Raw genomic sequence first — 144,179 nt, 5'->3', positions numbered from 1 at the left:
CTCTGAATGTGGCACGATTCCGTTTGTACGGCAACTCTACGAACTAACCATTATGAATAAAATAAAGTCCAACGTCAGTAACTTAGCGCGCACACAGCTGTATATAAACTCCGTCGTGCTAGCTAGCACGCAGTACGAGTTATTGTAAGTGATTGAAAAAGTCAGCACTTGAACATAAACTACACCTAAACTCGGTTTATATCTGACCCAAATAGAGTGCAGGTCATAACTTCTTACCTGAAATTCAGTTCACCTCACGCTCCTGCCTTCGCTTTCCTGATCCACGATTGACCTCGCGTTAGCAAACACCGGTCGATCGGCGGTAGCCTCACCGCCTTTATGTCTCGTTCGCGGCATGTCCTTTCTGTCACACACGGTGGATAGCTGCCCTCTGTTGTAGCTCCACCACCAAACAGCTCAGTTATTTTTTCCACATCGACCAGCATCATCGGCCCATATAAACGAAAAATAACTCCAGCTAAGACACAGACCCTTGCCGAGCGATCGGGTGATGGTCAGCAGTCTCACTGAAGGCAAGCCCGGGTGCTCGAAGGGTCGCTAGCGGCGCTAGCTAGTTAGCCGGCTAGCAGCAACATCGTCAGAACACTGTTGTTATTATGGGATGTTTTGACAATACGAGCAGATATGTGAAGTTTACACACCTACATTCTCGCCTGAAAATATCTTAAAAGTTTATTTTGTGACCTAGAAACACTAATAAAAGACATTTAATTCGCTGCAAAATTTCAGGCGGAAACTGAAGAATAATAATAATAATAATAAATCCGACGAATAGTAATATGTGTGCCTCTTGGCATAGGCACACATAAAAATAGACCTTTCTGCTGAATCACACTTGTTATTAATCTCTGGCTCTCTTCCACAGTATGTCTTTCATCCTGTCTTCCTTCTCTCACCCCAACCGGTTGCAGCAGATGGCCGCCCCTCCCTCAGCCTGGTTTTGCCGGAGGTTTCTTCCTGTTAAAAGGGAGTTTCCTTCCCACTGTCACCAAAGTGCTTGCTCATATGGGGTCATATGATTGTTGGGTTTTTTCTCTGTATGTATTATTATAGGGTCTACCTTCCAATATAAAGCGCCTTGAGGTGACTGTTGTTGTGATTAGGCGCTATATAAATAAAATTGAAGTGAAGTGAACAACTCTCCATCTTTTTAACACTTCTACCCTTTAATTTCCTAAATAGTTTAACAATTACAACAAGTCAACTCAAACTCATTCAGCTTTCAAACAACATTTTCTTAGAAATGCATTCTCTAGTATTATTATGTGTAATTTTCTTTTCCGAGAGCAAAGTGGATATTTATCACTGATAACCTATTATTTATTAGGTTTTTTTTTTTGCAAGAATTTTGATATTTTTTCAGAACTCTGTGTATTATTTAGTATCACGGTTGTTTAAATCTCTGATCCCCACAAATCGAAGATGTACATGTTAAAAACATACTCTGGAGAAAGAAACGCTTTAATTCTGAAAAGATTTGACCGGAAGTGCTGTTCCTGATCGAGTAAGTCCAAAACCAACCCTGGTCAGTGAGCTGAGTAGGATTAGGAGCTCCGCAGGAGAGCTGCAGCTCGGCTTTCCGTGCTTTGTTTTCTGCTCCGATCATCAAGAGCTGCAGTCTGGTGTGTAAACGCTACTCTCCTTCAGCTGCATGTAGTGCTTCTCTCTGAAAGCATCCCGCTTTTTTTTTTCTCCAGAGGGTATCCCACCGTACCGCTCGCCGTCCCATTGCAACAGGTCGAGCAGGAGGTTAAATCTAAAAAAATATATATAGATGTGATATGACAATAAAGTGCAGAGAGAGAGGCGGGCAGCAGAGGAGGTTGACGGTGTAAGCTTTGATGGTTTCAGCTGCAGTGGATGCGACAGAGCGGGGACCTGCCAACATGATGCCGGTGAGTGGAAAATCACATTCTGCCTTAATGACCCATTCATGCACAACTGTCACCACCATCTGAGGGGGAAACTCCGAGTTCAACTTTCTAGCACATATCCTTACATAGCTGGATCACGAATTACATTTATAGGACCACGCACTGAGATCGTGGGAAACTGGAAAGCTTTTTTTGTGTCTTGAAATAACACGTCATGACCCAATTTCCTTCGGGGTCAACCTTCAGGATCAATAAAGTTTTATTGAATTGAATTGAATGTTTTATAAATTAAACTTTTTATCGCACTAATCTTTTTTGGTTGTACTTCGCTTCCTCTGACTTTGTAATGTAACGATAAATACTACATATAACACAATTAATATTTTTAATCACGCAGTGTGTTTATGTTTGGAAATAAAGATATTAGGTGTAGTTTTAATTTGTGTTGATGTGCAAACATTCAGCTTTAAATCATGGCTATGTGTGGAGTGTTCTTAGCGGCTTGCTTTGTGTTGATATTGTGTCTTTGCATTGGGTGCAGTTTGCACAGTGCCTTCATCAGCTGTTATACAATAAAAATTAAAGTAACTTTCTTTAACATTCACACTACTTCAAAATTGTAAAGTGTTTTCACATTTTCTCCTTGATCCACACAAACTGAAATCCACTTGCAAGCAACTTGATCAGTAACATTACTATGACTGTAAAATGTATTAAAGTACTTACAGAATATATATAATTTGACACCACACTTGGGCCCACTGGCTGCTCAGCTGTGGATCTACTTTGCTGTATCTGAATAAAGGAAGTGAATAAATTGGGGAGCAGTGAGGGAACTTGTGCTTCTCCTTAACTGTGAATGGGATGAACATTGTTGGTGGAACTGAGCTTTATATGTATGAACCCATATATATTGATGGTAACAACTAATACAGGAGGTCTGAAGCCTCCTTTCCCACTATAATTTCCACCCTATTCCTCACATTGTATTCAGCAGGAAGCTTATTCAGAAAAACAGGATCAGTTAGACAACAGATGCCAGTGTGATGGAATCAGACAGAATAGGGATTACTTGTTCCTCTCATCACGGACCAACTGCAGGACACAGAGGATTTGAAGTTGTCTGGTGTCTGTGGCTGTCTGCAGTGACTCAAACACAGCAGACTTCTCTGTTGTGCCAACTAGTGTCACAACCAGATGTGCGCAGACCAGTTGTGGATCTACTAATAATAGATTAACACCATTGCATTGCACCATTGTTTTCGTGTGGAATGATGGTACTCTTCTGGTTTATGAGAATAAAAAAGAAAAAAGAAGCATTGACCTTTTCGTGCATGCTACATCCTCAGTCTTACTTCTGCTGAACAGCTTGACATTTCGGGCTGTGGCCCTGTGCCGTCCTGGCACTTGTCACATGTCAGACTTCCCACTCTTCACCGGTGTCCTGTGTCTGGGAATCACTCATGGCTGCAAATCTGAAGTAAACCGAAGCCAAAGTGTCATTATTTAACTGAAATTCAGATAGCTGACATGTTGACTGGTTGGATTTAAGTGTGTTTCAGCTACAGTTATCTGTATTAATGATCGGGGAGTTTTTGCACACTAATGGATGGTAGACAAAAGAGGAACTTTATAGACTCTGTTGAAGGAAACAGAACCTATCAATGAGGAAATGGTGAGATGAACTTCTCATTTACAGACCTTATTGTTCTATAGTCAGTAAATTCTACTCTTGACATCATTATTTCTACATAGGTTGTTTGGAGGAAGCTCTTATAAAACAATAACCAAATTACTCACAACTCATCTTAAATAAAAGTGTAAAGGTGACACATATACTCTCTACTGCTAAATGTAGCTTTTTTTTTGATTCACACTTCAAAATAATCTCTATTTTTATAAAAATGACAAGTTGACAAAACAAATCAAAAAACAAAAATCAACTTTTCTTCAATGCAAAATATTATTGAACTCAATAAAATTGAAATTAATTCCAGGCTATTCTGTCACCGAAACAACTGAAACTAAAGTACTCTGCTACCAATGATTAACCGCAAATGAGATTCTATCTATCTTTTATCTGACATATTTCACCTTACCCCTTAGAAGAAGGTGTAACAGATTTATAGAACAAAGCAAGTGTCAGGTACTTGCATCATTTTCTAGTCTGACAGTAAATTCACCAGATAGCAGGATATCGACCTTTCTCTTGTTCACTCATCTTTTAAACCTTACTGAGACCGCTGGCTTGTAGCTGCCAAGCTCTGTGTAGCTTTAGCTACTTCACCTTTGTTAACTTCCTTAAAATATCCATGTTCAGCTGGGCAAAGGCAATTTGAGTGTCTGATTAAGTTTTCATGATGCTCCACTAGAGCTGGGCGATAAAACGATAACGATATGTATTGCGAAATAACTTTTTCTCGATAGAAAAATTAAACTATTGCGATAGGCCTCATCTCTCTTGTCCTCTTAAAAAAAAAAAAAAGAAAAAAGAAAAAAAAAAAAGAACAGCCAATCCAAATTAAGTAGCGCAGAGCCGAACCAATCACAGCCGGAGCGTCACGTCTCGTGACTTGTTACGTACAGCACAAGCGCCAAGGCACACATGTGTATTTGTTTTTACAGCCGTGCAGCCCGGGTAATGAAGGAAATGAGTTTGCCGACTAGAGAAAAATCAACCGAGAGCGTGAGCGAAGGTTACCGAAGAAAATAAACAGATGATGGTTCCAATGCCAGAGAGCTTGTGGAACGGAAGGGCCACAGAAGTTCCGTAGTGTGAAGGTATTTCGGCTATTTCAAGTCTGACAAAAAACAGAGTAGCGCGCACTGTAAATTGTGCCGAAAGCAAGTCTGAAATACAATAAAGCGGTGCATGCTCAATCTCTGACTGAAAGCGCTAATTCGTCATTCGGCTTTTGTCAGACTAAAGTAACTGTTAAAACTGTTTGAAAAGCTAACCTATACAACAAGGAGAGATTGAGGATTTCCTTTTAGTTCTCAGTTTATTTGATATTGACAAAAGTTAGTCAATTTTGTCTGTTCTTCTGTAAAACGACCTAAGATTTATTTTTAGAATTAATATTTTGTTTCTAAGTGGAATTGACAATTTAGTAGTCTGTTTTGTTTGTTCTATTTTGAAACTTAAACGCTTTAGCGGCTGCCTTTTGTGTAGTTTGCAATATTTGCCTTTATTTATCTGAAACTGAAGTCTCATGTTCCTTAAGTACATCTACCCTGTTGAACTTATTATGGGAAATAAATATTTTAATTAAAACAAGCTGCTAATTATTTCACATTTTACTTGTAAGCAACGGCAGATTTAAATCTTACAAATATAGTTATTTGGCTTATATCGTGATATATATCGTTATCGCCTGAAATGAAAAAAAACATATCGTGATATGAAAAAATCTTATATCGCCCAGCTATATGCTCCACCCACAGTTTATTTTGGTGAACTTTGTGACTTCGCTCATAGTGAAGAGCTTCCATGTTAATGGCATGTTGTATGTGCTGTATGTGTTCATGTGACTGTTTGCCTAGCTCATAACTGGACATGGTTACCAGACAGGGCCAAGAACGCTGGAACACATCCAGCCCCTGGTCAGTTGATTTGTACTTTACTTATGCTGACTTCTTTGACTTCTTCCGGCTGCCCCTCATTAATAACATAATGAACAGCAGGTGGGTGGGGCGTTTGTGCTCTCATTCAGAGCCATGTGTCCTCTAACATAGCAACTACAGGTTTCTGGATGTTAAAGATTCTGTGTGTTGAACAAATGTTGATTGGTTGTCAAGTGGGTGGCTGCAGCTCAGGAGGTAGAGCAGGTCATTTACCAATCTGTAGGTTGGTGGTTCCATCCCTGGCTGCTCCAGTCTGCAGATACTAACTGATGCATCCATTGGAATGTGAATGTTAGGCTACGTACACACTAGCCAGATAGATTTGAAAACAGCGTTTTCGTCTGAAAACGCTCCGCGTCCACACTATCATTTTCAGTCATTTTCACAGAGTTGTGCGTCCACATTAAAACGGCCGAAAACGCTTATGTTCCAGTACTGCGCATGCGTGAAACGCAAGACAATTCGACCTGCCTCATTTCTCTCTGCCGTTTATTCACCTTCTGGCTCTTTAAAACGTCGCGGCAAAATGTCGAGGAAAAGCAACACTTTTTTTTTAAATGGACTAACAATGAGGTGGAGATGTTGCTGCAAGTACCACAAAAGTACAAAGTTGCAATAGCGAGTGAGAATTAAAGAATTTGAAAGCTATCTGGAGCATGTACAAACTGATATTCATCTTTAATAGGGCTGTCAGAACTGAGAGAAAACAAAACAACTGCTGTATAATGCCCTCTGCTATCTTAGTTTAATTGGTCACTTGACTGCATCACATGACTAAAATGTGTCATCGTTTTCAAAAAGTCTCCATTTTCACTGTCCACACACTGCAACGCGAAAGCACAGTTTTCAAATGTATGCGTTTTCGAGAGTGTTTTCAAAATGCTGCATTTTCCTTGAGTGAAAATGCCGTCTCAGTATGGATGGGAGGCCAAAACGGAGAGAAAATGATGCGTTTTCAAACGAAACGACGTAGCCTTAGACAGAAAAGCATAGAAAAAAGTGCTAGCATGAATCAATGAGTGCTTTGAGTGCTCAGGCTGAGTAGAAAGGCGCTGTGTAAGAACCGTTACAATTGGGCTGAAACAGGGAAGAGACTGTCAGGAATGAGAGAAGTGTGAAAAGAAACACCAAAGATGCAACACACAGCAGTCATTTGAGCTCTTTGCATGTTAACTCTTCTCTGGCTGGCTGATAGAGAGACCAACAAGCAAGAGTAGCCCCAGATCCGTTACACCACATTGTACACTGCCTCCATCAACAACAGGCCCACTCTGCAGGTAGACAGACTGTCCACTAACTGCCAGCGGACTGCTAATACAATACCACTGCTGAAACATGATTTCAGAATAAGTGGAAGAAATCTTAATTAAAAGTATGAGATTTGGAAGTCAGAAAAGACAGCTTTTCAAAGTGTTTCCACTGCAGTTAGAAGAGTTTTAAAGAAAATTACAAAGCGCTTTGTCAATAGAAAATTGTACTTAGTAGTCAGTATAAACTTTGAATGATATAAGTTTGCATATGATAGAATACTGCATGACCTTTTGATGACTCAGACTGTTGTTCACTACAAGACTTGTTCTGTTCCCTCTTATCATACAAAGACAGTATTTTCCAGCAAAAGATGAGATGAGGAATATAGTATTATGTTTAACCTCCTAAGACCCGAACTCTTTCACAGCATGCAATTTTAATTTCTCTTTGATATTTGGTCACATTGGGGCCTGATGAATGTAAAAACAAAGAATTACCAGATTTTTTTTATTTATTTTTTTTACCTTATTTTTGTTTTTAAGAAAAATAAGAGCCACATATGAGGATATTCATTTAAAATTTTGATAGAACAGTAACAGTATAATGTCCTCATAAGTGGGTATCAGGCCCTTGTAAAGCAAAATTCAGTATTTTGGCCTAAATAACCCAAAATGTGATGTCCACATATGTGGACGCCAGGTCCTAGGAGGTTAAAATAAAAGGTTAAACCCGATACTTTTTTGTTAATACTTTGTTTTCTTTATGTGCATATATTTTTCACTTTCATTCATTATATTTAAATCTGACCATTTTGTGATTCAAAATGTTTTGGAAAACTGTAATAATTGTAGTAATAATAATAATAATAATGATAATAATAATAATAATAATATAGAGATTATAGATATAATTTAGAAACCGAATTAAAAAAAACAAAAAAAACGGTCTAAAGTGAAACATTTAGTGCAGCCTATAGAGATTACATGAACATATGCTGACCTTTGTATGTCAGACTTTGTCCATGTCTACTTAAATCTCCAGCACTATAAAAGTATACACAGTATATGACAGAACAAAAGGAAAATCATAAAAAAAGACCAGTTCTTGTAATTTAAGATAGTGAAGCAAGCCTTAAATGTTTCATACAAGCTGCCTTTAAAAGGTAGCACACCCTATTCATTAAACTGCATCCTCAGTCTTCTAGGCAGAGCTCAGTGGAGCTCACTGTGTTGCTTGTGCCACAGTGACCAGAAATTAACACTAACACACAGACACAGACACAGACACACACGGTTCAAGGTCATATGGGAACACTATTATTTAATATTCCTTAGGCGATGAGGAGCTAAAGCATTTGTAGCCTTCATATTAGTTTACAACATCACCCTGGTGCTGATATTCACGCCTCAAAGGTGACAAAGTCAGACTTGTCCCACTCTGGTTATGTTTACATCTTTAGGCAGAAGCATTTTGACAGTGAGAGTAGTTCATTCTGTCATGTTCAATGTATAGTATAAAATTGCGCTTTTTATTTTAGCGTATTTTAACCCTAATGGAGCGCACTTACAGACCTGTTTGGTTCAGCATGATGTGAAGAATGTCAGTGTGGATGCAACAACATAAAAACACCGCCCAGTAAAAAAGGAAAAGAAAAAAAGTTATCACTTGTGAACTAAAGGGTCAGAGTGTCTGTCAGTCATGATAGATTTCATATGAAGAGCTTCGTGAGAACTGAGGAAAATAAAAATAAGAGAAATAAGAAGATAAAGTTAATCAAAAGTGCTCCAGTGAGTTACCTGTCAGTCCCAGTGACAGCAGTGTTAACTGGATTAGTTGGTTTTTTTTTTATAAAGTCAGTGAACATGAAGTGGATTACAACTAAAAGACACAAATATGTACCTAACATAATGATTTTACATGGCTTGAGGGAATTTGTTACAGGTTTATACAAATATTCACTTGGATTCAAGGATAAAGTCATAAGATGGTTCGAGTTCATTTTCACCTCATGTCTTAAAAAAAAAAAAAAAAAAAATATGAGTGTCTGGCATGTTGTATCCACAGTCATGATGTTCCATGGTTTAAACATTATGATTGACTCCTTTTGTGAGATTACAATAACATATGTGTAAACTGCAACTTGACTGGTTAGCAGAGTCATAGTGCTGCAAGGTAGTAATTGTAATTTGCTTAAATGTTTGTATTTGGAATGACTTGACTTGGAATTGCCAGAAATCACCCCACTGTGTACAGTGATTCTGACAGCTGTGACTCTGACAGCTCACTGAGCCACAAGAAATATAAAAGCATCAGTTAGTTTCAGTGTGTGTTGTGTAACGGGAGCAAACAGTGTGAGCATGGCGTTTTAGTGACATTTAGCAGGTGAGCACACCTGTGGTGCTACTTTCAGCTACCGGTAAACATTCAAATGTAGAAAAGTCCCCTTCTTGTTGACATCCTCTAACAGACACCAATATGAAAATTGGTTTCACCATATATGTTGGCCAATATGCTAATATGTGTTAATGCAAATATATAATTAGCTAATCAGATGGCAGCAACTCAGTGCATTTATCTATTTAGGTATGTAGACATGGACAAGACGAGTGGCTGAAGTGCAAACTGAGAGGGAGAGTAGGGAAGAAAGCTGATTTAAGTGACATTGCATGGTTGTTAGTGCCAGACAAACTAGTCTGAGCATTTCAGAAACTCCTGGGATTGTGTTTAGTTATGTTTAGGTTTACAGAAAATGGTCTGAAAAACAAAGTATCCAGTGAGCAGCAAATCTCTGGTGTAATATCCCTTGTTGATGCCAGAGGTCAGAGGAAAATGGCCAGACTGCTTTGAGCTGATGTGAAGGTGACAGTAAGTCCAATAACAGCCCATCACAACAAAAAGCATTAATGAATGTACAGACTGAACAAAGAAGTACATGGGTTAAACACTTACGTTTCATATATACAGTGTATGTTTATATACGCAAACAATGCAGAAGAGGGGATGCCGGTCGGGCTCAGATGCTAAGCTACGCAAACAACCACACCGGCCAGCACTTCCGAGTCTTTTCGTATCGAACGCCAGATCCATCACCCACAAATTGGACGAATTGGAGCTACAGATAGCCACCACGAGCTTTGCACGCAACTGCAGCATTATTCTTATTACGGAGTCGTGGCTTCACCCGCTGATTCCCGACGCTGCAGTCGAGTTAGCAGGCCGCACGCTACACCGGCACGACAGAAACAGCAACTCAGGTAAAAGCAGAGGAGGGGGGCTATGTGTTTACGTGCATAACGAGTGGTGTTGTAACAGCAGGATCATTCACACACACTGTTCTCCTGATTTGGAGGTTCTGGCAGTCTCGTGCAGACCTTTTTACATCCCGAGGGAGTTTACAGTAGTTATTGTGATAGCTGTTTATATACCGCCGGATGCGAACGTCGGCACGGCTCTCAGCCTCTTGCTCAACACCATAAACAAACAACAGCTTGCCCACCCCGATGGGGTTTTTATTGTCGCCGGTGACTTTAACAAAGCGTGCCTAAAGACTGTGCTTCCTAAATTTGTCCAGTTTGTGGACTTTACTACGAGATGAGAACACACTTTGGATCATGTCTATTCAAACATCAGGCATGCTTTCAGAGCGACAGCCCTCCCCCACCTGGCTGGATTTGACCACCTCTGCATGTCCCTCACCCCCACCTACACCCCCCTGCTGAGGAAAAACAAAGCCCCAGACAAAGACAATAAAAACCTGGCCTGAAGGAGCCCTCTCTCAACTGCAGGACTGCTTCTCAACTACTGTATGGGATTTATTCTCCAGCCACAACCTCCAGGAGTACACGGACACTGTACTCGTGACATCAGGAACTGTGTTGACAATGTCACCGTCAACAAAAGGGTCAGGGTGTTTCCAAATCAAAAACCCTGGATGAATAGCGAAGTGCAATCCCTCCTAAAAAGCCGCAACACTGCCTTCAAGTCAGGGGACAGGGCTGCGTATAGGGCGGCCAGGGCAGACCTGAGTAGAGGCATCAGGAAAGCTAAGGCTGCCTATAGGAGGAGGATTGAAGATCACTTTGCTGACAACGACCCCAGAAAAATGTGGCAGGGGATCAATCACATTACCAACTACAGAAGCAATAACCAGGCGACATCTAGGATTGATGCCTTGCTGGCTGAGGATCTAAATCGTTTCTTCGCCCGCTTTGAGACGACCAGACCCTCAGCTGTCACACCACTTCCACCCGCCCCAGCACCGGCACACTAACACTTAGGGAGCATCAAGTGAGGTGTGTTCTAAGGTCAGTGAATCCCAGGAAGGCGGCAGGTCCTGATGGAATACATGGAAAGGTTCTCAGAGCATGTGCTGACGAACTGACCAGAGTCTTCACTAAAATCTTCAACCTTTCCTTGTCATTAAACACCGTCCCGCCCCTGCCTCAAAACCTCCACCATCATCCCCATCGCCAAGAAGACAGCTGTGGTCAGCCCAAATGATTACAGGCCTGTTGCACTTGCGCCTGTAGTGATGAAGTGCTTTGAGAGACTGGTCTGTCAGCACATCAGGGCCAGTCTGCCTCCCACTTTGGACCCCCACCAATTTGCCTACAGGACTAATCGATCCACCGAGGACGCTATCACCATAGCGCTCCACACTGCGCTGAGTCACCTGGAGCACAGAGGAAGCTATGTGAGAATGCTCTTTCTGGACTTCAGCTCAGCATTCAATCATATCATCCCGGAGATCCTGGTCCAGAAACTGTCTCACCTGGGACTCTCCACCCCCATCTGCCTCTGGATCAAGGACTTCCTGACAAACAGACCACAGTCTGTCAGACTCGGCCCCCACCTGTCCAGCACCATCACACTCAGCACCGGGTCTCCACAAGGATGTGTTCTGAGTCCCCTCCTGTTTACGCTCTACACATCCGACTGCTCCCCTACCCATCTCTCAAACACCATCATAAAGTTTGCGGACGACACCACTGTGGTTGGACTCATCTCAAGGGGGGATGAGTCGGACTACAGAGATGAGGTCAACAGACTGGTGAGTGGTGTTCAGTTAACAACCTCCAACTGAACACCACGAAAACTAAAGAACTCATCTTGGACTTCAGGAAGGGCAGAGCAGACCCAGCCCCACTTTACATTCACGGGAACCGTGTGGAGAGGGTACACTCCATGAGGTTTCTGGGCGTGCAGATCTCTGATGATCTCTCCTGGACTGCAAATACCACTGCGGTGGTAAAAAAAAGGCCCAGCAGCGTCTCCACTTTCTGAGTGCTCAGGAGGAACAACCTGGAGGAGAGGCTGCTGGTGACATTCTACAGAGCCACCATAGAGAGCATCCTAACGTACGGCATAACAACATGGTATGCAGGGTGCTCAGCTGCAGACAGGAAAGTACTGCAGAGGGTCATCAACACAGCCCAGAAGATCACTGGCTGCTCTCTGCCCAGCTTGGAGGTTGTCAAGAGATTTATTCTAAAGACACTTCTTCAGCTAAGAGTCTAAGGGTAGAAACACACACAGACGCTGTGGTTTTCACTTGTATACAAGGGCGGTCACAGAACGCTCACACCAGAGTGGGGGCCCCTGTGATGCGCGCTCTGTTCTTGCACTTGTCTTTATTTATATGCAAAAATAATACAACAGTGAATACGTCTATTCATAGGCAGAGGAAAGTTAGTGCGTAGGGAGTGAAGATAAGAGTGGTTTAGGTGTATGCATGTGTGTTGTGGGATACAGAAAGACGCGGCCTCTCTTCTTGTTAGGGAGCGTCAGATAAAAGTGTCCAGCTCTCCTCTTCCTGCTTGTTCAGCTATTATCGCTGTGAGAAAGAATTTATAAAACAGTCTTGTAGTGGACAACAGTCTAAGTCATTAAAAGGTCAACATACAGTATTCTATCATATGCAAACTTATATCATTAAAAGCTTATACTGACTGCTAAGTACAATTTTCCATTGACATTCCCTCCTGTTGTCAGTATAACTTTCAAGTGAGATATCAGTATGTAACATCTTGTTGTACATTTTCTGTCACATCATCATTAGTCACACAAAGTCTTCATGCTCCAACAGGTCGGGGTCATCATCATCATTTGTCACGGCTATGTATGCAGCAACAGTGGAAACAATTATACGGTTAATCATGAGTTTTAGACATGGCAGTATACATGTTACAAAGACACAAAATAAAAGTAAAAATACAAAAAGGGATAAATAGAATAAATAAGAATAAGAATACAAAGGAATTGCAAGTATTTCAAGTATTTCAAGTACTGAAGTCTATTGCACCGTTGGTTTTTAACAAAAAGTATTGCACAGTGAAAAGGCAGTAGTAGTCTTTTAGCAGCTGTAGCCAGGAGCCAGTGTAAAGCCAAGAAAACCAGTCACTTGTATTACTTACATAGTCCTGATTTTGGGCCTGCTTGATCTGTCTCAAGGCGTTCAGGGCGTCAGTCATGTTTGATGAGTGTACATTGTCTGATGTGTGTGTGTGTCATTTCTCACTCAATCAACAAGTGCACGTCTGTTCAGGTGTGTGTTTCTCTTCATTCTGAGTCAGTGTGTGTAGATGTGTATGTTAGTGTATGTTGGCATGTTTATCACTTTCCTGTTCTGGTGTTTTGGGTAAACCACGGCCTGAAGCGTGCCCTGGGGTCCTGCCCTCCTCCTTTTCAGTCCGGTTGCGACCATTGCTGCTGCTGCTGCTCATAGTTCAGTCTGTCCTGGTCCTGGCCCCAATTGGGGCAGTCCTTTCTCCAGTGTCCATGCTCACCGCAGGTGAAACCTGCATCTTCTTCTGTGTTTTGTCCATTCTGAGGTGCCTTTTGACCTCAGTTGCTCCTCCTGTCTCTGGCACGCCCTTTCTTCTGCTGCCCGATCATCCGTGTTGGTCCGTCACTGTCCTGCACAGTGTTAATGCAGAGTTATCAAGGTCAGCATTCTTTTGCTCGGCCTTACTTTTCATTCGGGCTTAATGGGCGTCTCGTCACAGCTCTGTCAGCTGAAGCTGTCTGGAAATCTCCCCCCGTGTAGTGAAACGGGCCTTGGATTTAACCCTCTCTGTCTCTGCTGCATGAGATCGCTTTCCTGTAGCACTGTTGACATTTTTAGATTGTTGTTATGGGTCCAGCTGCTGCAGCATTTGGTCAGGGTCAAGGTCAGAGATGGTAGAGGGGAGAGCAGGAGTCCAGGTCAGCTTCGGCTTTCAGGACCGGCAAAGCAGCCTGTAATTAAACATAAAGAGAAAAAACAAAAACAAAACAAAAACAGACGAACAGGAAAATGATGTTGTATTGGCTGTGTTATTCAGAGGGAGAAACACCGGGCCAGGCCCTGTGTCAGCCTTCTCTCCCTTTTTTTTGTTTTCCTCACAATATAATTAACTCATAACCCACCAAGTTGACAGGACAACACAGGTAGATATTAAAATTGTGAAGATCACGTTTAAAAGCACAAAAAGGAATTTTCCTTCCTTCAGTAATCACTTGTATGATTCAATCAGCAGAAAACATCTCACAATTTGACTCTTAACCACTAAATTTGTTGTTTCATCACTGGTTGGTCATACCAGTCTCGTTCTTTTTGAAGTTGTCCTGCAACCCAGAGAGTTTATTTGTTAGTAGTGGATAAACTTCAGCATTTGATAACAAAACTATTAAGTTTTCCCTGTTTTAACACTAATGAGAGATATAGGCGCATGTATAGTGTGTGCTGTAGTGTAAGCTGTTCTTCATTGCATGTATGTGTGTTAGTAGCTTGCATGCAAGGCCTCTGGGACTGTCTCACCCAAAAGAGCATTTTCTCAACAGTTGCCTTTCACTCGCGTGTGTTAAGAAAGGCAAATGTGCTTGTAGTAGTTGTGAGATTATATTACATTATACCTGTAATCAAAGTGAGTGAATCATGATACTGCTGTAGGCCACATCATACTTCTGAGTTAAAAGAATGTGAAAATCATTAGATTTATTAGATAGGTTTGTATTATCCTATGCTGCTGATTTATTGTGAGTGAGTTACACTGTTTCATGACATTTCATACCGCTGAGTTATGAAAAGAATATTGTATTCAGAGAGCAGGGGCCTCTCTTTTCTTTTTTCTTTTTTTTTTCTTTGTGATAGGAAAGAGCCACGGGAGCGTCATCCCCACCTTTGGTGGAGGCAGAAAAACAGGGAGCCAAGGTCATAACTCAGGCTCACTGGGAGTTAGAAAGAATGTAAATGCTTAGTTTTGTGGCTGTGGCACATTTTGTATAGCTTCTTTTCTTTGTTTAGTAGCTTTCTGCCTTCACCTGAGAGGGTGTGCCCTAAGCATGTGACTTCAGGTCTCCATAATTGGAGTTTATTTAAAGATAAATAAGATGATTTCATTTATTGCTCGCAGATCATGCACTAAATGGTATTTTGCAGTATTAGCTGTCTTCACCACTTAAACAAAACATCACTCTTTGTTTTATTATTATTATTATTATTATTATTATTATCATTATTATAAATTCTCCTTTCTGAAAAACAGAAAATGAAATTGTAGTTGTTCTTGGTTGAGAAACACAAAACCTCCCTTTTCCCCCTTTTTTTTCAAAACAAGAAACTAAGTTTTAACTTTTCTGGCATGTCACCTAAAACAAAACAGACAACCCAGCTCTCAGCTGGCTCTGAACTTATCATCATCAAGGACACATGGTGAGAGCCACTTCAGAAGTTACAGTACTCATCACTCAAGCAACATTTCAAAAAACAAAAGAAACAAAAAACAAAACTCAGCACACTGCACAGAGAACAATAACAAGACATAACTGAAGATGGTGTTCTTGTTTGTTCTCCTTGAATTTTAGAATAAAGTTATTACATCTGCACTAGTAAATCATATGCCTAATCATTATGTGCCACTGTGATCCACAAGTATGATCACAGATTTATTCATTTTTCAAACCAACAAAACAAAAAACAAAACAAAACAAAAACAAGTTACTGATGGCTTAAACGCTTTACACACATAAGTCAGGATGCAAAAAGGCTACTGCCAAAAACAAATCAGAAGCGTGAGGGGAAAAAAAAAAAAAAAAAAAAAAAAAACTGAGCCCACAGACAGCTTCATGTTTGAGCTTTAATAGCTGTTTCCCTCCCTCTGATGTGTTCTTATGCAGCTCCTGCTCTAAAAAATGTGTAACCTGCTCATCAGCTTAGCAGTGACCATATATTTAATTCAGCTTCTCAATTGTGTAGCTTTAGCTGTTGTATAGAGGGTTTAGCTTGTTAGTTGTTAGTATAGGTGTGCTCTATATTTCAGCAATGTCTCATCTAGGATGACAGGTTTTCAAGCAGGTCAAGTGCCTCTATGCACTTAATTAGTTTAGATATTTTCTTTATTTTCTTCATCTCATATGTCATTATACTGAATTTGAGCAAACCTTAAGCTTGATGCAGACTACTTTTAACAATTATCCACCTCACATCATAGCTGACTGAGGTGCCTCTTCATATTAATATTATGTTAATGTTATTATCTTTTTATATAACAGCAATAGTATATTACAATATTTTATTTATATTTTATTTTGCATCTATCGAGGGATGGGGGGTGATCTGCAGTTTCACCCCTTCCCAAGCTGGAGACATTTTCCTTTTCACACACTTTCCTTGGCTGAACAATGACACAACCTTAATATACCTCATGCATCTCTCTATTTCATTTAATATATGTTTGTGTGAGTTATGTATTTTCTTTCATTCTATTGTTAATACCAGTTTACAGGTTGCTATCCTTGCTATTATCATTTTGAATACATTACAGTTAAGTTCTAATTCAATTTAGCCTTTTGTTCATTTTATTTTGTTTTTTCCTGTCTCTCTCTTTCATCTGTCTGACAGCCACAGTGGTTGCAGCTAATCATTCTGTGTCGGGCGTTCTCTGTGTCTTACAGTCACGTGCAAAATGTCCCTTTTTTCCACACTTCCAGCATGTAGTGCTATAATTACTGTTTGGTGTGTATCTAGGTCTGTCTCTACCTCTTGCTCTTCCCCTATGCATTCCTCTCCCTCTCTTTTGGCCTCTGAAACCTCCCCTGTAGCCTCCACTAAAAGCTGTGAGAACAGTGTCAGCATCGAGGGCAAAAACTGAGACCTTCTCTTTCCGTTTCACCACTGTCTGTGCATGGTTAGCATATTGAAACGCCTCATCTGCTGTACCCGTATCTTGCGTTACCCAATGCTTTTCTACATGAGACCTAATGGGTGGTAGTAATCCTTTAATGAAAGTGCGTTTAAATAGTTTTTTATTTTCCTCTTTCTTTTTCTTATTTTCAGTTCTCCTTTCAGCTTCAGTTTCCCATGCTTGGAAAAGTTTATATTCTTCTTCACGTTTTAATTTCTTCTTTGGGTCTTTTGTTAATGTAATTTCTTGTTTCAGGACAGCTTTCAGCTGGGTAACAGCTGAAGGATTGCATTTCCCTTCCCAGCTGCGGTTTTTAGCTTTTCGTGGATTTCTCCACCTATTTGCACTTATTCTACCTGCTCCGGTTTGTTGTTTTTCTAACCATTCCTCATCAGGTGTTAATTTTGCTTGTTTATTCCCCATTTTCAAAGATTTTGCTGGGCCGTCACTGGCACGCCTGACTTCGGAGTGGTTTACTGATACGGCCTTCGACTTCACCCTATAGGTGAAGCGGTACCAGTTTTATGAGATGAAACCCAACCGTTTTCCTTTGTCACCAGTACGTGAGCCTCAGCAAAGAAAACAAATAAAATAGAAGTAGTTCAGCAGCTTATTGTGCTGTAAATCAACTTACTTCTAGACACATACACACACATAGACATTTCTTGCGCTAATTTGTTACTGAAGTATTTGACGGTTACCTCTAAAACCGGTCTAAACACAGTTCCTTTTGGCGAACTTAAACCTATTTTAATTCCTTTGTCTCAACGTGTTTTAATTTGCCTAAACGTATTGTAATTTGTCACGAAGTAATTTTGGCTACCTCTAAAACCAGTCTAAACACAGTTCCTTTTTTGGCGAACTTAAACCTAATTTATCACGTTTCTTTAAACCTTTGCGGCCGTTTTATATATCAAAAATAGTGTTTCTCACCCTCAGACGACTCACTGGTGGTTCGGATCGTCAGACTGAATCCCACCGCCGTGGACCAGACCGGCCCGGACTCAAACGTCCCGGGTCCTCCTCGTCTAAGAGGGCTGTGCACAGTCTTCGGTGCTGGCTCCACGGTGTCAGGAAACAGTATGCCAGATCCTGGAACAGAGTCACAGATAACAATTCTGATATTTCTGATCCGGCTCAAAGGACCAAAATAAAAGTCAAGAGATTTATTCTAAAGACACTTCTTCAGCTAAGAGTCTAAGGGTAGAAACACACAGACGCTGTGGTTTTCACTTGTATACAAGGGCGGTCACAGAATGCTCACACCAGAGTGGGGGCCCTGTGATGCGCGCTCTGTTCTTGCACTTGTCTTTATTTATATGCAAAAATAATACAACAGTGAATACGTCTATTCATAGGCAGAGGAAAGTTAGTGCGTAGGGAGTGAAGATAAGAGTGGTTTAGGTGTATGCATGTGTGTTGTGGGATACAGAAAGACGCGCCTCTCTTCTTCTTGTTAGGGGCGTCAGATAAAAGTGTCCAGCTCTCCTCTTCCTGCTTGTTCAGCTATTATCGCTGTGAGAAAGAATTTATAAAACAGTCTTGTAGTGGACAACAGTCTAAGTCATTAAAAGGTCAACATACAGTATTCTATCATATGCAAACTTATATCATTAAAAGCTTATACTGACTGCTAAGTACAATTTTCCATTGACAGAGGTCATTGCAAACTCTCGGTACCTCAGCAGAGCTGGCAATATCATCAAGGACCATTGTCACCCCAGCAATCAACTGTTTGAACTATTACCGTCAGGCCGACGATACAGGTCACATAAAACCAGGACAAACAGATTCAGGGATAGCTTCTTTCCCAGAGCTATCACCGTTGTAAATAAGCACAAAAACAATTGAACCTGCTTAGCCATACCATACTGTCACTGTCATTATATTATGCTGCTATTCATACTGTCATTATATTAATGCTGCTATCCTGTAAATATCATACTTACTTTTGTTTGAGTACTTACGTTTGTTTTATTGTACCTTTTATATTTTACATTTATATTTATTATTGCATTTTGCACCAACGGAGTGGCACTCCAATTTCGTTGTACCCTGTACAATGACAATAAAGGCTATTCTATTCTATTCTATTCTATTCTAATGCTAAACACTGCTGATGACAGGTGTTACTAGGTAGGTAGATTTAATTTAATTTAATTAATTGGGTTACAGACAACAATAGCATCATAACACACTTTATCAAAAGTATGACTTTATAGATGATTAGTAAGTATGTGGGACATATCCCAATATAATCTAACAAAACACAGCCAGTCAGTTAGAAGACAATGTTAACAATAGATGTATGGAAGCATCCCGTATTTATACTGCTCACTGTGGTAGCGTAGCAATTTTAATACATAAAAATATTAATTTCACAGTACTCGATACAGTTATAGATCCAGAGGGCAGATTCTTAATCATTAAACTATCTATATGTGATAAAAAGCTATGTATTGTAAGTGTATATGGTCCAAATGTTGATGATCCCTCATTTTTTCACAGTTTTTTCAGTGCACTCTCTGAACACTTAGATGGCACACTTGTTCTTGGAGGCGACCTCAACCTTGGACTAAATGAAGAAATGGATAGGCTCAATACAGCAGGAACTCAGCGTAATTGGCAGTCCACAAATATAATCAAACAGTATATGAGCGACTTTGGTCTTTTGCGATGCATGGCGCCCTTCACCCCAACAGTAAGGAATATTCTTTCTTCTCACATGTTCATCACTCCTACTCTCGTCTGGATTATTTTTTGGTCAGCAGCTCACTGCTGAGTGACATTTCAGACACTGAGATTCATCCTATAGTTGTCAGCGATCATGCTCCTGTATCTTTAACACTAATGCACAAGAATAATACTACGCCAAGTAAAAACTGGAGATTTAATACTTCACTGCTTAAAGATGAAGACTTTATTAAATATTTTAAAAAGAGTGGACTTCATATTTAGACTTTAATGACACTCCCGGAACATCAGCTTCTGTTCTATGGGAAGCAGGAAAGCTGTGATGAGAGGTAAAATAATTTCTTTCTCATCACATAAAAAGAAAGAAGAAAACAAAAATATTCAGGAATTAGAAAAACCATCAAATCCCTAGAAGAAGCCACGCGTACCACCAAGATCAGGAAATATTGAACAAAATACGCAAAACAAAACTAGAATTAAATGAGATAATTGATAAAAAACAAAATTCTTAGTACAAAGACTACGCTTACAAAATTATGAACATAGTAATAAATCCGGTCAATTTCTAGCAAACCAGCTAAAAATAAATAAAGAAAAAACAACTATATGTGCTGTTCAAGATTCATCTGGGAACACAGTATATGACCGAAACAAATAAACAACATTTTCAGGGATTTCTATAAAACGTTGTATTCACCACAAATAAACCCATCTAAAAGGAAATTGATCAGTTTTTAGACAACATAACTCTCCCAAAATTATTAGACACTCAAGCAATGGCACTAGATTCGCCACTGACACCAGGTGAACTCCAGGAAGCCCTGATAAGTATGCCCAATAATAAGGCTCCAGGCCCAGATGGCTTTCCTGCAGCATTCTACAAAGAATTCTGGACGATTCTAGCACCAGTTTTATACAGAACGTTGTTGGAAATCAAAGAAAATGGCAGACTTCCATCAAATATGAATTCTGCAAACATTAATCTCTTACTAAAACCAGGCAAAGACCCTGTATATCCCTCAAGCTATCGTCCAATATCCCTTATAAATGTAGACCTCAAAATAATCTGCAAAGCTCTCTCAAAGAGATTAGAGAAAATAACCCCCGTCTTAATTCATCCTGACCAAACTGGTTTCATAAAAGGTAGGCACTCATCAACAAATAAAAGTAGATTACTTAATTTGATAGACTACTCATACAGTAAAAACCTTGAAACTACAATATTTTCTTTAGATGCAGAAAAAGCGTTTGACAGAGTTAACTGGAAATTTCTATTTGCAACTTTACACAAATTTGGTTTTGGATCTTCTTTCATCAACTGGTTAAAAATATTATATAATTCCCCAACAGCTTGTGTGAGAACAAATGACCAGACATCCTCCAGCTTCTGTCTCCTGAGGGGCACCAGGCAGGGATGCCCACTCTCCCTTCACTGTTTGCAATTTTTATCGAACCACTAGCAGCAGCAATTAGACAGAATTCAGTAATTAAGGGCATAAAATGCAAGAACGTGGAACATAAAATCAGCCTTTATGCGGATGATGTGTTACTCTTTCTCCAAAATTCACAAACCAATATCTCTGGGGTGATTGAACTGATAAACTCTTTTGCAAGAATATCAGATTACTCAATTAACTGGTCAAAATCTACAGTCCTTCCGATTAATTGCTCCTTCCATAATTCCTCTTCTACTCCACTGCAATCGGGAAATATAAAATATTTAGGTATTAATGTATCTCCCAAGCTTGCAGATCTAACTAAATTAAACCATATCCCACTTTTAAAGAAGGTAGAAGGTGATCTGGCTAGGTGGAAATGTCTACCCATATCACTCATGGGAAGGGTTGCCGCTATAAAATGATGGTATTACCAAAAATAAATTATTTATTCTCAATGATCCCAACTAAACCGCCGCAAGATTGGTTCAGATCTCTAGATTCATATATGTCCAAATTCCTTTGGAAAAATAAGCCCCCACGTATAAGCTTAAAAACACTACAAAAGACCAAGGATAAAGGAGGATTAGAACTACCTAACTTTCAGCACTACTTCTTAGCCAACAGGCTTCAGTTTATCTCAGGATGGCAAAAACATACCCTCTTAGATGAACCTTGGCTAGATGTAGAACAAGCACTTTGCAATAATCTAGAGATTTCAGATCTACCATTTATCAGCTCAAACATCCAACGACATGAATGCTTCAAAAGCATCAACATCAGCTCTTCTCTGACAGCGTGGTGGGAGTTTCTGAAGTTGACAGAGTCTTCATTAATCCCATGCAAACGTACACCTATCTGGAACAACCCTGACATATTACAAAACAATAATATGATAAACTTTTCAGATTGGAGTAGTAAAGGAATCAAATACTTAGAACATATACTAGAAGGAACAGAATTTATTTCATTTGACAGACTAGTTACACAATATGGGATCAACAAGAAAAGATTTTTAGAATATCAACAAATTAAATCCATAATAAAAAGAGATTTAAACCGGGTCAAGTTGAACTACAAACGCCACCAAGTGTGGTTCAATTTCTTACTCTTAAAACCCCCAAATTACTATCCAAAATATACAGAATGCTTTCTAAAACAGATGAATCAAATGGGAAGCGGATTTATCAGTTAACTTTGACCAAAACTTCTGGTCTCAGATTTGCTTAAAAACCTTTCATCTAATTAGAAATCCCAGTCTTCAATTAATTCAATACAAAATACTACATAGAGTGCACTATACAGGCCATCGGATGTTCAAGATGGGCTTTACGTCTACCAACAACTGCTCACACTGCCAAACCAATTCACCGGACAATTATATCCACGCTCTTTGGTTCTGTCCACCAGTTCAGAAGTTTTGGCGCGAGATATGTGAAGACTTATCAAAGTGTCTGAAATGTAACATTCCAACTTCCCTTTAGTATGTTTGTTGGGCAGCTTAGATAATGTCACTCCGGAAAAGAATATAGCCCATATGGTTTTCACTGCCCTATGCATAGCCAAGAAAACAGTCCTCATGAACTGGAAAAATAAAAATAATCTTAATTCTAACCAATATAGAAATTATCTATTAGATTACATTAGTCTTGATACAGCCTCTGCCACCACATCAGATCAATTGCTCTGGGCTCCTTTGATCAGCTCCATCACCTAGTGGGGTGGGGGTCTTAGTTTGGTCCCACCTTCACTGTTGTGATTGGTGTGGGGGTAGGGACAGGCTTAGGGCATCACGGGTTTCCCGGGAGCATCTTCCTTGGGGGCTCAACCGGGGTAACGGTCATGGCCAATTAGGGGCTCTGTTGGCTCTTAGGTGACGGTTTCCTCGTGGCTGCGTGCAGCAGGGCTAGGGAGGGTCTGTGCTGACGGACGTGGGTTACTGACCTGGTAGCCTGGCTGCCCCTGGGTGGGTCCAGGATGGGCGTGAGGTTCTGGGGGCACTCCGTCTCTGGGCTGGGGCCCTGGCCAAGCCTCAGGGGCTTGGGTCCTGGTTGGTGTGTTGCCGGGGTTGTGGGCGGGTGGGTGTACAGGAGAGGTGGAGGAAGATCTCAGCCTGGGCGTCTATTGTCTTGTGTAGTCTGGAAGATGAGTGGATGATGGGGTGGGTGCAGTTTTCTCTGTGGTGGGGTCAGGTGGACTGTCCCGGGCTCTGTGGGGCTGGGCGGCGTTGCTGCACTGGGCCCCGGTCTGGATGGGCCTGGGCCCCCTTTCCCTGGCGGGTTGCAGAGTATGGGGTGCCTACTGGGGTCAGCGGGGAGCTGGCCCCAGGAGGGGTCACTGCCCCTCCCTTCCTTCCCTCCCCATCTCCAGCTGCCTCCCTCTTCCCGCTCCACCACAATCACCCACACATGCAGGGCCTTGGGGTAGGGGTGTGTCACCAGGGTGCAGAGGAGACATCCCCCCCCTCTGTCCCCTTCTGGCTGCCTCCGCCTCAATTTTATCCCACAACTTAGACATTCACATTACTCACACTCTCATTACACATACATATAGGATCTTGGGGTGGGCACGCTACACGGATTCCAAATTACCATCAGGGTGTACACCTCACCCCTGGCGTCGTTGCCCACCTCTCAATTTTAAATACACGTAGACATTGAGGGCTATCAGGAGGGGCTATACGCTTACCTGCTGCTCTGGCAGGTAGCTCCATGCCCTCCTGGGTTTTAAATGCACCTTAGAACACACATACATCAACACTACATATGAGCGGGTGGAGGGAGGTTTGAGTCTTCCACACCCCGTTCTCTGCGGCCTGCTGGAGCGGGGGGCTAGGAGGAGGAGTTGGCCGTCCGACTGGGGTCTGGAATGTGGGGCCTCCCTGCTGCTGCGGAGTCGGGCAGTCTGCTTCTCCCCACCGCAGGGAAAAGGGTAACACCACCTGGGTCTGGGCGCAGTTTCCCCCTCCAGGGCAAGGGTACCTAGACCCGGGCTTAGAGTACGCTTGGGGAGTGTGATTGTGTGTACAGTGTCTCTCTATGTGTGTCTCCACGTTGGGTGAGTGTTGAGTAATTGTATATGAGAGCATGAGGGTGGGAATAGATGTTTGTATCTGTGTGTGCCTGTTTGTCTGTGTCTATATGTCAGGTTGGGTATCAGACGCCACCTCTCTGGGGACATCTCAGGCCCTCCAAGGTTTGAGGCCCATCTCCCCACCACTTCCCCTGCCGGTGGCAGACGCCTCAGACATCGGTGCGTTGGTGGTTCTTTGTGTCCGGGTGGGCGCCCAGGTACCCACCGCTCACTCCTGGCGGCTGCTTATCGGGGCCTGGAGCCTGGGGCTCGCTCGGGCCACCGGGGATGGGGTGCCCTTGCCTCTCGGCCCGGGGCTCGGTCACTCAGGCACAGCTGGCTGCCGGCGGAGCTCACGGGCACGTCACTGCAACCCCGGCTTCTGCTCGCGGCTGCTGAGTGACCCCTCATCTGGGACTCTCCTCAGCTCTTTCTGGGATAGTGGCGCGGCTGCCCCTCTGTTGGTCTTCCTTGGTCTCTTGTGTTCTGGGGCCTCTGGATGTCTGGAGTTTTGATCTCCTCCATACCTGCTTCATGCCCTGGAGGACGGGCAGTGGCCCCCACACCCTCTAGCAGATCATTACATGAAGGAACCTTTTAAAAACAAGCTGCGTTCATGCTCACAGGTGCACACACGGGTGATCACACACACAAACTACACCCTTTTTGGCTCCTACCTCAAAGCACACTGTGCGCTGTCGATCTCACGTGCTGCACAATAATGTTTAATATTTAGTATTTACTGTCATATTCCCATATATCATTGTGATGTTGTTTATTACTCTCGTTTTCTTCTGCTTGCTTTCTTTTTCTTTCTCAACAGGTGATCCAGGTGATCGATATATGTATTTTTTGTCTGCTTATTCTGTTGGTTTTTGGTTTTGCCCTTTTCCCCGTCCCTCTTCTCAGCTGTTTTCTTTCCTCTTTCTTTCTCCCTTTCTTTCCACCAGTCAAGTCTGTCCCGTATTCAGCAAGTGAAAATAAAATAAACAATAAAAGGTGAATCAAATGGACCATTACGGCAAGGCTGGGATGGTCCATTTGGTAAGAAAAAAAAAAAAAAGAAAAGAAAAAGAAGACAATGTTAACAATAGATGTATGGAAGCATCCTGTATTTATACTGCTCACTGTGGTAGCGTAAGAGACAATAGGGTTGTGTGTTTGTGTGTATTGTTAATCCAATATTGGTATGTTATGTGATGCTGGTGACCATATGGCTACAGCCCTCCACAGTGCCTACAAAGCATTTGGGATGTGACCTGCAGTGTGGCAGCTGTCAGCATGTTGCCCTGAGCAGAAATAGAATAGATACTGAAGGAGTGAATGAAAACAGTCGGCACACTGACAGTGAAATGTTTTTTCAGTCAGTTTAGTTGTGATTTAACACTCCGTTATATATAATGCATGCTGAGATCAAAACCAATATTCTTTGACCTTTTGTTTTTTCCCCCCGTCTAGTCTGGTAATGTTTCAAATAAGCTTCAGTTCTAATTTTTAAGCTTTGAGCTTCTGATCTCAGGATTACAGATCTACAGAAATATTTGACAGAGTTTCCTGATTTGTCCAGTTAATTATAATAATCAAATTATTTAATTAAATCGGTGATCTACTGTGTTGTTAAATATTTAGATTTATTACTCAAAAAAAAAGAAGAAGCCCAAAACACATTTATGGCCAGGCATGTATAGACAGTCAGTTGTTTGCTGGAAATAGCTTATTCTTTGTCAGGATTTTACGATAATCACTGAAACCAGACATTCAGTCCTAGCTTCCCAACTGTCACATTTGTAATCACTGGTGCTTTATAGATATCTACATCAGCACCAGTAAAAAAACCAAACAAAAAACTTAAAAATAAAATTAAAAAAAAATGTTGAGTTTGCAGTTGTAAGTCTGAGCAGTAGTTAAAAAAGCTTAAAGGGTTTTTAATTTGCTAAAATTATGTAATACAGTTCTTTTGTTGGTTAAAGCTGAACTATATGTATCCATGTGTGTTCGTCTGATTCTGTTGTGATGTCTCAGTTGTTGGCAAGTCAGTAACAGGATTACAAGGTGACTATTTTGATCATTGTTAAGACGAAGCTGTTGACCTCTTTCAGACAGTAAATGGATCGTTAATTTCATCGCATACAGCAGTGGGGGGTTGTGGTAGTATTAAGCAGCGTGATGCAGCTTTAATTCCTGGCTGGATTAGGAGCTGAGGCCACAGGAGTTTAAGTCTCTCCGCCTGTTGACTAGCAGGTTCACGCTTTGGTGCTTTTTGTTATTTCAGCTTGCTTTCACGTTTCCACCCTCAGTTACTATGAATGACTGGCACCTGCTGTGGGTGCTTATAATGCATTGTTTCCAGGATTTCACAGGGTTTTTTTCTCATGATCGAAATTAATGATTTTGTGGTGGTATGAAATAAAACAGCCTATACTGTCTTCTTGGAAGGATTTCTTACATTGATAGGAGACAAAAAGAGTTCTGACAGTGTTGTATCTGCTAGATGACATAGATTTGGTGTGTGTGTCATGTATGTGTTTTTGTGCAAGTGTCTGTTTGCTTGTTTAAGTGTTCTAGTGAATAACAGAGTTTGTGTGTCTGCATGCCTTTAAAAGAGCATGTAATGGCTACAGTGAAGAAAAGCAAACATATCAGCATTCTGACGTTTCTGTCCTTGCAAAATTTAGTGCTGCTGAAAACAAGGCATTATGATGGTAAAGATGCTAATAATTAATGTTAATAATAATTCAGTGTCCAACCTCACAGGCCACAAAAAAAAAAAAAGCCTACTTGAATATATCATCTCCCCCCTGCTGGTACTACAACTTCAGCACGTTTTGGAGAGAAAGTGTGAAATTGACACAGTGGGCCGGTGTGTCTATTACATGTTTTGCTCACAAACAGGTTGCAACAATTGATAGCTGGTACTTCTGGGCAGACAGTTATGGAAATGCCTGGTGTGAACTGTTACTCATCTCAGCTGAGTATTTGTATTACCAATTTTAATCAGAGTTACCATTGAAACTCTAAAGGTGACTGAGGTGAAAAAAAGTGCATGTACTCACAAATGTAGTCCGTTTTTAGGATCTGTTGATGTTCAGGAATCAGTGGTACCAATGACAAGAGACTCCTAAGAGACAAACTTTCCCTCATCTCTGATTGGCTGCGGTGTTTCCTGGTCGACCTCAGCTGAGTGACTGATGACAGTGGCCCACTTTGTATGAACCTGAAGGAAGACGCACTGCTCCAGTTTTCTTTATGTAGGACAGTAGGCAGGCTGGTTGACTGCTTCTTATTGAGACCATTTAATCTCTGTCAGAGTCTTTCACTGGTTCAGTTAGAGCCTTTGTTGGCTTTATTATTTCTAACACTATTGCAACTTAAATTTGAGTATTTCCATTTTCTGTTGACAAGAACAGCTACTCTAGCCAACAGTAACATAAAAAATCTCTCTGAAGAGCTAAAAGGCCAGGAGAAATGAATGGGGCCAAATACAAAATGACACTTTTCTTTCTGACACTGTTCATTTCCATTTGCTGAGCAGAGAAATCTTTCAGTTTGACTGAGTGACACCAATAAAATGAACAACGCCCTCAGCAACCTTTCTTATAGTAATTTTATTTAATTTGAATTAGGGCTGTGCGATATGACCAAAATCTCATATCCCGATATTAAGACATCTATCGTCCGATAACGATATAAATCACAAAAATGTAACATTTTCTGTAAATTCTGTGAATGTCGGGCAGCTCGACTTGCATGAAGTGTTTCCAGCTGGGCGTCGCGTACCTGGAGTCGAGTGTTTTAACTGATGCATGAAACGATACATTTTTAGACATAGGTTGTAACAGCCGCTGTTTTCTTTGTGAGTATTTACTACACAGCGTGCTGCGGGGAAAAGCCTGTTCTAACGTTTGAGTCTAAGGTTTATTTTTTAGCACCTGGCGGCTCTTTTTTGCTTCTCATCCGTAAATACTCTGCATCTTTCACTTGATTCAGTTTATTTTGAAAAGTCTCAACAGGATCTTGAGCTTTATTGTGAAAGGTTTATGTGGAAAATAAACAAGCGGACACGAGGTGGTTTTACCGTCGTTGTTGCTAACGACAACGCATAAAAACAAGCGCTTGTCCGTCTGTAGTGTGGTTATATTAAAAATAAGAGAAAGAGAGAACTTTAGGAAATTAATATAGCCACTACAGTGACCATCAAAATAATGAAAAAATATTGCCGTAAACAGTTTATTTTGCGACACCACGAAACAAACGATAGCGTAAAATGAAACGATAGACGTTTTTATATCGTCATCCGATATATATCGTTATATCGAACAGCCCTAATTTGAATCCCACTCATGTGTGACCTTATGGCTGCCTAATAACTGGCATTGGAAAGCTTGGAACTTCCCATTTTTGCTCTGTCATGGTGATACTGTGGACTTGTTCCAAAGCCTGAAGTCCAGATTCTCTTTGGTAGAGTCACTTTTTCTCAGTTAGAGACATTTTAGTCTTCTCATCTTTTCCTCACACTACTGTCATGCAGAAAAATAAGAAAGCACATGAACATGAATTCAAACAACCAACTAAAAGATTTTCAACTTGCAGATTGAATGTTATGTATTCAATCTGCATAACATATCTAACTGAAGCATAAATGTATAACTGAAGCAAAATAACTGAAGCTATTTTGCTTCAGTTATATATTTCAGGTAATATTGAATTGATTCCTATAGAATCTTTGACGAGCAATCCTCAGAGGTTAGTGACTAAAAAAGGTCAACTGTGTGCACTGAAGTAGCCCACTGATTTGTCAGAAATTATCAATAAGACTGCATGTCATACAGGGTACAAAATCTATATGCCCAGTAATTTATCCCTTTGCATATTTGCATTTGAGCTGTTGAGTGTTTTTGTTCATTTTGGTCAACTGGATTTGTGGTTTTGAGTAAACTGTTTCAAGGTCTTTTGGATGGATTGCAGTGACATTTAGCTCACATACTTGTGTTCCCCCAAAATGAATTCTAATACCTTTTTCTCCTGTTACACCTTAACCAGGACAAGTATTGTATATACAACAAAGAGGATTGTGAATTCGTTTCAGCTGCTTTGGTGTTAATGAAATTACTAACATGTGCACTAGAGCACCAACAATGAGACAGACCTAAAACAGGAATGGTTTTACAGGTGGAGGCCGCTGACATTTTTTTTTCCTCAACAGGGTATGTCTCCTTTGTGCGAGTGTCATGATTCACTCGATAAAGCCTTTTTTAATAATACAAAGAGCGGGTAGGTCTGCACGGCTTCAGGGCGCACCACGTGACCATCAATTTCTATCACTTGGTCAAAGACCCCCCCGGAGTCAGTGTCGGAAGTCGCCGCTGAGCACCGCGCAGACACTACACGCTACTAATGGCCGTGACTGCATCCCCGCATACTGCCCCAACACGTTATTAAACGCTGTTCACTTCGTACCCGGAATTAGGGGGCAGGTGCGGGCTAACTCTGTGTGTTTTGCCTTTGTATTTTAATATCAGCAGGACTATGAGATACTTGTGAATATCACCATGAACACACTTCACCTCTACCCACTCTGCTTTCAGCAATGCCCCGGGGCGAACCAAGCTTTGGTGCATAAGGCTCTGCGTACAGCCCGTGTCCACCAAAGCATGGGGCATACCCCCTTGACTCCTTACCGGAACGCTGTAGTCCCTCCTGGCCCAGGGGCGGGTGTCGGAGCCCGGGCGATGTGAGTCTGGCATACCAGCTGAGTTTCGGCACCACTGCAAAGGACCGTGACCCAACACACCGTTCTTTCGATTGTGTAACAGTTTTGTTTTTTTGTTTTTTAATTGATTGTGCGCTCGTATTAAATTCTCTGGTTCGGCACACACACTAGCCAGCTTTCAAACTGCCTGCACACTTCTCCTCCTGTCGTGTCCCACCTCACTATATGAAGGGAGAAACCTTGTTTGGTTGATTATTTCCACCTGTCCCTCCAGCCTCCCTTGCACTGCCGCTTGAGCTCACTGCGACATCCCTCCCCCTGCAGCTGAGCCAGGGACCACACCTCCACCACAATGATGACACAAGCATACATTGGCACTCATTCACAAACCGTGTGCATAAATCATACATTCAAACTTTCATGCACAAACCCAAATTTTATCAATATTTGTATAGCTGATTTTGTTTGTACTTCATGAACAACTTTAGAAATGCCCCAAACTGTGAGTACAAACAAATCAAAGTCTGACTGACTTAGAAAACTTAAACACAAGTTTGCAAAATGAATACTAGTATATTTATATTTATTCTTATCAGTAGTAGATGATAATATTATTATAAATAATGATATAGCGATCTTATTATTAATTTGGTCATTATATACAATTTTCCAAAACTCAGTAAGCCACAACATGGTTAGAATTGTTCTTTTTCTTCTTTCCGGTGTTCCCGTCAGCAGTCGCCACAGCGTATCATCTGCCTTCATCTCACACTATCCCTAGTATCCTTTTCTGTCATGCCTCTTTTATCCATGAACTTCTTGGGGGTGGTTGTAACTCAGGAGGTGGAGTAGGTGATCTACTAATTGGAAGGTTGGTGGCTCCTGAAGCTCCATCTTCAAACATCGTTTGTCCAGTATGTTCACTATCCCTCCTCTATATATGTCCAAACCATTTCAACCTTGCCTTTCTAACTTTAGCATTGACATTCGATTTCCAGCTTCAAACTCATGATTCTGACACTCTTAACCTGCGCAACACTATTTCCATGCTTTTCTTTTATGGTTAGACTTGCTTCATTTCTCTTCATATTTACACTGTGGTAGAAGAGCGTGAATCCACCTCCAGTGTAGTAGCATTTAGCTTCAAATACTGTTTTGTCTTTTTTGAATGCTCAGCCCTCCCTTTTTATATCGTGTTGGCATGTGCATCATATATGTTTTTGTTCTTTGAGCTTTTTTTCAGACCACATTCACTGGAATGAACAAAAGAGAGAGATCAGGGCAGAAACAGCTGTACAAAATGGGAAAAGCCAGCTCAGGGATGTCAAGTTGAAGATTTTAATCCTTAGATCAGCTTTGTGGATGGGAAACTTTAGAAGAAGCTCTGATAAGCCTTTGAGCATGCTGTCGGTTAGTGCCTAGTTCACAGGATAAGTTAAGGCTGGAAAGTGCTGAGTGCTGCATCCACGCAGGTTGGCAGGCTGTGGGAAGTAATCTGGCTATGGGCCTACCCTGCTGGAGTAACAGATGGCTCATTGCATCATGGGAGTTCTGTCCACAAATATCTGTAATAGTCGTAAATAGCACAAATAAAGGTGAAAAGGGCAGGTTTTGTTTTCAGTTATATTGCATGCTATTTTACTGAACACAATCTGTTAACGGACTATTCCAATGATTTTGGTTTTAACACTTTAAACAGAACATTGGGAACCTGACAGCCCTTGCAACTATTTTAACCCTAGAACACTATCGCCGGGTGATTTATACCCGAGCAAATACATTTACATGATTTCTCTCTCCTGCAGCTGTTTGCGTGTCGAGGAGCCTGTGCCTTCACCAGGGAAGTCTCAAATTTCCCAGGAATGGGTGGACCAAAGACCAGCTTTCCAGAGTCATTATTTTGTTTTAGGAGGGTTTTTTTTTCATTTTGTTAGACATGGCACAGTTGAAAGTAAAAGACGACCACTCTAATTTGTCATGTGTTGTCATATTTTGATATATTTGATTACTTTTTATTGGTTATATTATATCAGGTAAAAATCACCCGGCATTAGTGATTGTGTTACTATTTATAGCGATAGTGTTCTAGGGTTAAGTTTGTGGATATTGTACAGGTCTATTGTGAAAGTGAGGTTGGTGATCTAATGATGTTACTGGTTGAGTTTTACTTATGGTTATGCTTATGAGTGGGTACTAACCAAAAAATATGACCATGAGTAGCAGAATGAACCTCATCCAAGGGTTGTCTGAGCAGCAGAGTGAAGCTTTTGGTCATACAGGAAGTAGACCTGTTCAGCCAAATTACAAGAGGACAGCTGAGGTAGTTCTGGCATCTGATTAGGGTGCCTCCTTTATAGAAGGAGGCGATATAGCCTCAAAATTATATCATGATATTTTAAGAAAATTTGCAATAATTACATTTTCTGACAATATAAAAAAAATGCTTTGTTGATGCTCAGTTCCTTTCAATTCAATTTCAGTTTTGTTTATATAGCACCAAATCACAACAAAATTTGCCTCAAGGTACTTTATTATTTTAAGGTACAGACCCTATAATAATACACAAGCTCACAGTTGTAAACCAATGACGGGGATCTCTTATCCTGCTTTTCCAGTGAGCTACTATCATTGATGACAGTCTTTCTAATTTAAAGGTAGTCTATTGAAACAACATGCCAGCAGCAGCATTATAGTGCAATCGTAGTGACAAAATATTCTGTGACACATCATAAGTCAACTGTAAGTTTAAGTATAAATTTAATAATTAACACTTTAGATTGAAAGTAACTAAAGTACTTTACCCGGGATGTTGTTTCTTCCTTTTTAACCAGTTGCTTAAAGTAATGGTTTTCCACCATGTAACCGCTTCAGGAGTTTCCATCCAGCATTTGCTTTTTCTGTCATGTGGAGTGCAAGTAGCAAAGGCTGACATGCCTGGCTTTATCTCATTGAGAGATGAAACATCTTCACAAACATCTTCATCTTCACAAAGATGTCCAGTTCTGTTTTGTCCCAAATACCATTACCTGGATGACTGAGAACCTACATAGACATATCCACTATCATTCGATTTCCCATTTCAGCCAATCAGCATTTGTCTTATGCACAGTGTTGTTCATTTAGCTGGTTAGAGGGAGGTCTGGACACCTCTGCATAGTCTGCTACCCTCAGTTTGGTACTCTCAGTAATCCATTCATTCCATTCTAGAACTCATGAAGTGGTGTTGACACTAGAAGCTGGTTTCTTAACATCTGGCAAATAAATGAAATAAATGAACCCCGAATTCTTATTACCAAAATGTATTTTGTAATTGTAGATGTTCCTAACTGTGTACCTCAGCAACAATGACCAACACTTTAGTGAAGTCCCCATCACACCAGAGACACTGTGCAGAGATGTGGTGGAGCTCTGCAAGGAGCCTGGCGAATCTGACTGCTATCTAGCTGAGATATTGAGAGGCTCAGGTGAGTTTCTTGTATTAAGTAGATACCCAAACTGCTAGTAGTGACCTAATAATAATAAATTGCTGTATTCATTTACGAGAACCTCAAATACACAAACACTGATATGGTTGTAGCTATATTTCAAAAGTAGCCATAATGTGACTTTCAAGTGACAAGAACTATATTTTTAAACATAGTTTTGGCCCTATGGTGTATTTATATCATGATTGATTCATTCCATCTCTTTTTGTAACAAAGGGTAAATGTTATGTTCTTTAACATTGTATGCTTTTTTTCAATCAATCAGAACGTGTTGTTGGAGAAGGAGAACAGATGCTGGAGGTGTTGCAGCGATCAGGACAGCAGAGGGGAGAGGTACGTTATCTCCTCCATCACCAAAGAGCACCTGGACGAGAATCAGGTAAGAAAGAAACTTAATGGCTAAAGGTAATTGAAAAACTGACATACTATGTAAGTTAATAAAGGACCACACACCACCAGAACAGTCTCAGTACAATTTGGCACTCATTCACAATTCTCTGGAAGTCTACTAAAGTGAAGAAGCATATTTCTTCCAAAAGCTCCTTCCTCATTTGCTGTTTTGATGATTGAATGTTTCTTGACTATGACGGACATAACATATGTTCACATAAAAAATGTAACATTTAAAAATAAAAAATCTAAATGTCCAAACAGCTGTAACTACAGTAATCGAATGGCCTGTAGCAATGGCCCAAACATGCCATACTCCCTAAGCACCTCTCACAAGACACTCAGAAGGACACGGTCTTCTCCCAGTCCACAAAACACACGTAGATTGGTTAGGCAAACTCCCATGCACCCTCAAGTATCCTTGAGAGGGTAAAAAGTTGGTCCAGTGTTCCACGACCAGGATGAAAACTGCATTGTTCATCCTGTATCAGAGGTTTATAGACTTTCCCAGGGAGGCTGAGGAGTGTGATCCCCCTGTAGATGGACCACACCCTCCAGTCCCCCTTCTTAAAGATGGGAACCACCACCCCGGTCTGCCAATTCCAGATGAACCACCCCTGATCTCGACGCAACATTGTAGAGGCATGTCAACCAAGACAGCCCTACAACATCCAGAGCCTCCAGGAACTCAGGGCAGACCTCATCCACCCCAGGGGCTCTGCCACCAAGGAGTTGTTTAACTGTTTAACTCATCCCCAGACTCTGCTTCCTCCACGGAAGACGGTGGGATTGTGGCACGTCACAATCTGCAAGGATGTGACATGCCACATCCTTGCAGATATACAGGGAGTGCAGAATTATTAGGCAAGTTGTATTTTTGAGGAATAATTTTATTATTGAACAACAACCATGTTCTCAATGAACCCAAAAAACTCATTAATATCAAAGCTGAATGTTTTTGGAAGTAGTTTTTAGTTTGTTTTTAGTTTTAGCTATTTTAGGGGGATATCTGTGTGCAGGTGACTATTACTGTGCATAATTATTAGGCAACGTAACAAAAACAAATATATACCCATTTCAATTATTTATTTTACCAGTGAAACCAATATAACATCTCCACATTCACAAATATACATTTCTGACATTCAAAAACAAAACAAAAACAAATCAGCGACCAATATAGCCACCTTTCTTTGCAAGGACACTCAAAAGCCTGCCATCCATGGATTCTGTCAGTGTTTTGATCGGTTCACCATCAACATTGCGTGCAGCAGCAACCACAGCCTCCCAGACACTGTTCAGAGAGGTGTACTGTTTTCCTCCTTGTAAATCTCACATTTGATGATGGACCACAGGTTCTCAATGGGGTTCAGATCAGGTGAACAAGGAGGCCATGTCATTAGTTTTTCTTCTTTTATACCCTTTCTTGCCAGCCACGCTGTGGAGTACTTGGACGCGTGTGATGGAGCATTGTCCTGCATGAAAATCATGTTTTTCTTGAAGGATGCAGACTTCTTCCTGTACCACTGCTTGAAGAAGGTGTCTTCCAGAAACTGACAGTAGGACTGGGAGTTGAGCTTGACTCCATCCTCAACCCGAAAAGGCCCCACAAGCTCATCTTTGATGATACCAGCCCAAACCAGTACTCCACCTCCACCTTGCTGGCGTCTGAGTCGGACTGGAGCTCTCTGCCCTTTACCAATCCAGCCACGGGCCCATCCATCTGGCCTATCAAGACTCGCTCTCATTTCATCAGTCCATAAAACCTTAGAAAAATCAGTCTTGAGATTTCAGCTTGTGTGTCTTGTTCAGTGGTGGTCGTCTTTCAGCCTTTCTTACCTTGGCCATGTCTCTGAGTATTGCACACCTTGTGCTTTTGGGCACTCCAGTGATGTTGCAGCTCTGAAATATGGCCAAATTGGTGGCAAGTGGCATCTTGGCAGCTGCACGCTTTACTTTTCTCAGTTCATGGGCAGTTATTTTGCGCCTTGGTTTTTCCACACGCTTCTTGCGACCCTGTTGATTATTTTGAATGAAACGCTTGATTGTTCGATGAGCACGCTTCAGAAGCTTTGCAATTTTAAGACTGCTGCATCCCTCTGCAAGATATCTCACTATTTTTGACTTTTCTGAGCCTGTCAAGTCCTTCTTTTGACCCATTTTGCCAAAGGAAAGGAGGTTGCCTAATAATTCTGCACACCTGATATAGGGTGTTGATGTCATTAGACCACACCCCTTCTGATTACAGAGATGCACATCACCTAATATGCTTAATCGGTAGTAGGCTTTCGAGCCTATACAGCTTGGAGTAAGACAACCTGCATGAAGAGGATGATGTGGACAAAATACTCATTTGCCTAATAATTCTGCACTCCCTGTATAGTTACAAAATCATACTTAAATAATTAAGGAGGTCCTTGAAGTATTCCTTCCAACGCCCGACAATGTTCTCAGTCAGAAGTCATCATTGCTCCACCCGGACTATACACAGTACAGGTAGAGCATCGCTTTCCCCTCCTGAGTTGCCTGACGGTTTGCCAGAATCTCTTCGAGGCACCCTGACCTTATAGTCTTTTTCCATGGCCTCTCGAACTTCTCCCACACCCAAGTTTTTGCTTCAGCCACTGCCCGTGCCGCATTCCACTTGGCCTGTTTGTACCTATCAGCTGCCTTCAAAGTCCCACAGTTCAACATGCTGTTGAAGCTCTGCTGGAGCTTCTTAACCTTTAACCTCTGGCAGTTCACCACTTACCTTTGTATCATTTCAAGCTATTCATTGGACTTAAACAACTTGAATTGCAATAAATAACTGAAAAAACTGGGGTGTTCTAAAACTTTTGACTGGTAGTGTATAACAGTCCAGCTAGAAGTAATACATACGTACATGAACTAGTTTATCAACATCACTGAGAAAGGACGTTTCTCAGTGATGGACATTAGATACCATTACATTTATCTGAACTCATCCAGGTCTTTATGTCTTTAATAGACTCCAATTTGTTCACGTAAATGGAGAGTCCTCTTCACACACTAAGGTTAATTATGGAGTTCCACAGGATTCAGTGCTAGGACCAATTCTGTTTACATTATACATGCTTCTTTACATGCAGTATACATGCAGTATTAAAGACATAAAGACCTGGATAACCACTAATTTTCTGCTTCCAGATTAAGATTAAAATGAGATTATTATACAGGGTGGGCCATTTATATGGATACACCGTAATAAAATGGGAATGGTTGGTGATATTAAAGTCCTGTTTGTGGCACATTAGTATATGTGAGGGGGCAAACTCCTCAAGATGGGTGGTGACCATGGTGGCCATTTAGAAGTCGGCCATCTTGGATACAACTTTTGTTTTTTCAATAGGAAGAGGGCCATGTGACACATCAAACTTATCGGTAATGTCACAAGAACAACAATGGTGTGCTTGGTTTCAACGTAACTTTATTCTTTCATGAGTTATTTACAAGTTTCTGACCACTTATAAAATGTGTTCAATGTGCTGCCCATTGTGTTGGATTGTCAATGCAACCCTCTTCTCCCACTCTTCACACACTGATAGCAACACCACAGGAGAAATGCCAGCACAGGCATCCAGTATCCGTAGTTTCAGGTGCTGCACATCTCGTATCTTCACACCATAGACAATTGCCTTCAGATGAACCCAAAGATAAAAGTCTAAGGGGGTCAGATCGGGAGACCTTGGGGGCCATTCAACTGGCCCACGACGACCAATCCACTTTCCAGGAAACTGTTCATCTAGGAATGCTCGGACCTGGCACCCATAATGTGGTGGCGCACCATCTTGCTGGAAAAACTCAGGGAACGTGCCAGCTTCAGTGCATAAAGAGGGAAACACATCATCATGTAGCAATTTCAAATATCCAGTGGCCTTGAGGTTTCCATTGATGAAGAATGGACCCACTATCGTTGTACCCCATATACCACACCAAACCATCACTTTTGTTGTTCCAACAGTCTTGGAGGATCCATCCAATGTGGGTTAGTGTCAGACCAATAGCGGTGGTTTTGTTTGTTAACTTCACCATTCACATAAAAGTTTGCCTCATCACTGAACAAAATCTTCTGCGTGAACTGAGGGTCCTGTTCCAATTTTTGTTTTGCCCATTCTGCAAATTCTGTGCACCGATCTGGGTCATCCTCGCTGCAGTAGCTGGAGTTTGTAAGGGTGCCATTTGTGAGTAGCTAATATCCGCCGAAGGGATGTTCGACTAATGCCACTCTCCAGTGACATGCGGCAAGTGCTACGCTGTGGGCTCTTGCTGAATGAAGCTAGGACAGCCACTGATGTTTCTTCATTAGTGACAGTTTTCTTGTGTCCACATTTTGGCAAATCCAACACTGAACCAGTTTCACGAAACTTAGCAAGCAGTTTGCTAACTGTAGCATGGGAGATGGGTGGTCTCGTAGGGTGTCTTGCATTGAAATCTGCTGCAATGACCCGGTTACTGCGTTCACCAGAAATCAACACAATTTCGATCCGCTCCTCACGTGTTAACCTCTTCGACATGTCAATGGCTGTGAACAAAGAGAAACTTGTAAATAACTCATGAAAGAATAAAGTTACGTTGAAACCAAGCACACCATTGTTTTTCTTGTGACATTACCAATAAGTTTGATGTGTCACAAGGCCCTCTTCCTATTGAAAAAAACAAAAGCTGTATCCAAGATGGCCGACTTCTAAATGGCCACCATGGTCACCACCCATCTTGAGGAGTTTGCCCCCTCACATATACTAATGTGCCACAAACAGGACTTTAATATCACCAACCATTCCCATTTTATTACGGTGTATCCATATAAATGGCCCACCCTGTACTTGGCCCTTAAAGAGTCTCAGAGTGACGCTGAAAGGTTCATGTATTTATTACTTCTAGGCTGGACTACTGTAATTTGATATTATCAGGATGTCCTAAAAACTCCCTGAAAAGCCTTCAGTTAATCCAAATTGCTGCAGCAAGAGTACTGACAGGGACTAGAAAGAGAGAGCATATTTCTCCTATATTGGCTTCTCTTCATTGGCTCCCTGTTAAAACCAGAATTGAATTCAAAATCCTGCTTCTCACATACAAGGTCTTGAATAATCAGGCCCCATCTCATCTTAATGACCTTATAGTACCATACCTGATTAGAGCGCTTCGCTCTTGCACTGCAGGCTTGTTGTTCCTAGAGTATTTAAAAGTATGGCAGACAGAGCCTTCAGCTTTCAGGCCCCTCTTCTGTGAAAGCAGCTTCCAGTTTGGATTTGGGAGATGGACACTATTTCTACTTTTAAGATTAGGCTTTAAACTTTCCTTTTTGTTAAAACATATAGTTAGGGCTGGATCAGGTGACCCTGAATTCTCCCTTAGTTACTCAGCAATTGACTGCTGAGTAACTAAGGCTGTACCTAAGGCTGCTGGGGGCTTATCATTATGCTATATATATTATTATATTATTCTATCGTCACTCACCTTTTTCACTCACTATGTGTTTATAGACATTGTTGTCCATCTTGGCTAATCCTGACCACCCTCTGCACCACCACTGGATAGGCAATAGAGCATGGCTAAAATAATTAAATTCTTCATTAGTATTTACTGTGTTTTGTTTCCAGTTGGATCCAGGGCTGCAGATCAGATGATGAAGAGAAACCAGGTGAAAACCTCTTTGGAGAGATGTCTGGAGAATGGGGTGAGAGACTTTTACTGTGATTTTGATAAAAATATATCAGTGTTTTGCCTTGGCTTACATTTTTATTACCGACTAACATGAATCCCTTTCAACACATTCATAGATATTGCATTGGAGTTTCTGTGATGTGTGCCATAAATCATCAGTCCCCAACCTTTTTTGCGCCACGGACTGGTTTATGTCCAACAATATTTACATGGACTGGCCTTTAAGGTGTCGCAGATAAATACAACAAAATAAAACCGGTACTTAAAAAAAGACGATTTATTCATAACGCACGGGAAAAGACCCAGGGAAACTGAGTTAACGATAAAAACGATTAAAAAAATAACGCTAAAAACCATCAAAAACCCTGAAAACCATGAATTTCACATCCGAGCCTCAACTCCCGGTACCAAACGAGTCACGGATGGGTACCGGTCCGTGGCTCGGGGTTGGGGACCACTGCCGTAAATGACTGAACAGAAAGTTGCGCATTGCACCTTAAAATGCATGAAGGTTGTGACAGCTGGACAGTGTAATGAGTCTTTTAGGATTTTTATCTGTGTGAAAGTGAACTCTGACTGTATCTGCGTTACAGGTTTCAGCTCCTTGTCTGGACATGACGCTGAATGAGCTGCACGACCTGGCAACCCGACAGCAGCAGCAGATCAGTGCTCAGCAGCAGCTGCTGGCCTCCAAGGTAAAACACACCATACACAACTATTACTACTGTTACTGCTACTAGTGTTACTACTTATACTGATGTTGATACTATTTTGAATGCAGGCCACAATAATGTGCCGCAGTTGCCTATGGATGCTTGTTAACTACTTCTTCCACTCTGTTATCTGTGTGAATAAATCTATGTAGCTGTTTAGCATGATATGATATGATAAAGACCTGAAAAGCATTGTATTTTGCAGGAGCAGCAGCTACGGTTCCTGAAACTGCAGGATCACCGGCAGCAGCAACAGGAGGTCTCAGAACAGGAGCGGCTGTGGCAGCTCAGGGAGAATGTGCATAACCAGGAGGCCAAACTGCGACGAGTCCGGGCCCTAAAGGGTCAGGTGGAACAGAAACGCCTCAGTAATTGCAAACTAGGTCAGTGAGCACTTGGCCATGAGACTACATAGGTTTTGTAACATTTTGCAGAGCTTCTTTTTCCTTATCCAAAACATTAGTTTTGAACTGTTTTATGTGTCACATATTCCTAGGGCTAATTGTGTAAAATCAATATGAAACACTAATGCACCAACAAGTTTGGCACATTAACTGATTAGTTAGGGCAAACATCAACAATGGGAAAAACATTAGAAAACTATTTATAAAATGTTTCATTTTATAAGTAGTCTAATTTTTGTATTTTTTAAAATAAACTTGGGATTTTTTTTAAAGGGGAGCTAATATCCTCATATCCAACTGAGAAAAGGTAAAGAAGAGGTACTCGTGCCCCACTGTTCATTTTCATTCTCAAACAAGCAGTGTAAGTCAACTTTCTTTTGACTGGCGACCCTTCTTAAACAAAAGGTTTACAGGCAGTTGATGTTACGTATAAGGAGAAGAGGCTCTAAATAAAATTCAACAGTCCAAATTGTTATTCAATTCAATTTTTTTATACAGCACCAAATCACAACAACAGTTGCCTCAAGGCACTTTATATTGTAAGGTAGACCCTACAATAATACATACAGAGAAAAACCCAACAATTATATGACCCCCTATGAGCAAGCACTTTGGTGACAGTGGGAAGGAAAAACTCTCTTTTAATAGGAAGAAACCACCGGCAGAACCAGGCTCAGTGAGCTGCAGCCATCTGCTGCGACTGGTATTCCAGTATAGGCAGTGGTCATACATGAGAAATCAGTTGCAAACAATCCAAGTAAAGCAAGCAACATGAAAAGTCAATGAAATACACAAGGAGATGCAAACATGCACAAGGAGATCAGTTAGGATCATAGTAGGCGACACAAGGAATACTAGGAATTACTGGAAAGCTTGACTGCAAAGAGTACAGGCTGGCTTAAGGTTGTTGTGATGGTATATGTACTGAGGAGACTGACTAACTGAACACAGGTCTGGTACAAAAATAGCAGGAAACAGAACAAGGTAAAGTGTAAGACGAATTTAAATAAAACAGAATGTGACTGAACAAATACTTAACATCATGATGGTGTGATTGAGATGACCATATTAGGGATATGTGCTTTTACTGATCATCATACAGAACCATGTGTAGAAAAATGCTTTCTGATGGGAATTGACTACAGTATTTGTAATGTATTTGTAACTGAATATGCATGGTATATCACAATCAAAGAAAATTTATTAATCCCAGAGGAAAATTGAGTTGTCATAGCAGCAAATATACAACAAACATTAAGCACTCAAAAAAATGAGTGTAGAAACAGAGATATTAATAGATAAATATTAAGATAAATAGATAAATATAGAGATCGGTATAAAAATGGACAAGTGTGTGTGCAAATATGTCATGGTGTACAAAAGTGACAGGGTGCACTGAGATGTGATTAGTTCCGTTCCACATGTGTGGACCTGACTGAAGTGGATGAATTAAAGAGTCTGATAGCAGCGGGAAGGAAAGACCTTCTGTAATGTAACTCAGACAGCGAGGTTGAAGGAACATGTTGCTGAAACTGCTCTTCAGATTGTCCAGTGTGTTATGGAGGGGGTGGGAGTCATTGTCCATGATTGCCAGCAGTCTTGCCAGCATTTTGTCACTGATCACCTCCTCCAGGGTGGCGAGCTTCATGCCAAAAACAGACTCGGCCTTCCTGATGAGTTTGTTCAGTCTGTTTGCGTCCTTCTCTTTGATGCATGCACCCCAGCATGCCACAGCAAAGAAGATACTGCTTGCAATGTTCAAATGACAGAAAAGAATGCAAAACAGCATGTAGACACTGCTATATAAACACCATCATCAGATTAAAAAAAAAGGAATACTACCTTTTATGTTTTAGAGCATTGTGGGAAGAGGTTGGGAATGAGATATTCTGTTTTGCTCTGGTAATTAAACTTTTATAGAAAATCGTCAGCAATAACCCCAAACAGGAAAGTAGCCCATAAATCCAGACAGAAAAATCGAGTTTAAGAACCTCTCTGAGAACATTACACTTTGAGGTTTTCTTCAGTATGACAGTAATCCAGTGCCAGGATTTCTAATAGTAAATCCTGCTACTGTTTTAAGACATCATGACAGGTAATATCCAAGGTGCACGAGGGGTGTCAGTGCAAATTTGCAAGTGTCTCTTTAAAAGGGAACTTATTAATTATATGTTTACTGGGCTCTAGCTTCACATGATTTTACAGTTCAAAATAATCCTTATTTACTTTTTTACCAGACCTTGGTACAGGTACTCATTAAAGTTCATTAACTGTCTGAAAAAAGCTTTTTAGCTCCTGTCTAAAGAAATAGCTGAATAGCTGGCATGTGCAGAAGCGCCACTCAGCTCCTTAACCCTAGAACACTATCGCCGGGTGATTTATACCCGAGCAAATACATTTACATGATTTCTCTCTCCTGCAGCTGTTTGCGTGTCGAGGAGCCTGTGCCTTCACCAGGGAAGTCTCAAATTTCCCAGGAATGGGTGGACCAAAGACCAGCTTTCCAGAGTCATTATTTTGTTTTAGGAGGGTTTTTTTTTCATTTTGTTAGACATGGCACAGTTGAAAGTAAAAGACGACCACTCTAATTTGTCATGTGTTGTCATATTTTGATATATTTGATTACTTTTTATTGGTTATATTATATCGGGTAAAAATCACCCGGCATTAGTGATTGTGTTACTATTTATAGCGATAGTGTTCTAGGGTTAAGTTTACGAGGTTCAGCCAAGCAGGAGAAAACTGTTTAAGGGGATGTGTAAGGGAGCTGAAACAGTTTGTTTAAGACATAAAATGAATTAGGGGCTGTACCAATGCCCAGTACAAGTACAAGGTCAAAAAAAACAAAAACTGTTCAAACTGAAAATGAGTGTAATGGTTATCTTTAAATAAGTAGTGACAGAGTACTGTGGGATGACACCAGGATCAATTCAGGACTACGATGATATGATTGTGTTGCAGTGGAGGAGATCGAGCAGATGACCAGCCTTTTCCATCAGAAGCAGACAGAGCTGCTCGTGGCTGTGGCGAGGGTAGAGGAGCTGAGCAACCAGCTGGAGGGACTGAGGAACAACAGTCTGGAGCCTTCTCTTCCTCTTCCTACCCACCACCACAACATGTCTTCCACAGCTGAGCTGGAACGTCTCTACAAAGAACTGCAGGTGAAATGTCAGCTGAGAATTTCTCTTGCTAATATTAAATTATACTTTGCTATTCTACAATTAAATTAAATGTTTGCCATATTTTCTGCAGTCTTTACAGTATGATATAGATAAATATCGGATTTTTATGGCAACATTTGTCATTCAGAGCTCTTTGATGAATGTGAAACTCTCTTGATATTGATCAGCTACAGCCATAAAATCGTATTTCTACCTAATGTAGAGAGAAAGAAGATATCGATGATACTGTTATACCTTGACACAAATTACTTTGTGTTATGGAGGGAAATATATTTTCTGTTTCTGTTCTTGTTATGTAGCATTTGTAAGCATAAAAATACTCTTACTCTTACAGTAAGAGTAAGAGGGAGTCTGACAGTAATATTTGAGGTTTTCTGTGTGATGGTGGGTGCTACCTTTCTTTGGAGACATAATGACTGTGTGCAGGATAGCTGAAGAGAGTAAGGTTGATACAGGGTTTTTCTGCATTTGTAATCACATGGGTGCATGCAGGTTGGGGAGGCCTGTAAATGAAAACCAAACTAAGGCATCCAGTGTGTTTTCATTGATCGCTTATGATCATGTGTGACAAAGGAGCAGTATATTTTGGTATTGATCCAATACCAAGTATATCCGATACCAATACTTTTAACATATATAGGTAACTTATGGTGGGGAGAGAAGTGTGTCATGACTTAAGAGATGGCTCATCATCAATTTGCAAAGGGGGTTCTTCTATAGCGCTAGCTAGATGCTGAAGTACCACAACCACGACTTGTGAACACCCGCACTCCTTCTGGCCCACTTTAATCTCTGAGCAAAACGCTATAAATGATACCGTTGAACCAAAAGTAACAAGTCTGTTTTGAAAATGTAAGTGTTTAAAAATGTAGGAGGTGAAAGTAAAAAGTTTTCAGAAAAATAAATACATAAAATACATATATAAAATACAGATACCTGAAAATTCTACTTGAGTACAGTAACAAAGTATTTGTATTTCATTACTTTCCACCTCTGGTTATGTCCCTTTGAAGCTCTGTATTTGCCTTTTTTTTTAAAAACAAACAAACAAAAAACACAAAAAATCAGGAGTTAAAATATATGGACAAGAGGGTAGAATGGGAAAGTTATGACCAAACAATACTGCTGGCTAGCTCGGGTAACAAGGCACATTTTTAATTAAACAGAATAGTAATTTTGGTTAAAGAAACCAAAATAAGTTTTTTTTTGTACCAGACTTTTTATTTTTGCTGTAGAGTTAGTTGGACATGCTACAGTTTTTCTATGCCTTTTCTATGCCTTAAGGATTCAGTTTCTCCTAAAAACTTATTAGAGGTTATTAAAAAAACATACAAAGATGTTGCGTTTTAATGCTTGATATAGGGAGTGATTTTATATAAGGCTGTAGATACCTCTATCTCACACTGTAGGAATTTAATCCTAGTGTCTAATAAATTATGCCACACAATATTTTTTCTATTGGTTTTCTATCATACTTTGACTTCTCACCCTCCTCCTTTGCCAAACAGCTAAGAAACAAGCTGAATCAGGATCAGAGTGCCAGGCTGCAGCAGCAGAGAGATAGCTTGAACAAGAGGAACTTGGAAGTAGCTGCGATGGACCGTCGGTTGGTTGAGCTCCAGGAACGGCTCTGGAAGAAAAAGGCTGCTCTGCAGCAGAATGAGAACCAGCCAGTGAGTTTATATAGGAAAAAAATATCAGCAAAAGTAGATTTCTACCATGTCATACAAGTTGTTGTTGTTTTTTTTTTTTGTACAAAACATTTATTTTTGCTTTGTTGTTGCTTGCTTAATATACAAGACGTGGTACTAAGTACTGATTGAAAAAGCTGCAGCATTCAAACATTTCTGCTTACTCCAGGTGGCTTCAGACTGTACAGCCCCACAATATAGCATGGGCTCCAGAGTGGCAGCGGTGGGACCGTACATCCAGTCATCCTCCACATCAAGCTCTCAGGCGCCACCTGTGCCGGTCCGCCAGGAGATTCTGGTGAAGCCAGCATACCTAGATGGAACTGCAACCCTGCCCATGGCTGATTCATCACTGAAGCCACCTCCTAGGCCTGTCAAACCAGCCTCAGGTACATGTTTCCGTTTTCAGTTAATGTGATGTAAGAAGTATATTTTTCTATGTTTTGAGTCTGTCCTAGCATGCTAAAACACCATTTGAGTCACTTCTATTTCTAGTACCAAAACTCTATTTGATGTAATTATCTCTGCCTCACAGGTTTCAACACCTTAAAAACAAGCAAGATCTTTGACTGGGAAAGCTCATTTTCCGAATCCAGTGGGTGTTACGGACATGCCTCCACTCTGCCTCGCATGTCCAGTCTAAGCTGCCGCAACTCAGGTCAGTTAGGTCATGATCTTTCTGTTTTTCCTTTTGCAAAAAGAGGGTTTAAACTTTGTATGCCTTTGCAATTATTTCTTACTAAATTTGCTGAATTTTCTGACGCATCAATGTTCAACGTTCATTGAGACATTCACTGAAAACCTAATTTAAAGATGGTCTATGTATTCATAGAAAACGATGTACACATGAGAGGCTAATCAACCTGAGAAGAGAAGGAATGAGATCTGGGAGATAGAAATTGTTTAAACAAAGACCCACAGATGTTAGGTTTACTTTCTCTTTTCTAGGTGGTGAGACCGCCATAGACAAGAGCTACTCTAGGTCTGACATTCCTCCTCCCATCCCCTCACGATCTAATCGTTCCACGGAGAACCTGCTCAGGGACAATCAGGTATCAGTGGACTTTAGTCTCTACATCTCAACATTAATGCTTTTTCATCTTCAGAAAAGACTAAAAAAAGCTTTTGACTTGCTGGGTCAGTCAAAAGCTACCTAATGGTGGATGGTGCAGCTGTTGCCTTTAAAGTTAAGAACACACAATAATTTCAAAATAAAAACTTTCCGAACTGAACTCAACCACTTCACCAGCAGGTTTCACACACTAAACAAGAAGAACACTAAGAATAAGCAATAAGCAAAATCTATAATTGAATAAGTTGGTAACACGCATGTCTCGTTGCCTCACACTGATTAAGCTGATGAATACAAGGATCCTGACTAATAAATGAGATGCTGTCAAATCTTTATAAAACTAATTTATATATGGACAACACATGCAGAACATGTGCAGAACAGAAATATATACATAGTTGCACTTATACAGATGTTTTCACGTTAAGTTATGATAGTTTAATAGTTTAATTATTTATATAGCACATTTAATTACAACAGGAGCGTACAAGAATACAACATACATAATAAAATAACTGTACAAGAATACAACATACCTAATAGAACAACTTAGAGTATTAAAAGCAAACACCAAATATGAATTAACAAATAACTCTCATGCTGTATTAAAGGCCAGTAAATAAAAATGCGTTTTAAGATAAGATTTAAAAAGATTGACAGTGGGAGCCTGTCTGACGTGTAGGGGTAAATTATTCCACAGCTTAGGTGCTACGACTGCAAATGCTCGATCACCTCTATGAACCAGCCTCGACCTTGGTACAGCTAACAGCAAAAGATCACTTGATCTAAGAGATCTAAGGGGGTATAAGTCTGCAAGAGGTCAGACAAATACCCGGGAGCCTGTCCGTTCAGGGCTTTGTAAGTCAACAATAAAATTTTAAAATTAATTCTGAAGCGGACAGGGAGCCAATGAAGGGAGGCAAGCACCGGGGAAATGTGTTCACATCTTTTAGTACGTGTCAGAAGACGAGCTGCAGCATTCTGGACCAACTGCAGCCTTGCCAGGCAGGTCTGGCTGACTCCAGCATATAAGGAGTTACAGTAGTCCAGCTGGGATATAATGAAAGCATGGATTGCTTATTCAAAGTTTTTAAAAGATAAAAATGATCTCACCTTAGATAAAAGCCTCAGTTTGAAGAAAGACCGCTGTACGGCTGAGCTAATTTGTTTTTCAAAGGTGAAATTGCTGTCAAATATAACCCCCAAATTTTTAGCATGCGATTTGACAAAAGGCTCAAGACTGTGCAGGTTAAAATTAGAAGTGTTGGGATTGCCGCTTGGTCCAAAAATTATCACTTCGGTTTTGTTCTCATTGAAGTTAAGGAAATTAGAGGCCATCCAGGATTTAACTTCACCGAGACACTGAAGTAAGGGTTCTAGTGAGGCAGGACTGTTTCCCTTCAGTTGAAGATAGATCTGAGTATCATCGGCATATGAATGAAAACAAATGTTATATTTTCTAAAAATTAGACCTAAAGGCAGCATATAAATGGAGAACAATATTGGCCCCAGTATAGATCCCTGGGGAACACCACAAGTAAGGGGAGCTGAGGAAGAGATAAAATCGCCAAAGCTCACAGAGAAGGTCCTGTCAGACAGGTATGACCTGAACCACTTTAATGGGGTGCCCTTTACGCCACAATGCTCCAACCGTGTGATTAAGATGCTGTGGTCAACAGTATCGAAAGCAGCGGTCAGATCTAAAAGCAGAAGCACAGCTGAGTCACCTGAGTCAGTGGCTAATAAAAGATCATTAAGAACTTTTAAAAGTGCAGTTTCTGTGCTATGAAGAGTTTTAAAACCAGACTGAAACCTGTCAAGAACATTGTGTCCATTTACAAAAGATTGTAGTACAATCTTTTCCAAAATTTTCGACAGGAAAGGGAGCTTTGAAATAGGCCTGAAGTTAGTGAGGACGGAGGAGTCAAGATTAGGTTTTTTAAGTACAGGCTGTACAACAGCATGTTTAAAACAGGCTGGCACAACACCTGAGCTAAGGCTGCTATTAAAAATAGCTAAAATGTCAGAACTGACAATATTAAAAATCTTTTTTAGAAGATGTGTTGGAATAATGTCATTTGGACACGATGATGTCTTTGTGCCATTACATACTTCCTCCACCTGATCAAGACACACAGGCTCAAACTGATCAAAAACAGCAGAGCAGGTGACTATTTTAGAAGTGTCATGTGAAGGCAGGGCGATCATAGATCGAAGCTGTTTTATCTTATTGATAAAAAACTGCAAGAACCTTTCACAGGTGTCTGAGGAACTATTAATACAAGAAGCTGGGGAAATATTCAGGGCAGAGTCAATAATTGAAAAAAGAACCCGAGAATTATTGGAGCTATTCTCAATAACATTAGAAAAAAACCTTGACTTTTCTGCTTTTACAATGTCCTGATACCTGTACAGACTGTCTCTCAACATGAGAAAGGACACCTGCAGCCCATCTTTTTTCCACTTGCGTTCAGCCTTCCTGCACTCTCGTCTGGCTGAACGAGTGGCCTTATTTATCCATGGGTCTGGTCGTGGTTTCGAATTTATAGTTTTAAAAGGAGCGACCTCATCAAGGACAGTTTTGCATTTATCATAAAAATTAACTGTCATTTCCTCGGTACCAAAACCAAGGGGAGATCTTAAAACTTTTTTAAAAGCAATAGAAAATTGTTCTGTTGTAGATGGGTTAAGAACACGACAAAGACGTGTTGAAATAAGAGGTGTAAAATGGCGGAGAGATAAAAGTATGTCAAACACAACAGGACAGTGATCAGAAAAAACAGCATCACATATTTCCATGTTTAGGACCGGTAACCCTAAAGACAGCACAAGATCCAATGTATGACCCTGTTTCTGGGTTGGCCCAGACACAAGTTAAGCAAGACTGAAGGAGTCTATCAAACTTAAAAAATCTCTGGCCAGCGAATTGGAGGGACAACACACATGAATATTAAAATCTCCAACGATTAAGATTCGATCATAGCTTGGCACAGTTCAAGCTAAGAAGTTTGAAAAGTCTTGGATAAAATCCTTGGGATATTTTGGAGGTCTGTATACAGCTGCAACGAGTGTCGGGCGGGGATGCCCCAATTCAAACGCCAGAAGTTCAAAACTAGAATACGAGTCAGTTAAGAGTTGTTTGCAAGAGCGCTTCTTCCTAAAAACAGCTGCCACTCCACCACCACGCCCAGTCATCCTCGGCACATTAAGATACTCACAGTCCGGCGGTAATGATGAAAAAAACCCAACAAAAACAAATTAAAACTCTGGTGTAAGGTTGAATATGAAAAGTCAAACTCAAACTGGTTATTAGCTGCTGAGCACTTACAATTTTAATGTAAAGCTATTTTACATTTCAGCTCATTTTGATATTTGATTTATTGCTTCATTTTCTGTATTTAGCAGTTATATGATCCATCTCTGAGTATAATCCTGTGTTTCCATGTTTGCTATATTTCATTTTCAGGTCTCATCCAAAAGTCTGTCCAAGTTGACAGCACCACCTCCAGTTCCCAGTAAGCCTAAACCATTCCTATCTTCTGGCCTGTCAGCCTTTTCCAAAGCCCGCTATAACACTGGCACCTTCCCTGGTAAGGTGAAGCCAGTTGGGGGCCCCCTCAGGGCTCCAGGAATTCTATCCAGTCACAGCAACACCCTCCCTTTGCCCAACAAGCAGGAGAGTCCTCCAGCTGCTGCTGTGCGACCCTACACCCCAGACCTCTCTAATTATCCCCCACCTGTGCTCCAGAAACCTCAGACCCTGGCGGCTTCCTCAATCTACTCGATGTACACCCAGCAGGCTACACTGGGGAAGGGATACCAACATAGTGGCCAAGGAACACTGCCTCGGAGCCAGCCCCGAGGTAATCCACTGATAAGGTTGCCTGTGTATTATAAAATACTCTTCCTATTAACATAGGGCTGCACAATTATGGCCGAAGTGATTATCTTGATTATTTTGATCAGTGTAAGATTGGTCTTTGGAAGCACTGGTCCTCCTTTTTCACCAAACTTGTGGGGATAGGTTAATTGGATAATTCAAATTGCCACTAGGTGTGAATGTGCGAGTGAATGTGAGTGCGAATGGTTGTCTGTCCCTGTGTGTTGGCCCTGTGACAGACTGGCGACCTGTCCAGGGTGTACCCCGCCTCTCGCCCTATGACAGCTGGGATAGGCTCCAGCGCCCCCCGCGACCCTGAAAAGGATAAGCGGAAGCGAATGGATGGATGGATGGAGCCACACTTGCCAACACTTGGTCTTGGGGTAGAGCATCTCTTCCTGTTCCTGTTACAGCACACAGTGGTGTTTTCTGTAGCCTATTTTGAATAAAAATTGATTTAAAAACTTATCTTATTACATAGTGTAATCCTTAAATGCTTTATCCAAAGCACACACTCTGTTGAATAATTATATTCACAGTATTCATTCACTGTATCTTTAGGGACTCACTAATTTAGCTTAGCTCATAGCATACTGACTAATACCTTGGCCTCTTCACTTTTCACACTCTTCACACTACCACACCACCAAACTGTCCATGTCTCTAATAATCTAATAATTATTAATCAACCAAAGACACAGGCAGAGTTATAATTTATTTGAAAGCCACATAACAGCGTTATTTGTTATTATCTATTGTTCACTTGGGCCTCATAGTTTCTGGCTGTTTCTTGGACTTTTTATCTGATTTAGTGCTCAGCTCGGATAAAATAATTATTGTAGGTGATTTTAACATCCATGTAGATAGTAAAAATGACAGCCTCACCATGGCATTTAATCCGTTATATTCAAAATGAAAAAATAACCCACCCACCACTTTGATCATACACTAGATCTTGTTCTGACATATGGGATGGAAACTGAACAGTTAACAGTATTTCCTGAAAACCCTGTTTTGTCTGATCATTTCCTAATAACATTTCAATTTAGAATAATGGATTACACAGCAGTGAGGAATAGATTTCATCACAGCAGATGTCTTTCTGAAAGTGTTGTAACTAAGATTAAGGATATAATTCATCCCGTTGTCTTCTTCAATGTCATGTGCCAACACAGTGCAGATCAGCAGTAAAAAATTACTCATTACAAGCTCACACATGTAATATTATGTACTTTTAGAACCACTGATATTTATTTAGTCTCTTTTTCTCCAATTGATCTTTCTGAGTTAACTTCGGTAATTACTTTATCCAACCTAACAGTGGTCCTTTAGACACCATTTCTACAAAACTGCTCACAGAAATCCTGTCATTACACTGAGGACACTGAGATGAGACCAGGCATGAACGGGACCAGATACCAGACAACCTAGGCTAGAAATACAGGTAACTAAACTAGGAACAATTGACACAGAGAAAACCATAATGAATAAACAAGACTCAAAAACCACAAACACAAAAACACTGAGTCACAGGTACCCTAACAAAAGGGAGTTTGTCCTTCCCACTGTAACCAAAGTGCTTGCTCATAGGAGGTCGTCTGATTGTTTGGGTTTCTCTGTGTTATTGTTGGGTCTTTACCTTACAATATTTAGCACCTTGAGGCAATTGTTGTTGTATTTGGCGCTATATAAATTTAGTTTGGAGCTACATAAATTTAGTGGAGTATTTCACTCCACTCATTATACCTGCATGATGGATATAAATAAAACTTATAGCCCAGTACTTGATAGCTGTCAGATCCCTCTGCATTTCATCTGTGATTGTTGTACTTTTTCAGACTATATTCTGGAAACTTCACAATGTAAGGTGAAGGGAACAGCTGTGACTGGTATATGCTGGCAAATTGTCAGGCAGTGATCTAGATAGCACTTGATTTGCTTTTGCTTTGTAGTCTGTATTTTCGTTCCTTTCTTAGTGTATGGAAAACCAGTCCTTCCAGCCAGCAGCAGGCAGCAATCCATCAGCTCAGAAAACCAGTCCTTCAATTCTGGATTTTGTGCACCTGACGGAAGTGAAGCTGACAACAGTTGCCCAAGTATCACTGAAGGTATCGGAGGAGAAACAGCAGAACACAGTATCCCTCGGCCGCTCAGCCCCACCAAGCTCCTCCCCTTCATATCAAACTCTCACAGGAACCCCAGCGATGCTGACCTGGATAATCTGCGTCGGCGGCTGCAACATGCACCCCGACCCCTGAAGAAACGCAGCTCAATCACAGAGCCCGAAGGCCCAGCAGGACCCAACATTCAGAAACTGCTCTACCAGAAAACCACTCTGGCTGCTATGGAAACCATCCCCATGGAGACGGCTAATACTGCAGGGATGCATATACAGCCCACAGTTCATGAGGACAGGATGGGTGGCATAGATGGAGCAGCCAGGGTTCAGGATGAAAGTGGAATTGACTTGAAAGAGCCATTCCCTGAGAGCACTGAGAAAAGTTTGACCCCACCCCCACTACCCCCTCGCTCACCCATCTCTGATCCTACTTCCTGCCACTGCATGCTATCACCAATGGAAGACAAGGACAAGGAGGAAGAGAGATGTCCATCAACCTTAGCTCACCAGGAACAGTTTTTAGAGGAGTTCCCTCCTTACCCACCCCCACCTTACCCCAGCAGCGGGGAGTTGGAGGAGGGAGATGATACTGTTACCCTGCAGCCACCAGAGGTTGCAGGACAGGTCACAGTTCCGCCGGTGAGTGAGGTGACTCAGATTTTGAGAGGTTATTAAAAATCCAGTTTGCCTAAAAAACAAACACAATTTTTTTTTTCTAATTTGTTGCAGTTCTGTTTTCTTCTTAGGGTAAGAAATCAATCCTCCATAAAGCTGGTTCAGAGCGAACCAACCACAATTTGCGGGTCAAGTTCAACCCTTTGGCCCTGCTGCTGGATTCATCTCTGGAGGGCGAGTATGATCTTGTCCAGAGGGTTATCTATGATGTGAGTCACACTAAAAAGAATAGAATAAAATACTATATACAAGTTATCGTCATTTTATATGTACAACAAAATTGTGGGAGCTACACACTGCTATCCTTATTTTATAGATCCACTAAAAAGATTTATACTTGCAAAGTCCTGAATTGTTCTTTATCCCAGGGTATATGGTCAGTATGTTACTGTGTGTCTTTCAGGTGGATGACCCTAGTATGCCGAACGATGAGGGCATCACGGCTCTGCACAACGCAGTCTGTGCCGGCCACACCGAGATTGTCAAGTTTTTGGTTCAGTTTGGTGTCAATATTAATGCTGCCGACAGTGATGGCTGGTGAGCCTATGTAGGAAACAGTAGAAAACATGGGCAGTATAAAAGAGGGACTTAGCCATGGTGACACCTCCGGACATAACTTCCGGAAGTTATGTCTGTCTTTTACATTGTCTATGGTAGGAAGAAAACAAATTCATTTGACACAGCACCAGTCCTTATTAACTAACTACTCATTCTCCTTCTGTCTGTGTCTCCAGGACACCCCTTCACTGTGCTGCCTCCTGTAACAACGTTCAGGTCTGTAAGTTCCTTGTCGAGTCTGGAGCAGCTGTATTTGCCACAACATATAGTGACCTGCAGACAGCTGCTGACAAGTGCGAGGAGATGGAAGATGGCTATGCCCAGTGCTCCCAGTTCCTCTATGGTGAGACAAAACCTGTTAACATATTCACATAACATAAGGGAGTTCAGGGAGATAAGCCTCATAGTTCATAACAAATTTTCAAGGGGTTGAGGGTGTTCTGTAGCACCAAGAGTTTTACTGATGTATGTTGGGTGTCTGTACAGATTACATGCAAGTTTGGAATTTCCTTAATAATTCTTTAGGAGATTTAAAAGATTTTGGGTGCCATAAGGATCTTGTTATGATCTGCCTGGATTTTGATGACTGTTGCATAGGTTCATGCATTTTAAGGAGGTTTGGTTCAGACCAGTTCTATCAAGGAAGTAAATCAATGTTGTAAAAGTTTTCTAGACTTGTGAGGCTTGTGTAAGAGTTTCAGCAAATGGACTTACAGTAGTTTAAATATGTCTCAGGTTATTACATTTTCACATAAAAGTTTAAAGAATATCGGACAATGACTCATTAAACTTTTAACCTATTTTTGTCTTTTTAGGTGTCCAGGAGAAGATGGGTGTGATGAATCATGGTGTGGTGTATGCCCTGTGGGACTATGAGCCTCAGCGTGACGACGAGCTTTGCTTCAGTGAGGGTGACTGCATGACAGTGCTGAGACGGGAGGATGAGGTGGAAACGGAGTGGTGGTGGGCACGATGCGGTGACCATGAGGGATACATTCCCCGAAACCTTCTGGGGGTGAGCTGCCCATGCAAAATTTAGCAGAACTTGTATAAACATTTTAGACTGAAGCTACTCATAAGTAAATGTTCAGATTTCTGGGTTTAAGGTCCCATTACATCAGCATTTGAAACTTTCTTGTTAAAGTAAAAAAGCATCCCCGCAGAATATCAGAAAAATTTAATAAAGGATAAGACGGTATGATTTCCTGCTGTGCGGGAATTGAGCTGTCTAGTCTGCCAATCTGTTGCTACTTCAGGTTGGCCTTAAATCACGTTTTAATCAGATTTAAAAACTGCTTTGATAATCCTGTTACTCAACAGTCTTAAGTCTGACGTTTCAGTATTTAATGTTATCTTAATGGTGTTTTAATGAGAAATTCTCTATCTTTCATTCCTAGCTATATCTAAGGATCAAGCCCCGGCAAAGAAGCCTGGCCTAAAAGACGGCTTGTATCTCTTTCAGAGGACTGTTTCCATGAAAGAAGAGCATCGAGGGAATAAACCTCTGGGTTCTTATAGTAGAGAAAAAAATGTCAGATGTTGTTGAATTTTAAAAAATAAATGCAAAAAAGGAAAAGTTTCATGATTTTTCATTGAATGTGAAAAGGATTTAGCCCCAACTTGATTGCTCAGGGGCTTTTTTCCATATTTATCACACTTAAACATTTCAGATTTCATGGTTCCAAATTATATCTGCATTTTGTTAACTTTTGTCTGTTTTTGTTTTATACCTTGTGAAGCACTTTGTGATCTTTTATCTAGAAATGTGCTATATAAATAAAATTTTACTTACTTACTTATAGCAAGTCGTCCATGTCTTCAAGCAGCAAAACAGCCATATTACCACCACCATGTTTGACTGTTGATATGGTGTTATATGAAATGCTGCATTAGTTTTACAACAGATGTAATAGGACTAGGTAATAGATTTTTTTAAAAATGCAATTCTTTTCTTGGCAGTTCGCATTTGTGCATAATCCATTTGTGCATAGTGGCTCTCACAATCCTTTGCTGGAGTCCCAGTGCTTTAGAGATGGCTTTGTAATCCAATCCAATCTAGTCAATTACTTTTTCTCAGCTGATTTTTTGTTATATCAAGGCATGATGTTTTACTATTTGAGATATTTGAGCTTATTTCACTTTGTCAGACAGGTTCTATTTGATTCAAAGGTCTGGTAGTAATCAGAGTGTGGCCAGTAAAAATGAATTCAACTATTCATAAAATTTGGTTAATCACACTTAATATGTAATTTAATGAAAGGAAGGGGGATCACCTTTCACACATGGCATTCTGTCGGGACAAGCAATTCCTTTGCTTGTCAAAAACCACAATTACTTGTCAAGCACTGCAGGAAGCAGTGCTTGGCTTGTCAAATCTAAAAATAGACATAAATAAAATTAAAAAGCACCAAATTGATCTCTGTCCTTTCATCTGAGACACCGCTGTCATAAACCTCCTTGCCTCTCGGTCAATATATCCATCTATCCAGCAATCTTGTGGCTGCAATCGGATACTGTCGCTAAAAGCTGTGCTTATTTCAGTCTCACAGAAAACAGAATATTTAAAAAGTATAACTGCAGCCGCAGCTATATAACTCTTTTGATCTCCCACTCCCTTATCCCGTCATTCGTGAACAAGACGCCAAGATATTTAAACGCCTCCACTTGACCTCCCTGACCTGGAGTCGACATTCCACCCTTTTCTGGCTGAGGACCATGGCCTCAGATATAGAGGTGCTGATTCTCATTCCCACCGCTTCACACAAGACTGTGCACCGTTCCAGTGTCAGCTGGAGGCCATTACCCGATCCTGTGGGTGGGGGGCCTGCAGGAGGATGAGCCCTGGGCCCCATGGACTAAAGCCCGGACACCAGACGTTCACCCTTGGGCATCCTTCCAGGGCCTGGCGACAGGGCGGGGCCCTGGTAACCCTATCTCGGGCAGGGTGAACTGTTCCCTTGATGTTCTGCTCATAGGGGTCTTCTGAATCGCTCTTTGTCTGGTCCCTTACCCAGGACCAGTTTGTCATGGGAGACCCTACCAGTGGTTAAAAGCCCCCAACAACATAGCCCCTGGGATCCCTGGGACACACAAACCCCTCCACCATGATAAAGTAGCGATTCGCGGAGGGGAATTTTCTATAGAATAATTATTTTTATTTTGATATTTCTAATAACAGTTTTATGTCCATTAGGGGTTTTTTTCTGTCTGTGTTTTAATATTATACAGCTCTTCAGCCAGGAAAAAGTGCAGAAACACGAGGATGTCCATGTAGAGTGCAGCACAAATGGTGTTTTAAGCTGATGCAGTGTATCTTGTATGATTTCTGCTTGTAAAAGTCACCGCATGCCACTTCTTTTCACATAGAGCAAGGTAAGTTTGGATCAGTTTTTTCCCTTGATAATTTAAATCATCTTTATTTTTTGAGTTATCTTTAGTGTAATAATTATCTAAAACATTTAGGGGGAGAAATATGCAAAAATCCAGAAATCAAGAGAAATAAAGAAATCAAGCATACATTATATGCTTAATGTGTAATTTGACCAAAAAGAATGTAACAAAAAATAATTCAGTTCAGAAACAGAAGCCTCCTTTACTGAAAGAGTTCAGTTAATTCTATTTAACAGTAATGGTTGAGATAAAGAACTACTCAGAGGAAAAAAGTGCTTGAAGTGTTACAAAGGCTGGAAACTGGATGTTCATTGCTGAAGTAAATGAGAGATCACTACAAACTCTTGATTTTCCTAGGGGTTTGACTAAATTTGCATTGTATCAGTTTTCCATTCTAGTACATTACAGTCAAATTTCTTGTTGCTCTCCGACAGACACTATGGGTATTATGAATAATGTAGTGGCAACATTACTGTCTTTGGAACAAGGGGGTTTGAATCCTGGCCAGGGCATGTGCATCCAGTAATGATCCTCAGGCTACCCAAGCCTATCTCGGAGTAGGAGTGAGAGATGATAAAAGCCATACCTAAGCCAGCCAACCCAATAAGTGAGGTGTAAACATACACGGCAGACCCAGTGGCATTTTGATACTTTTTATTGATACTTTGACGGTTGCTGTCCACAATACACACAGAGCTGCAGCTCTCCCGCTGCCAGCTCAACATAACAACCACAACAACCACAAACACATGACCCATTACAATATTTAAGTCGGCGGGGAATGATTGCGGATGCCATGCAGGTGCGTCAGCCTTCCTTGCACAGCACCGCAAGCCACGCCCCGCCACATGAGGTTATATGAAACACATATGTAGAAAGCCAAAATCAATACTGACCAATTCAATTCAATTTTACTCTAATTATACAGCGCCAAATCACAAGAACAGTCGCCTCAAGGTGCTTTATATTGTAAGATAGACCCTACGAGGGCCATGTGACACATCAAACTTATTGGTAATGTCACAAGAAAAACAATGGTGTGCTTGGTTTCAACGTAACTTTATTCTTTCATGAGTTATTTACAAGTTTCTGACCACTTATAAAATGTGTTCAATGTGCTGCCCATTGTGTTGGATTGTCAATGCAACCCTCTTCTCCCACTCTTCACACACTGATAGCAACACCGCAGGAGAAATGCCAGCACAGGCATCCAGTATCCGTAGTTTCAGGTGCTGCACATCTCGTATCTTCACACCATAGACAATTGCCTTCAGATGAACCCAAAGATAAAAGTCTAAGGGGGTCAGATCGGGAGACCTTGGGGGCCATTCAACTGGCCCACGACGACCAATCCACTTTCCAGGAAACTGTTCATCTAGGAATGCTCGGACCTGGCACCCATAATGTGGTGGCGCACCATCTTACTGGAAAAACTCAGGGAACGTGCCAGCTTCAGTGCATAAAGAAGGAAACACATCATCATGTAGCAATTTCAAATATCCAGTGGCCTTGAGGTTTCCATTGATGAAGAATGGACCCACTATCGTTGTACCCCATATACCACACCAAACCATCACTTTTGTCGTTCCAACAGTCTTGGAGGGATCCATCCAATGTGGGTTAGTGTCAGACCAATAGCGGTGGTTTTGTTTGTTAACTTCACCATTCACATAAAAGTTTGCCTCATCACTGAACAAAATCTTCTGCGTGAACTGAGGGTCCTGTTCCAATTTTTGTTTTGCCCATTCTGCAAATTCTGTGCGCCGATCTGGGTCATCCTCGTTGAGATGCTGCAGTAGCTGGAGTTTGTAAGGGTGCCATTTGTGAGTAGCTAATATCCGCCGAAGGGATGTTCGACTAATGCCACTCTCCAGTGACATGCGGCAAGTGCTACGCTGTGGGCTCTTGCTGAATGAAGCTAGGACAGCCACTGATGTTTCTTCATTAGTGACAGTTTTCTTGTGTCCACATTTTGGCAAATCCAACACTGAACCAGTTTCACGAAACTTAGCAAGCAGTTTGCTAACTGTAGCATGGGAGATGGGTGGTCTCGTAGGGTGTCTTGCATTGAAATCTGCTGCAATGACCCGGTTACTGCGTTCACCAGAAATCAACACAATTTCGATCCGCTCCTCACGTGTTAACCTCTTCGACATGTCAATGGCTGTGAACAAAGAGAAACTTGTAAATAACTCATGAAAGAATAAAGTTACGTTGAAACCAAGCACACCATTGTTTTTCTTGTGACATTACCAATAAGTTTGATGTGTCACAAGGCCCTCTTCCTATTGAAAAAACAAAAGCTGTATCCAAGATGGCCGACTTCTAAATGGCCACCATGGTCACCACCCATCTTGAGGAGCTTGCCCCCTCACATATACTAATGTGCCACAAACAGGACTTTAATATCACCAACCATTCCCATTTTATTACGGTGTATCCATATAAATGGCCCACCCTGTACTAGTCACAAACACCCTGTAACAATAAGACTTGTTGATTACACATAGATGATTTAACTGCATTAGGAGCATTTCATATTCTTTAGCGCTCTGAAACACACAGAGGCTAATAGTTTTTAAACAGAATACCACAAACAACAGGTATTCCTTTAGAAATAAACTGTGATACTTCTAAAAAAACAAAAAAAACCCACATATTCTTTTCCTCATCACTAGCCATTTCACCATTTTATTTAAATATCTGAATTTTCGGAATGATGATCCAAGCGGGACACAGAGGCTGCTAGTTTTAACGCACCAGAATGCAAATATAAATAAAAGCCTGACTATCCTGACAGCCTAGCTGCAGCGACACCTTTCTTTCACACGGATGCCTGGATGTGCGTTGGAGCTGCCTTTGCTACCCGCACACAGCGTTTCTGACCTACGGGCGCTGCTTATACAACAGAGAAAAGCAACATTACAGCATGTTTCTCTGCTCCAAGACATCGGTGGGCCTTTCACACGGTAAGCATGTCTGTTATACCCAGTGCATAAATGTCTGTATGTCAGTGCTGATTATTCAAACCCTGTTTAAAATGTGACACATATGTTGTCCGAAAACAAATCCTCTAAATTTGCAAAGTTACTGATTTAAAAATATATTTTCGAATTTTTAGTTGCATGACAAACATACGATAGACTCTTGAGCGTATTTATTTATATAGCTACATTCACAATGGTACAACCATGCTAAATAAAAGATGCCCAAGCACCAAAGCACTCTAATGCAAGCCTCTAAACTGTATGTTTGATAAGTGCATAAACTGGACCTCTACCTCTACAGCTGAAAACAGTTTGTATCCGCACTCTGAGGGTCTGCTGAATTGTTTTTAATATGGCACTTTTTGACGAACTGCAGATGATGAATTCCTCTTTATTGGACATAGTGTCCTTAAGCTATTGTTGCTCATACTTACTGAGTTCCCTAGCTACTTCTTTACTATGTCAGTAAACTTTTTGAAAAGGAAGGTGTTGTAGATTTATAGAAACATCCTAATTGAAGCAAAGGCAAAAAATTGGAATGAATTTTATGTGACTGTTCATATTAAAGCCAACAACAAGTGAAAATCCAAAACCGACTCCAATCCTTTGTATTAATGATCTCTCTCTCTCTCTCTCTCTCTCTCGCTCTCTGTGTGTGTGTGTGAGTGTGCGTGCCCTCACAGAAGGAAGGTCACAGCAGGAGCTTTTTCAAACGCATTTCCAATCATTTTTTACAAGAAGTGTAGCTCATACAATGGTATAAATGTATTATTTGCGATACTTTATAAATATGAAACTCTAAAGATTTTGAGTTCATGCACATTGTGAAACAAGAATCTAAATATTTTGTGTCACAATGATTTCTAAAAAAGCATGTTGTTTATGGGCATAATGTAACAAATCTTTTGCGGGCCCTATTAATGATCAATGGTAATTGAAGAGGAAGCTGAACCCTGGCTCTGGACATTTTCATGACAAGTGACAGCGCAGACATCTACTAATGAGAGAACATGTTTTATCATCATAAACACTCTGATATGAAGCATCGTTAAAGTGTCACTTCAGTAATGTTGACTCATGTTTTTAATAGATGACTTTAAAACACTAAACTCTAATTTCTGTGGTTTATTTTAAGTTTACAGAATATAACATGTGGTAAGACGATGAGTTTTACTTCTCACAGGTCGTGTTATGTGTATCTATTTATCATGTATGCTACTTTGCTCTGTGGACTGTAAAATGTTTCATTGTGTTCATGAAATAAACCAGACTTTCACCGTCTGCATCTTTTACTGTTTTTCTGCTTTTGTTCACTCCAAGTTTGACAAACCCACAGATATCCAGAGTTAACTTGCTAACAATGTGGAGCAGTCTCAGTGTATTTAGCTGCTTTTTCCCTAAACACAACCAACTGAGAGAAACGCTTGTAGTCCTCACTTTGGTCATTTTGAACGCTGAAGGAGATTTGTTCCATAGACACCTTATACTAGTGTTTCCTGCACTTAATCCATCACTACTATGTTCTATTAAAATTCAGATTCCTTTTATAATTTGCAGTGAAATTTGTTAAACCGTTGCTTAATGTGACAGAAGTACACATCACTCTTTACTAACACATTTGTAGATAAGTTTATTGCTGAACCACACAGCTAGCAGTCTCACACACTCTTTAGATTTTTGAAGTTTTGTGTGTAATGGTTTAGTCTATCAAACCTTACCCTTTTCTCCCCAGTATCACAACAGTCTGACTCCCAAAGTACGGATCAGTAAACAACCAATGATTCTAAAGCCAGAACAGAAAGATACAGTTGGAAGATGCATGATTGCGTTTTTATGATGCATAGTAAAACTACCCCCTCTTCTTCTTCTCTGTGTTGTTGTTGTTCTTGTGTGTGTGTGTGTGTGTGTGTGTGTGTGTGTGTGTGTGTGTGTGTGTGTGTGTGTGTGTATGCCTTAGAAGTCAAATAATACATTAGCCACACTTAAAAAAACAAAAAAGATTTGAATTTCATTTAGAACTGAGATTCTAAGTTGTAAGCAGAAATCTTATGCTCAGCCACAAACATGTTTCCCCACTTTCACAATGCTGAGGTGTCAAATCCACAACCCCCAACAAATGGTTTGTTACACGCGGGTGTGAAGGGCAAGCTTTACTTACACAGCCTCACACACAGTAGATTTTTAAAGTTTTTGGGTACAGTGGTTTAGCCACAGATGCAACTTCCACTTTTGATAAAGACCACTCCACCTGTTTATTCACTCCTCTCAGTTTTGATATTCGTACGGTGTCGCCAACATTAAATTTAAAATGCACGTTCCTCTGAGGTTTGGTTTTGTACAGGGTGTTAAAGACCAGCTTCTCATTATCCTTATTTACCTCAGCCGGAGCCATTTGGATAGACCTGTGATAAGCATTATTACATGCCTGAGTGAGCTCGGGGATGGCATGTACATATCTCCTTGAGTTGACGGATGTTAAGTACTTCCACATTCTACCCTTGAAGCTGCGGTTGAATCTTTCAACAATACTAGATTTAACCTCACTAGCTGTTGAGAAATGTTTGATGTTATATCGCTTCATTAGCTGTTTAAAGGTTGTATTATAAAACTCTTTGCCTTCATCTGTTTGTAGTTTCACAGGGATCCTTCCCTCAGCAAGTATATCCTCAAATGCGGCTGCTACGGCTGGGCCTGTCTTGGTTGTGAGCAGTGATGGGAATAACGGCGTTACTAACGGCGTTACTTTTTTCAGTAACGAGTAATCTAACTAATTACTATTCCTATCGTTACAACGCCGTTACAGTTACTAACAAGGAAACGCGGTCCGTTACTATTTTTCAACAAACAGACGGTTGAAGCTGTGTTCAGCTTACCGTATCTTATATCAGCTGCACGGAAGTAGCTGACTACGTAAGTAATCTGGACGCTACAGCTTTAAGCAGCTGCGCGCTCCCGCGGAGGGCAATCACGATCACTGTCTAGCACAACACCTGGAGCTAAGGGGGCAAAACAGTCGCATGAGTGCTGCTGTTTGACTGAGGAAGAATAAATCTGTGAAGGTTCTCAGTCATCCAGGTCATCATAGTCAAAGGAGTTTGCAAAGAAAAGCGTCTGGACCTCTTTGAGTTGCTTGAAGACGTTTCACCTCTCATCCGAGAAGCTTCTTCAGTTCTAAGGTCAAATGGCCGAGTCCCAGATTTAAACCCAGTGGGAGTATCCCCAAGGAGGGACAAAGGACCCCTGGTGATCCTCTAATCACATGCGCCAAGGTGTGAAAGTGGGTGTGGGACCTAATCAGCCAGGGTTTCGGGTGAGCTCATTGTGAAACCTGGCCCCACCCTATCATGTGATTTCCTGAGGTCAGATGGCCCAGGATGTGAGTGGGCGTTAAGGCGTCTGGGGAGGGAACTCAAAACTGGATTATAGATGGCAGACAGTTGGTGTCGTAAACCACCGCCTCTGTTCAAAGATGGTCGCTCACAGTGGACATAGATGGCCTCTTTCACTCCTCTTTCAAACCATCTGTCCTCTCTGTCCAATATGTGAACATTGGCATCCTCGAAAAGAGTGACCTTTATCCTTAAGATGCAGGTGGACTGCTGAGTCTTGTCCTGTGGAGGTGGCTCTTCTATGTTGTGCCATGCGCTTGTGAAGTGGCTGTTTGGTCTCTCCAATGTAGAGGTCCGGGCATTCCTCACTGCACTGTACAGCATACACCACGTTGTTCAGTCTGTGTTTTGGAGTTTTGTCTTTCGGGTGAACCAGTTTGTGTCTGAGTGTGTTGCTGGGTCTGAAGTACACTGGGATGTCATGCTTGGAGAAAACTCTCCTGAGTTTCTCTGATACACCGGCTACATAGGGGATGACAACGTTGTTGCGTCTGTCTTTCTTATCCTCCCTCGCTGGTGTCTGATCTTCTTTTCTGTGCCTTTTGCTGACTTTATGAACGCCCAGTTAGGATAACCACATGTTTTCAGTGCTTCCTTTACATGTGTGTGTTCCTTCTTTTCCCTTCAGGCTTAGAGGAACAAGTTCTGCCCGGTGGTGTAGGGTCCTAATTACTCCAAGTTTGTGTTCCAGAGGGTGATGGGAGTCAAAGAGGAGATACTGGTCCGTGTGTGTGGGCTTCTGGTAAACTTCAATGTTGAGGTTGCCATTCTCTTCAATGTGCAGCGCAGTCCAGGAAAGGCAAACAGTTGTCCTTAGTGTCTTCCCTGGTGAACTTGATGTTTTTATCCACTGCGTTAATGTGCGCAGTGAAGGATTCCACTTCTTGATTCCACTTCCACTTCTTGTGTCTACAATAGGTGACACAGGGTGTCACCTATTGTAGCCAACCTTTACATGGAGGAAGTGGAAAGAAAGGCTCTTGGCTCTTTTAAAGGGAGAGTACCCAGCCACTGGTACAGATATGTGGACGACACCTGGGTCAAAATCAAGACACAAGAAGTGGAATCCTTCACTGCGCATTATTAACGCAGTGGATAAAAACATCAAGTTCACCAGGGAAGACACTAAGGACAACTGTTTGCCTTTCCTGGACTGCGCTGTGCACATTGAAGAGAATGGCAACCTCAACATTGAAGTTTACCAGAAGCCCACACACACGGACCAGTATCTCCTCTTTGACTCCCATCACCCTCTGGAACACAAACTTGGAGTAATTAGGACCCTACACCACCGGGCAGAACTTGTTCCTCTAAGCCTGAAGGGAAAAAGAAGGAACACACACATGTAAAGGAAGCACTGAAAACATGTGGTTATCCTAACTGGGCGTTCATAAAGTCAGCAAAAAGGCACAGAAAAGAAGATCAGACACCAGCGAGGGAGGATAAGAAAGACAGACGCAACAACGTTGTCATCCCCCTATGTAGCCGGTGTATCAGAGAAACTCAGGAGAGTTTTCTCCAAGCATGACATCCCAGTGTACTTCAGACCCAGCAACACACTCAGACACAAACTGGTTCACCCGAAAGACAAAACTCCAAAACACAGACTGAACAACGTGGTGGTGCTGCTGTCAGTGCAGTGAGGAATGCCCGGACCTCTACATTGAGAGACCAAACAGCCACTTCACAAGCGCATGGCACAACATAGAAGAGCCACCTCCACAGGACAAGACTCAGCAGTCCACCTGCATCTTAAGGATAAAGGTCACTCTTTTCGAGGATGCCAATGTTCACATATTGGACAGAGAGGACAGATGGTTTGAAAGAGGAGTGAAAGAGGCCATCTATGTCCACTGTGAGCGACCATCTTTGAACAGAGGCGGTGGTTTACGACACCAACTGTCTGCCATCTATAATCCAGTTTTGAGTTCCCTCCCCAGACGCCTTAACGCCCACTCACATCCTGGGCCATCTGACCTCAGGAAATCACATGATAGGGTGGGGCCAGGTTTCACAATGAGCTCACCCAAACCCTGGCTGATTAGGTCCCACACCCACTTTCACACCTTGGCGCATGTGATTAGAGGATCACCAGGGGTCCTTTGTCCTCCTTGGGGGATACTCCCACTGGGTTTAAATCTGGGACTCGCCATTTGACCTTAGAACTGAAGAAGCTTCTCGGATGAGAGGTGAAACGTCTTCAAGCAACTCAAAGAAGTCCAGACGCTTTTCTTTGCAAACTCCTTTGACGAGGAAGAATAAAGTAGTCGTGGTAAGCCAATCACATGACCACTTAAAGACGAAGCAACACGGTGATATATACCAGTTTATAAATTGTGTTGATAGACCACGTAAAACCAGAGTCATGATAAACAATATATACGCGGCGTTTTTTCCTCAATAGTTTCGCCACGTTAGCGCTAGCAAGCACTCTGCTTATGAGCAAAAGAACAAAAAACAGGGGAAGTTTCAGGAGTGACAGAGAGAGAGAGAGAGAGCAGAAAAAGAGAGAGCGAGTTTTGAGATGTGAGATTTGTGACGTTTAGCGTGTTTGGGGTGTGTAGTTAATGTGTTGTCTTGTGTAGTTAGTGTGCAGTGTTGTGGATAGTTTTGTGTTGTGTGTCAGAACAATGAGGAGACTGCTGTCTCCAGGTAGAAACAGGAGTGATACACCTGCTGCTGTCAGACTTGCAGGTATCAGGCTGTGATATTCTCCTTTATAGTGGACAGAAATTATTTTTTTGGAGTGGCACAAATAATTTGTGTGGCATCTTATTGAATGCAGAACAGCTGATTGTTCTGTAAATAGTTTGAAATGGTTATTTAAAAAAAAGGGTAAAAGGTAGAAAACTTTGTTGTTTGCAAAACTTGTGCATAGGATTTTAAAATTGACAATTAATATTTGCATTTGAAGTTATGAAATATGATTCATTAAACATATTTGTGGTTGTTACAGTAAAAATATAACTTTTTCTACTCTGATTTTATGTTGTTTGTCTGATTTTAGATCAATTGTGTTAATACAGTATGTCAAAATGAAAACATAACTGTAAATTCAGGTTGTGCTAAAAAGAATGATACCAAACAAGGCAAAGTAAATAGTTTTTAAAGGTAAAATGTGGAGGGAAAATCAAAAGTAGTAAAAAATGGCCAATTATACCCTGGACTCCAGAGGGTTAAACGTTTTTTTTTTAAAGTAACACAATAGTTACTTTTCAACTAATTAATTACTTTTAGAATACTGTAACTCAGTTACTAACTCAGTTACTTTTTTGAAGTAGTAACTAGTAACTATAATTGAATTACTTTTTCAAAGTAACTTGCCCAACACTGGTTGTGAGACATCTAACCCATGCATATTTTGAGAATACACCTATACATGTTAGTAGGTATCTAACATTATCATTATCTGTCATGTATTCAGACATATCAACCAGATCGGCTTGAAACTGTTTGTCGATTCCATTAACCAATACCCTATTTCTGGGAAAGTGGATCCTAACTGGTTTATGGAGTGTGTAAGTGTCATCTCGTTCTAAATAATGTTTGACCTGAGATAATGAGGGTTTTACACCTGTTGCCTCGGCGGTAGCTATACGGAGCTTATTTAAACTGGCCAAACCAGCAGGGTGGGCCGGATCATGATAAATTTTATACAAGGTGTTTTCCATGATGCACACAAGACAAAAATGACAAAGATGTTGGTGTTAACATGTCTTTTTATTTCATTCACACAGACAATGAATACTGAACAGCATACATTAAACCAGGTGTCTCCCAACCCAGTTTTACCAATCATGCGAAGCATGGCTGGTTTAACACGACGGGCATAACAACTTGCTTCTAGCAGCTGTGCAATATTGTCGTTAATTGCGCATACTATATGTTGTAATGATCTCAGTTCAGTCATGGTGTGTTCAGCAATCCTGCTGAATTGTGTTCCAGTCCCATCGACTGTGTACGAGCGTACAAACAGGCGAATGGCAGGGATGAATCAGTCTGTCTTGAGCCTTATCATCACATCGTCATAGTAGGTGTCAAAGAAATACTCGGACAATTTGTGCAAGCAACTGTGTTGCACCTGACTGGGTTGAGCTGTTTGACATCCGTAGCATGTATCCTGTAGAAAGTCAATTAGCGCCAACATCACCAGGTGGTGGGTTGCAAGCTTGATGTCGATTATGGTTTCCTCACACAGCCCCGATCCTGTAGGATCCTGCAGCAGCTGTGGAGTGGGGGGGAGGAGGTGGTGGGGTCTGGATTAACAGCGATGGGGGCGGGGAGTCTGGTGTGTCTGTGAGGTCCCACAGTTGCATGTCTCCCTCTGAAAAAATGAGAACAATAAAAAAAAAAAAAAAGTTATATTTTGTTGCATAGATACATAGACACACACACACACACACACACACACACACTCTTAACCTACCATTTGGTTTATTTAGTTGTCGGACGGCCTTATGATTTTAGGTTTGCACAGGGTAGAAGGCAAGCCAGTCTTCGGGCAAGTCGCAAAATCATCAAAAACAAGGCGTTTTCTAATACCCTCGTACGCAGTGTTGAGACTCTCTCTCTTGATGGTGTCGTCAACCTGGCTAAACATACGCAGCATAGCTCTCCAGTCGCACCACTGTACAAAAAACATATCCTTAAACCATGTAGTGCGCTCTTCTATGCTCAGAGGGTAAGGATTTAACCTCCAGTTTTCAACCCCTCTGGCAGCTATAAAACTTTCCCTGTCATCACATACACTGAGAAAAATAAAGTCATCGGGGCTACGGTTAAAACGATCAGCCTCGACCCTGTAAAGCTCTGGGCCTGTTGGACTGTTCCACTGGGAAACATACACCATCTCTGGGAAGCCCACATTGTCCAAGTCCGCACAAACAACAGTGCGAAAGAGTTTCCAGTTTCTAGTAGACATGCGTTGTGACTCCCCCCAAAAGACTCCTTCACCACAATCTACACAAAGTCTAACTGCTCCATTGGTATATTTAATGGTATACACATACCCATTACTGCCTCGATATTCTAACTTAAATTCAGTCCCATCTACGACGTTTTCACAGCGTTGCTTTTTGCGATGAGGGCCCCGGCATACGCCTGTAGACGTACCTAGAGTGGCTGTGGCTTGGGCGATGTCCTGGCTGCTCGTCATGGTTGATACAGATGTCATCCTGCACTCCTTAGTTAGAGGTGTTCTTTAGGTTGCACTGTTGATGTTCCAAATGGTGAAAGAGTCCGTTTTATATGTATTGGACCAGCCCACTAGGAGGTGTCATTACCACCCCAGGGGGTTGGCCTTGGTTTCAGTTGTCCTCTGAGATGCAGAGATAAAGGTGTGGGGTGTAAGCAAAAGGTGAAACCTGTTTGGAGGATCGGTTGGTCAGTAGAAAGTGTAATGGAAAGATAAAAGGTGAAAAACCTTTGGTGGCTCTGTTGGACCTGGTTTCAGTTGCCCTCTGACATGATAAGATAGAGGACCCTGTTTGTAATGAAAACTATGGAAGTACAGTTGAGATGCTCTTGATAAGGATGACCTCTTATGCTGACTGTAGGGGTCTAACTGTAAGCCCCCCTCTAACTGTTGCAGAGTTAAGAATATGTAGTTTTAGAAGTATCCCTGTTTATTTCTAAAGGAATACCTGCTGTTTGTGGTATTCTGTTTAAAAACTATTAGCCTCTGTGTCTTTCAGAGCGCTAAAGAAAAGTAAAATGCTCCTAAAACAGTTAAATCATCTATGTGTGTTTGTGACTAGTAGATAATTATAGGACTACCTGCATTAAAGGAACATTGGGGGTTGTTACAGTGATAGTGTGGCTATGTGTGAATATGTGTTTTTTAGAAGGTGGAAAAACTTTCTGTTTAAAACTATTAGCCTCTGTGTGTTTCAGAGCACTAAAGAAAAGCAAAATACCCCTAAAGTAGTTAAATTAAATCATCTATGTCTAAATAACAGAACTCTGAGACCTATACAATCCTTTAAAACAGCTCAATTAAAACACATAATGGTTTCATTAAATAAAACGCTATTAAACACATATGACCCCTGAACTCACAAGCACGCGTGCAAAGTCCGTCCTCCAGCACATGCCCTCACATGAACAGCGCTGGGGATAGGGAGGGGTGAGGGGATGCGGGGGGCAAAAAAGTATAGGTATATTACTACTGTCCCCTGTCTGCTGGACACCTCTTAAATGAATCATTAGACTCACCTGTGGTTGAATGCCTGTTAATTCGAATTTTGTAGTCTTAAGTGTGGCTTTTCTCCTAAGAATAAAATTGGGGTGTACTCATTTTTGCGACATGGGCTTGAATGAATTTGTTACAAAAATCACTTTTTTGTGTGTGCAAATTACCAAATCTTGTTTGCAATCAATGGCCCACAGTTATGGGAGTATTTTGTAGTAGAGTATCTCATAGAAAATGTTGATTCTGAAAGGAAACTAAAGGTTTTCTGACAAATGTAGTGGGGTGTACTCATTTATGCTGAACACTGTAGTAACAGGATGTAAGATGCAAGCTGGGACTGCATGCAGTTAGAGGCACAACAAAGTTGCTAGGACAGTCTACAGAAACATCTGTGCTGTATATGGATTTTAACTAAGTCCTGATGGGAGAAACAAATGCAAAAGGCTACCATGATATGGAAATGTTATGGAAGATTTTTTAAAAACACTTGAGAGTGACAGCCATTTCCTCATGCTTCCAGTACCGGTACTAAACTCAGAAAAGCTGAGAAGATGGAGAACAAAACCATTTTTCATAATAAGATGTCTAAAACAAACTTCCTCTGTGTTAAAGTTGCAAATTGATGAAAGCAGAATTTGCATTTCTTACTGTTACTTTTTTATTTCTCACTAAAAGGGACAGTCAGGAAAAACTAATAAATTCACCCCTTAACATTTAAATGTTTAGCTTTAGCATCTCACACCTTTCAGCACCACCTCCATGTTACACTGTACTGCAGAACTGGTAGTCTCCAACATGCAGAATCAAAATACAAAGTGAGAAATCAACCATCACTCTATTAAACAGTAAACAGACTGAAATGCTACACAGGATCAAGGAAAGTACATTCAATATTTAGCTTTACAACTGCACAGAACCCCAGAAAAATGAAGTTTACCTGCATAAACACTCCACCACATGTGTGTTATACTTGAAATGTGCATTTGTTTTTGTTTTTAATTACTCAAAGGGCATGCAGGTTAGGTTAGGTTTAGCTGCAAAAGCTGCCTGGCACATAAAATCTACAAACTTCTAATACAGCCAACAAATATGAATGGAGAGTTGCAACAAACTGGAAACCTAATAGCAAATATTTCTGTCATTCGTAAATGCAGATACTGAATGTACAGGATTTGATGGTTAAGAATTTAATGCCAACAAGCTGCAAACAGTAGAAAATCAAAGTTTCTTCTACAAAAACAAATCATCTTTTGGAGGGAAAAGGAACCTGTCACACTCTTGGAACACAGTGATGCATTTAGCTAACAGCTTAACTCCGGACGAAATATATATTTCATCCAACATTCAGAAATCATCCTCAAAAAATAACTGTAATGCCAATCACCTGGTCGTCCTGCAGAAATATGTCTAATTATTAGTATTTTACAACCCACCCCCCCAAAATGAAATCTAAAAACCACTGTGGTGTATGTGGCACCGAGTAGGTGACAAATATGTTTTTGCAGTTGTGAACACAAACTAGTAAAATGTGATCTTAAATTAAGAGACCAAAATTTTTTTTGAATCACCCAAACATCTTAGTCAATCATTCAATACATATAGATCAATCATTGCACTAATTAGTCCAGCGGTCCCCAACCCCCAATCTGTGGCAAAACATCAAATTAATTAACTACGTAAGTCCACTATGGCCATCCAGCTTTAAATCAAGATATGAATGTTTGTTGGAAAACAGCGGTTCTGAGTCGTTTGGTACCGGGCCGCTAGAGTTGAGGCTCGGGTGTGAAATTTATGGTTTTCAGGGTTTTCTATCATTTACTCGGTTAACTGGGTCTTTTCCCTTGTTGTAGTTGTGTGTCTTATTTTGAAAGAAATATTTACACATTACCATAGTGACCAGCGAGCATTAAGGGGCAGAGAGGAAGATGTTACTCTCAATGTTGTTGGCACATTTCAGGAGGATGCTGCTAATAAAGTTACACACTTCTGGTAATAATTTGAAATCACAAATTACTAGTTTGCCCACCGATGTTGTCAGATAATGTCACGTGACTCCTCCAATGCTTTGTGAAAAATACCCCAGTCAATAGCTAAACCATGAAAAAACCACGGCAAGGGTCTAAAATGTTTGATGTCATAAGCAGAATCCCTAGAAAGGAAGCCACCTAAGACTAATGAAAATAAGGTATGTGCTAAATATAATCTTCCCTCACCAAATTTCCTGATGAGTCTAAGCGTGCAATGTCTCTGAGACAGTACGAAGAGCGAGGTCAATCCGTCCTGCGCATCAAGAGAAACAGAATTACACCTTTACTCCACATCAAAGATGAGTAAGCACTATTCTTGCTTTTAAAATAATCCTGCTATCTTCCAATGACAGCTGCAATGATAAAAAGGAACCTTTTAATCAATCTGTGGCAAAACTTCAAATGAATCTTCAGGCTTAAGTCCACTATGGTCATCCAGCTTTAGCTCAAGATATGAATGTTTGTTGGAAAACAGCCTTTCTGACATCGCCGCAGGAACGGATGAGGACAGAAACATAGATCCAAGACAGGTGGGACTCCAACATGATGTGCATGGCTAAATTTGATCAGAGACCTATGTTCCCCAAGCAGTCATCATTCTCACCGCCTCAATATCGGTCTGTTTGATGAAGGAGCAATTCCTGTTGTATAGAGCGCTTTGAGTACTCCGGGAGAGTAGAAAAGCACTATATAAGAATCAGTCCATTTACCATTTACCATTCCTAATAATCCTGCAGGTTCTGGTCGTGGTTCTGGTTCTGGTTGTGATTCTGGGAAGGGGGCAGCAGGCAGGTGACATGGCCGATGCCTTTGGTGACACCCTCCCTGAAGAGAAGCTTAGCACCCAGGCGCAAGTACTCAGGGTGTTTGATAAAGTGGAAACGAACAACAGCTCTCTCGCCAGTACGCAGCTCATCCTGCAGCAGAAATCTAAGGTTACATGATGTGGTTACATAGAAGCTTGAAAAATAATCATGTATTATGTAATTTCACCAACCTTTCCATGAAGGCACTCCACAGTGGCAGTCTGCCTGACATTACCAACGTGTATGGTGACCTGTGACCCCCGACGGAAAGTCTTGGCATGGAAGAGCAGGACAATGGCAGCTTCAAACTGACAGCAGATGGTTGGGTTCATCTTGGGACTGACCATCACCATGCCCTGTAACGCCAATCACACACTGATATCTGTTATCAGCAGTTGTAGAATATTTGCAGGTCTTACAGGTATCAAAAAGCAGTCCTTTATCCATTAGTACGCAACTTGTTAAGAATAAATTCACATTTTCCTACAAGTTGGTTGTGCACACTCTCAGAAATTTCCAGGTGGTAGAATCCAAAACTAGCTGTCTTGTGAGTTCAAGCTCACAAGACAGGTGTTTCATTTTTGGATAAATACTATGCCCACCTTCATTATTTATTTTTATATATTATTATTTTTATATTTCGCGTCGAGCCACGCCCAACACCTAAAACCAGCACGTCCGAACTGATGTCACATTGATGGAATTCTTGCATTTAACCCCCAGCTAACATTTCATCTTATTCAATCATGATTATAGTCGTCCCACTAGGTGGCGCTCTAACTATTACTGACAAATGGCATAACAAACATTTCCGGGCTTGAGTCTCATCACGACTGCTACGTTTGGGAGAGATTGGACATTGTGTTTTTGAGTGACAGCAGATTAAAGTTATTTGCGAGTGATTGAAACTCCACGTGCCGCCATGACCACCCCGTTTCCCTGAACATAAAAAGCTTCGCAATTTAACATCACAAAGGTCTTTGGATTCCACGCACTGGAGATTCGTTCAATATGATGAAATCCCTTGGAGGAGTTCGTCAAAGTATGAGGCCTGAAAAGAGGGGAAAAATGTCGCCAAAATTACACTAATTTTGAAATGGCTGACTTCCTGTTGGATTTGGGATATTGCTCCAGGAGACTTTTTTGTACATCTTGATATCTCCTATAAGCTCACCAGGTTTCAGACTTATAGATAAAACACAGAGCAGGGGCTGTTGTTTTGAAATTTTGTAGGGGGCGCTGTGGAGCCATTTTGCGATCTTCGATGGAAATCATCACATAACACGATAGCGCTCATCACATTGGAGGGGTGCGCCAAATTTGAAGACTTTTTAAACTTTCCAAGCCCCTCAAAATCCACTTCAATTGTCATGGTGAACTGCGTTGCCACCAGGGTGCGCCGTTAAGTTTTAACTCACAATTTTCTCACTGAAGCATCACGAGGGACTGATGGTGATACTCACCGCTTTTGAAGTGGCCACGATGAACCTGTGAAAATCAGTACAACAAAATAAAAGACATGACATTTCCTGTTGCCACTAGGTGGCGCTCTACGTATTCTTGACAATGGGAACATCAATTTGTTCAGGGCGGGTCTGACATCATGCCTGTAAAATCTGGTACTGATCAGATTGGATTTCATTGAGTTACACTAATTTGTTTCTTAATGGCGAGACCTCAATGTTCGCCATGCTGCTGGGGTCACACCCTTCCGCGAAAACTCACAGTTTTCACTGTAACCCCAGACCAACTCCTTAAGGCTTTCCTGGAGAAATTTGAGGGTGCAAATGTCACCCATCACTATACTGTACTCCAAAGTGTAAAACATGACATTTCCTGTTCCCACTAGGTGGCGCTGTCCCTGGTGTCAAATATGGCAGTTGAAATATGTTCAGGGTTGGAGCCTTATCATATGTGTGCTCTTTGGTCTAGGTCGGACGATGTATGACAGATTGAGAGGCAATAAGATTTTCATGGCGAGTCATCGAAATTCGCCGTGGCGCCACGGCCTCACAGTATCGCGAAAACTCAAAAGCTCCGCAATTTAACATGGCCCAGGTGTGTAGTTGAAACTGACCAAAGATGAAGCTTATACGACCAAATCCCAAGGAGGAGATCGAAAAAGTTCGAGGCATGGAAATGGCAAAATTAGAGCCAAAATATGACATTCAATCCAAAATGGCGGACTTCCTGTTGGGTTGGCGTCAATGGTCCCATTAACTTTTTTGTTCGTCTTAGCATGATACACATGTGTGCCAGATTTCATACATGTAGCTCAAATGATGTGTTCGTAGGGCTGCATTTAACAAGGTATAGGTGGCGCTACAGAGCCATTTCCCAATGCTCATATGTAAAACCATTAAAATACAAAATTTTTCACCAGACCTGGCATGTGTGCAAAATTTCATGAGTTTTCGAGCATCTTAAAGCCCTCAAAAAGGCAATTCATTTCAATGAAAAATAATAATAATAACAACAATAATAATAATTAAAGCTGCAAGCAGCGTTATGAGGGCCCTCGCACCCCGGCACGTCGGGCCATGCCCAACACCTACAAACCAGCACGTCCGATCTGATGTCACATTGATGGAAATCATGCCTAGAACCACCAGCTAACGATTCATCTCATTCAATCATTATTATAGTCGTCCCACTAGGTGGCGCTCTAACCATTACTGACAAATGGGATAACAAACATTTCCGACCTTGAGTCTAATCACGCCTGCGACCTTTGGGAGAGATTGGACATTGTGTTTTTGAGCGACAGCAGGTTACTGCTTTTTGGCGAGTGATTGAAACTCCACGTGCCGCCATGGCCACCTCGTTTCCCTGAACGTAAAAAGCTTCGCAATTTAACATCACAAAGGTCTTTAGATTCCACACACAGGAGATCGGGTTAATCTGATGAAATCCCTTGGAGGAGTTCGTCAAAGTATGAGGCCTGAAAAGAGGCGAAAAAGTGGCTAAAATTACACTTTAATTTTAAAATGGCTGACTTCCTGTTGGATTTGGGATATTGCTCTAAGAGACTTTTTTGTACATCTTGATATCCTCCATAAGCTTACCAGGTTTCAGACTTATAAATAAAACACAGAGCAGGGGCTGATGTTTTGAAATTTTGTAGGGGGCGCTGTGGAGCCATTTTGCACTATTCAAGGAAAATGATCACATAACAACAAAGCCCTCATCACATTGGAGGTTTGGGCCAAATTCCAAGACTTTTTAAAATTTCCAAGCCCCTCAAAAGCCACTTCGTCTTTCATGGTGAACCGCGTTGCCACCAGGGTGCGCCGTTCAGTTTAAAGTCACAATTTTCTCACTGAAGCATCACGAGGGACTGATGGTGATATTCACCACTTTTGAGGTGGCCACGATGAACCTGTGAAAATCAGTAGAAGAAAATGAAAGCCATGGCATTTCCTGGTGCCACTAGGTGGCGCTCTACCTATTCCTTACAATGGGCACATCATTCTGTTCAGGGCGGGTCTGACATCATCCCTGTAAAGTCTGGTACTGATCAGACTAGATTTCATTGAGTTATACTAATTTGTTTCTTAATGGCGAGACATCAATAATCGCCATGCTGCTGGGGTCACACCCTTTCGCGAAAACTCACAGTTTTCACTGTAACCCAAGATCAACTGCTTAAGGCTTTCCTGGAGAAATTTGAGGCTGCAGATGTCAACCATAACAATACTGTACCCCAAAGTGTAAAACATGATATTTCCTGTTCCCACTAGGTGGCGCTGTACCTGATGTCAAATATGGCAGTTGAAATATGTTCAGGGTGGAGCCTTATCATATGTGTCCACTTTGGTCAAGGTCGGACAATGTATGACAGAACGAGAGGCAATAAGATTTTCATGGCGAGTCATCGAAATTCGCCGTGGCGCCACGGCCTCACCGTATCCCAAAACTCAAAAGCTCCGCAATTTAACATGGCCCAGGTGTGTAGTTGACACTGACCAAATATGAAGCTTGTACAATGAAATTCCAATGAGGAGTTCGCAAAAGTTCGAGGCATGGAAATGGCAAAATTAGAGCCAAAATGTCACCTTCACTTCCAAATGGCGGACTTCCTGTTGGGTTTGCGTCAATGGTCCCACTGACTTTTTGTTCGTCTTGGCATGATACACATGTGTGCCAAATTTCATACATGTAGCTAAAACGATGTGTTCGTAGGGCTGCATTTAACAAGGCATAGGTGGCGCTACAGAGCCATTTCCCAGTGCTCATATGTAAAACCATTAAAATACAAAATTTTTCACCAGACCTGGCATGTGTGCAAAATTCCAAGAGTTTTCGAGCATGTTAAAGCCCTCAAAAAGGCCCTTCTTTTGCCTGAATAATAATAATAATAATAATAATAATAATAATAAGAAACGGAGCAGATACAATAGGGCCTTCGCACTCTCAGTGCTCGGGCCCTAATTAAAGCTGCAAGCAGCGTTATGAGGGCCCTCGCACCCTGGCACGTCGAGCCACGCCCAACACCTACAACCAGCACATCCGATCTGATGTCACATTGATGGAATTCATGCCTAGAACCACCAGCTAACGATTCATCTCATTCAATCATTATTATAGTCGTCCCACTAGGTGGCGCTCTAACCATTACTGACAAATGGGATAACAAACATTTCCGACCTTGAGTCTCATCACGCCTGCGAACTTTGGGAGAGATTGGACATTGTGTTTTTGAGTGACAGCAGATTACTGCTTTTGGCGAGGATTGAAACTCCACGTGCCGCCATGGCCACCCCGCTTCCCTGAACGTAAAAGCTTCGCAATTTAACATCACAAAGGTCTTTAGATTCCACACACAGGAGATCGGGTTAATCTGATCAAATCCCTTGGAGGAGTTCGTCAAAGTATGAGGCCTGAAAAGAGGCGAAAAAGTGGCTAAAATTACACCTTAATTTTAAAATGGCTGACTTCCTGTTGGATTTGGGATATTGCTCCAAGAGACTTTTTGTACATCTTGATATCCTCCATAAGCTTACCAGGTTTCAGACTTATAAATAAAACACAGAGCAGGGGCTGATGTTTTAAAATTTTGTAGGGGGCGCTGTGGAGCCATTTTGCACTATTCAAGGAAAATGATCACATAACAACAAAGCCCTCATCACATTGGAGGTTTGGGCCAAATTCCAAGACTTTTTAAAATTTCCAAGCCCCTCAAAAGCCACTTCGTCTTTCATGGTGAACCGCGTTGCCACCAGGGTGCGCCGTTCAGTTTAAAGTCACAATTTTCGCACTGAAGCATCATGAAGGACTGATGGTGATACTCACCGTTTTGAGGTGGCCACGATGAACCTGTGAAAATCAGTACAACAAAATGAAAGACATGACATTTCCTGTTGCCACTAGGTGGCTCTCTACGTATTCCTGACAATGGGCATATCAATCTGTTCAGGGTGCGTCTGACATCATCCCGGTAAAATCTGGTACTGATCACATTGGATTTCATTGAGTTACACTAATTTGTTTCTTCATGGCGAGACCTCAATGTTCGCCATGCTGCTGGGGTCACACCCTTCAGCGAAAACTCACAGTTTTCTCTGTAACCCAAGACCAACTCCTTAAGGCTTTCCTGGAGAAATTTGAGGCTGCAGATGTCACCCATTACAATACTGTACCCCAAAGTAAAAAACATGACATTTCCTGTTCCCACTAGGTGGCGCTGTACCTGATGTCAAATATGGCAGTTGAAATATGTTCAGGGGTGGAGCCTTATCATATGTGTCCACTTTGGTCAAGGTCGGACAATGTATGACAGAACGAGAGGCATTAAGATTTTCATGGCGAGTCATCGAAATTCGCCGTGGCGCCACGGCCTCACCGTATCCCGAAAACTCAAAAGCTCCGCAATTTAACATGGCCCAGGTGTGTAGTTGACACTGACCACATATGAAGCTTGTACGATGAAATTCCAATGAGGAGTTCGCAAAAGTTCGAGGCATGGAAATGGCAAAATTAGAGACAAAATGTCACCTTCACTTCCAAATGGCGGACTTCCTGTTGGGTTTGCATCAATGGTCCCAATGACTTTTTTGTTCATCTTGGCATGATACACATGTGTGCCAAATTTCATACATGTAGCTAAAACGATGTGTTCGTAGGGCTGCATTTAACAAGGCATAGGTGGCGCTACAGAGCCATTTCCCAGTGCTCATATGTAAAACCATTAAAATACAAAATTTTTCACCAGACCTGGCATGTGTGCAAAATTCCAAGAGTTTTCGAGCATGTTAAAGCCCTCAAAAAGGCCCTTCTTTTGCCTGAATAATAATAATAATAATAATTAAAGCTGCAAGCAGCGATATGAGGGCCCTCGCACCCCGGTAGCGTCGAGCCAAGCCCAACACCTAAAACCAGCGCTTCCGATCTGATGTCACATTGATGGAATTCATGCATTTAACCACCAGCTAAAATTTCATCTCATTCAACCATTATTATAGTCGTCCCACTAGGTGGCGCTCTAACCATTGCTGACAAATGGCATAACAAACATTTCCGAGCTCGAGTCTCATCACGCCTGCGAACTTTGGGAGAGATTGGACATTGTGTTTTGAGCGACAGCAGGTTACTGCTTTTTGGCGAGTGAGTGAAACTCCACGTGCCGCCATGACCACCCCGTTTCCCTGAACGTAAAAAGCTTCGCAATTTAACATCACAAAGGTCTTTAGATTCCACACACAGGAGATCGCGTAAATCTAATGAAATCCCTTGGAGGAGTTCGTCAAAGTATGAGGCCTGAAAAGAGGGGAAAATGTCGCCAAATTTACACCTTAATTTTAAAATGGCTGACTTCCTGTTGGATTTGGGATATTGCTCCAAGAGACTTTTTTGTACATCTTGATATCTCCAATAAGCTTGCCAGGTTTCAAACTCATACATAAAACACAGAGCAGGGGCTGTTGTTTTGAAATTTTGTAGGGGGCGCTGTGGAGCCATTTTGCGCTGTTCAAGGAAAATGAACATATAAAAGAAATCCCTCATCACATTAGAGGTGTGCGCCAAATTTCAAGACTTTTAAACTTTTCAAGTCCCTCAAAAGCCACTTCATCTTTCATGGTGAACTGCGCTGCCACCAGGGTGCGCCGTTCAGTTTATAGTCACAATTTTCTCACTGAAGCATCAAGAGGGACTGATGGTGATATTCACCGCTTTTGAGGTGGCCACGATGAACCTGTGAAAATCAGTACAACAAAATGAAAGACATGACATTTCCTGGTGCCACTAGGTGGCGCTCTACGTATTCCTGACAATGGGCATATCAATCTGTTCAGGGCGGGTCTGACATCATCCCTGTAAAATCTGGTACTGATCAGATTGGATTTCATTGAGTTACACTAATTTGTTTCTTCATGGCGAGACCTCAATGTTCGCCATGCTGCTGGGGTCACACCCTTCAGCGAAAACTCACAGTTTTCTCTGTAACCCAAGACCAACTCCTTAAGGCTTTCCTGGAGAAATTTGAGGCTGCAGATGTCACCCATTACAATACTGTACCCCAAAGTGTAAAACATGACATTTCCTGTTCCCACTAGGTGGCGCTGTCCCTGGTGTCAAATATGGCAGTTGAAATATGTTCAGGGGTGGAGCCTTATCATATGTGTCCACTTTGGTCAAGGTCGGACAATGTATGACAGAACGAGAGGCAATAAGATTTTCATGGCGAGTCATCGAAATTCGCCGTGGCGCCACGGCCTCACAGTAACCCGAAAACTCAAAACCTCCGCAATTTAACATGGCCCAGGTGTGTAGTTGACACTGACCAAATATGAAGCTTGGACGATGAAATTCCAATGAGGAGTTCGCAAAAGTTCGAGGCATGGAAATGGCAAAATTAGAGCCAAAATGTCAACTTCACTTCCAAATGGCGGACTTCCTGTTGGGTTTAGGACATGGCCATAATAGACTTTTATGTGCGTCTCCGAACGCTAGATATGTGTTCGAGTTTTATACATGTAGGTCATACCCATCTCGGGGCTCGCGTTTCTCATTTTTCTAGGTGGCGCTACTGAGCCAATTTTCCCTGGACATGTCTCACGGACATTAAAATACGTAAATTTTCACCAGACCTGACGCGTCTGCAAAATTTCATGAGTTTTCGAGCATGTTTAGGCCCTCAAAAGGCCGATTCATTTGCCGAAATAATAATAATAATAATAATAATAATAATAATAATAATAATAATTAAAGCTGCAAGCAGCGATATGAGGCCCTCGCACCCCGGTAGCGTCGAGCCAAGCCCAACACCTAAAACCAGCGCTTCCGATCTGATGTCACATTGATGGAATTCATGCATTTAACCACCAGCTAAAATTTCATCTCATTCAACCATTATTATAGTCGTCCCACTAGGTGGCGCTCTAACCATTACTGACAAATGGCATAACAAACATTTCCGAGCTCGAGTCTCATCACGCCTGCGACCTTTGGGAGAGATTGGACATTGTGTTTTTGAGCGACAGCAGGTTACTGCTTTTGGCGAGGATTGAAACTCCACGTGCCGCCATGACCACCCGTTTCCCTGAACGTAAAAGCTTCGCAATTTAACATCACAAAGGTCTTTAGATTCCACACACAGGAGATCGCGTAAATCTAATGAAATCCCTTGGAGGAGTTCGTCAAAGTATGAGGCCTGAAAAGAGGGAAAATGTCGCCAAATTTACACATTGATTTTAAAATGGCTGACTTCCTGTTGGATTTGGGATATTGCTCCAAGAGACTTTTTGTACATCTTGATATCTCCAATAAGCTTGCCAGGTTTCAAACTCATACATAAAACACAGAGCAGGGGCTGTTGTTTTGAAATTTTGTAGGGGCGCTGTGGAGCCATTTTGCGCTGTTCAAGGAAAATGAACATATAAAAGAAATCCCTCATCACATTAGAGGTGTGCGCCAAATTTCAAGACTTTTAAACTTTTCAAGCCCCTCAAAAGCCACTTCATCTTTCATGGTGAACTGCGCTGCCACCAGGGTGCGCCGTTCAGTTTATAGTCACAATTTTCTCACTGAAGCATCAAGAGGGACTGATGGTGATATTCACCGCTTTTGAGGTGGCCACGATGAACCTGTGAAAATCAGTACAACAAAATGAAAGACATGACATTTCCTGGTGCCACTAGGTGGCGCTCTACGTATTCCTGACAATGGGCATATCAATCTGTTCAGGGCGGGTCTGACATCATCCCTGTAAAATCTGGTACTGATCACATTGGATTTCATTGAGTTACACTAATTTGTTTCTTCATGGCGAGACCTCAATGTTCGCCATGCTGCTGGGGTCACACCCTTCAGCGAAAACTCACAGTTTTCTCTGTAACCCAAGACCAACTCCTTAAGGCTTTCCTGGAGAAATTTGAGGCTGCAGATGTCACCCATTACAATACTGTACCCCAAAGTGTAAAACATGACATTTCCTGTTCCCACTAGGTGGCGCTGTACCTGATGTCAAATATGGCAGTTGAAATATGTTCAGGGGTGGAGCCTTATCATATGTGTCCACTTTGGTCAAGGTCGGACAATGTATGACAGAACGAGAGGCAATAAGATTTTCATGGCGAGTCATCGAAATTCGCCGTGGCGCCACGGCCTCACAGTAACCCGAAAACTCAAAAGCTCCGCAATTTAACATGGCCCAGGTGTGTAGTTGACACTGACCAAATATGAAGCTTGTACGATGAAATTCCAATGAGGAGTTCGCAAAAGTTCGAGGCATGGAAATGGCAAAATTAGAGCCAAAATGTCACCTTCACTTCCAAATGGCGGACTTCCTGTTGGGTTTAGGACATGGCCATAATAGACTTTTATGTGCGTCTCCGAAAGTTAGATATGTGTTCGAGTTTTATACATGTAGGTCATACCCATCTCGGGGCTCGCGTTTCTCATTTTTCTAGGTGGCGCTACTGAGCCAATTTTCCCTGGACATGTCTACGGACATTAAAATACGTAAATTTTCACCAGACCTGACGCGTCTGCAAAATTTCATGAGTTTTCGAGCATGTTTAGGCCCTCAAAAGGCCGATTCATTTGCCGAAATAATAATAATAATAATAATTAAAGCTGCAAGCAGCGATATGAGGGCCCTCGCACCCCCGGCACGTCGAGCCACGCCCAACACCTACAACCAGCACGTCCGATCTGATGTCACATTGATGGAATTCATGCATTTAACCACCAGCTCAAATTTAATCTCATTCAATCATGATTATAGTTGTCCCACTAGGTGGCGCTCTAACCATTAATGACAAATGGCATAACAAACATTTCCGAGCTCGAGTCTTATCACGCCTGCGACCTTTGGGAGAGATTGGACATTGTGTTTTTGAGTGATAGCAGATTACTGCTTTTTGGCGAGTGATTGAAACTCCACGTGCCGCCATGACCACCCCGTTGCCCTGACCGTAAAAAGCTTCGCAATTTAACATCACAAAGGTCTTTAGATTCCACACACAGGAGATCGCGGCAATATGATAAAATCCCTTGGAGGAGTTCGTCAAAGTATGAGGCCTGAAAAGAGGGAAAATGTCGCCAAAATTACACATTCATTTTAAAATGGCTGACTTCCTGTAGGATTGGGGATATTGCTCCAAGAGACTTTTTGTACATCTTGACATCTCCTATAAGCTACCAGGTTTCAGACTCATACATAAAACACAGAGCAGGGGCTGATGTTTTGAAATTTTGTAGGGGGCGCTGTGGAGCCATTTTGCGCTGTTCGACAAAAATGATGACATAACTCGATAGCGCTCCTCACATTGGAGGTGTGGGCCAAATTTCAAGACTTTTCAAACTTTCCAAACCCCTCAAAAGCCACTTCAATGGTCATGGTGAACAGCGTTGCCACCAGGGTGCGCCGTTGAGTTTAAAGTCACAATTTTCTCACTGAAGCATCACGAGGGACTGATGGTGATATTCACCGCTTTTGAGGTGGCCACGACGCACCTGTGAAAATCAGTACAACAAAATTTAAGACATGACATTTCCTGTTGCCACTAGGTGGCGCTCTACGTATTCCTGACAATGGGCACATCAATCTGTTCAGGGCGGGTCTGACATCATCCCTGTAAAGTCTGGTACTGATCAGACTGGATTTCATTGAGTTACACTAATTTGTTTCTTCATGGCGAGACATCAAACCGCCATGCTGCAGGGGTCACACCCTCTGACGAAAAGTCACAGTTTTCTCTGTAACCCAAGACCAACTCCTTAAGGCTTTCCTGGAGAAATTTGAGGCTGCAGATGTCACCCATTACAATACTGTACCCCAAAGTGTAAAACATGACATTTCCTGTTCCCACTAGGTGGCGCTGTCCCTGATGTCAAATATGGCAGTTGAAATATGTTCAGGGGTGGAGCCTTATCATATGTGTCCACTTTGGTCAAGGTCGGACAATGTATGACAGAACGAGAGGCAATAAGATTTTCATGGCGAGTCATCGAAATTCGCCGTGGCGCCACGGCCTCACAGTAACCCGAAAACTCAAAACCTCCGCAATTTAACATGGCCCAGGTGTGTAGTTGACACTGACCAAATATGAAGCTTGTACGATGAAATTCCAATGAGGAGTTCGCAAAAGTTCGAGGCATGGAAATGGCAAAATTAGAGCCAAAATGTCACCTTCACTTCCAAATGGCGGACTTCCTGTTGGGTTTAGGACATGGCCATAATAGACTTTTTATGTGCGTCTCCGAACGTTAGATATGTGTTCGAGTTTTATACATGTAGGTCATACCCATCTCGGGGCTCGCGTTTCTCATTTTTCTAGGTGGCGCTACTGAGCCAATTTTCCCTGGACATGTCTCACGGACATTAAAATACGTAAATTTTCACCAGACCTGACGAGTCTGCAAAATTTCATGAGTTTTCGAGCATGTTTAGGCCCTCAAAAGGCCGATTCATTTGCGAAATAATAATAATAATAATAATAATAATAATAATAATAATAATAATAATAATAATAATAATAATAATAAGAAACAGAGCAGATACAATAGGGCCTTCGCACTTTTGTGCTCGGCCCTAATAATAATAATAATAATAATAATAATAATAAGAAACAGAGCAGATACAATAGGGCCTTCAAGACTTTTGTGCTCGGGCCCTAATAATTAAAGCTGCAAGCAGCGATATGAGGGCCCTCGCACCCCGGCGGGTCGAGCCAAGCCCAACACCTAAAACCAGCGCTTCCCATCTGATGTCACGTTGATGGAATTCATGCATTTAACCACCAGCTAAAATTTCATCTCATTCAACCATTATTATAGTCGTCCCACTAGGTGGCGCTCTAACCATTACTGACAAATGGCATAACAAACATTTCCGAGCTCGAGTCTCATCACGCCTGCGACCTTTGGGAGAGATTGGACATTGTGTTTTTGAGTGACAGCAGGTTACTGCTTTTGGCGAGTGATTGAAACTCCACGTGCCGCCATGACCACCCGCTTCCCTGAACGTAAAAAGCTTCGCAATTTAACATCACAAAGGTCTTTAGATTCCACACACAGGAGATCGCGTAAATCTAATGAAATCCCTTGGAGGAGTTCGTCAAAGTATGAGGCCTGAAAAGAGGGGAAAATGTCGCCAAATTTACACCTTAATTTTAAAATGGCTGACTTCCTGTTGGATTTGGGATATTGCTCCAAGAGACTTTTTGTACATCTTGATATCTCCAATAAGCTTGCCAGGTTTCAAACTCATACATAAAACACAGAGCAGGGGCTGTTGTTTTGAAATTTTGTAGGGGGCGCTGTGGAGCCATTTTGCGCTATTCAAGGAAAATGAACATATAAAAAGAAATCCCTCATCACATTAGGGGTGTGCGCCAAATTTCAAGACTTTTTAAACTTTTCAAGCCCCTCAAAAGCCACTTCATCTTTCATGGTGAACTGCGTTGCCACCAGGGTGCGCCGTTCAGTTTATAGTCACAATTTTCTCACTGAAGCATCAAGAGGGACTGATGGTGATATTCACCGCTTTTGAGGTGGCCACGATGAACCTGTGAAAATCAGTACAACAAAATGAAAGACATGACATTTCCTGGTGCCACTAGGTGGCGCTCTACGTATTCCTGACAATGGGCATATCAATCTGTTCAGGGCGGGTCTGACATCATCCCTGTAAAATCTGATACTGATCACATTGGATTTCATTGAGTTACACTAATTTGTTTCTTCATGGCGAGACCTCAATGTTCGCCATGCTGCTGGGTCACACCCTTCAGCGAAAACTCACAGTTTTCTCTGTAACCCAAGACCAACTCCTTAAGGCTTTCCTGGAGAAATTTGAGGCTGCAGATGTCACCCATTACAATACTGTACCCCAAAGTGTAAAACATGACATTTCCTGTTCCCACTAGGTGGCGCTGTCCCTGATGTCAAATATGGCAGTTGAAATATGTTCAGGGGTGGAGCCTTATCATATGTGTCCACTTTGGTCAAGGTCGGACAATGTATGACAGAACGAGAGGCAATAAGATTTTCATGGCGAGTCATCGAAATTCGCCGTGGCGCCACGGCCTCACCGTATCCCGAAAACTCAAAAGCTCCGCAATTTAACATGGCCCAGGGTGTAGTTGACACTGACCAAATATGAAGCTTGTCCGATGAAATTCCAATGAGGAGTTCGCAAAAGTTCGAGGCGTGGAAATGGCAAAATTAGAGCCAAAATGTCACCTTCACTTCCAAATGGCGGACTTCCTGTTGGGTTTGCGTCAATGGTCCCACTGACTTTTTGTTCGTCTTGGCATGATACACATCTGTGCCAAATTTCATACATGTAGCTAAAACGATGTGTTCGTAGGGCTGCATTTAACAAGGCATAGGTGGCGCTACAGAGCCATTTCCCAGTGCTCATATGTAAAACCATTAAAATACAAAATTTTTCACCAGACCTGGCATGTGTGCAAAATTCAAGAGTTTTCGAGCATGTTAAAGCCCTCAAAAGGCCCTTCTTTTGCCTGAAATAATAATAATAATAATAATAATAATAATAATAATAATAATAATAAGAAACAGAGCAGATACAATAGGGCCTTCGCACAGTCAGTGCTCGGGCCCTAATAAGAAGAAGAAGAAGAAGAAGAAGAAACGGAGCAGATACAATAGGGCCTTCGCACTCTCAGTGCTCGGGCCCTAATTAAAGCTGCAAGCAGCGTTATGAGGGCCCCTCGCACCCGCACGTCGGGCCACGCCCAACACCTACAACCAGCACGTCCGATCTGATGTCACATTGATGGAATTCATGCCTAGAACAACCAGCTAACGATTCATCTCATTCAATCATTATTATAGTCGTCCCACTAGGTGGCGCTCTAACCATTACTGACAAATGGGATAACAAACATTTCCGACCTTGAGTCTCATCACGCCTGCGAACTTTGGGAGAGATTGGACATTGTGTTTTTGAGTGACAGCAGATTACTGCTTTTGGCGAGGATTGAAACTCCACGTGCCGCCATGGCCACCCCGTTTCCCTGAACGTAAAAGCTTCGCAATTTAACATCACAAAGGTCTTTAGATTTCCACACACAGGAGATCGGGTTAATCTGATCAAATCCCTTGGAGGAGTTCGTCAAAGTATGAGGCCTGAAAAGAGGCGAAAAAGTGGCTAAAATTACACATTAATTTTAAAATGGCTGACTTCCTGTTGGATTTGGGATATTGCTCTAAGAGACTTTTTTGTACATCTTGATATCCTCCATAAGGTTACCAGGTTTCAGACTTATAAATAAAACACAGAGCAGGGGCTGATGTTTTGAAATTTTGTAGGGGGCGCTGTGGAGCCATTTTGCACTATTCAAGGAAAATGATCACATAACAACAAAGCCCTCATCACATTGGAGGTTTGGGCCAAATTCCAAGACTTTTAAAATTTCCAAGCCCCTCAAAAGCCACTTCGTCTTTCATGGTGAACAGCGTTGCCACCAGGGTGCGCCGTTCAGTTTAAAGTCACAATTTTCGCACAGAAGCATCATGAAGGACTGATGGTGATACTCACCGCTTTTGAGGTGGCCACGATGAACCTGTGAAAATCAGTACAACAAAATGAAAGACATGACATTTCCTGTTGCCACTAGGTGGCTCTCTACGTATTCCTGACAATGGGCATATCAATCTGTTCAGGGCGGGTCTGACATCATCCCTGTAAAATCTGGTACTGATCAGATTGGATTTCATTGAGTTACACTAATTTGTTTCTTCATGGCGAGACCTCAATGTTCGCCATGCTGCTGGGGTCACACCCTTCAGCGAAAACTCACAGTTTTCTCTGTAACCCAAGACCAACTCCTTAAGGCTTTCCTGGAGAAATTTGAGGCTGCAGATGTCACCCATTACAATACTGTACCCTAAAGTGTAAAACATGACATTTCCTGTTCCCACTAGGTGGCGCTGTACCTGATGTCAAATATGGCAGTTGAAATATGTTCAGGGGTGGAGCCTTATCATATGTGTCCACTTTGGTCAAGGTCGGACAATGTATGACAGAACGAGAGGCAATAAGATTTTCATGGCGAGTCATCAAAATTCGCCGTGGCGCCACGGCCTCACCGTATCCCGAAAACTCAAAAGCTCTGCAATTTAACATGGCCCAGGTGTGTAGTTGACACTGACCAAATATGAAGCTTATACGACGAAATCCCAAGGAGGAGTTCGAAAAAGTTCGAGGCATGGAAATGGCAAAATTAGAGCCAAAATGTCACCTTCACTTGAAAATGGCAGACTTCCTGTTGGGTTTGCGTCAATGGGCCCACAGACTTTTTTGTTCGTCTTGGCATAATACACATGTGTGCCAAATTTCATACATGTAGCTCCAAGGATGTGTTCGTAGGGATGCATTTAACAGCGCATAGGTGGCGCTCTAGAGCCATTTCCAAGTGCTCATGTGTAAAACCATTAAAATAAAAAATTTTTCACCAGACCTGGCATGTGTGCAAAATTTCATGAGTTTTCGAGCATGTTAAAGCCCTCAAAAAGGCCCTTCTTTTGCCTGAATAATAATAATAATAATAATAATAATAATAATAATAATAATAAACAGAGCAGATACAATAGGGCCTTCGCACTCGAAGTGCTCGGGCCCTAATAATTAAAGCTGCAAGCAGCGTTATGAGGGCCCTCGCACCCCAGCACGTCGAGCCAAGCCAAACACCTATAAGCAGCATGTCCGATCTGATGTCACATTGATGGAATTCATGCATTTAACCACCAGCTAAAATTTCATCTCATTCAACCAATATTATAGTCGTCCCACTAGGTGGCGCTCTAACCTTTATTGAAAAATGGCATAACAAACATTTCCGAGGTCGAGTCTCATCACGCTTGCGACCTTTGGGAGAGATTGGACATTGTGTTTTTGAGTGACAGCAGATTACTGCTTTTTGGCGAGCGATTGAAACGCCACGTGCCACCATGACCACCCCGTTTCCCTGACCTTAAAAAGCTTCGCAATTTAACATCACAAAGGACTTTAGATTCCACGCAGTGGAGATCGTGTTAATCTGATGAACTCCGTTGGATGAGTTCGTCAAAGAACGGGGCCTGAAAAGAGGGGGAAATGGCGCCAAAATTACACATTAACTTTCAAAATGGCTGACTTCCTGTTGGATTTGGGATATTGCTCCAAGAGACTTTTTTGTACATCTTGAAATCTCCTATAAGCTTACCAGGTTTCAGACTTTTAGATAAAACACAGAGCAGGGGCTGTTGTTTTGAAATTTTGTAGGGGGCGCTGCAGAGCCATTTTGCGCTATTCAATGAAAATGGTAAAGTAACAAGAAAGCGCTCATCACATTGGAGGTGTGCGCCAAATTTCAAGACACTTTAAACTTTCCAAGCCCCTCAAAAGTCACTCAATTTTTCATGGTGAACAGCGTTGCCACAAGGGTGCGCCGTTCAGTTTAAAGTCACAATTTTCGCACTGAAGCATCACGAGGGACTGATGGTGATATTCACCGCTTTTGAAGTGGCCACGATGAACCTGTGAAAATCAGTACAACAAAATGAAAGACATGACATTTCCTGTTGCCAGTAGGTGGCGCTCTACGTATTCCTGACAATGGGCACATCAATCTGTTCAGGGCGGGTCTGACATCATGCCTGTAAAGACTGGTTCTGATCAGACTAGATTTCATTGAGTTATACTAATCTGTTTCTTAATGGCGAGACATCAAAGTTCGCCATGCTGCAGGGGTCACACCCTTTTGTGAAAACTCACAGTTTTCTCTGTAACCCAAGACCAACTCCTTAAGGCTTTCCTGGAGAAATTTCAGGCTGCAGATGTGACCCATCATAATACTGTACCCCAAAGTGTAAAACATGACATTTCCTGTTCCCACTAGGTGGCGCTGTCCCTGGTGTCAAATATGGCAGTTGAAATATGTTCAGGGGTGGAGCGTTATCATATGTGTGCTCTTTGGTCCAGATGGGACAATTTATGACAGAATGAGAGGCAATAAGATTTTCATGGCGAGTCATCGAAATTCGCCATGGCGCCACGGCCTCACCGTATCCCGAAAACTCAAAAGCTCCGCAATTTAACATGGCCCAGGCGTGTAGTTGGCACTGACCAAATATGAAGCTTAAACAATGAAATCCCAAGGAGGAGTTCGAAAAAGTTCGAGGCATGGAAATGGCAAAATTAGAGCCAAAATGTCACCTTCACTTCCAAATTGCGGACTTCCTGTTGGGTTTGCATCAATGGGCCCATAGACTTTTTTGTTCGCCTTGGCATGATACACATGTGTGCCAAATTTCATACATGTAGCTCAAATGATGTGTTCGTAGGGCTGCATTTAACAAGGCATAGGTGGCGCTCTAGAGCCATTTCCCAATGCTCATATGTAAAACCATTAAAATACAAAATTTTTCACCAGACCTGGCATGTGTGCAAAATTTCATGAGTTTTTGAGCATGTTAAAGCCCTCAAAAAGGCAATTCATTTCAATGAAAAATAATAATAATAATAATAATAATAATAATAATAATAATAATAATAATAATAATAATTAAAGCTGCAAGCAGCGATATGAGGGCCCTCGCACCCCGGCACGTCGAGCCAAGCCCAACACCTAAAACCAGTGCGTCCGATCTGATGTCACATTGGTGGAATTCATGCATTTAACCACCAGCTAACATTTCATCTCATTCAATCATGATTATAGTTGTCCCACTAGGTGGCGTTCTAACCATTACTGACAAATAGCATAACCGAGTTTTCCGAGCTCAAGTCTCATCACGCCTGCGACATTTGGGAGAGATTGGACAGATTACTGCTTTTTGGCGAGTGATTGGAACTCCACGTGCTGCCATGACCATCCCGTTTCCCTGGACGTAAAAAGCTTCACAATTTAACATCACAAAGGTCTTTAGATTCCACGCACTGGAGATCGCCTCAATCTGATGAAATCCCTTGGAGGAGTTCGTCAAAGTATGAGGCCTGAAAAGAAGGGAAATTGTCGCCAAAATTACACATTAATTTCAAAATGTCTGACTTCCTGTTGGATTTGGGATATTGCTCCAAGAGACTTTTTTGTACATCTTGATATCCTCCATAAGCTTACCAGGTTTGAAACTCATACATAAAACACAGAGCAGGGGCTGTTGATTTGAAATTTTGTAGGGGGCGCTGTGGAGCCATTTTGCGCTATTCAATGAAAATGGTAAAATAACAAGAAAGCGCTCATCACATTGGAGGTATGCGCCAAATTTCAAGACATTTTAAACTTTCCAAGCCCCTCAAAAGCCACTTCAATGGTCATGGTGAACAGCGTTACCACCAGGGTGCGCCGTTCAGTTTAAAGTCACAATTTTCTCACTGAAGCATCATGAGGGACTGATGGTGCTATTCACCGCTTTTCAGGTGGCCACGATGAACCTGTGAAAATCAGTACAACAAAATGAAAGACATGACATTTCCTGCTGCCACTAGGTGGCGCTCCTCGTATTCCTGACAATGGGCACATCAATCTGTTCAGGGCGGGTCTGACATCATGCCTGTAAGGTCTGGTTCTGATCAGACTGGATTTCATTGAGTTACACTAATTTGTTTCTTCATGGCGAGACATCAATGTTCGCCACGCTGCTGGGGTCACACCCTTTCGCGAAAACTCACAGTTTTCACTGTAAGCCAAGACCAACTCCTTAAGGCTTTCCTGGAAAAATTTCAGGCTGCAGATGTCACCCATCACAATACTGTACCCCAAAGTGTAAAACATGACATTTCCTGTTGCCACTAGGTGGCGCTGTCCCTGGTGTCAAATATGGCAGTTGAAATATGTTCAGGGGTGGAGCCTTATCATATGTGTGCTCTTTGGTCCACGTCGGACCATGTATGAGAGAATGAGAGGCAATAAGATTTTCGTGGCGAGTCATCGAAATTCGCCGTGGCGCCACGGCCTCACCGTATCACGAAAACTCAAAAGCTCCGCAATTTAACATGGCCCAGGTGTGTAGTTGGCACTGTCCAAATATGAAGTTTCTATGACAAAATCCCAAGGAGGAGTTCGAAAAGTTCGAGGCATGGAAATGGCAAAATTGGAGCCAAAATGTCACTTTCACTTCGAAATGGCGGACTTCCTGTTGGGTCTGCGTCAATGGTCCCATTGACTTTTTTGTTCATCTTGGCATGATACACATGTGTGCTAAATTTCATACATGTAGCTCAAAAGATGTGTTCGTAGGGCTGCATTTAACAACGCATAGGTGGCGCTACAGAGCCATTTCCCAGTGCTCATATATAAAACCATTAAAATACAAAATTTTTCACCAGACCTGGCATGTGTGCAAAATTTCATGAGTTTTTGAGCATGTTAAAGCCCTCAAAAAGGCAATTCATTTCAATGAAAAATAATAATAATAATAATAATAATAATAATAATAATAATAATAATAAACAGAGCAGATACAATAGGGCCTTCGCACTCGAAGTGCTCTGGCCCTAATAAACAGAGCAGATACAATAGGGCCTTCGCACTCGAAGTGCTCGGGCCCTAATAATAATAATAAGAAGAAGAAACGGAGCAGATACAATAGGGCCTTCGCACTCTCGGTGCTCGGGCCCTAATAATAAACGGAGCAGATACAATAGGGCCTTCGCACTCGAAGTGCTCGGGCCCTAATAATAATAATAATAATAAGAAGAAGAAACGGAGCAGATACAATAGGGCCTTCGCACTCTCGGTGCTCGGGCCCTAATAATAAGAAACGGAGCAGATACAATAGGGCCTTCGCACTCTCGGTGCTCGGGCCCTAATAATAATAATAATAAACAGAGCAGATACAATAGGGCCTTCGCACTCTCGGTGCTCGGGCCCTAATTAAAGCTGCAAGCAGCGTTATGAGGGCCCTTGCACCCCCCGCGCGTCGAGCCACGCCCAGCACCTAAAACCAGCACGTCCGAACTGATGTCACATTGATGGAATTCTTGCATTTAAACCCCAGCTAACATTTCATCTTATTCAATCATGATTATAGTCGTCCCACTAGGTGGCGCTCTAACCATTACTGACAAATGGCATAACAAACATTTCCGAGCTCAAGTCTCATCACGCCTGCGACCTTTGGGAGAGATTGGACATTGTGTTTTTGAGTGACAGTAGATTACTGCTTTTCTGCGAGTGATTGAAACTCCACGTGCCGCCATGACCACCCCGTTTCCCTGAACGTAAAAAGCTTCGCAATTTAACATCACAAAGGTCTTTGGATTCCACACACAGGAGATTGGGTCAATATGATGAAATCCCTTGGAGGAGTTCGTCAAAGTATGAGGCCTGAAAAGAGGGGAAAAATGTCGCCAAAATTACACATTAATTTTAAAATGGCTGACTTCCTGTTGGATTTGGGATATTGCTCCAGGAGACTTTTTTGTACATCTTGATATCTCCTATAAGCTCACCAGGTTTCAGACTTATAGATAAAACACAGAGCAGGGGCTGTTGTTTTGAAATTTTGTAGGGGGCGCTGTGGAGCCATTTTGCGATCTTCGATGGAAATGATCACATAACACAATAGCGCTCATAACATTGGAGGGGTGCGCCAAATTTGAGGACTTTTCAAACTTTCCAAGCCCCTCAAAATCCACTTCAATTGTCATGGTGAACTGCGTTGCCACCAGGGTGCGCTGTTCAGTTTTAACTCACAATTTTCTCACTGAAGCATCACGAGGGACTGCTGGTGATATTCACCGCTTTTGAAGTAGCCACGATGAACCTGTGAAAATCAGTACAACAAAATAAAAGACATGACATTTCCTGGTCCCACTAGGTGGCGCTCTACATATCCCTGGCACATCAATCTGTTCAGGGAGGGTCTGACATCATGCCTGTAAAGTCTGGTACTGATCAGATTGGATTTCATTGAGTTACACTAATTTGTTTCTTCATGGCGAGACATCAATGTTCGCCATGCTGCTGGGGTCACACCCAGAGGTGTGGACTCGAGTCACATGACTTGGACTCGAGTCAGACTCGAGTCATTAATTTTATGACTTTAGACTTGACTTGAAAAAAGGTTGTAAGACTTGGACTTGACTTGGACTTTTACACCAGTGACTTGGGACTTGAATTGGACTTGAACCTGTTTACTTGAAAAGACTTGATATTTTACCCAAATCTAAAATTTAACATACATATTATATAAAAAGTGCGGACCATTAATTCACTTTATTCATTCATTCATTCTTACCACACTCCGTATGTATGTGAGCGTGGGCTGTAGCACAGCCAATCAAATTAACCAGATTTGAAAAAAAACAAGAACAAAAACGCTCGAGCCAAAAATGCTCCCAAGAGTAATTTCTTTCGGTACATAAACTACGAAGTAGTCAACAAAAAACGAAATGCAATATGCAAAACATGCAAGAAGAGAATCACAGATGGAGATGGAACAACTTCCAACTTTGTCCGACATTTGAAGTTGCATAAAGAACGGTAGGTGCTTTTTTTTTTTTTTTTTTGCTACGATGACACAGCTGACTTAGCTAACTTCATCTTATTAGCAAATGTTCTTCGGGCTACGTTGATGATACTGTTTGGCTTTAACAGGTATGATATGTTTGTCATGCTATTTTAAATCCGGTCCTGCAAGCGCATCCAAGAATAACATGCAACTTGTTAGCTCAGAATTGCTATACATGGCCTTTTTCTTCTGTCATTTATGTCAATACATCAAATAAAATACTTTGATCTTATATTATTAGCTGTTGTTTATTTGCAAAGGTTATTCTCAACAGGGATGCTAGACAAAAGCGGCGTTTTCTACAGACAGCCTAGCATACGCTCTCCACTTGCGAGTGTAAAGAAAAGAAAAACACCCTTCCCTATTGGTGTTAGAGTTTACCATGTCAGCCAATCAAAAAAAAAAAAATGATAAGGCAACATGTGACATTTGGTTGTTTAGGGAGAAGGGAAGTTTTTAGGAGTGACACCATGACGGAAAGCGGGCGGCGAAAGAAAGAGAGAGAGAGTTTTCATATGTGAGACATTAGTGACGTTTAGCGTGTTTGGAGGCTATAGTTAGTTTGTTGTGTAGTTATTGTTTTGTATTGTGTGTCGGTTAGACTGCTGAATTTCATATTTGATCTAAAAAAGCTGTCAAAGGCAGATTCCAGTGTAAACGCTGTCTCCACATAGAAAACTGGACTGTTGCACCTCCAGTTGTCAGACCTGTAGGGTTTAGGCCTGTGGTGTTCTCCTCTGTCTTATACTGAACACAAACTACATTTTTTGGACTGGCACAAATAATTTGTGTGCCTTCTTATTTGATGCAGCACACCTGATTGTTCTGTAAATAGATTTAAATGGTTATATAAAAAACACCTGAGGCCTTGGCTGCATTTTTAGGTAAATAGTACCATATAACTTTGTTGTTTGCAAAGCTTGTGCATAATTTTTAGAAATGTACTATTTCTATTTGCATTTCAAGTTATGAAAATGATTCGTTAAACATGTAAAAAATATAACTTTTTCTACTCGGATTCTGAATTTTTGTCTGAATTTAGATCAACTGTGCTAATATAGTATACCAAAATGAAAAAAATAACTCAAATTTCAGATATCTGAGGTTGTGCTGTAAATAATGATACCAAACAAGGCAAGAAAAACATATTTTAAAAGTGAAATATAGAAGTAAAATCAAAAGTAGTCAAGAACGGCCAATTATACCCGGGACGATCAGAGGGTTAAAAAAAAAAAGACTTGAAAGGACTTGAAATTCAAAGTTTCGGACTTGGGACTTGACTTGAAAGTTGTCTGTCTTGACTTGCGACTTGACTCTGACTTGCTTGACTTTACTTGAGACTTGTGACTTGAGGATAAAGACTTGGGACTTACTTGAGACTTGCAAAACAATGACTTGGTCCCACCTCTGGTCACACCCTTCTGCGAAAACTCACAGTTTTCACTGTAACCCCAGACCAACTCCTTAAGGCTTTCCTGGAGAAATTTGAGGCTGCAAATGTCACCCATCACTATACTGTACTCCAAAGTGTAAAACATGACATTTCCTGTTCCCACTAGGTGGCGCTGTCCCTGGTGTCAAATATGGCAGTTGAAATATGTTCAGGGTTGGAGCCTTATCATATGTGTGCTCTTTGGTCCAGGTCGGACCATGTATGACAGATTGAGAGGCAATAAGATTTTCATGGCGAGTCATCGAAATTCGCCGTGACGCCGCCGCTTCACCGTATCGCGAAAACTCAAAAGCTCCGCAATTTAACATGGCCCAGGTGTGTAGTTGACACTGACCAAAGATGAAGCTTATACGACCAAATCCCAAGGAGGAGTTCGAAAAAGTTCGAGGCATGGAAATGGCAAAATTAGAGTCAAAATGTCACCTTCACTTCGAAATGGCGGACTTCCTGTTGGGTTTGCATCAATGGTCCCACTGACTTTTTTGTTCGTCTTGGCATGATACACATGTGTGCCAAATTTCATACATGTAGCTCAAACGATGTGTTCGTAGGGCTGCATTTAACAAGGCATAGGTGGCGCTCTAGAGCCATTTCTCAGTGCTCATATGTAAAACCATTAAAATACAAAATTTTTCACCAGACCTGGCATGTGTGCAAAATTCCAAGAGTTTTCGAGCATGTTAAAGCCCTCAAAAAGGCCCTTCTTTTGCCTGAATAATAATAATAATAATAAGAAGAAGAAGAAGAAGAAACGGAGCAGATACAATAGGGCCTTCGCACTCTCAGTGCTCGGGCCCTAATAATTAAAGCTGCAAGCAGCGATATGAGGGCCCTCGCACCCCATCGTGTCGAGCCACGCCCAACACCTAAAACCAGCATGTCCGATCTGATGTCACATTGATGGAATTCATGCATTTAACCACCAGCTAACATTTCATCTCATTCAATCATGATTACAGCCGTCCCACTAGGTGGCGCTCTAACCATTACTGACAAATGGCATAACAAACATTTCCGAGATTAAGTCTCGTCGTGCCTCCGACATTTGGGAGAGTTTGGACATTGTGTTTTTGAGTGACAGCAGATTACTGCTTTTTGGCGAGTGATTGAAACTCCACGTGCCGCCATGACCACCCCGTTTCCCTGAACGTAAAAAGCTTTGCAATTTAACATCACAAAGGTCTTTAGATTACACGTGCTTGAGATCGAGTCAATCTGATGAAATTCCTTAGAGGAGTTCGTCAAAGTATGAGGCCTGAAAGGAGGGGAAAATGTTGCCAAAATTACACATTAATTTTAAAATGGCTGACTTCCTGTTGGATTTGGGATATTGCTCCAAGAGACTTTTTTGTACATCTTGACATCTCCTATAAGCTTACCAGGTTTCAGACTCATACATAAAACACAGAGCAGGGGCTGTTGTTTTGAAATTTTGTAGGGGGCGCTGTGGAGCCATTTTGCGACATTTAATGAAAATGATCCAGTAACATGATAGCGCTCATCACATTGGAGGTGTGCGCCAAATTTCAAGACTTTTTAAACTTTCCAAGCCCCTCAAAAGCCACTTCATTGTTCATGGTGAACCGCGTTGCCACCAGGGTGCGCCGTTCAGTTTAAAGTCACAATTTTCTCACTGAAGCATCATGAGGGACTGATGGTGATATTCACCGCTTTTGAGGTGGCCACGATGAACCTGTGAAAATCAGTAGAAGAAAATGAAAGCCATGGCATTTCCTGGTGCCACTAGGTGGCGCTCTACCTATTCCTGACAATGGGCACATCATTCTGTTCAGGGCGGGTCTGACATCATTCCTGTAAAGTCTGGTACTGATCAGACTAGATTTCATTGAGGTATACTCATTTGTTTCTTCATGGCGAGACATCAAAGTTCGCCATGCTGCTGGGGTCACACCCTCTCACGAAAACTCACAGTTTCCACTGTAACCCAAGACCAACTCCTTAAGGCTTTCCTGGAGAAATTTGAGGCTGCAGATGTCACCGATCACAATACTGTACCCCAAAGTGTAAAACATGACATTTCCTGCTTCCACTAGGTGGCGCTCTCCCTGATGTCAAATATGGCAGTTGAAATATGTTCAGGGGTAGAGCCTTATCATATGTGTGCTCTTTGGTCCAGGTCGGACCATGTATGACAGAATGAGAGGCAATACGATTTTCATGGCGAGTCATCGAAATTCGCCGTGGCGCCACGGGCTCACCATATCCCGAAAACTCAAAAGCTCCGCAATTTAACATGGCCCCGGTGTGTAGTTGACACTGACCAAATATGAAGCTTATATAATCAAACCCCAAGGAGGAGTTCGAAAAAGTTCGAGGCATGGAAATGGCAAAATTAGAGCCAAAATGTCACCTTCAATCCAAAATGGCGGACTTCCTGTTGGGTTTGCGTCAATGGGCCCACAGACTTTTTTGTTCGTCTTGGCATGATACACATGTGTGCCAGATTTCAGACATGTAGCTCAAACGATGTGTTCGTAGGGCTGCATTTAACAAGGCATAGGTGGCGCTCTAGAGCCATTTCCCAGTGCTCATATGTAAAACCAATAAAATACAAAATTTTTCACCAGACCTGGCATGTGTGCAAAATTTCCAGAGTTTTTGAGCATGTTAAAGCCCTCAAAAAGGCCCTTGTTTTGCCTGAATAATAATAATAATAATTAAAGCTGCAAGCAGCGTTATGAGGGCCCTCGCACCCCGGCACGTCGGGCCACGCCCAACACCTACAACCAGCACGTCCGATCTGATGTCACATTGATGGAATTCATGCCTAGAACCACCAGCTAACGATTCATCTCATTCAATCATTATTATAGTCGTCCCACTAGGTGGCGCTCTAACCATTACTGACAAATGGGATAACAAACATTTCCGACCTTGAGTCTCATCACGCCTGCGAACTTTGGGAGAGATTGGACATTGTGTTTTGAGTGACAGCAGATTACTGCTTTCTGGCGAGGATTGAAACTCCACGTGCCGCCATGGCCACCCGTTTCCCTGAACGTAAAAGCTTCGCAATTTAACATCACAAAGGTCTTTAGATTCCACACACAGGAGATCGGTTTAATCTGATGAAATCCCTTGGAGGAGTTCGTCAAAGTATGAGGCCTGAAAAGAGACGAAAAAGTGGCTAAAATTACACGTTAATTTTAAAATGGCTGACTTCCTGTTGGATTTGGGATATTGCTCCAAGAGACTTTTTTGTACATCTTGATATCCTCCATAAGCTTACCAGGTTTCAGACTTATAAATAAAACACAGAGCAGGGGCTGATGTTTAGAAATTTTGTAGGGGGCGCTGTGGAGCCATTTTGCACTATTCACGGAAAATGATCAGATAACAACAAAGCACTCATCACATTGGAGGTTTGGGCCAAATTCCAAGACTTTTTAAAATTTCCAAGCCCCTCAACAGCCACTTCGTCTTTCATGGTGAACCGCGTTGCCACCAGGGTGCGCCGTTCAGTTTAAAGTCACAATTTTCGCACAGAAGCATCATGAAGGACTGATGGTGATACTCACCGCTTTTGAGGTGGCCACGATGAACCTGTGAAAATCAGTACAACAAAATGAAAGACATGACATTTCCTGTTGCCACTAGGTGGCGCTCTACGTATTCCTGACAATGGGCATATCATTCTGTTCAGGGCGGGTCTGACATCATCCCTTTAAAGTCTGGTACTGATCAGACTGGATTTCATTGAGTTATACTAATTTGTTTCTTCATGGCGAGACATCAAAGTTCGCCATGCTGCAGGGGGTCACACCCTTCGCGAAAACTCACAGTTTTCACTGTAAGCCAAGACCAACTCCTTAAGGCTTTCCTGGAAAAATTTGAGGCTGCAAATGTCACGCATCACAATACTATACCCCAAAGTGTAAAACATGACACTTCCTGTTCCCACTAGGTGGCGCTGTCCCTGGTGTCAAATATGGCAGTTGAAATATGTTCAGGGCTGGAGCCTTATCATATGTGTGCTCTTTGGTCCACGTCGGACCATGTATGAGGGAATGAGAGACAATAAGATTTTCATGGCGAGTCATCGAAATTCGCCGTGGCGCCACGTCCTCACCGTATCGCGAAAACTCAAAAGCTCCGCAATTTAACATGGCCCCGGTGTGTAGTTGACACTGGCCAAATATGAAGTTTCTATGACAAAATCCCAAGGAGGAGTTCGAAAAAGTTCGAGGCATGGAAATGGCAAAATTGGAGCCAAAATGTCACCTTCACTTCGAAATGGCGGACTTCCTGTTGGGTCTGCGTCAATGGTCCCACTGACTTTTTTGTTCGTCTTGGCATGATACACATGTGTGCCAAATTTCATACATGTAGCTCAAAAGATGTGTTCGTAGGGCTGCATTTAACAACGCATAGGTGGCGCTACAGGGCCATTTCCCAGTGCTCATATATAAAACCATTAAAATACAAAATTTTTCACCAGACCTGGCATGTGTGCAAAATTTCATGAGTTTTGAGCATGTTAAAGCCCTCAAAAAGGCAATTCATTTCAATGAAAAATAATAATAATAATAATAATAATAATTAAAGCTGCAAGCAGCGATATGAGGGCCCTCGCACTTTGGCGCGGTCGAGCCAAGCCCAACACCTAAAACCAGCGCTTCCGATCTGATGTCACATTGATGGAATTCATGCATTTAACCACCAGCTAAAATTTCATCTCATTCAACCATTATTATAGTCGTCCCACTAGGTGGCGCTCTAACCATTACTGACAAATGGCATAACAAACATTTCCGAGCTCGAGTCTCATCACGCCTGCGACCTTTGGGAGAGATTGGACATTGTGTTTTTGAGCGACAGCAGGTTACTGCTTTTTGGCTTAGTGATTGAAACTCCACGTGCCGCCATGACCACCCGTTTCCCTGAACGTAAAAAGCTTCGCAATTTAACATCACAAAGGTCTTTAGATTCCACACACAGGAGATCGCGTAAATCTAATGAAATCCCTTGGAGGAGTTCGTCAAAGTATGAGGCCTGAAAAGGGGAAAATGTCGCCAAATTTACACATTAATTTTAAAATGGCTGACTTCCTGTTGGATTTGGGATATTGCTCCAAGAGACTTTTTGTACATCTTGATATCTCCAATAAGCTTGCCAGGTTTCAAACTCATACATAAAACACAGAGCAGGGGCTGTTGTTTTGAAATTTTGTAGGGGGCGCTGTGGAGCCATTTTGCGCTGTTCAAGGAAAATGAACATATAAAAGAAATCCCTCATCACATTAGAGCTGTGCGCCAAATTTCAAGACTTTTTAAACTTTTCAAGCCCCTCAAAAGCCACTTCATCTTTCATGGTGAACTGCGTTGCCACCAGGGTGCGCCGTTCAGTTTATAGTCACAATTTTCTCACTGAAGCATCAACAGGGACTGATGGTGATATTCACCGCTTTTGAGGTGGCCACGATGAACCTGTGAAAATCAGTACAACAAAATGAAAGACATGACATTTCCTGGTGCCACTAGGTGGCGCTCTACGTATTCCTGACAATGGGCATATCAATCTGTTCAGGGCGGGTCTGACATCATCCCTGTAAAATCTGGTACTGATCACATTGGATTTCATTGAGTTACACTAATTTGTTTCTTCATGGCGAGACCTCAATGTTCGCCATGCTGCTGGGGTCACACCCTTCAGCGAAAACTCACAGTTTTCTCTGTAACCCAAGACCAACTCCTTAAGGCTTTCCTGGAGAAATTTGAGGCTGCAGATGTCACCCATTACAATACTGTACCCCAAAGTGTAAAACATGACATTTCCTGTTACCACTAGGTGGCGCTGTCCCTGATGTCAAATATGGCAGTTGAAATATGTTCAGGGGGGAGCCTTATCATATGTGTCCACTTTGGTCAAGGTCGGACAATGTATGACAGAACGAGAGGCAATAAGATTTTCATGGCGAGTCATCGAAATTCGCCATGGCGCCACGGCCTCACCGTATCCCGAAAACTCAAAAGCTCCGCAATTTAACATGGCCCAGGTGTGTAGTTGACAGTGACCAAATATGAAGCTTGTACAATGAAATTCCAATGAGGAGTTCGAAAAAGTTCGAGGCATGGAAATGGCAAAATTAGAGCCAAAATGTCACCTTCACTTCCAAATGGCGGACTTCCTGTTGGGTTTAGGACATGGCCATAATAGACTTTTTTTGTGCGTCTCCGAACGATAGATATGTGTTCCAAGTTTTATACATGTAGGTCATACCCATCTCGGGGCTCGCGTTTCTCATTTTTCTAGGTGGCGCTACTGAGCCAATTTTCCCTGGACATGTCTACGGACATTAAAATACGTAAATTTTCACCAGACCTGGACGCGTGTGCAAAATTTCATGAGTTTTTGAGCATGTTTAGGCCCTCAAAAGGCCGATTCATTTGCGAAATAATAATAATAATAATAATAATAATAATAATAATAATAATAATAATAATAATAATAATAATAATAAGAAACAGAGCAGATACAATAGGGCCTTCAGACTTTTGTGCTCGGGCCCTAATTAAAGCTGCAAGCAGCGTTATGAGGGCCCTCGCACCCGGCACGTCGGGCCACGCCCAACACCTACAACCAGCACGTCCGATCTGATGTCACATTGATGGAATTCATGCCTAGAACCACCAGCTAACGATTCATCTCATTCAATCATTATTATAGTCGTCCCACTAGGTGGCGCTCTAACCATTACTGACAAATGGGATAACAAACATTTCCGACCTTGAGTCTCATCACGCCTGCGAACTTTGGGAGAGATTGGACATTGTGTTTTTGAGTGACAGCAGATTACTGCTTTTGGCGAGGGATTGAAACTCCACGTGCCGCCATGGCCACCCCGTTTCCCTGGACGTAAAAGCTTCGCAATTTAACATCATAAAGGTCTTTAGATTCCACACACAGGAGATCGGGTTAATCTGATGAAATCCCTTGGAGGAGTTCGTCAAAGTATGAGGCCTGAAAAGAGGCGAAAAAGTGGCTAAAATTCCACCTTAATTTTAAAATGGATGACTTCCTGTTGGATTTGGGATATTGCTCCAAGAGACTTTTTGTACATCTTGATATCCTCCATAAGCTTACCAAGTTTCAGACTTATAGATAAAACACAGAGCAGGGGCTGATGTTTTGAAATTTTGTAGGGGGCGCTGTGGAGCCATTTTGCACTATTCAAGGAAAATGATCACATAACAACAAAGCCCTCATCACATTGGAGGTTTGGGCCAAATTCCAAGACTTTTAAAATTTCCAAGCCCCTCAAAAGCCACTTCGTCTTTCATGGTGAACCGCGTTGCCACCAGGGTGCGCCGTTCAGTTTATAGTCACAATTTTCGCACAGAAGCATCATGAAGGACTGATGGTGATACTCACCGCTTTTGAGGTGGCCACGATGAACCTGTGAAAATCAGTACAACAAAATGAAAGACATGACATTTCCTGGTGCCACTAGGTGGCGCTCTACGTATTCTGACAATGGGCACATCAATCTGTTCAGGGCGGGTCTGACATCATCCCTGTAAAATCTGGTACTGATCAGATTGGATTTCATTGAGTTACACTAATTTGTTTCTTCAAGGCGAGACATCAATGTTCGCCATGCTGCTGGGGTCACACCCTTCAGCGAAAACTCACAGTTTTCTCTGTAACCCAAGACCAACTCCTTAAGGCTTTCCTGGAGAAATCTGAGGCTGCAGATGTCACCCATTACAATACTGTACCCCAAAGTGTAAAACATGACATTTCCTGTTCCCACTAGGTGGCGCTGTCCCTGATGTCAAATATGGCAGTTGAAATATGTTCAGGGGTGGAGCCTTATCATATGTGTCCACTTTGGTCAAGGTCGGACAATGTATGACAGAACGAGAGGCAATAAGATTTTCATGGCGAGTCATCGAATTCGCCGTGGCGCCACGGCCTCACCGTAACCCGAAAACTCAAAAGCTCCGCAATTTAACATGGCCCAGGTGTGTAGTTGACACTGACCAAATATGAAGCTTGCACGATGAAATTCCAATGAGGAGTTCGCAAAAGTTCGAGGCATGGAAATGGCAAAATTAGAGCCAAAATGTCACCTTCACTTCCAAATGGCGGACTTCCTGTTGGGTTTAGGACATGGCCATAATAGACTTTTTGTGCGTCTCCGAACGTTAGATATGTGTTCGAGTTTTATACATGTAGGTCATACCCATCTCGGGGCTCGCGTTTCTCATTTTTCTAGGTGGCGCTACTGAGCCAATTTCCCTGGACATGTCTCACGGACATTAAAATACGTAAATTTTCATCGAGTCTCATCACGCCTGCGACCTTTGGGAGAGATTGGACATTGTGTTTTTGAGCGACAGCAGGTTACTGCTTTTGGCGTTAGTGATTGAAACTCCACGTGCCGCCATGACCACCCCGTTTCCCTGAACGTAAAAAGCTTCGCAATTTAACATCACAAAGGTCTTTAGATTCCACACACAGGAGATCGCGTAAATCTAATGAAATCCCTTGGAGGAGTTCGTCAAAGTATGAGGCCTGAAAAGAGGGGAAAATGTCGCCAAATTTACACATTAATTTTAAAATGGCTGACTTCCTGTTGGATTTGGGATATTGCTCCAAGAGACTTTTTTGTACATCTTCAAACCTCCTATAAGGTTACCAGGTTTCAGACTCATAGATAAAACACAGAGCAGGGGCTGATGTTTTGAAATTTTGTAGGGGGCGCTGTGGAGCCATTTTGCGCTGTTCAAGGAAAATGAACATATAAAAAGAAATCCCTCATCACATTAGAGGTGTGCGCCAAATTTCAAGACTTTTTAAACTTTTCAAGCCCCTCAAAAGCCACTTCATCTTTCATGGTGAACTGCGTTGCCACCAGGGTGCGCCGTTCAGTTTATAGTCACAATTTTCTCACTGAAGCATCAAGAGGGACTGATGGTGATATTCATCGCTTTTGAGGTGGCCACGATGAACCTGTGAAAATCAGTACAACAAAATGAAAGACATGACATTTCCTGGTGCCACTAGGTGGCGCTCTACGTATTCCTGACAATGGGCATATCAATCTGTTCAGGGCGGGTCTGACATCATCCCTGTAAAATCTGGTACTGATCACATTGGATTTCATTGAGTTACACTAATTTGTTTCTTCATGGCGAGACCTCAATGTTCGCCATGCTGCTGGGGTCACACCCTTCAGCGAAAACTCACAGTGTTCTCTGTAACCCAAGACCAACTCCTTAAGGCTTTCCTGGAGACATTTGAGGCTGCAGATGTCATCCATTACAATACTGTACCCCAAAGTGTAAAACATGACATTTCCTGTTCCCACTAGGTGGCGCTGTCCCTGATGTCAAATATGGCAGTTGAAATATGTTCAGGGGTGGAGCCTTATCATATGTGTCCACTTTGGTCAAGGTCGGACAATGTATGACAGAACGAGAGGCAATAAGATTTTCATGGCGAGTCATCGAATTCGCCGTGGCGCCACGGCCTCACAGTAACCCGAAAACTCAAAAGCTCCGCAATTTAACATGGCCCAGGTGTGTAGTTGACACTGACCAAATATGAAGCTTGTACGATGAAATTCCAATGAGGAGTTCGCAAAAGTTCGAGGCATGGAAATGGCAAAATTAGAGCCAAAATGTCACCTTCACTTCCAAATGGCGGACTTCCTGTTGGGTTTGCGTCAATGGTCCCACAGACTTTTTTGTTCGTCTTGGCATGGTACACATGTGTGCCAAATTTCATACATGTAGCTAAAACGATGTGTTCGTAGGGCTGCATTTAACAAGGCATAGGTGGCGCTACAGAGCCATTTCCCAGTGCTCATATGTAAAACCATTAAAATACAAAATTTTTCACCAGACCTGGCATGTGTGCAAAATTCCAAGAGTTTTCGAGCATGTTAAAGCCCTCAAAAGGCCCCCTTTTTGCCTGAATAATAATAATAATAATAATAATAATAATAAGAAACGGAGCAGATACAATAGGGCCTTCGCAGTCTCAGTGCTCGGGCCCTAATAATAATAATAATAATAATAATAATAATAAGAAACAGAGCAGATACAATAGGGCCTTCGCACTTTTGTGCTCGGGCCCTAATAATAATAATAATTAAAGCTGCAAGCAGCGATATGAGGCCCTCGCACCCCGGCGGCGTCGAGCCAAGCCCAACACCTAAAACCAGCGCTTCCGATCTGATGTCACATTGATGGAATTCATGCATTTAACCACCAGCTAAAATTTCATCTCATTCAACCATTATTATAGTCGTCCCACTAGGTGGCGCTCTAACCATTACTGACAAATGGCATAACAAACATTTCCGAGCTCGAGTCTCATCACGCCTGCGACCTTTGGGAGAGATTGGACATTGTGTTTTTGAGCGACAGCAGGTTACTGCTTTTGGCGAGTGATTGAAACTCCACGTGCCGCCATGACCACCCGTTTCATTGAGCGTAAAAGCTTCGCAATTTAACATCACAAAGGTCTTTAGATTCCACACACAGGAGATCGTGTAAATCTAATGAAATCCCTTGGAGGAGTTCGTCAAAGTATGAGGCCTGAAAAGAGGGGAAAATGTCAACAAATTTACACATTAATTTTAAAATGACTGACTTCCTGTTGGATTTGGGATATTGCTCCAAGAGACTTTTTTGTACATCTTGATATCTCCAATAAGCTTGCCAGGTTTCAAACTCATACATAAAACACAGAGCAGGGGCTGTTGTTTTGAAATTTTGTAGGGGGCGCTGTGGAGCCATTTTGCGCTGTTCAAGGAAAATGAACATATAAAAAGAAATCCCTCATCACATTAGAGGTGTGCGCCAAATTTCAAGACTTTTTAAACTTTTCAAGCCCCTCAAAAGCCACTTCATCTTTCATGGTGAACTGCGTTGCCACCAGGGTGCGCCGTTCAGTTTATAGTCACAATTTTCTCACTGAAGCATCAAGAGGGACTGATGGTGATATTCACCGCTTTTGAGGTGGCCACGATGAACCTGTGAAAATCAGTACAACAAAATGAAAGACATGACATTTCCTGGTGCCACTAGGTGGCGCTCTACGTATTCCTGACAATGGGCATATCAATCTGTTCAGGGTGGGTCTGACATCATCCCTGTAAAATCTGGTACTGATCAGATTGGATTTCATTGAGTTACACTAATTTGTTTCTTCATGGCGAGACCTCAATGTTCGCCATGCTGCTGGGGTCACACCCTTCAGCGAAAACTCACAGTTTTCTCTGTAACCCAAGACCAACTCCTTAAGGCTTTCCTGGAGAAATTTGAGGCTGCAGATGTCACCCATTACAATACTGTACCCCAAAGTGTAAAACATGACATTTCCTGTTCCCACTAGGTGGCGCTGTCCCTGATGTCAAATATGGCAGTTGAAATATGTTCAGAGGTGGAGCCTTATCATATGTGTCCACTTTGGTCAAGGTCGGACAATGTATGACAGAACGAGAGGCAATAAGATTTTCATGGCGAGTCATCGAAATTCGCCCGCCGCCACGGCCTCACCGTATCCCGAAAACTCAAAAGCTCCGCAATTTAACATGGCCCAGGTGTGTAGTTGACACTGACCAAATATGAAGCTTGTACGATGAAATTCCAATGAGGAGTTCGAAAAAGTTCGAGGCATGGAAATGGCAAAATTAGAGCCAAAATGTCACCTTCACTTCCAAATGGCGGACTTCCTGTTGGGTTTAGGACATGGCCATAATAGACTTTTTTTGTGCGTCTCCGAACGTTAGATATGTGTTCCGAGTTTTATACATGTAGGTCATACCCATCTCGGGGCTCGCGTTTCTCATTTTTCTAGGTGGCGCTACTGAGCCAATTTTCCCTGGACATGTCTACGGACATTAAAATACGTAAATTTTCACCAGACCTGACGCGTCTGCAAAATTTCATGAGTTTTTGAGCATGTTTAGGCCCTCAAAAAGCCGATTCATTTGCCGAAATAATAATAATAATAATAATAATAATAATAATAATAATAATAATAATAATAATAATAATAATAATAATAATAAGAAACAGAGCAGATACAATAGGGCCTTCGCACTTTTGTGCTCGGGCCCTAATAATAAACAGAGCAGATACAATAGGGCCTTCGCACTCGAAGTGCTCGGGCCCTAATAATTAAAGCTGCAAGCAGCGTTATGAGGGCCCTCGCACCCCCGGCGCGTCGAACCACGCCCAACACCTAAAACCAGCACGTCCGATCTGATGTCACGTTGATGGAATTCATGCATTTAACCACCAGCTAAAATTTCATCTCATTCAATCATGATTATAGTCGTCCCACTAGGTGGCGCTCTAACCATTACTGACAAAAGGCATAACAAACATTTCCGAGCTCGAGTCTCATCATAACTACAACCTTTGGGAGAGATTGGACATTGTGTTTTTGAGTGATAGCAGATTACTGCTTTTTGGCGAGTGATTGAAACTCCACGTGCCGCCATGACTACCCCGTTTCCCTGAACGTAAAAAGCTTCGCAATTTAACATCACAGAGGTCTTTAGATTCCACACACAGGAGATCGCGGCAATGTGATAAAATCCCTTGGAGGAGTTCGTCAAAGTATGAGGCCTGAAAAGAGGGGAAAATGTCGCCAAAATTACACATTAATTTTAAAATGGCTGACTTCCTGTGGGATTTGGGATATTGCTCCAAGAGACTTTTTTGTACATCTTGATATCTCCTATAAGCTTACCAGGTTTCAGACTCATACATAAAACACAGAGCAGGGGCTGTTGTTTTGAAATTTTGTAGGGGGCGCTGTGGAGCCATTTTGCACTATTCAAGGAAAATGATAACATAACTACAAAGCCTTCATGACATTGGAGGTGTGCGCCAAATTTCAAGACTTTTTAAACTTTCCAAGCCCCTCAAAAGCCACTTCATTGTTCATGGTGAACTGCGTTGCCACCAGGGTGCGCCGTTCAGTTTAAAGTCACAATTTTCTCACTGAAGCATCATGAGGGACTGATGGTGATATTCACCGCTTTTCAAGTGGTCACAATGAACCTGTGAAAATCAGTGCAAGAAAATATAAGACATGACATTTCCTGTTCCCACTAGGTGGCGCTCTGCGTATTCCTGACAATGGGCATATCAATCTGTTCAGGGCGGGTCTGACATCATCCCTGTAAAGTCTGGTTCTGATCAGACTGGATTTCATTGAGTTACACTCATTTGTTTCTTCATGGCGAGACATCAATGTTCGCCATGCTGCTGGGGTCACACCCTTCTGCGAAAACTCACAGTTTTCACTGTAACCCAAGACCAACTCCTTAAGGCTTTCCTGGAGAAATTTCAGACTGCAGATGTCACCCATTACAATACTGGACCCCAAAGTGTAAAACATGACATTTCCTGTTCCCACTAGGTGGCGCTGTCCCTGGTGTCAAATATGGCAGTTGAAATATGTTCAGGGGTGGAGCCTTATCATATGTGTGCTCTTTGGTCCAGGTCGGACAATGTATGACAGAATGAGAGGCAATAAGATTTTCATGGCGAGTCATCGAAATTCGCCATGGCGCCACGGCCTCACCGTATCGCGAAAACTCAAAAGCTCCGCAATTTAACATGGCCCAGGTGTGTAGTTGACACTGACCAAATATGAAGCTTACACGACCAAATCCCAAGGAGGAGTTCGAAAAAGTTCGAGGCATGGAAATGGCAAAATTAGAGCCAAAATGTCACCTTCACTTCTAAATGGCGGACTTCCTGTTGGGATTGCGTCAATGGGCCCATTGACTTTTTTGTTCGTCTTGGCATGATACACATGTGTGCCAAATTTCATACATGTAGCTCAAACGATGTGCTCGTAGGGCTGCATTTAACAAGGCATAGGTGGCGCTCTAGAGCCATTTCTCAGTGCTCATATGTAAAACCATTAAAATACAAAATTTTTCACCACACCTGGCATGTGTGCAAAATTTCATGAGTTTTTGAGCATGTTTAGGCCCTCAAAAAGGCCCTTGTTTTGCCTGAATAATAATAATAATAATAATAATTAAAGCTGCAAGCAGCGATATGAGGGCCCTCGCGACCCGGCGCGGCGTCGAGCCAAGCCCAACACCTAAAACCAGCGCTTCCGATCTGATGTCACATTGATGGAATTCATGCATTTAACCACCAGCTAAAATTTCATCTCATTCAACCATTATTATAGTCGTCCCACTAGGTGGCGCTCTAACCATTACTGACAAATGGCATAACAAACATTTCGAGCTCGAGTCTCATCACGCCTGCGACCTTTGGGAGAGATTGGACATTGTGTTTTTGAGCGACAGCAGGTTACTGCTTTTGGCGAGTGATTGAAACTCCACGTGCCGCCATGACCACCCCCGTTTCCTTGAACGTAAAAGCTTCGCAATTTAACATCACAAAGGTCTTTAGATTCCACACACAGGAGATCGCGTAAATCTAATGAAATCCCTTGGAGGAGTTCGTCAAAGTATGAGGCCTGAAAAGAGGGGAAAATGTCGCCAAATTTACACATTAACGTTAAAATGGCTGACTTCCTGTTGGATTTGGGATATTGCTCCAAGAGACTTTTTGTACATCTTGATATCTCCAATAAGCTTGCCAGGTTTCAAACTCATACATAAAACACAGAGCAGGGGCTGTTGTTTTGAAATTTTGTAGGGGCGCTGTGGAGCCATTTTGCGCTGTTCAAGGAAAATGAACATATAAAAAGAAATCCTCATCACATTAGAGGTGTGCGCCAAATTTCAAGACTTTTAAACTTTTCAAGCCCCTCAAAAGCCACTTCATCTTTCATGGTGAACTGCGCTGCCACCAGGGTGCGCCGTTCAGTTTATAGTCACAATTTTCTCCCTGAAGCATCAAGAGGGACTGATGGTGATATTCACCGCTTTTGAGGTGGCCACGATGAACCCGTGAAAATCAGTACAACAAAATGAAAGACATGACATTTCCTGGTGCCACTAGGTGGCGCTCTACGTATTCCTGACAATGGGCATATCAATCTGTTCAGGGCGGGTCTGACATCATCCCTGTAAAATCTGGTACTGATCACATTGGATTTCATTGAGTTACACTAATTTGTTTCTTCATGGCGAGACCTCAATGTTCGCCATGCTGCTGGGGTCACACCCTTCAGCGAAAACTCACAGTTTTCTCTGTAACCCAAGACCAACTCCTTAAGGCTTTCCTGGAGAAATCTGAGGCTGCAGATGTCACCCATTACAATACTGTACCCCAAAGTGTAAAACATGACATTTCCTGTTCCCACTAGGTGGCGCTGTCCCTGATTTCAAATATGGCAGTTGAAATATGTTCAGGGGTGGAGCCTTATCATATGTGTCCACTTTGGTCAAGGTCGGACAATGTATGACAGAACGAGAGGCAATAAGATTTTCATGGCGAGTCATCGAAATTCGCCGTGGCGCCACGGCCTCACCGTAACCCGAAAACTCAAAAGCTCCGCAATTTAACATGGCCCAGGTGTGTAGTTGACACTGACCAAATATGAAGCTTGTGCGATGAAATTCCAATGAGGAGTTCGCAAAAGTTCGAGGCATGGAAATGGCAAAATTAGAGCCAAAATGTCAGGTTCACTTCCAAATGGCGGACTTCCTGTTGGGTTTGCGTCAATGGTCCCCCAGACTTTTTTGTTCGGCTTGGCATGATACACATGTGTGCCAAATTTCATACATGTAGCTAAAACGATGTGTTCGTAGGGCTGCATTTAACAAGGCATAGGTGGCGCTACAGAGCCATTTCCCAGTGCTCATATGTAAAACCATTAAAATACAAAATTTTTCACCAGACCTGGCATGTGTGCAAAATTTCATGAGTTTTCGAGCATGTTAAAGCCCTCAAAAAGGCAATTCATTTCGGTAAAAAATAATAATAATAATAATAATAATAATAATTAAAGCTGCAAGCAGCGTTATGAGGGCCCTCGCACCCCGGCACGTCGGGCCACGCCCAACACCTACAACCAGCACGTCCGATCTGATGTCACATTGATGGAATTCATGCCTAGAACCACCAGCTAACGATTCATCTCATTCAATCATTATTATAGTCGTCCCACTAGGTGGCGCTCTAACCATTACTGACAAATGGGATAACGAACATTTCAGACCTTGAGTCTCATCACGCCTGCGAACTTTGGGAGAGATTGGACATTGTGTTTTTGAGTGACAGCAGATTACTGCTTTTTGGCGAGGGATTGAAACTCCACGTGCCGCCATGGCCACCCCGTTTCCCTGGACGTAAAAAGCTTCGCAATTTAACATCATAAAGGTCTTTAGATTCCACACACAGGAGATCGGGTTAATCTGATGAAATCCCTTGGAGGAGTTCGTCAAAGTATGAGGCCTGAAAAGAGGCGAAAAAGTGGCTAAAATTCCACCTTAATTTTAAAATGGATGACTTCCTGTTGGATTTGGGATATTGCTCCAAGAGACTTTTTTGTACATCTTGATATCCTCCATAAGCTTACCAAGTTTCAGACTTATAGATAAAACACAGAGCAGGGGCTGATGTTTTGAAATTTTGTAGGGGGCGCTGTGGAGCCATTTTGCACTATTCAAGGAAAATGATCACATAACAACAAAGCCCTCATCACATTGGAGGTTTGGGCCAAATTCCAAGACTTTTTAAAATTTCCAAGCCCCTCAAAAGCCACTTCGTCTTTCATGGTGAACCGCGTTGCCACCAGGGTGCGCCGTTCAGTTTATAGTCACAATTTTCGCACAGAAGCATCATGAAGGACTGATGGTGATACTCACCGCTTTTGAGGTGGCCACGATGAACCTGTGAAAATCAGTACAACAAAATGAAAGACATGACATTTCCTGGTGCCACTAGGTGGCGCTCTACGTATTCCTGACAATGGGCACATCAATCTGTTCAGGGCGGGTCTGACATCATCCCTGTAAAATCTGGTACTGATCAGATTGGATTTCATTGAGTTACACTAATTTGTTTCTTCAAGGCGAGACATCAATGTTCGCCATGCTGCTGGGGTCACACCCTTCAGCGAAAACTCACTGTTTTCTCTGTAACCCAAGACCAACTCCTTAAGGCTTTCCTGGAGAAATCTGAGGCTGCAGATGTCACCCATTACAATACTGTACCCCAAAGTGTAAAACATGACATTTCCTGTTCCCACTAGGTGGCGCTGTCCCTGATTTCAAATATGGCAGTTGAAATATGTTCAGGGGTGGAGCCTTATCATATGTGTCCACTTTGGTCAAGGTCGGACAATGTATGACAGAACGAGAGGCAATAAGATTTTCATGGCGAGTCATCGAAATTCGCCGTGGCGCCACGGCCTCACCGTAACCCGAAAACTCAAAAGCTCCGCAATTTAACATGGCCCAGGTGTGTAGTTGACACTGACCAAATATGAAGCTTGCACGATGAAATTCCAATGAGGAGTTCGCAAAAGTTCGAGGCATGGAAATGGCAAAATTAGAGCCAAAATGTCACCTTCACTTCCAAATGGCGGACTTCCTGTTGGGTTTAGGACATGGCCATAATGACTTTTTTTTTGTGCGTCTCGAACGTTAGATATGTGTTCGAGTTTTATACATGTAGGTCATACCCATCTCGGGGCTCGCGTTTCTCATTTTTCTAGGTGGCGCTACTGAGCCAATTTTCCCTGGACATGTCTACGGACATTAAAATACGTAAATTTTCATCGAGTCTCATCACGCCTGCGACCTTTGGGAGAGATTGGACATTGTGTTTTTGAGCGACAGCAGGTTACTGCTTTTTTGGCTTAGTGATTGAAACTCCACGTGCCGCCATGACCACCCCGTTTCCCTGAACGTAAAAGCTTCGCAATTTAACATCACAAAGGTCTTTAGATTCCACACACAGGAGATCGCGTAAATCTAATGAAATCCCTTGGAGGAGTTCGTCAAAGTATGAGGCCTGAAAAGAGGGGAAAATGTCGCCAAATTTACACATTAATTTTAAAATGGCTGACTTCCTGTTGGATTTGGGATATTGCTCCAAGAGACTTTTTGTACATCTTCAAACCTCCTATAAGGTTACCAGGTTTCAGACTCATAGATAAAACACAGAGCAGGGGCTGATGTTTTGAAATTTTGTAGGGGGCGCTGTGGAGCCATTTTGCGCTGTTCAAGGAAAATGAACATATAAAAGAAATCCTCATCACATTAGAGGTGTGCGCCAAATTTCAAGACTTTTAAACTTTTCAAGCCCCTCAAAAGCCACTTCATCTTTCATGGTGAACTGCGTTGCCACCAGGGTGCGCCGTTCAGTTTATAGTCACAATTTTCTCACTGAAGCATCAAGAGGGACTGATGGTGATATTCATCGCTTTTGAGGTGGCCACGATGAACCTGTGAAAATCAGTACAACAAAATGAAAGACATGACATTTCCTGGTGCCACTAGGTGGCGCTCTACGTATTCCTGACAATGGGCATATCAATCTGTTCAGGGCGGGTCTGACATCATCCCTGTAAAATCTGGTACTGATCACATTGGATTTCATTGAGTTACACTAATTTGTTTCTTCATGGCGAGACCTCAATGTTCGCCATGCTGCTGGGGTCACACCCTTCAGCGAAAACTCACAGTGTTCTCTGTAACCCAAGACCAACTCCTTAAGGCTTTCCTGGAGACATTTGAGGCTGCAGATGTCATCCATTACAATACTGTACCCCAAAGTGTAAAACATGACATTTCCTGTTCCCACTAGGTGGCGCTGTCCCTGATGTCAAATATGGCAGTTGAAATATATGTTCAGGGTGGAGCCTTATCATATGTGTCCACTTTGGTCAAGGTCGGACAATGTATGACAGAACGAGAGGCAATAAGATTTTCATGGCGAGTCATCGAAATTCGCCGTGGCGCCACGGCCTCACAGTAACCCGAAAACTCAAAAGCTCCGCAATTTAACATGGCCCAGGTGTGTAGTTGACACTGACCAAATATGAAGCTTGTACGATGAAATTCCAATGAGGAGTTCGCAAAAGTTCGAGGCATGGAAATGGCAAAATTAGAGCCAAAATGTCACCTTCACTTCCAAATGGCGGACTTCCTGTTGGGTTTGCGTCAATGGTCCCACAGACTTTTTTGTTCGTCTTGGCATGGTACACATGTGTGCCAAATTTCATACATGTAGCTAAAACGATGTGTTCGTAGGGCTGCATTTAACAAGGCATAGGTGGCGCTACAGAGCCATTTCCCAGTGCTCATATGTAAAACCATTAAAATACAAAATTTTTCACCAGACCTGGCATGTGTGCAAAATTCCAAGAGTTTTCGAGCATGTTAAAGCCCTCAAAAAGGCCCTTCTTTTGCCTGAATAATAATAATAATAATAATAATAATAATAAGAAACGGAGCAGATACAATAGGGCCTTCGCAGTCTCAGTGCTCGGGCCCTAATTAAAGCTGCAAGCAGCGATATGAGGGCCCTCGCTTTTGACCAGCGTCGAGCCAAGCCCAACACCTAAAACCAGCGCTTCCGATCTGATGTCACATTGATGGAATTCATGCATTTAACCACCAGCTAAAATTTCATCTCATTCAACCATTATTATAGTCGTCCCACTAGGTGGCGCTCTAACCATTACTGACAAATGGCATAACAAACATTTCCGAGCTCGAGTCTCATCACGCCTGCGACCTTTGGGAGAGATTGGACATTGTGTTTTGGAGCGACAGCAGGTTACTGCTTTTTGGCGAGTGATTGAAACTCCACGTGCCGCCATGACCACCCCGTTTCCCTGAACGTAAAAAGCTTTGCAATTTAACATCACAAAGGTCTTTAGATTCCACACACAGGAGATCGCGTAAATCTAATGAAATCCCTTGGAGGAGTTCGTCAAAGTATGAGGCCTGAAAAGAGGGGAAAATGTCGCCAAATTTACACATTAATTTTAAAATGGCTGACTTCCTGTTGGATTTGGGATATTGCTCCAAGAGACTTTTTTTGTACATCTTGATATCTCCAATAAGCTTGCCAGGTTTCAAACTCATACATAAAACACAGAGCAGGGGCTGTTGTTTTGAAATTTTGTAGGGGGCGCTGTGGAGCCATTTTGCGCTCTTCAAGGAAAATGAACATATGAAAAGAAATCCCTCATCACATTAGAGGTGTGCGCCAAATTTCAAGACTTTTAAACTTTTCAAGCCCCTCAAAAGCCACTTCATCTTTCATGGTGAACTGCGTTGCCACCAGGGTGCGCCTGCTCAGTTTATAGTCACAATTTTCTCACTGAAGCATCAAGAGGGACTGATGGTGATATTCACCGCTTTTGAGGTGGCCACGATGAACCTGTGAAAATCAGTACAACAAAATGAAAGACATGACATTTCCTGGTGCCACTAGGTGGCGCTCTACGTATTCCTGACAATGGGCATATCAATCTGTTCAGGGCGGGTCTGACATCATCCCTGTAAAATCTGGTACTGATCAGATTGGATTTCATTGAGTTACACTAATTTGTTTCTTCATGGCGAGACCTCAATGTTCGCCATGCTGCTGGGGTCACACCCTTCAGCGAAAACTCACAGTTTTCTCTGTAACCCAAGACCAACTCCTTAAGGCTTTCCTGGAGAAATTTGAGGCTGCAGATGTCACCCATTACAATACTGTACCCCAAAGTGTAAAACATGACATTTCCTGTTCCCACTAGGTGGCGCTGTCCCTGGTGTCAAATATGGCAGTTGAAATATGTTCAGGGGTGGAGCCTTATCATATGTGTCCACTTTGGTCAAGGTCGGACAATGTATGACAGACCGAGAGGCAATAAGATTTTCATGGCGAGTCATCGAAATTCGCCGTGGCGCCACGGCCTCACAGTAACCTGAAAACTCAAAAGCTCCGCAATTTAACATGGCCCAGGTGTGTAGTTGACACTGACCAAATATGAAGCTTGTACGATGAAATTCCAATGAGGAGTTCGCAAAAGTTCGAGGCATGGAAATGGCAAAATTAGAGCCAAAATGTCACCTTCACTTCCAAATGGCGGACTTCCTGTTGGGTTTGCGTCAATGGTCCCACTGACTTTTTTGTTCGGCTTGGCATGATACACATGTGTGCCAAATTTCATACATGTAGCTAAAACGATGTGTTCGTAGGGCTGCATTTAACAAGGCATAGGTGGCGCTACAGAGCCATTTCCCAGTGCTCATATGTAAAACCATTAAAATACAAAATTTTTCACCAGACCTGGCATGTGTGCAAAATTCCAAGAGTTTTCGAGCATGTTAAAGCCCTCAAAAAGGCCCTTCTTTTGCCTGAATAATAATAATAATAATAATAAGAAACAGAGCAGATACAATAGGGCCTTCGCACAGTCAGTGCTCGGGCCCTAATAATAATAATAATAATAATAATAATAATAATAAGAAACGGAGCAGATACAATAGGGTTTTCGCACTCTCGGTGCTCGGGCCCTAATTAAAGCTGCAAGCAGCGATATGAGGGCCCTCGCACCTCGTAGCGTCGAGCCAAGCCCAACACCTAAAACCAGCGCTTCCGATCTGATGTCACATTGATGGAATTCATGCCTAGAACCACCAGCTAACGATTCATCTCATTCAATCATTATTATAGTCGTCCCACTAGGTGGCGCTCTAACCATTACTGACAAATGGGATAACGAACATTTCAGACCTTGAGTCTCATCACGCCTGCGAACTTTGGGAGAGATTGGACATTGTGTTTTTGAGTGACAGCAGATTACTGCTTTTTGGCGAGGATTGAAACTCCACGTGCCGCCATGGCCACCCCTGCTTCCCTGAACGTAAAAAGCTTCGCAATTTAACATCACAAAGGTCTTTAGATTCCACACACAGGAGATCGGGTTAATCTGATGAAATCCCTTGGAGGAGTTCGTCAAAGTATGAGGCCTGAAACGAGGCGAAAAAGTGGCTAAAATTACACCTTAATTTTAAAATGGCTGACTTCCTGTTGGATTTGGGATATTGCTCCAAGAGACTTTTTTGTACATCTTGATATCTCCTACAAGCTCACCAGGTTTCAGACTTATAAATAAAACACAGAGCAGGGGCTGATGTTTTGAAATTTTGTAGGGGGCGCTGTGGAGCCATTTTGCACTATTCAAGGAAAATGATCACATAACAACAAAGCGCTCATCACATTGGAGGTTTGGGCCAAATTTGAAGACTTTTTAAAATTTCCAAGCCCCTCAAAAGCCACTTCGTCTTTCATGGTGAACTGCGTTGCCACCAGGGTGCGCCGTTCAGTTTAAAGTCACAATTTTCGCACAGAAGCATCATGAAGGACTGATGGTGATACTCACCGCTTTTGAGGTGGCCACGATGAACCTGTGAAAATCAGTACAACAAAATGAAAGACAGGACATTTCCTGGTGCCACTAGGTGGCGCTCTACGTATTCCTGACAATGGGTATATCAATCTCTTCAGGGCGGGTATGACATCCTCCCTGTAAAATCTGGTACTGATCAGATTGGATTTCATTGAGTTACACTAATTTGTTTCTTCATGGCGAGACCTCAATGTTCGCCATGCTGCTGGGGTCACACCCTTTCGCGAAAACTCACAGTTTTCTCTGTAACCCAAGACCAACTCCTTAAGGCTTTCCTGGAGAAATTTGAGGCTGCAGATGTCACCCATTACAATACTGTACCCCAAAGTGTAAAACATGACATTTCCTGTTCCCACTAGGTGGCGCTCTCCCTGATGTCAAATATGGCAGTTGAAATATGTTCAGGGTTGGAGCCTTATCATATGTGTCCACCTTGGCCACGGTCGGACAATGTATGACAGAACGAGAGGCAATAAGATTTTCATGGCGAGTCATCGAAATTCGCCGTGGCGCCACGGCCTCACCGTATCCCGAAAACTCAAAAGCTCCGCAATTTAACATGGCCCAGGTGTGTAGTTGAGACTGACCAAATATGAAGCTTGTACGATGAAATTCCAATGAGGAGTTCGCAAAAGTTCGAGGCATGGAAATGGCAAAATTAGAGCCAAAATGTGACCTTCAATCCAAAATGGCGGACTTCCTGTTGGGTTTGCGTCAATGGTCCCACAGACTTTTTTGTTCGTCTTGGCATGATACACATGTGTGCCAAATTTCATACATGTAGCTAAAACGATGTGTTCGTAGGGCTGCATTTAACAAGGCATAGGTGGCGCTACAGAGCCATTTCCCAGTGCTCATATGTAAAACCATTAAAATACAAAATTTTTCACCAGACCTGGCATGTGTGCAAAATTCCAAGAGTTTTTGAGCATGTTAAAGCCCTCAAAAAGGCCCTTGTTTTGCCTGAATAATAATAATTAAAGCTGCAAGCAGCGATATGAGGGCCCTCGCACCCCCGGCGCGTCGAGCCAAGCCCAACACCTAAAACCAGCGCTTCCGATCTGATGTCACATTGATGGAATTCATGCATTTAACCACCAGCTAAAATTTCATCTCATTCAACCATTATTATAGTCGTCCCACTAGGTGGCGCTCTAACCATTACTGACAAATGGCATAACAAACATTTCCGAGCTCGAGTCTCATCACGCCTGCGACCTTTGGGAGAGATTGGACATTGTGTTTTGAGCGACAGCAGGTTACTGCTTTTTGGCGAGTGATTGAAACTCCACGTGCCGCCATGACCACCCCGCTTCCCTGAACGTAAAAGCTTCGCAATTTAACATCACAAAGGTCTTTAGATTCCACACACAGGAGATCGCGTAAATCTAATGCAATCCCTTGGAGGAGTTCGTCAAAGTATGAGGCCTGAAAAGAGGGGAAAATGTCGCCAAATTTACACATTAATTTTAAAATGGCTGACTTCCTGTTGGATTTGGGATATTGCTCCAAGAGACTTTTTTGTACATCTTGATATCTCCAATAAGCTTGCCAGGTTTCAAACTCATACATAAAACACAGAGCAGGGGCTGTTGTTTTGAAATTTTGTAGGGGGCGCTGTGGAGCCATTTTGCGCTGTTCAAGGAAAATGAACATATAAAAAGAAATCCCTCATCACATTAGAGCTGTGCGCCAAATTTCAAGACTTTTTAAACTTTTCAAGCCCCTCAAAAGCCACTTCATCTTTCATGGTGAACTGCGTTGCCACCAGGGTGCGCCGTTCAGTTTATAGTCACAATTTTCTCACTGAAGCATCAAGAGGGACTAGGGGTGCAACGGATCACGGTTTATCCGAAATCCGAACCGATCCCACTCCACGGTTCGGTACGCACGTGATCCGAAGATCGAAAAAAAAAAAAAAAGTATGTGTATGGTGCGGCGTCGTCAGTCTGTCAAGCGGTAGCGCTAGCGGTCCAAGTAGGGAGCAGAGGAGTTTGGCATTTAAGCAGCCCTTTGCTGCCCAGTCCGACCGGGCTAAAGCTAAAAGCTAATGGGGTGTTTAGCTGCAGACGGGAGGCCGTCGTCTGTTGTGCAAAACAAGGTTTAAACTGTGATGAACGTGCTTGACCCACGCTATGATATCTCGTTGCGCGTCCACTTCAGTGACAAGATCCTTCCAAGCATGTATGAGCAGGAGAAGTTTAAAGTTATGGCTGAACTGTCCCAGGCATCTTCTGTTGCTCCAACTACAAATGGGTGGAGCTCCAGGGCAACGGAAAGCCACGTGACCGTGACCGCCCGTTATATCACAGCGGAGAGGTAGATACAAAGCCCTGCACTGCCCTATAGATTACATTAGATTAGATGAAACTTTATTTATTTCTCAGGTGGGTTCCTCCGGAAATTCAGTTTCAGTAGCACAGCACCCACAGAAGTTGCAGAATGTGAGCAGATATATACAATGTTTACACATATATAAATACAGAGTATACAAAAGGGATAAATAGAATAAATAGGAATAAGGATACAAGGAACGGCACATTTCAAGTATTGTGAGTCTATTGCACCGTTGGATATTAACAAAACTATTGCACAGTGAAAAGGCACTACAGCTTACTTGTTCCCCCCTCCTCTGTCCCCGTTTCCCCTCCAGCGAGGAGTTAAACAGTTTGATGGCGTGTGGGACAAAGGACTTGACTTTGGGAGAAGCAACCTGTCACTGAACAGACTCCTCTGGTTGTTTATGGCCATGTGCAGATGATGCAGAGGCTGCCCAGCATGGTCCATAATGTCCATATTGCACCTTAATTTGTTTTAATATAAGTGCGTGGAATGAGTCTTCAGTTGAATGTTTTTAATAGGCAAAAATACTTAAATAAGTAAACGCAAGTAGAATTTTTGTCTTTTTTTTCTATTTTTGCTGATCCGAAAATTGATCCGATCCGTGACTTTAAAACCGTGATCCGATCCGAACCGTGAGATTTTTGATCCGTTGCACCCCTAAGAGGGACTGATGGTGATATTCACCGCTTTTGAGGTGGCCACGATGAACCTGTGAAAATCAGTACAACAAAATGAAAGACATGACATTTCCTGGTGCCACTAGGTGGCGCTCTACGTATTCTGACAATGGGCATATCAATCTGTTCAGGGCGGGTCTGACATCATCCCTGTAAAATCTGGTACTGATCAGATTGGATTTCATTGAGTTACACTAATTTGTTTCTTCATGGCGAGACCTCAATGTTCGCCATGCTGCTGGGGTCACACCCTTCAGCGAAAACTCACAGTTTTCTCTGTAACCCAAGACCAACTCCTTAAGGCTTTCCTGGAGAAATTTGAGGCTGCAGATGTCACCCATTACAATACTGTACCCCAAAGTGTAAAACATGACATTTCCTGTTCCCACTAGGTGGCGCTGTCCCTGATGTCAAATATGGCAGTTGAAATATGTTCAGGGTGGAGCCTTATCATATGTGTCCACTTTGGTCAAGGTCGGACAATGTATGACAGAACGAGAGGCAATAAGATTTTCATGGCGAGTCATCGAAATTCGCCGTGGCGCCACGGCCTCACCGTATCCCGAAAACTCAAAAGCTCCGCAATTTAACATGGCCCAGGTGTGTAGTTGACACTGACCAAATATGAAGCTTGTACAACGAAATTCCAATGAGGAGTTCGAAAAAGTTCGAGGCATGGAAATGGCAAAATTAGAGCCAAAATGTCACCTTCACTTCCAAATGGCGGACTTCCTGTTGGGTTTAGGACATGGCCATAATAGACTTTTTGTGCGTCTCCGAACGTTAGATATGTGTTCGAGTTTTATACATGTAGGTCATACCCATCTCGGGGCTCGCGTTTCTCATTTTTATAGGTGGCGCTACTGAGCCAATTTTCCCTGGACATGTCTCACGGACATTAAAATACGTAAATTTTCACCAGACCTGACGCGGTGTGCAAAATTTCATGAGTTTTTGAGCATGTTTAGGCCCTCAAAAGGCCGATTCATTTGCCGAAAAATAATAATAATAATAATAATAATAATAATAAGAAACAGAGCAGATACAATAGGGCCTTCGCACTTTTGTGCTCGGGCCCTAATAATAATAATAAGAAGAAGAAGAAGAAGAAGAAGAAACTGAGCAGATACAATGGGGCCTTCGCACTCTCGGTGCTCGGGCCCTAATAAGAAACGGAGCAGATACAATAGGGCCTTCGCACTTTTGTGCTCGGGCCCTAATAATAATAATAATAATAATAATAATAATAATGATAATTAAAGCTGCAAGCAGCGTTATGAGGGCCCTCGCACCCCTGGCGCGTCGAGCCATGCCTTACACCTAAAACCAGCACGTCCGATCTGATGTCACATTGATGGAATTCATGCATTTAACCACCAGCTAACATTTCATCTCATTTAATCATGATTATAGTCGTCCCACCAGGTGGCGCTCTAACCATTACTGACAAATGGCATAACAAACATTTCCGGTCGAGTCTCACCACGCCTGTGACGTTTGGGAGAGATTGGACATTGTGTTTTTGAGTGACAGCAGATTACTGCTTTTGGCGAGTGATTGAAACTCCACGTGCCGACATGACCACCCCCGTTTCCCTGACCTTAAAAGCTTCGCAATTTAACATCACAAAGGTCTTTAGATTCCACACACTGGAGATTGGTTCAATATGATGAAATCCCTTGGAGGAGTTCGTCAAAAGCACGAGGCCTGAAAAAGGGGAAAATGTGGCCAAAATGACACATTAATTTTAAAATGGCTGACTTCCTGTTGGATTTGGGATATTGCTCCAAGAGACTTTTTGTACATCCTGATATCTTACATAAGCTTACCAGATTTCAGGCTCATAGACGAAACACAGAGCAGGGGCTGTTGTTTTGAAATTTTGTAGGGGGCGCTGTGGAGCCATTTTGCGCTATTCAGTGAAAATGGTAAATAACAAGAAAGCGCTCATCACATTGGAGGTGTGCGCCAAATTTCAAGACTTTTAAACTTTCCAAGCCCCTCAAAAGCCACTTCATTGTTCATGGTGAACCGCGTTGCCAACAGGGTGCGCCGTTCAGTTTAAAGTCACAATTTTCTCACTGAAGCATCATGAGGGACTGATGGTGATATTCACCGCTTTTGAGGTGGCCACGATAAACCTGTGAAAATCAGTACAACAAAATGAAAGACATGACATTTCCTGTTGCCACTAGGTGGCGCTCTGCATATTCCTGACAATGGGCACATCAATCTGTTCAGGGCGAGTCTGACATCATCCCTGTAAAGTCTGGTTCTGATCAGACTGGATTTCATTGAGTTATACTAACTTGTTTCTTCATGGCGAGACATCAAAGTTCGCCATGCTGCTGGGGTCACACCCTCTCACGAAAAGTCACAGTTTTCACTGTAACCCAAGACCAACTCCTTAAGGCTTTCCTGGAGAAATTTGAGGCTGCAGATGTCACCCATCACAACGCTGTACTCCAAAGTGTAAAACATGACACTTCCTGTTCCCACTAGGTGGCGCTGTCCCTGATTTCAAATATGGCAGTTGAAATATGTTCAGGGCTGGAGCCTTATCATATGTGTGCTCTTTGGTGCACGGCGGACAATGTATGAGGGAATGAGAGGCAATAAGATTTTCATGGCGAGTCATCGAAATTCGCCGTGGCGCCACGTCCTCACCGTATCACGAAAACTCAAAAGCTCCGCAATTTAACATGGCCCTGGTGTGTAGTTGGCACTGTCCAAATATGAAGTTTGTATGACAAAATCCCAAGGAGGAGTTCGCGAAAGTACAAGGCATGGAAATGGTAAAATCAGAGCCAAAATGTGACTTTCAATCCAAAATGGCGGACTTCCTGTTGGGTTTGCGTCAATGGGCCCACAGACTTTTTTGTTTGTCTTGGCATGATACATACGTGTACCAGATTTCATACATGTAGCTCAAACCATGTGGTCGTAGGGCTGCATTTTATAAGGCATAGGTGGCGCTCTAGAGCAATTTTCCAATGCTCATATGTAAAACCATTAAAATACAAAATTTTTCACCAGACCTGGCATGTGTGCAAAATTTCATGAGTTTTTGAGCATGTTAAAGCCCTCAAAAAGGCAATTCATTTCAATGAAAAATAATAATAATAATAATAATAATAATAATAATGATAATAATAATAATAATAAACAGAGCAGATACAATAGGGCCTTCGCACTCTCGGTGCTCGGGCCCTAATAATAATAAACAGAGCAGATACAATAGGGCCTTCGCACTCTCAGTGCTCGGGCCCTAATAATAATAATAATGATAATAATAATAATAATAATTAAAGCTGCAAGCAGCGATATGAGGGCCCGAGCACCACCGGCGCGTCGAGCCAAGCCCAACACCTAAAACCAGCGCTTCCGATCTGATGTCACATTGATGGAATTCATGCATTTAACCACCAGCTAAAATTTCATCTCATTCAACCATTATTATAGTCGTCCCACTAGGTGGCGCTCTAACCATTGCTGACAAATGGCATAACAAACATTTCCGAGCTCGAGTCTCATCACGCCTGCGAACTTTGGGAGAGATTGGACATTGTGTTTTTGAGCGACAGCAGGTTACTGCTTTTGGCGAGTGAGTGAAACTCCACGTGCCGCCATGACCACCCCGTTTCCCTGAACGTAAAAGCTTTCGCAATTTAACATCACAAAGGTCTTTAGATTCCACACACAGGAGATCGCGTAAATCTAATGAAATCCCTTGGAGGAGTTCGTCAAAGTATGAGGCCTGAAAAGAGGGAAAATGCCGCCAAATTTACACATTAATTTTAAAATGGCTGACTTCCTGTTGGATTTGGGATATTGCTCCAAGAGACTTTTTGTACATCTTGATATCTCCAATAAGCTTGCCAGGTTTCAAACTCATACATAAAACACAGAGCAGGGGCTGTTGTTTTGAAATTTTGTAGGGGGCGCTGTGGAGCCATTTTGCGCTGTTCAAGGAAAATGAACATATAAAACAAAGCCCTCATCACATTAGAGGTGTGCGCCAAATTTCAAGACTTTTAAACTTTTCAAGCCCCTCAAAAGCCACTTCATCTTTCATGGTGAACTGCGTTGCCACCAGGGTGCGCCGTTCAGTTTATAGTCACAATTTTCTCACTGAAGCATCAAGAGGGACTGATGGTGATATTCACCGCTTTTGAGGTGGCCACGATGAACCTGTGAAAATCAGTACAACAAAATGAAAGACATGACATTTCCTGGTGCCACTAGGTGGCGCTCTACGTATTCCTGACAATGGGCATATCAATCTGTTCAGGGCGGGTCTGACATCATCCCTGTAAAATCTGGTACTGATCAGATTGGATTTCATTGAGTTACACTAATTTGTTTCTTCATGGCGAGACCTCAATGTTCGCCATGCTGCTGGGGTCACACCCTTCAGCGAAAACTCACAGTTTTCTCTGTAACCCAATACCAACTCCTTAAGGCTTTCCTGGAGAAATTTGAGGCTGCAGATGTCACCCATTACAATACTGTACCCCAAAGTGTAAAACATGACATTTCCTGTTCCCACTAGGTGGCGCTGTCCCTGGTGTCAAATATGGCAGTTGAAATATGTTCAGGGGTGGAGCCTTATCATATGTGTCCACTTTGGTCAAGGTCGGACAATGTATGACAGAACGAGAGGCAATAAGATTTTCATGGCGAGTCATCGAAATTCGCCGTGGCGCCACGGCCTCACAGTAACCCGAAAACTCAAAAGCTCCGCAATTTAACATGGCCCAGGTGTGTAGTTGACACTGACCAAATATGAAGCTTGTACGATGAAATTCCAATGAGGAGTTCGCAAAAGTTCGAGGCATGGAAATGGCAAAATTAGAGCCAAAATGTCACCTTCACTTCCAAATGGCGGACTTCCTGTTGGGTTTAGGACATGGCCATAATAGACTTTTATGTGCGTCTCCAAACGCTAGATATGTGTTCGAGTTTTATACATGTAGGTCATACCCATCTCGGGGCTCGCGTTTCTCATTATTCTAGGTGGCGCTACTGAGCCAATTTTCCTGGACATGTCTCACGGACATTAAAATACGTAAATTTTCACCACACCTGACGCGTCTGCAAAATTTCATGAGTTTTCGAGCATGTTTAGGCCCTCAAAAGGCCGATTCATTTGCCGAAATAATAATAATAATAATAATTAAAGCTGCAAGCAGCGATATGAGGGCCCTCGCACCCCGGTAGCGTCGAGCCAAGCCCAACACCTAAAACCAGCGCTTCCGATCTGATGTCACATTGATGGAATTCATGCATTTAACCACCAGCTAAAATTTCATCTCATTCAACCATTATTATAGTCGTCCCACTAGGTGGCGCTCTAACCATTACTGACAAATGGCATAACAAACATTTCCGAGCTCGAGTCTCATCACGCCTGCGACCTTTGGGAGAGATTGGACATTGTGTTTTTGAGCGACAGCAGGTTACTGCTTTTTGGCGAGGGATTGAAACTCCACGTGCCGCCATGACCACCCGTTTCCCTGAGCGTAAAAGCTTCGCAATTTAACATCACAAAGGTCTTTAGATTCCACACACAGGAGATCGCGTAAATCTAATGAAATCCCTTGGAGGAGTTCGTCAAAGTATGAGGCCTGAAAAGAGGGAAAATGTCGCCAAATTTACACATTGATTTTAAAATGGCTGACTTCCTGTTGGATTTGGGATATTGCTCCAAGAGACTTTTTGTACATCTTGATATCTCCAATAAGCTTGCCAGGTTTCAAACTCATACATAAAACACAGAGCAGGGGCTGTTGTTTTGAAATTTTGTAGGGGGCGCTGTGGAGCCATTTTGCGCTGTTCAAGGAAAATGAACATATAAAAGAAATCCCTCATCACATTAGAGGTGTGCGCCAAATTTCAAGACTTTTAAACTTTTCAAGCCCCTCAAAAGCCACTTCATCTTTCATGGTGAACTGCGCTGCCACCAGGGTGCGCCGTTCAGTTTATAGTCACAATTTTCTCACTGAAGCATCAAGAGGGACTGATGGTGATATTCACCGCTTTTGAGGTGGCCACGATGAACCTGTGAAAATCAGTACAACAAAATGAAAGACATGACATTTCCTGGTGCCACTAGGTGGCGCTCTACGTATTCCTGACAATGGGCATATCAATCTGTTCAGGGCGGGTCTGACATCATCCCTGTAAAATCTGGTACTGATCACATTGGATTTCATTGAGTTACACTAATTTGTTTCTTCATGGCGAGACCTCAATGTTCGCCATGCTGCTGGGGTCACACCCTTCAGCGAAAACTCACAGTTTTCTCTGTAACCCAAGACCAACTCCTTAAGGCTTTCCTGGAGAAATTTGAGGCTGCAGATGTCACCCATTACAATACTGTACCCCAAAGTGTAAAACATGACATTTCCTGTTCCCACTAGGTGGCGCTGTCCCTGGTGTCAAATATGGCAGTTGAAATATGTTCAGGGGTGGAGCCTTATCATATGTGTCCACTTTGGTCAAGGTCGGACAATGTATGACAGAACGAGAGGCAATAAGATTTTCATGGCGAGTCATCGAAATTCGCCGTGGCGCCACGGCCTCACAGTAACCGAAAACTCAAAAGCTCCGCAATTTAACATGGCCCAGGTGTGTAGTTGACACTGACCAAATATGAAGCTTGTACGATGAAATTCCAATGAGGAGTTCGCAAAAGTTCGAGGCATGGAAATGGCAAAATTAGAGCCAAAATGTCACCTTCACTTCCAAATGGCGGACTTCCTGTTGGGTTTAGGACATGGCCATAATAGACTTTTATGTGCGTCTCCGAAAGTTAGATATGTGTTCGAGTTTTATACATGTAGGTCATACCCATCTCGGGGCTCGCGTTTCTCATTTTTCTAGGTGGCGCTACTGAGCCAATTTTCCCTGGACATGTCTCACGGACATTAAAATACGTAAATTTTCACCAGACCTGACGCGTCTGCAAAATTTCATGAGTTTTCGAGCATGTTTAGGCCCTCAAAAGGCCGATTCATTTGCCGAAATAATAATAATAATAATAATAATAATAATAATAATAATAATAATAATAATAATAATAATAATAATAATAATAATAATAAGAAACAGAGCAGATACAATAGGGCCTTCGCACTTTTGTGCTCGGGCCCTAATAATAATAATAATAATAATAATTAAAGCTGCAAGCAGCGATATGAGGGCCCTCGCACCCCCGGCGCGTCGAGCCAAGCCCAACACCTAAAACCAGCGCTTCCGATCTGATGTCACATTGATGGAATTCATGCATTTAACCACCAGCTAAAATTTCATCTTATTCAACCATTATTATAGTCGTCCCACTAGGTGGCGCTCTAACCATTACTGACAAATGGCATAACAAACATTTCCGAGCTCGAGTCTCATCACGCCTGCGACCTTTGGGAGAGATTGGACATTGTGTTTTTGAGCGACAGCAGGTTACTGCTTTTTGGCAAGTGATTGAAACTCCACGTGCCGCCATGACCACCCGTTTCCCTGAACGTAAAAGCTTCGCAATTTAACATCACAAAGGTCTTTAGATTCCACACACAGGAGATCGCGTAAATCTAATGAAATCCCTTGGAGGAGTTCGTCAAAGTATGAGGCCTGAAAAGAGGGGAAAATGTCGCCAAATTTACACATTAATTTTAAAATGGCTGACTTCCTGTTGGATTTGGGATATTGCTCCAAGAGACTTTTTTGTACATCTTGATATCTCCAATAAGCTTGCCAGGTTTCAAACTCATACATAAAACACAGAGCAGGGGCTGTTGTTTTGAAATTTTGTAGGGGGCGCTGTGGAGCCATTTTGCGCTGTTCAAGGAAAATGAACATATAAAAAGAAATCCGTCATCACATTAGAGGTGTGCGCCAAATTTCAAGACTTTTTAAACTTTTCAAGCCCCTCAAAAGCCACTTCATCTTTCATGCTGAACTGTGTTGCCACCAGGGTGCGCCGTTCAGTTTATAGTCACAATTTTCTCACTGAAGCATCAAGAGGGACTGATGGTGATATTCACCGCTTTTGAGGTGGCCACGATGAACCTGTGAAAATCAGTACAACAAAATGAAAGACATGACATTTCCTGGTGCCACTAGGTGGCGCTCTACGTATTCCTGACAATGGGCATATCAATCTGTTCAGGGCGGGTCTGACATCATCCCTGTAAAATCTGGTACTGATCACATTGGATTTCATTGAGTTACACTAATTTGTTTCTTCATGGCGAGACCTCAATGTTCGCCATGCTGCTGGGGTCACACCCTTCAGCAAAAACTCACAGTTTTCTCTGTAACCCAAGACCAACTCCTTAAGACTTTCCTGGAGAAATTTCAGGCTGCAGATGTCACCCATTACAATACTGTACCCCAAAGTGTAAAACATGACATTTCCTGTTCCCACTAGGTGGCGCTGTCCCTGATGTCAAATATGGCAGTTGAAATATGTTCAGGGGTGGAGCCTTATCATATGTGTCCACTTTGGTCAAGGTCGGACAATGTATGACAGAACGAGAGGCAATAAGATTTTCATGGCGAGTCATTGAAATTCGCCGTGCCGCCACGGCCTCACCGTATCGCGAAAACTCAAAAGCTCCGCAATTTAACATGGCCCAGGTGTGTAGTTGACACTGACCAAATATGAAGCTTGTACGATGAAATTCCAATGAGGAGTTCGCAAAAGTTCGAGGCATGGAAATGGCAAAATTAGAGCCAAAATGTCACCTTCACTTCCAAATGGCGGACTTCCTGTTGGGTTTAGGACATGGCCATAATAGACTTTTTTGTGCGTCTCCGAACGTTAGATATGTGTTCCGAGTTTTATACATGTAGGTCATACCCATCTCGGGGGCTCGCGTTTCTCGCTTTTCTAGGTGGCGCTACTGAGCCAATTTTCCCTGGACATGTCTACGGACATTAAAATACGTAAATTTTCACCAGACCTGACGCGTGTGCAAAATTTCATGAGTTTTTGAGCATGTTTAGGCCCTCAAAAGGCCGATTCATTTGCCGAAATAATAATAATAATAATAATTAAAGCTGCAAGCAGCGATATGAGGGCCCTCGCACCCCGGCGCGTCGAGCCACGCCCAACACGTACAACCAGCGCTTCCGATCTGATGTCACATTGATGGAATTCATGCATTTAACCACCAGCTAAAATTTCATCTCATTCAACCATTATTATAGTCGTCCCACTAGGTGGCGCTCTAACCATTACTGACAAATGGCATAACAAACATTTCCGAGCTCGAGTCTCATCACGCCTGCGACCTTTGGGAGAGATTGGACATTGTGTTTTTGAGCGACAGCAGGTTACTGCTTTTGGCGAGTGATTGAAACTCCACGTGCCGCCATGACCACCCGTTTCCCTGAACGTAAAAGCTTCAGCAATTTAACATCACCAAGGTCTTTAGATTCCACACACAGGAGATCGCGTAAATCTAATGAAATCCCTTGGAGGAGTTCGTCAAAGTATGAGGCCTGAAAAGAGGGGAAAATGTCGCCAAATTTACACATTGATTTTAAAATGGCTGACTTCCTGTTGGATTTGGGATATTGCTCCAAGAGACTTTTTTGTACATCTTGATATCTCCAATAAGCTTGCCAGGTTTCAACCTCATACATAAAACACAGAGCAGGGGCTGTTGTTTTGAAATTTTGTAGGGGGCGCTGTGGAGCCATTTTGCGCTGTTCAAGGAAAATGAACATATAAAAAGAAATCCCTCATCACATTAGAGGTGTGCGCCAATTTTCAAGACTTTTTAAACTTTCCAAGCCCCTCAAAAGCCACTTCATCTTTCATGGTGAACCGCGATGCCACCAGGGTGCGCCGTTCAGTTTAAAGTCACAATTTTCTCACTGAAGCATCACGAGGGACTGATGTTAATATTCACCGCTTTTGAGGTGGCCACGATGAACCTGTGAAAATCAGTACAACAAAATGAAAGACATGACATTTCCTGTTGCCACTAGGTGGCGCTCTACGTATTCCTGACAATGGGCATATCAATCTGTTCAGGGCGGGTCTGACATCATCCCTGTAAAATCTGGTACTGATCAGATTGGATTTCATTGAGTTACACTAATTTGTTTCTTCATGGCGAGACCTCAATGTTCGCCATGCAGCTGGGGTCACACCCTTCAGCGAAAACTCACAGTTTTCTCTGTAACCCAAGACCAACTCCTTAAGGCTTTCCTGGAGAAATTTGAGGCTGCAGATGTCACCCATTACAATACTGTACCCCAAAGTGTAAAACATGACATTTCCTGTTCCCACTAGGTGGCGCTGTCCCTGATGTCAAATATGGCAGTTGAAATATGTTCAGGGGTGGAGCCTTATCATATGTGTCCACTTTGGTCAAGGTCGGACAATGTATGACAGAACGAGAGGCAATAAGATTTTCATGGCGAGTCATCGAAATTCGCCGTGGCGCCACGGCCTCACAGTAACCCGAAAACTCAAAAGCTCCGCAATTTAACATGGCCCAGGTGTGTAGTTGAGACTGACCAAATATGAAGCTTGTACGATGAAATTCCAATGAGGAGTTCGCAAAAGTTCGAGGCATGGAAATGGCAAAATTAGAGCCAAAATGTCACCTTCACTTCCAAATGGCGGACTTCCTGTTGGGTTTAGGACATGGCCATAATAGACTTTTATGTGCGTCTCCGAACGTTAGATATGTGTTCGAGTTTTATACATGTAGGTCATACCCATCTCGGGGCTCGCGTTTCTCATTTTCTAGGTGGCGCTACTGAGCCAATTTTCCCTGGACATGTCTACGGACATTAAAATACGTAAATTTTCACCAGACCTGACGAGTCTGCAAAATTTCATGAGTTTTCGAGCATGTTTAGGCCCTCAAAAGGCCGATTCATTTGCCGAAATAATAATAATAATAATAATAATAATAATAATAATAATAATAATAATAATAATAATAAGAAACAGAGCAGATACAATAGGGCCTTCGCACTTTTGTGCTCGGGCCCTAATAATAATAATAATAATAATAATAATAATAATAATAATAAGAAACAGAGCAGATACAATAGGGCCTTCGCACTTTTGTGCTCGGGCCCTAATAATGAACAGAGCAGATACAATAGGGCCTTCGCACTCTCAGTGCTCGGGCCCTAATAATAATAATAATAATAATAATAATAATAATAATAATAATGAACAGAGCAGATACAATAGGGCCTTCGCACTCTCGGTGCTCGGGCCCTAACTATGCAAGTTAAGTCCAATATTGTCTCCCCTTCTATTCAGTTTGAATCTTGATGATCTTTCTGTTAAATGAAGACTCGGTGTATGGTGGGTGATGATTTGGTCATTTTGTCTCCCTACAGTCCTGGTTTGCAGTAGTTACTTTGTTTGTGCTAGTTATGGTGCTCAGTATGATATTGCTTTTAACCCTAAAAAGCATGTTATTGTGATTGTTACAACTAAGGAGGGTGACAAGCTAAATTTTCCATCTTTTTATTTAGCAACCAAGTACAAAGTACTTGGAAACAAAGTAAAAACTTGGGTCATATCTTAAGAAGTGATCTCTGTAATGATGATGATGATGATGATGTGAAAAGACAGTGCTGTAAAGGTATGCATGCAAGCTAATATGTTGGCACATAAATCTGGCACTTTTTTTTAATCCTATTGTACTTAAAAAAAAAGAAAAAAGGCTCATTTATGGTGTAATTATAATAACGAATAACCAAAGACAAACCATAGCCAAAAAACTGCAAGTGGCCTTTTAGGATGCATTTAGAATTTTCCTTAGACTTCCAAGTTGGACATGTGCAAGTCAACGATTTTCATGAGCAAAATCCCACCTTTTCATGCCTTACTCAGGAACTATATGCACAAATTTATGTGCCATTTGAATGAGTCAAGAAATTCAATAGTTTTTGTGAGTTTTGTCTTTGTTGTTTTTCTTTTAATTATATTGACTAATTTTGTCTGAAAAAACCCCCCAAAATACAATACAAAACTACATCATCTCTCTGAACTTGTGTTCTCACCACTTGCGGTGTCTGCAGTTTCACCAAATATGTGAATTTCTGTTTGGATTACCAGGAAGTAATCTGAGGGCTCAAATTGTGGTCATAAATATTTTGTGTTTTGTAACCTTGTAACCCAAAATATCTGAAAATGTTGTGTTTGTGCATCCATAGATGAGAATTTGAGTGTGTGTAAAAAATACTTTTAAGTTGAAACTCACACACAAGCGAGGCAACTTGAGCACAGAGTCTCACAACTACGCAGTCTGATTTACAAGTACAAAATATTTATGAACACAGTTTGAGCCCATAGGATTCTGATGACAGCAGCTGTACTGACAGCAGTCCAGAGGTGCATGAAGACAGACATGAGACAGGTCTGTGTTTTGGAGAGAAATTAAACACCATTAATAAATTTTAAAAAACGAGACCATGAAGGTCGACTGCGATCTTTCCCTCTGTGTTTTTCAAATTCTCAGAGGAACTGGAAAGTAACTTCCAGTATAAATAAAAGGGAGCAATGAAAATATGCAATATACACACGGAGATGTATGAATTTGTGCAAGTTACATTAAAAAAAAAAGTGGATTCCCCTTTAAATTATCTCCTACATCCTTTCATGTCTTTAGGTGACCTCTGACCTTGCGCAGTAGTGAACGCTCAAAGTTTCCCAAAGCCAGCGTTGCAGCCTGTCCAGCCCTCAGCACTCTGCAGGCAGAGCGGTTCCTCTGAATACTGCCCACCTTCAGACGCAGAAAACAGCCCTCATCAGTTGGACCCACCACCAGCCTCTCGCCCTCCCTACACACTCCACTGAAACAAAAAAAGGCAGTGTTCTTAGTGTAATGCACGGCGCTTCCCATGATTACAGAGACCTGGTCTGTGTCCAATCAAGGACCCGTAAAATGAAAAGCTGCAATATATTACCAAAGATTCTATTCTTATAAAAGTCATGTGTTATGTATGTCTCTGTGAATATTTGGGGTTTCCACAGTTTCAAGAATAAAATTTAAAATAATATTGATAACATATTAAAGCAGACAGTGCTATCTCACCTGTACAGAGTTCCTCCAACCACAGTCCCAACGTCAGGAACTGAGTAGATCTCATCAACCTTCAAACACAGAAACAATTAAATATCATTCTGCACATTCCACACTCCAGCATGCAAGTCACACACACGTCTCTACCACATTCTATTAGGAGCTGGTGTGTGTGTGTGGTGTGTTTTTGTTTTCTTTTTCCTTTTTCGGCGCAGGGTAGGCAGGGCAGTGATTCGCAGGATCCCCAGCACACCTGTGGTGAATCAGGCTGGAGCTTTCTTGAGGAGCTGCGCGGCTGACATCTGGTGTGAGAGTATTGCCTCTTCCACAAGTAGTAACGTGCGAGTTTGATCTCTAGATTGGAATCTACGACCTGCTGGGTGTTTTAAGATTTGTTTCCTCGCTTGTTTTCCTTCCACCAGCCTGCCTCGCTCCCTGACCGCCTGTCTGTGCCTCTGAAGACAGCTTCCTCGGTCTGAACTGGGAATCACCTCGCCTACCAATTCAATTAAATTCAAATTCTTAATTTCTTATTCCCCAAAAGGGAAAATTTGTTTAGCAGCAAGGCAACAATAAGAGTAAACAAAACAATAATGTTAATAATAATAATAACAATGATAATAATAATAATAAAAAGACACAAGACAGTTTTTTGCCATTGAGGAGATGGGTTGCACTGCCAGCAGCCCGCACATTCCACCTGCCTTAGCCTACAGTCCCGTTAAACCTCCTCCCGAGTCTGTAACTCAGTTTGTGCCGAGTATCTCCAACTCTCCTCCTAACTTTTCATCCTCGCCTTTTGTGTTCAGTCTCTAATTGTGTGGATGCTGGAGGCATCCACACTATTGAGTTCCTGTTTCTCTTTATTCTTTATTGTGTGGATGCTGGAGGCATCCACACTATTGAGTTCCTGTTTCTCTTTATTCTTTATTATTATTATGTGTGCCTATGCCAAGAGGCACACATATTACTATTCGTCGGATTTATTATTATTATGTGTGCCTATGCCAAGAGGCACACATATTACTATTCGTCGGATTTATTATTGAGTTCCTGTTTCTCTTTATTCTTTATTATCCTACTTTATTATTATTCCAGTTGCCACTTTTTGTACGTTTTTCGGCACTTAACTACTTCCACAATTTTCAGCCGATTTTCACCGTTCAAATTTTAAACTATTCTACTATTTCTGCTAATTCCTGCTATGACTTTTGGTATTTTCTGCTGTTATACTTTTTAAAATATTAAGCTTTTTATGCAATTTTTTGTCCCATTGAAATGAATGGAAAACTTCCAAAATTCTGCTAAAACTTGCTTGTTTTTGAAACTTAACTACTTTGTCATACTTTCACCTAGAACAACCATTCAAACTTTAAAATGTTCACAAATTATTGGGCTATTCATAAATGATTCAGCTTTTTCATATCTGTTACCATTTTCATATTGTCCCTCTTTAAGTTTTGAGTTTCATTTGTGTGATTTTTCACAAAATACATGCGTTGTGATGGTTGCTATGCAGTTGGTTCTAAGTGAGCCACTGTACCTTTGGCAATTTTCTCTTCATGTCCGAACAACTTCTTGCTACTTGATCAATTTTCACTCAACCCACACAAATTATACATCAAAACGTAGGTATTTTTGCTGGCTTTCAGAAAATGTCACCATCATTGTTGTGGGATTTATAGAATTTTGGCAAATCTCCTCAGACCAACACAAAGTCAGAAAACTCTCCATAGAAAGTCAATGGAGAGTTTGTTCAAAATCATCGCTTGATTTCTCTAATGAGAGGCATATTCGAATCGTCATATCTCCTTAACGAAGCGAAGTTACGACATGAGGCTTGTCCCCGTATATCTTCAGACACTCCTGACACTCACAATTCAAGAATTTTTTTCTCACCTATTACCGTTCTGAAATGAGTTAGACTTGTTTGAGGGTAGGAAATTCGTCCTTCGCTCAGATTTCTTCAGCTTTCAAACTCTGGAAATGAACCACTTTTTTCTCTCGTCATATCTTTTTGATAGATTTCCACAAAGACCTGAAAATTTCCATGACTGTTCACCAAAGCCTGCTGTCTCTTACGGTGAAAGAATGATATCGAAACTCCAAATAGATTTAGAGTTAGAAAGCGTTGTTTGAGGGCAGGTCAAGGCAGTTTTGCTTCGCCTCTACTCAGTTATGGTGCATTACAAGTCAAATATCTTTAATAATTCATATTTTAATGATAAATTGTTAACACTTTAAGATTCCCCATCTCTTCTGAACAAAACGATTGTAAGAATGACCGTTCTAGCCCCTACGGTTAGGAAATTATGGCCATTTGTTTGAGAGGAATCCTCACTATGAGAAATACACTGCAGAAATCCTGTCTCTCTCTGTGCTGAGTGTGTAAAACGGCTGCACCTGTTTTGGCGGGAAAAAGTACACAGCCTCTCTGATTGGTGGATTCAAATTTAGCAGCTCCCAGGCTGTTTGATTGACCTAGAAACTTGCTTTCTCTCTCCCTATGTGTGTGTGTGTGTGTGTGTGTGTGTGTGTGTGTGTGTGTGTGTGTGTGTGTGTGTGAGAGAGAGAGAAAGGGAGGCGAGAGAGAGTTTTTATGGGAGCATCTTATTATATGATTTAAATTCAATATATTTAGACTGGTTGACTGAATATGATCCTGTGTGTGTCACTCTGTGCATGTGTGTTTCCATATGTGTCCATATTTGTGATTGTGTCACTGTTATACTTTTTTTTGCTGATTTTTTCATTTAACAATTACATTTGAGGGACCCTTAGCATGTTCAGGATTCTTTCAGCTGTCCACTTTGCTTTTCCAATTTTTCTATTTAAGTTATTACTATTGTGTTGAGTTATAGCATTTCTGCTGCTTTTCAGAATTTGTGCTGAATACAGCATTTCTGCAAAATAATACTCTTTCTGCTATTTCATAAGATTTGTGCTAAATATAGTGTTTCTGCTATTTCTGCCAAATTTAGTATTTTGATTAATTAGGGTTTTTCTACCAAATCATAGTACAGTTTTACTGCTTTTTATAGGATTTTTCGAGGATATTTATATTGCTTAATATAGTATTTCTGCTTTTTATAGGATTTGTGCTTAATATAGTTTTTCTAAAAAATGTAGTATTTATGCTTAATCATACTATTTGTATATATTTCTGCCAGGTCCCCAGGCAGCTAATCCTCTGTGAGGACTGATACATACAAATACATATCAGGGCCTGCACGGCTTCCCAGCCAGTCAATCATATCTGGGGTCTGCCCTTTCTTCTCTCGTCATATCTTTTGATAGATTTCCACAAAGACCTGAAAATTTCCATGACTGTTCACCAAAGCCTGCTGTCTCTTACGGTGAAAGAATTATATCGATACTCCAAATAGATTTAGAGTTAGAACGCGTTGTTTGAGGGCAAGTCAAGGCAGTTTTTGCTTCGCCTCTACTCAGTTATGGTACATTACAAGTCAAATATCTTTAATAATTCATATTTTAATGATAAATTGTCAACACTTTAAGATTCCCCATCTCTTCTGAATAAAACGGTGTAAGAATGACCGTTCTAGCCCCTACGGTTAGGAAATTATAGCCATTTGTTTGAGGAGAATCCTGACTATGAAAAATAGACAGCACAAATCCTTTCTCTGTGCTGCATGTGTGTAAAAACAGGTGCACCTGTTTTGGCGGGAAAAAGTACACAGCCTCTCTGATTGGTGGATTCAAATTTAGCAGCTCCCAGGCTGCTTGACTGACCTAGAAACTTGATTTTCTCTCCGTGTGTGTGTGTGTGTGTGTGTGTGTGTGTGTGTGTGTGTGTGTGTGACAGAGAGAGAGAGAAAGAGAGGGCGAGAGAGAGTTTTTATGGGAGCATCTTATTGTATGATTTAAATTCAATATATTTAGACTGGTTGACTGAATTTGATCCTGTGTGTCTCTCTGTGCTTGTGTGTTTCCATATGTGTCCATATTTGTGATTGTGTCACTGTTATACTTTTTTTTCTGATTTTTTTCATTTAACAATTACATTTGAGGGACCCTTAGCATGTTCAGCATTTTTTCAGCTGTCCATTTTGCTTTTCCAATTTTTCTATTTAAGTTATTACTACTGTGTTGAGTCATAGCATGTCCATTTTGCTTTTCAGTATTTGTGCTAAATACAGCATTTCTGCAAAGTCATACTATGTCTGCTATTTTATGAGATTTGTGCTAAATAAAGCATTTCTGCTAAATCATACTCTTTCTGCTATTTCATAAGATTTGTGCCAAATATAGTGTTTCTGGTATTTCTGCCAAATTTAGTATTTTTGATTAATTAGGGTTTTTCTACCAAATCATAGTAGTTTTACTGCTTTTTATAGGATTTTTCGAGGATATTTATATTGCTTAATATAGCATTTCTGCTTTTTATAGGATTTGTGCTTAATATAGTTTTTCTAAAAACTGTAGTATTTATGCTTAATCATACTATTTGTATATATTTCTGCCAGGTCCCCAGGCAGCTAATCCTCTGTGAGGACTGATACACACAAATACATATCAGGGCCTGCACGGCTTCCCAGCCAGTCAATCATATCTGGGGTCTGCCCTTTCTTCTCTCGTCATATCTCAGCGACAGATGTACAAAGAGCAATGCAAATCACAGTCAAAGTACACCAAAGCTGATTCACCCAGTACAAGAATTATGCTTCTAGTCGACCTAGTTTTTGAGTTACACGACGTTTTGTAACTGCAAAAACGGTTTTTTCACCTCTCACCGTGATCTAATTCTGACTGCTCATCACCCTGTTTTCCAGGCCCTCGCTCTCTTTCCCAGTGGCGCAGTTGGTAATGACACAGGTCTGCAACCCAAAGATCGTGGGTTCAATTACACCTTGGGCAACATGTTTTTTTCCTTACAAATTAATACACTATCACAGACCACTAATTTATATTCATCATTTATTACAATTCTGAAAACTTTTATGATTTTAGCAGCTTTTCTAATATGGACCTCAGATTCTTGTTAACACTCCATGGCACAAATACTCTTCCCTTTAGGCTCTGTGTATGTGTGTGTGTATCAATATTTCTCCCATTTTAAAGTATTACTCCTCCATAATTGTATTTCTCTTAAATCAAAGTACTTTTACTACATCTTAGTACTTCTGCTCAATCATAGTATTTCTGCTAAATCATAGTATTTTGCCAAATTATGGTTTTTGTGCCAAATCATAACATTTGTTTTATGTTACAGTATTACTACTAAGTGGAGGAATTTCTGTCATGTTACAGTATATGTGCTGATTACAGTATTTCTGCTAAATCATAGTATTTCTACTATATTATATTTTTCTTTCTAAATATCGCATTTCTGCTATATAATTGTATTACTGCTATGTTATAATATTTGTGCTAAACCAGAGTATTTCTGCTGAAACATAGTATTTCTGCCAAATGATAGTATTTCTGTCAAATTACAGTATTTGTGCTAAAACATAGTATTTTTAAAAAAAAATTCAATATTAATAGTAAATTACAGTGTCTCTGGTAAATCGCAGCATTTCTGCTATGTTGTACTGTTTTTCTAAATCATAGTATTTCTGTAATGTTTAAGAATGTTTGGCTAAATATATTCTTTCTGTTATCTTATACAATTTCTCCTAAATTTTGTATTTTTGAGAAGTTATCGTGTTTCTGGTAAGTTACAATATTTCTGCTAAGTTCTGCTATGCTATTGTATTTCTGCCAAGTATTATGTTTCCTCTAAGATATTGCAGTTCTGCTAAGTTACTACATTTTAGCAAAGTTCCCTTGCTTCTGCAAAGTTTTTACAAATTCTGCAACTTTTCAGCTTTTTCTGCTAGTTTCAGCAGACAGCTTCAGCATTACAGCATCCACACTGCATTTTCGCAGGAAATGCAAATTTTTCTAGTTATGTGTGCCTATGAAAGAGGCACACATATTACTATTCGTCGGATTTATTATGTGTGCCTATGACAAGAGGCACACATATTACTATTCCTCGGATTTATTATTATGTGTGCCTATGCCAAGAGGCACACATATTACTATTCGTCGGATTTATTATTATTATTATTATTATTATTCTCCAGTTTCCGCCTGAAATTTTGCAGCGAATCTCGCCCCGCAGTTTTGAGACAAGCTTCATATATGTTACCTCATTTTGTGTGGCCGGATCTGGAATGGTGTGCTATGACTTTTGGTGTTTATGAATTTTATAGTTTTTTAAATATTAATATTTTAGTGAAAATTTTCCCGCGCTCCTCTGCCGAACAGTTTTGACATTAGGGTTACATATGTTAGATCATTTTGTGCGGCTGGAGCTGGACTATTATGTCATGACTTTTGGTGTTTATGACTTTTATAGTTTTTTAAATATTAATATTTTAGTGCAAATTTAGGCCAATTCATCTTTTGGCGCCAAATAAACAGACTTCATTTGTGGTGTGTTGGCGCCATCTTTTGGTCCCATTGAAACAAATTTCAAACTTCATTTGTGGTGTGTTGGCTCTCTCTAGTGGTATGCCGGGAGTGGTACAGCCTGTCTACCCTTATTTGGATACCGTAATGATGACAATATCAATGGCGCGCACAGCCTCGCTGCTTTCAGGAACCATTGGAGGTTTTAAGGTTGCGCGAACCATTGAATAGTTACGGTAAACACAATGGCTTCTATGCTTGGTGGAAAACTCCATATCCCACAATTCATAGCACACCTCTGCCGAGTTAAACAATGGCGGCCACCACTTCGTTTTATATGTCTTTTATTAGTGTGTCTAGGTCACAAAATAAACTTTTAAGATATTTTCAGGCGAGAATGTAGGTGTGTAAACTTCAAATATCTGCTTGTTTTATCAAGACATCCCATATTAGCGACAATGCTCTGACGACCTCGGTCCTGCCTGACAGCTAGCCGGCTACCTAGCTAGCTGCCGCGACTTGGCTGCAAATGGACAGCGAGGGACTCTCTCTCCTTTCACCTCCCGGTCTCTCGCAAATGCTCGCACAGAATCGGAGTTACAGCTGGATGTGGAAAAAATAACTGAGTTGTTTGGTGGTGCTATAATGCGGAGCTACAACAGTGGGCAGCTATCCACGGTGTATGACAGAAAGGACATGCCGCGACCGCCGATCGACCGGTGTTTGCTAACGCGGAGGTCAATCGTGGATCAGGGAAAGCGAAGGCAGGAGCCTGAGGTGAACTGAATTTCAGGTAAGAAGTTATGACCTGCACTCTATTTGGGTCAGATATAAACCGAGTTTAGGTGTAGTTTATTTAGCAGCAGTTCTCTTATGTGTTGCTGATAGTCGGCTAGCTAGCTAGCGCCGCTAGCGACCCTTCTCGTGAAAAAGCACCCAGGCTTGGCTTATATTGAGGCGGGTGAAACTCGTGTCAGCACCGGTCGCTCGCCGACAGTATGTGTTTTAGCTGGACTTATTTTTCGTTTATATGGGCCGATGATGCTGGAAACCAAGGCAGGAGCGTGAGGTGAACTGAATTTCAGGTAAGAAGTTATGAACTGCACTCTATTTGGGTCAGATATAAACCGAGTTTAGGTGTAATTTATTTTCGTTGACCTTTACAATCGTACTGCCACGGGAGTTTATATACAGCTGTGTGCGCACTAAGTTACTGACGTTGGACTTTATTTTATTCATTAGGGTTAGTTCATAGAGTTGCCGTGCCGCATAAACGGAATCGCCCCACATTCAGAGAAAACATTATGATTTATTCTGTCGTTACGAAGCCTCCCTGTCATTCTCTCGCGTGTTGAAACGTCAATCATGAAACTGATCAATGATCGGCTGTTCGCTCTTATTTATCGCGCTAAACAACAGCAGCACGTTTAAGCTTGATCAGCTGTTGTTAGAATTCTTTTGATTTTTAATTTCTAGTATCAGCTGATGTTAGCTGGAGCATGAAGATGAAATCAGGAGATGTCCTTACTGAATCATCAGAGCTGAACTGGTGATGGAGAAACAGGTTTACACTTTAGGTGACATGAATGAGTTGAAGGAAGTTATGAGTTGTTTCTGAGAGACAAAGACCAAGCTCCTTTTTTGTGTAGCTGACAGCTGGTAACTGTGCAGGGGCGGATCTAGCAAAGCTTTTAGGGGGGCAGCTAGGGCATTAACAGAGAAAGGTGGACACAAAGATATACTTTTCTTTCTTACTCTCATATAAAATATTTAGCTTTTATTAAATAGTTATCTGAATCTCACAACCAAAGTTTGTATAATAATACACAAGATTGGCTGTAGACCATTGTTCATAATTCAGAACACTGTGTAAAAATAACAAAAACAAAAAGTGAATGCATGTGTGAAAAGTGGTCCATAATGTAATGCTTCAAAGCGTGTTCATGCAAACATTGTCGGGTCTGCCGTGGTACAATGGGACTTCTGCTCATGAACCTGTGTGCACAGCGTCTGCAAATCGGCGCTGTAACGGTAACTTCATCTTTACACAAAACTGTAAGCTGTCATCTGTGAAGCGTGAGCGGTGTTTGTTTTACCATAGTTCATGGTGGAGAATGGCTGCTCTTCTGAGTTTTGCTCTCTGTAGCCGTATGAATGGCAACTACAGTGATTAGCAGCGGCATAGGCACACATAAAATTTCTTCTGAAATTTTCGCTTTCTAGTTATGTGTGCCTATGACAAGAGGCACACATATTACTATTCGTCGGATTTATTATTATTATTATTATTATTATTCTCCAGTTTCCGCCTGAAATTTTGCAGCTTAATCTCGCCCGCAGTTTTGAGACAAGCTTCATATATGTTACCTCATTTTGTGCGGCCGGATCTGGAATGGTGTGCTATGACTTTTGGTGTTTATGAATTTTATAGTTTTTAAATATTAATATTTTAGTGAAAAATTTTCCAGCTCCTCTGCCAAACAGTTTTGACATTAGGGTTACATATGTTAGATCATTTTGTGCGGCTGGAGCTGGACTATTATGTTATGACTTTTGGTGTTTATAACTTTTATAGTTTTTAAATATTAATATTTTAGTGCAAATTTAGGCCAATTCATCTTTTGGCGCCAAATAAACAGACTTCATTTGTGGTGTCTTGGCTCTCTCTAGTGGTATGCCGGGAGTGGTACAGCCTGTGTACCCTTATTTGGATTACCGTAATGATGACAATTTCAACGGTGCGCACAGCGTCGCTGCTTTCAGGAGCCCTTGGAATTTTTAAGGTTGCGCAAATCATTCAAAAGTTACGGTAATGCTTGGTGGAAAACTCAATATCCCACAATTCATAGCACGCCTCTACAGAGTGAACAATGGCGGCCACCACTTCGCTTTTATATGTCTTTTATTCGTGTTTCTAGGTCACAAAATAAACTTTTAAGATATTTTCAGGCGAGAATGTAGGTGTGTAAACTTCAAATATCTGCTTGTTTTATCAAGACATCCCATATTTAGCGACAGTGCTCTGACTACGCCGGTCCTGCCTGACAGCTAGCCGGCTACCTAGCTGGCTACCTAGCTAGCCGCCGACTTGGCTGCAAATGGATAGCGAGGGACTCTCTCTGTCGTTTCACCTCCCTGGTCTCTCGCAAATGCTCGCATAGAATCGGAGTTACAGCTGGATGTGGAAAAAATAACTGAGTTGTTTGGTGGTGGAGCTACAACAGAGGGCAGCTACCCACGGTGTGTGACAGAAAGGACATGCCGCCAACGAGACATATGAGGCCGGGCAGGCGATTGCTAACGCGGTGGTCAATCATGGATCAGGGAAAGCGAAGGCAGGAGCGTGAGGTGAACTGAATTTCAGGTAAGAAGTTATGAACTGCACTCTATTTGGGTCAGATATAAACAGAGTTTAGGTGTAGTTTATTTT

General features: G+C 41.9%; 2 protein-coding genes across 4 annotated transcripts; one reads left to right on the top strand and one right to left on the bottom strand.

The window, feature by feature from the left end:
* Positions 1-1,503: 1,503 nt before the first annotated feature.
* On the top strand, positions 1,504-55,500 carry LOC116321227 (apoptosis-stimulating of p53 protein 2-like). Of its 3 annotated transcripts, XM_039613455.1 has the most exons (19): positions 1,504-1,643; positions 1,719-1,916; positions 33,162-33,309; positions 33,596-33,709; positions 39,342-39,418; positions 39,999-40,100; positions 40,324-40,501; positions 43,484-43,683; positions 45,213-45,377; positions 45,565-45,784; positions 45,931-46,053; positions 46,344-46,447; positions 49,934-50,330; positions 52,324-53,105; positions 53,213-53,350; positions 53,545-53,678; positions 53,876-54,042; positions 54,515-54,714; positions 55,097-55,500. In XM_039613455.1, exons 2-19 carry the CDS (start codon positions 1,863-1,865, stop codon positions 55,136-55,138), a joined length of 3,345 nt encoding a protein of 1,114 aa, XP_039469389.1. In that variant the 5' UTR covers positions 1,504-1,643; positions 1,719-1,862; the 3' UTR covers positions 55,139-55,500. The 3 variants fall into 3 exon arrangements, 2 of the variants coding, with proteins under 2 accessions (XP_039469389.1, XP_039469388.1); XM_039613454.1 differs by having other exon boundaries at positions 1,551-1,916; XR_005613408.1 differs by lacking the exons at positions 54,515-54,714; positions 55,097-55,500 and having other exon boundaries at positions 1,551-1,916; positions 53,545-53,794; positions 53,876-53,997.
* Positions 55,501-70,318: 14,818 nt separating this feature from the next.
* Positions 70,319-135,024, bottom strand: LOC116311603 (GTP-binding protein 2-like). Its single transcript, XM_039613136.1, has 5 exons — positions 134,986-135,024; positions 134,342-134,400; positions 133,928-134,099; positions 72,680-72,844; positions 70,319-72,599 (listed from the first exon to the last, which is right to left on the bottom strand). Exons 1-5 carry the CDS (start codon positions 135,022-135,024, stop codon positions 72,405-72,407), a joined length of 630 nt encoding a protein of 209 aa, XP_039469070.1. The 3' UTR covers positions 70,319-72,404.
* Between the last annotated feature and the right edge of the window lie 9,155 nt (positions 135,025-144,179).

This window comes from Oreochromis aureus, linkage group 6, assembly GCF_013358895.1.
Source record: "Oreochromis aureus strain Israel breed Guangdong linkage group 6, ZZ_aureus, whole genome shotgun sequence".
Taxonomy (NCBI): domain Eukaryota; kingdom Metazoa; phylum Chordata; class Actinopteri; order Cichliformes; family Cichlidae; genus Oreochromis; species Oreochromis aureus.
Note: the sequence above shows the minus strand (reverse complement) of the source record. Positions and strands in the feature narration are given on the sequence as shown.

What these genes read in the sequence shown, in the direction of transcription:
- LOC116321227 (XM_039613455.1), top strand. Translation starts at nt 1,863, where the DNA reads ATGGTTTCAGCTGCAGTGGATGCGACAGAGCGGGGACCTGCCAACATG. An exon ending in GACAGGTCACAGTTCCGCCG is followed by an intron (nt 53,106 to 53,212) that starts GTGAGTGAGGTG and finishes TTTTCTTCTTAG; the next exon opens with GGTAAGAAATCAATCCTCCA. An exon ending in GCTGCCGACAGTGATGGCTG is followed by an intron (nt 53,679 to 53,875) that starts GTGAGCCTATGT and finishes CTGTGTCTCCAG; the next exon opens with GACACCCCTTCACTGTGCTG.
- LOC116311603 (XM_039613136.1), bottom strand. Translation starts at nt 135,024, where the DNA reads ATGTGCGGGCTGCTGGCAGTGCAACCCATCTCCTCAATG. An exon ending in TGCAACCCATCTCCTCAATG is followed by an intron (nt 134,401 to 134,985) that starts GCAAAAAACTGT and finishes CTGTGTTTGAAG; the next exon opens with GTTGATGAGATCTACTCAGT. An exon ending in TGGAGTGCCTTCATGGAAAG is followed by an intron (nt 72,600 to 72,679) that starts GTTGGTGAAATT and finishes TTTCTGCTGCAG; the next exon opens with GATGAGCTGCGTACTGGCGA.